This window comes from Myiozetetes cayanensis, unplaced genomic scaffold, assembly GCF_022539395.1.
Source record: "Myiozetetes cayanensis isolate MyiCay16 unplaced genomic scaffold, myiCay2020 scf2-11, whole genome shotgun sequence".
NCBI classification, from domain to species: Eukaryota; Metazoa; Chordata; class Aves; order Passeriformes; family Tyrannidae; genus Myiozetetes; species Myiozetetes cayanensis.
The window spans coordinates 69,550,078-69,674,965 of NW_026087411.1; the positions used below are offsets into that span (position 1 = coordinate 69,550,078).

Here is a 124,888-nt window from a genome sequence, read left to right on the forward strand (position 1 = left end):
TAAAAGGGAGTGACAAACTCTTCTGGACACACTCCTAGAGCTGGTTGTAAGAGGGATTATAGTTTAAGTGTAAAAACTCCTACCTGTTTATTTGTAAGGCAGGAAACCGTGTCTTGAGTTCACAAAGTGTCTGGAGAACACTCCGAGGCACATGGTCTGATTCTTTGGGTGCTCTGTGCAGGGCCAGGGGATGGACTCGATGATGCTGATGGGTCCCTTCCAACTCAGCATATTCTGTGATTCTACAAAATGGATTTTCCCAAGCCCATGAGTAGAATCAATCTGATTTGTGTCCTCTGGCCTGGGTCTCAGCTCAGACTAGTTTCTCTTACTGTAGAACATTCTGGGAACAGTTTTTAGTTTACAGTCCAAGAAGCTAAAATACCTAAAAAAATCTAGGGGAGAAAGATTAATAAACCGTCAAAAATTGTGACTAACAGGAAGCATCTGGTGCTTCCTCTTAACTGAAAATACAGGAATTTTAGTGTTCTAAAAAACAGAGCAAAACTTTCCTGTCTAAAGGCATATCATGCAGCTGAGCTGTGCCTTCCCAGTCTGTGAATGGTGTTTCTGCAGCATCTCAGTCTCCTGCTACTTTTTGGGGTCAAAGGTAGACATGAATTTTTCCAAGAAACCTAACCTGGCCATTTCCATCCAATGCTCTTCAGGCACACGCAAATGCCCTCTCCCTTTACAAGCAGTGAACACTGCAGCATGTGTGTGTGAGTGGCTGCATACGGTCACAGTTGCCATCAGAGCACGAGCCACAACATGCAGGCAGTCCTAACTGCACACCAAGCTACTCACTTTGGAGAAGGGCCCTGAAAGTTTTCAGGGATTTTCCATTAAAAAACGCAGCGGGGTTTGTGGTCCTAAGTAGAAGACAACCAGCGAGGCTGTTTGTTAAGCACAGTGTGAGCCAAAGACAGCGGGGTGAGTCTTTAAAAACAAGACAATGGTTAAGTCGACAGATGCTTCATCACAGTAGCGATGGCTGCCCGGGGCTGCAGCTGTGAGTGATGGCAGGGCACGAGGGACCGGCCCCAGCCCTGCCTCAGTGACCTCAGGGGCACTGCACTCCTCAGCCCTGACAGTCCCAGGAAGCCCTGCAGAGCCCCAGCGTGCGGCTGGGAAGGGCAGCACCTTGTGCGTGCAGCAGCAGCAGCAGCAGCCAAACACCCCCAAAGGGAGGTGTTGCTGAACAGGAATGGGCTCCTGCACACAAGAGACCTGTTTCATTGAGGTTTGTGACAAAGATACCCAAATGGTAGACGATGCTATAAGAACACATCTGAAATTCAGCATTCTGGGGCTGCTGCTTCTTACCCACAAGTTTTTTCTCCGGAGAAAGACCTGGGTCCATGCAGCTCCGCTGGAGTCACTGCTGGGCTTTGCTGATGGGTGTTTGGAGGCCTGTGCTGCCCTCTTGACTCAATCCAGCACTTCTGAAGGCACCTCCTGAAGTAGAGGCCAGAGCTCACTCACAGTGGCTGCCCCAGCTTCAGTACCTGCTGTGGGACCCCCAGATCTGCCGTGTGCTACAGGACACAGCCCTTGGTTACAGTTTGATCAGCAATGAATTGACGTAATTAGCATTTTATTTGAACAAATCTTAATTGCCTGAACACCACCTTGACTTGAGCCAGCCCTCAGTTCCAGGTTGCCGCTGACAGACCCGGCACTTGTCAGTTTTGACCAGAGCTGCTGACGGGGCTTATCCTTGAGGCCCTTTCCACTGCCCCCACCCTGCCCTGCACAGCCGGGTCTTTGCCTGCCTTGCCATGATGCAAATGCCAAGAACAAATGCTCCCTCCCCACAGGGAGTATTTACTCACCATCCTTTCTTTAATACTCCCCAAAAGCAAATCCATTCTTTTCTCCAAGAAACAAATGGAGCCATTTATCTTCCCTTCAACTTCAGCTAAAATTAAAATGGCAAAAGAAGGGATGATAATTGAGATATTTTCAAGCTCAGCAGAGCTGTTGTAAGAGCCAAACCACACTGAACTGCTGAGCAGTTCCTGCCTGTGGATTGCAGGAATGGAGGCTGCTCCACACTCCTGAAGCGACTCACTGTGGGGCTGAGCCAACTGGGCACAAGAAATAAGGACGCTGCTGAGACACAAAGAACACAGAAAATTTCATTACCTTCACTGAAGTTTCCTCCTCACCATTCCCAAAACCTGGACCATGAGATTTCCCCACACCTGGCCTTTAGAAGCAGGGGGCCTAAACTAGGAAAAAGGTCTCCCTACTCTTCTACTGTGCTCCACTTCCCAGCCTCCTCACTTCCTCTCCTCACCTGGAAGCAGAGGCCTGGACAATGCCAAAGGTTCAGCAGTGCCGCTGAGGGAGCTCGGAATCGCTGCCTTAGAACAACAACTTCTTCCAGCCTGTGCAGGGATTGCCAGGCTGGAGGCTCCCCTGCTGCACAGCACAGGGTGATGCTGCTGACCCTCAGGAGCAGAAAGCCCGGCAGCTTAGCAGTCTGAGGTCAGAAAAGAGAGAAATGGGTCAGGCCTGTAAAGCTCCCTGGAGCCAACTGGGCTGTTAATGCCTGAGGCCAGCGATGCGCCTGCTGAGCTAATCCATGGGCTACAAGCAGGGACTTCTACATGCTGAAAGGATGAAAACAGCAATAAACAAGCCAGCAGCAGTCAGAAGGAACAGGGAGGAACAGGCCTTTTTTTGCCCCGTGGATGGAGACGCAGGTTCAGGGGAGACAACTGGCCAAGAAGTCTGAGAAGCAGAGGCACACAGGCGGCTCCTCGGACTGTTGGAAGAACTGAAAGAAGAACACAACAGACCAGCTAAAATCCTCTCTGACATCAGGGGTACAAGTGTTTTGCCTTAAGATGTGAAGTCCCAATTCAGGAAAGGCCAGCACAGCTTATATGCTGTAAGTGCCAAGGCAGGAGCTGGGATACTGCAGACCCCAGCCACAGAGTATCAGAAAAAGAAAGGGGGATCTCCAAAGGAAGGGGAAGTGACTTTCCCCCAACCAGTGACAGCATTCAGTCTGAACAGTGAAGCTCATGGAGGAACACAGCACTGTGCCCCAGTAGCATCTGGGTTACTCTGTCACAGAATTTCCTATAAAGTAAAAGCGCGTCCAAGCCTGTAGGTGAGATGTGGCTCCTGTCACATAATGTTCTTCTGTACTGCACAGCATTTTTGGTACCACAGAGGTCCAAGTACTCAGTGGTAAGTTACCTTTTAAAAACTAAAAGTTCAGCAAATACAATTGTTTCTTTTTCCCAGCCAGGAAACTATGGAATCAACAGACAAATCACACTGAGCAGCTGCTTGATTGGCTCAAGTCTATTGTAAAAATAATTACACATGCAAAAATTTCATACAAGCTCTTAGAAAGATAGCCACGCTCTTTAACATTCTTCCCCATGACAATATACAGGTATATTAGAAATATAAAGCTATACAATTTACACCACCAAAGGAAAAAAAAAATAAATAAAGAGAAAAGACTGACTAAAATGGAGTAATAGGCACAGCTGGAAGAAAGGAGTGATGGCTTTGAATTCTGTCGAGAAGTTTTTCTGCCACAGGTTTGAACTCTCTTTCCCAGTGTAGTTTGTGGGAGTCCCTTCCCTCTCTGTCGAGGCTGCAGTCCAACGCTAGGTTTTCATCTGTAATCAAGGAAAATATCGTCATCAGTTCCAAATAAAAATATACCCAACTATGTATTTTATGACTACAGCACATACAGCTTACCAGCTGTGTATGCTGATGGCTTAAAAATAACTTTGCACTTCAGATAAGCTGAGCATCACTGAGGGATTTAGACTGAATTGAAAATAAAGGATGTTAAGGTCAGTCAGACAGTGAAAAGGACATTGCAGGTTCTTTTATTCTTACAGGTGTAGCTAAACTGTGTCTCCAAGACCAAGCATTTACTGGGACTGTCGCTCTGCAAAGTACCCAGGATTTAACATTACTCACAGCAACTCTGCTAAGGTAAGGAATCAATTAATCTAAGTACAACTATGTTTTCCCTGTCACAAATTGCTTTGCTAATCTGGTTCATGGAGACCCTTTCAAACTCTACTATCATTCTGGGGGAACTTGAAGCACGCTAGTTATTGTATTACAGATGCCCTCCCTTCCTCACAAATTTCAAGAATAAAACAACAGGACACTCTTTAATAAAGGCAAGCAATGTTAGGAATTAAGGGAAGTCATCACTCATTATTCCCCCTCTGTTATGCCTGGCATTGGATGTGGCAAAGAGACAAACTCTTACAGAAAAAAGAAATCAGTCTGTGCAGCCAGTGGCATTCTCCTGAATCCAAGAATCCACAGACACAACTGATAATGCTGAGCAAATGCTTTCATATAGTTTAACAGAGGGATATTTGACATTAGGATATTTACTTTAGACCATAAATGGGCCTAAAATGAAGGTGGAATCCTGCTCCAAATGGGAGTGTCAAGTGTGACTTACCGTTGGCCTAGACTATGAAAGAGCCCCAGATTCACAACATGTTAAACGAGTAACTCTGTCAGGGATCTTACTGCACAGTCACAGCAGGTAAAACAACTTGGGGCTGAAGAGAAACTTCAGTTCTCACACTTTTGAGTCAAACTTTGTGTAAAAAGAGATGCTCAAGCATCCAAAGGCATGCCAAGGTGCCTGTGCAGAGCAGATGGCCTGAGCTGCAACAGCTATAAAGGAAGGAGCAACATTCCTGGTGCATGGAGATGGGCTCTGGTTCATACAAAGCTACCAGCAACTGCAAACTTGTATGCCACTACACTGTTTCTAAACTACCAAAATTACAGGTGAGGTAGATTACAAAAGGGTTCTGCATAAAGAGATGCCATTTAAAGCCTTTCTGTAATAAAATAAAGAGGAAAAAACCACATTCTGTCAAGACAGATGTCATGTCTCTAACGGAAGAAAACCTGTACCCAGAGATAAAATCCAGCCTCAGTCATCAGATCTACATTTGATGATGTCATAGGATAATTTAGGTCAGACAGGACTTCTGGAGCAGAGCCACCATGTATAAGGTTGCTCTGATCCATGTACTGTTGAGTACTGAACACCTATCTCCAAGGACGGAGATTCCACACACTTTCTGGGCAGGCTGTTCCAGTGCCTGGCCCCTGCCATGAAGAAAATTTATTTTCCTAATGTTTAATTGGAATTTCACATTATTGCAACTTGTGCCAGTCTGCTTTTGTCCTATCAATGGCACAGTAACCCAACATACCTAAAATGACTCAGCAGCAGAGAACTGAAAGAACCTGAACAACCTTGGAAGACAAGGGATTATGGGCCTTGTTTTCAGGGAGAATTGCTTTGCCTACTCCTGACTTTTCTACCTAAATTAACTATCTTTAACACAGAGCAAGAAACATTACTCCCTTTTAGTAGGCAGCTGTGGCTCCCAGAAGTTGATTGAACGTTTATTGAATCACTGAGGTCAAGAATTCCAGTACTACAAGAACAAGGGTCAGAACCAGTTCAAAGCTGAAGTGTTGAACTGAAACAGTAAATTTCCCAAAACAGAATGTGAGTAACACTGTGGATCAGCAAGGATCAGTGTTCCACATGCAAGCTGTACATCCTCAGATAATTTCATTTTCCCACGACTCTCCTCAAAAACTAGGAAAATTGGGTACTTGCCAAACAGCGTATGAACTGGCTGAAAGCCCAGGGAAAAGAAAAGCACACTGGGTCTGCACACTATGGGGGAAGCTGAAGACCAGAGTGCAGACTTCAGTGGTCTGCAAGGGCTACCCACCCTCATAACACTGGCAAGGCAGGGGCCAGGAAGCTACTAATATGTCACGTAAGAGTTCACATGTACTGAGATTCCAAAATAACCTCCTCAAATTGATAGTGGAGGTAAAGTCGAATAGAAGAAAAAGTGTGGAAAGAGCGAGGGAGAAAAGAAATTTCACTGAATGACCAAACTGAAGAATGTTCTCAAGACAGAGGTTCATCTCCACTGCTATTCTTGAGGGCCTGGAGCAAGGCAAAGCTGCTGCCAGGGGCCTGGGAACATCAGCCTCCAGAAGCTTTGAGTCAGTAAAGTGACATGGAACTCAAGAGCAGCTAAAAGAAGACAAATGACAAGTGCCACTGGAAAGCAGTGCTGCTGCATCTCAGGCTCTGGGGATGAAGCAGGGAAAAAGAAAAACAAATGGTATCTTTTGTCCAGTTTTTCTCTTGGGCCTAACATCTTTTCAGGCTATTTCCACTGCCTTTTGGCTCCCTCGTAATCTCTTGTCATCTTGTGCCAGGTAGGGGAGGGAAAAATAAAGGGGAGGAGGCCAAGCACAGCAGGTGAAGTGAGGTGTTGCTGTGCCATGCTCCACTTTTTCCGCTTCCTGAGGGTGTGCTGACGCTTGAGTACAGTTCACTGATGGCCAGCAGTTGCCTCCTGCTTCCTGAATGATAGAATCAGAGCAATGATGGTTCAAGGCTGTTACTGAATACAATGGGAGGAGGAAGACGCAGGACAGTATTAACCAGCTGCTATTACTAAGATTTGTTGGCTCTTTGCACACAGAAGAACCAGATCCAATGAGGAAGATGTGCTTCTTTTACTGCTGCTCTTCTGACTACAGTGTGAAGAAAGCCTTGCCCTCTGATTTCATTCTAACCTATTTTTAATTAATTTGTCATTACAGTTGCATTACAATCACAATTGCAACTGCAATTGCAATCATACATGAACTTCTGGTTCATGAAAGTTATACCTCTTAGTGAGTGAGAGTCACAATTACTATCCAGCCCGGACTCTGCAGTCAAATCAATTGCTGGAATAAGCAGTGTTAAATGGACAGGAAAAAGTAAGTACAAATTTTCTAAAACAAAGATATATATTCCTTGCTGTATGACAGAAATTTCACGCATGATTGTGGCTGTAAAGTTGCAGAATGTTAAAAAGTGCACTAATACCTTGAAACACTGATATTTTCAGGTAAATAAATCCTCACAAATCCACCCACTTTTCTGATTGTCTAAAAACAAGAGACCATGGGGATCTCACATTCTGTCTGAATCTGACAGCAAGCATAAATCTTCAGTCAATTTCCAATTAAAACCATATCAAAATTAGTTTCCTTCAATTTCATTGACATTTTAAAGATTAAAGTGTTTTTAAAGATAATTGCAAATGACCTACCCAAAGTAAAATCATTAGCAAAGCAGTGCTCAAAAAATAAAGAAGGAAAATCACATCTATTGACTACAGGACCATCACATAGCAACTGAAGTCTATAAAATTTGAAGCAAAAGTAAGGGGCCAGATGAAAAGATCCCACTGGGTAAGTACATCAGGGTCCAAACATCCACCTTCCAGCCTGCATTTGTGGAGGAGCGAGCCCGCCCTCCCTGGCTTTTGGGAGCAAATGAGAAATCGTCACGATGTTGTCCGTGCCCGCAAAGAGGCCGTGCTGAGCAAAGGGTGGCCAAGCGGCAAGCTCAGCCTGCTGCCCCCCAGAGCCCTCGGGCTGAGGGGAAAAGCCATATTGCCCAGCAGTGTCCGCTGTGTCCTGTGCAGTAACCAGCTCTGCAGCCACCAGCAGAGCCCTCGCTCCTCATAACACCTGCAGTGACCTCTGAGGCCAGAAGGGCCCACACACAATGACAGGTATGCTTTGCACTGAAGGTCTAAGCAGGCAAAAAGGCGGCTGGTGGAAAGCACTAGGAGCGTGCCAAGTAGGCAAACTAACTAGAGCGGGCAGTGAGAGCTGCCAACTCCACCTTGGCAATCTGTAAGACCTGAGGGAAATGTGCTGCATGGCAACAGACCACTGTGCTGCTGGATGGTCTATACCAGCCAACCACTTAAAGCCACGTGACAGACTTCCCAACCAAACTAAAACTGCTTTGATTTTGCTTCTTCCGTTTCTTTTATTGAGGGAAAGAGACCAAGATTACAAATCTCACCTAAAAGTGACGTGAGCAGCACCAGCAACGTGTCGGTATCTTCTCCAAAGCATGAGGCTGCACTTGTGAAGTTTTCACTGTAGTTCCACAGGGTCTTGCATATCAAACAAGATAGCTGCCAGTCTGCCGGCCCGAAGTCTTGCAAACAGTCAACTAACCTGTCAGTACCAAACAAAAACAGTGGTTTGCTCCACCTGATTTTCTCCTGAGTCCTTCAGAATCTGGCAGTCTAGAAATGTCAGCAAACTCCATGCAAATTTGCAGGAAAATTCTGTGTTAATAAACTTCAGATGCTACTTTCTTCCTCAGTAACTTCACCCATTTCATTCAGCGTAGTTCCCTAAGGATATGAACATGCCTTTCTACATGGACGTGTGTTTGCTGCCTGTACCTGTCCATCCCCTGTAATTTTTTAACCCAATTACCCCATTTCAGTGACATGCATCATAAATCTAACCATTTTAGGGACACTAAAATTCCATCAAATTTCATTACAATCTGTGAGTGTCCAAATGCTGTTACTGTCTTTCTTTCCTTCCTTCACAAATTTTCAGACACAGTACAGAAAATTCCAAATTTATGATTCTATATGCTACAGAATATATAATAGAAATTTCTCACATTTATTACTCAATTTGCCTGTAACTTGTTTTTACTCTCCTTTTTCAGCTTCATATTGTAAGTTAACTAGAACATGGGAAGGAAGGATGAGAAGACAATGCATTGTTTATACTGCATAAAAAAGTAATTATACGACGTATGAACAGGAAAGCATATTGTTTCATAAATGTGGGTTGGACCAACTGCTTTATGAGCACGGGAACATGATCTTTCATGTTCCTCCAATTAAGCTGGATCCGCTATTATCTGAACATCAAAGCCACAAGTGTTGCATCAAGATTTAATATCCCTTATAATATCAGTGCCTTAAACTTGAACTCCCAGAGAGAGGAGACTCAGGAGCTGTTCTCTGCCGAGCATGGTTACATCAGGTAGTTTTCCCTACAGTACTAAGTAGTTACAAGAATTTCAACACACCACGTGGGTTATCATGGTTCCTGAAGTAATCTTCACATTTACACCAGATACACATTAAAGGTGCCTTTATATAGTCGAGCATAAGCAGCTACTGCAAAGCCGTGCCTTGGTTGCTTTGTAGTATGGTGCTCTCCTCTGCTGCATACATCAGCAGGATCTTTGGGAGATTATTCTATGGGTTTTGGCTCTACAGAAGGCTAAACCACTTTAAGGCCTCTGCAAAAAAATCCCCATATGAAAGACTCTTTCTTGATGAACATTAGGTGCCGATTTATCTTCTGTGCTGGCATCTTTATTACAAGTTACCAGCCCCAGTAAAAATACAATCCAACTGCAATGTTTTGGACAAATTACTCAAAACTGCATTTTTCATAAGCACAATCAGGAACTTACTTTCCAATTCCTCCTTCTTCCATCAGAAAAGCTCGTTTGTTCTTATCTACTGTGAGATTGAGCAGAACTCCACAGGCAGAAAAACAGACATCACGGTTCTTGGAATCAAGCAAAGCAATCATGAACTTGTATACTGGATTGTAAAGAAGGAAACAGTATTACTGGGAAGATGGACTTATCACACAAGTGGCATTACAACACACTTATTAAAAATGTATCCTTATAAAGCAGGATACCCTACCCAAAAACTTAGCCTTGTAGCATATTATTGTGACATTTGTAGAAGATGGCTGAGCATTATACTCAGCATGGCTGAGTATAACGTCATACAGCACAACATTTTTATTTCATTCTATAAAAATACACCAAAGAAATGTGAAAATCCAGTTCAGAAGACATCAAGCTGACCAAACTGAATTGAAGTTTATTTCTCAAAAGCATCACCCTCCTTTCAATTGCACAGTCATCAGGAACTGCTAGGATTTGGCACCTGGCACTGTTCTTCAGTCTGTGAGGGGCAGGGTTGCCCCAGACTGCACTGAGTCCAGCTGGAAGTGCTACAGCCTGGGGTTCCTGCGGGAGACAGGCAAGAAGCAGAGGCTGGACGAGCAGCGTCTCGCAGCTCTTGCTGACACTGACTGGGGACGCTGTGGAGGCAACCCCAGCGAGGGAGTCAGTCTTGCCTAATGGAGAGGCAGCCTCTCAGCTCCTCCTGAGCTTGGCACACCGTCCACAGCCTCTCCCAGCTGGAAAAGACAGTCCTTTGACTGAGACAGTTCACCAGCAACCATCTAGTAAGCGTCAGTACTTTACCTCCAAAAACGGTGCTATGACCACATTTGACATGGGGTTGCATATTGAGGCATATCACCTCACTTTCAGTGCAGACAGGTAGATGTTAAGAAAATTTACAGTGAAATGGTGTCTAATTAAACTGATGACACGCCCTCTGTGGATAGCAAGGAGTTGCCATTTTTCCCAAAGCTCTTCAGATACCCAAAGCAAAAGGACTTGAGAAGACTTGTATCCTACTTCACCCAGAGGCAAGTAGGAGGTCTCTTTGTTGAGGCAGTGAAACAACTGCATCTTACAAAGTGCTAACAAACTGTTGAACACGGGTATCAAAAATATGTGATTATGAACCTAAATGAGAATTTAGTTGGATTTTCATTTTATATCATACCACTAATAACCTGTAGGATTTGGAAAGCTTGATGAGTGAAGGGAAATTTCAAAATTTGAATCTTTAGGAAAAACAGAGGTTTTGTAGTATTTATCTTTGCAAAAGCACCATGGTATATTTTCCTAATCCAATACTTCCATTTTAATGAAACTGAAATAAAATGGTTGTTTATAATGACTACTATTGGATTCTAATGTTTGCCTAATTTGCAAAACATCAGGGAAGATTGCTTCGGCCCTGTAACTGGGACAGCTTATTAACAACCTTTTCTTTTCAGAACCATGGACATTTAAAAACAGGACTCCTACAAATGCAAAAGCAACTCACTCTTTTTCTGCATGATGAAGTCACAGACCTCATGATACTGGGTAAGATTGCCAAAGACTCTGACAGCCTCCACAACTCCATCCATATTGTCGCTCATTAACAGCTTCAAAAGCACTATTGGTTTGCAGAGAAATTAAACAAAAACCATTACCTGTATATCACAAATACATGCTTGGCTTCTTATCAGTGAGTATCAGAATGCAAGCAGCAACAGCAATAAAAGTAAGAAACAGGAACAGTTGTCTGTCTGTCTCGTGGCAGTGGAGGGGGTGAGCTGATGGTGGAGTAAGAACTAAATTGTCTAGGGCTTTGAAGATGAGACAAAGAGCACCAACATGGGGCTAAATGCAAAGGAATAAACAAAGAGTTATGGAGACAGTCTAAGCACAGTTCTTATAATGGGAGCCAGCTTTGCTATGCATTTTTGAGTGGGCTCATGTGGACATGCAGCAAGACATTATTAAAAAAATGTTGTAATATATAAGAGACTTGATTTAGATCCTGAATGGATGGTCTTATGGTGGGATGTCTCCTAAAACTGAAATTACTTTCTGACAGTAGCTCTGTTTTCTCTCGTTGCTCCTATAACAAGAAAGCACATTTTCTCTGCAGCTACTTAATATTGTCTCAATCTGAAGCATTCACTTCCTTTCTGCTTTCCTGCTTAACAACTTCATATATGATTAGTGTGTCACTTCAGCAGGAGAACGAGAACTTCAGCATTTCCTAGGAAGAGCTATCATCATGGGGGGTTTTGCTGCATGGCAAAGAGTGGTGTTACAGAAGTTACATTTATCAGTCTCCTGTGAGTGTGACACAAACCACTGAAATCAGTCCATCCTATATAGAATTCAAATAAGTCAACCTTTAACCCTTCTACCACAGAAAAGTGAAGAAAATAAATATAGAATAGAGGTTGGCTTAGTTCCCATTACTTCTGTCTCTGAATGTTGCAATACTGAACATGTTTTGAACTTGTCTTAAAGAGACATCTGAAATTATTATTTTTGTCTTTGGGAACCACCACTCGTATCATACAGCAAATATTCTCAAAATGTCTCCTGGAGGAGGAAGCCTGCTGGTCTTCCATTAAAGGGTTTTCTCTTTCCTCAGTTCAGGCAGAGAAAAGGTGATGGGACTAGTTCCACATGCTAACAATAAAAACAGAAGAGGGACAGCAAATGGGACAGGCAGAAGAGTAATTTGTTTCCATGTTTTCCAACCAGCAGTAAGAGGCAGCTGGCTTACAGGTGATAAAATGAGTTGTGCCAGAACAGCAGAACTGTTATCTCTACCAGGCAGGGCACCAGGTTGACAGCCAGGCTATTTTTTTCCTATTCCTTGTTCTACCTGTTGTGCAAACTTCAGGCTCTGTCTCTCCCCCATGTCTTTTCTATTTAGACAGAAAGATGTACAGGACATAGACTCTCTACCTTTTGCACAACATTACACAATGAGACCTAGAACTCAGTTGCAGTTCTTACACATCACTAAATTTTTGTTGTCCATACTCTCAGGGGGAAGAGAATACCCCAATACAATATTGCCAATGGATTTATAAAGCCAGAAACAGGCTTATAAATCAGAATTTGCAGGTACAGAAGGTACCAAGAAGAAAAAAAAAATCTTATTGTACTCTGATGAGAAGTAAAAAGCCACACGATTATTTCAGCTCAGGTATATGGATTTTGAACAAAACCAGCAAAAGTTGCTACATAGAAAACAATATGGCAAATTCCTTTGGGGAGTAAAGGAAGGAGTTTTGTCAACAACCCAGCTACTTTCATATAACTCATAGAATTACTTTCCAAAAGAATCAGCAACGATCATGGGAAGAATTTAGCCCCTATGAGCTTTATATTCCTGCAATATGATACCACAAAACGCTACCAGTGTCTTTACCTTCTGTTACGTCAAAACATTCCCACTTTCTAAAAGCTATGCAAAAAGTACTATTTTAAAAGCCCTTACTTTCAGCAATGTGCAGCTTCTTGTCTTGAACCACAGAACTCTCCACTCGGTAGTAGGACAAATTGCTGATTGTTGTGGCAGCATTGATGACCAGCTCTTCACAGTCATCGATGGACTTGTATTCTGGGAGTCAAAACCCCACAAAACATATGTAAATTCACGTGCACATGATTCTAACTTAGGAGTGCATTAGATCTCGAAAGCAAACTGAATAATGGTTTACGTGGTCACTATTGTAGTCAACTATTCTGTTTTTCAGGATCATAGCAGAAGCTAACAGGAACACCCAATCCAAAAATGGCAACACAAAGTCACTCTTTACAACTATTAATTTACAGAAATCATTGTGAGTAAGGAAACATGATTTAAAATCTAGTTAGCTAAGCCGTTTTACAGAACCTATTTGCTATTTTAAGATGGCACTGAGGAGAATCCACATGCATAAATATGGTTATGGGATAGACACAGAGAAATACTAAGGACTATTATACTGAAATATCAGGTACCTTGAAAAAAAAATTGGATAAAAAAATCTTTAACAATATTTGAAAGATTCTCTATCTTAAAGAGTTCCTTACAGATTATTAACCAGCATAAAACCCCATCCATAAGTCTGAAAGTTGTGTATACTGATTGACCTGAGGTTTCTGGCCTCAGAAACCAAGAATGAAGGAAACAAAAGAGGGGAGAAGAGAACATTTTGTAGTAAACTGACTGATAGAGTGCCCAAGAAGAGGGGGAGGGCTAGCAGAGAGAAGTTCTGAAGCTCAAAAGCACTTACACAATGATTAAGACATTAAGACAGTTTCAACCCATGAGACAGAATGAAGTTGTGAGTCTGCCTTCTCTAATCCCCCATGACTGATAAGATAGTGTATAATCAGGTTGATTGTCTTAACATAATATTTAACGATCTCATCACAGAGTAAAACACACTGAGCTGTCTGAGATGTATCTTGTCACTGCTAAACTCTGTTATAGGGAGAACAAACCCAGTCCTACTCTGTAATTAGATTTACAAAGGGATCAGTAAGCGGTAAAGGAACTACAGTCCTAAGCCTCCATTTGGCAGGAGAGGGACATGCTCTTCCATCCAAAAGAGATACAAGGTTGGAAAAAGAAGAAAAAAATAAGAGAGTATTCTTTGAGCACGCTGAAAGTTAGGAGTGCAGAGAACAAGAAGAATACTTAAATGAGAACAGCCAAAAAATGTAAACCTTAAAAAGAATACCAACACCAAACACATCTATGTAGCACCTGATAAGAACAAACTTCCCTTATATATGAACCCTCAGTGAGATGTGTTTGAAATAAAATTTCTTTTCTTATCCTAAGGATCATATCTGCAAATTTGATCACTGAATTAAACACTTCTACAACATCTTTCCCCAGACACTGAAAAGTCAGGATCAAAGCAGCAATGCATCCACTGTCTCAAACAGGCCTTCTACATAAAATAGTTTATGAATATCACCAAACTGACTTTGGGTTTTTCTTCCAATGAAAAATCCTAAACTCTCATTACAGGCTGAAGGAAGGTAACAAACATAACATAGATTTTATTACCTAGTACTGCAACAAGTAATTCAACAACACGATGAGCAGCTGCCAGGGTGGCTCCTATGATGGGATGAATCGAGAGATTGGCCAGCACTCTTATCAGTTTTATCATAACATCTTCTGCTTCTGAAGGATGCTTTAGGTGTTTTTTTCCTTTTCCTTGTCTATCATGGTACCACATCTGTGCATTCAAATCAAGTTCGTAGTAGGTTTGGAATAATGATGTCAAGGTGTTAACACTTTCTTTTTCTTTAAAAAATTGCTCACGGGCCTGGTTATTCTTTGCTGTTAAATTACCAAGAATGAAGACGATACGGATAACTAAATCCTGCAGTAAAATAAATAAACAAACCACATTACATGGAAAACATCAGAAGGTATTAGCTGCTTAAAACGATAATACTTCATTTGTTTCACAATTCAGGTAACAGCACATCCAGAACAACTGAAGGAATTCCAGATACAGCACCTAGAAATAATTTTTTTACGCTACCATTTTCATAACCCAAATCATGTAAGAAATCAAAAACATCTAACAGAATTAGTATAGCACTGGGATAATTACTAATGGGATATACTTAGTATAGGTCATCTATTTTTACCAAGCCCACAGTAATCTTAAAACGTCTTAAAACAGCACTTTATATAACTAGAATAATCATATGGGCCAGTGCTTACTAATCTTTCAAGTGTCAGCTGTGACGGGCAAAGACCACAACCTTTCCTCCTCTAGGCCTGGTAATGACTGTAGAGGTTAAACTCCATCCCATTGATTTGTTCCTGTTAAAGCCACATTAGCTCTTACTCATTTAATTGTTAATCTCAATTGCTTACAGACAGCCAAATTATTCGTTCCAGATTTTTACCAGAAATGTAATCTAAGTTGACTGGTCTGTTATTCTCCAGTTCCTCCTCTTTCTCCTTTTAAAAACAGGTGCCCTACAACCTTGAAATTCTACATAATTTTTCAAGAATCTCAGTGATTGGAATCCCCTTTCTGTCCTTTTGTAAACACCAAAGTTAAACTGCATCAGGCCTAGCTGTCTTGAGGACATTTAAATATGCTCCAGCTCATTTTGTAGTGATAAAAGAACTCCAGCTGAAGTAGAGATCACTCATTTTGGTCATACTTAACCCTTTCAGAAAAAGAAGCAAAAAAAGGCATTCCACAAAAAAAAAAAAGCACTTCACTATTCACAGTGACATCGGTCAATAATGTTCACGTTCTTCTGAACACTAGAGCAATTATTTCTTTATTGTCTCCTTACTCTAATACAAAAAGTTTTCTTGTTTCTTTTTATGTCTCATTTTGTGCCTTTTTTTTTTTCTATTTTGATTTTATGTGCTCTTCCTACCCTTTTATCCTTCTCATTGCTAAGCGAAGCCTACTTTCTATTTTTATAAAGTATCTTGGGATCTCATGATTTAACCAAGTTGCTCTCTTAAAGCACTTTCTAGCCTGATCTTCAGTGGGATAAAGAATTACATCTCTTGCTGCTTAATTCTGTACATACTGAGATAAAGCCTTTCTGTGGCAAGACCAGTGGATCCTCATTGAATGGCATTTAACAACATATCCATCTTTTTCTTACCCACCAGTATGTGACAAGAAAAAAAAAAAGTTCTGAAAGTCTGAAGTGACCCAAGTTTAAACTAATTAAAACATTTGTCTCTGTCACTTGCACCAAAACCTACACATTTCCAAAAAAGAAAAATCTGTAGCTTTATCTTAATAGGGCAGGTAAAGTAACAGCATTTCTTCTACCCTTACAGATGCACCTGCACTAACCTAGAATTTTGCTACACAATTAACATGTTGTTTTTCTTCAAATATCTGAATTATATTTACACATATTCTAATCCTCTCTGGCATTAATAATGTAAGTTAACCAGGCACTGTCAAACTCTGTATACATACTAATAGTGAAGGAAAAAATATGTGTAAGCAGCAAGTTCTTCTTTCCTACAGGCCTTCCCCAGTAAGTTCCAGGTTTTAAGCCTCTGCCACAAGATATTGGCAATAACATCCTTTCAGGAACACGAGTGCTATCATCGTACATGAGAAGCAGCAGTCTCCTAAGTGAGGAAAAGGTTCTCACATCCATATATTTAATTTTAGTATCAGTCTACAGGACCTGCTCCAACTTTTTTTAACTAGGCATCATGTTTTTTCCTAGCATCTAAATGTCATCAAGACAAATTTTTATGAGCATTCTTACTGACTAACCACCAAGAGCTTTCACCTTTGCTGGCACAACACCCAATTCACACAGGCTGTAAAAATTTGAAACAAACAACTGATGAATCAGAAGAGAGAACTGAGAAAAGCAGGCAGTCTAGTTCGACTCGTTTATATTGACTTTCTAATTTTGGTCAAAATGGTATCAGCCCAGCAACAGCTCTGCCCAATCAGGAAACAGACAAACAGGTACCGCAGAGCAATCAACTGATATTTTGAGAAGTGTGATCTCAGCTGTGCTTTCCACCTACAGCCCAGCAAAACAAACTTATAAAACACTTCTTTTTTAGCTGAGCACATCCGGTTTTAATAGAATAGCATCGAAGATTCATTATCTTCCAGTGAAAATTTAACTAATAGAGTCAAAGAGGAAAGCTGGTATTGACTTCTCCCAAGTAGTACAATGCTCAAGGGTTTGTATTATTTTTGGCAATATTTTTTTTAATGCTCATGGGTAAGCACTGCAAGAGCAACAAACACCATCTCAGAATTTCTGTGTAAAAAGTACGTGCAAAGCTGAAGGACATTTTGAAACTGCTTGCAAGACTAAACCTGTGCAAGGCCCACGGGCCTTTCTGCATACACAGTTAAAAAAAATAAAATTATATAAGTGAGATTACTATGCATCTCCAAATTTTTTGAGTATTAACTGCATATGGAATTTCAGCCATTCTTGCACACTTACAGAAAAATTACATTTATCAGATCAATTTATATAATACGGAGGTTTTAACATGTATCACACTAAAGATAAATTAGATTGAAGACAGGAATTACACTCAGTTATTTCATCTTTTTATAGTGAGGTATTCAAGTGAGACATGCTGTCCACACAGTACCCAAACCTGAGTAGAAGGCTTTATATCAGACCACACAGCTTCACTTATACAAACAAATTTGAAGAAAAAAATCAAGAGAAACTTGAGAAGATGATCTGTTTCTTTGCTTGCTATCTGTGAAGAAACTGTGATATTTTTGTTTTTAAGGTGGTAATGGCACCACATACTCCATCAGCATTTAACTCTTATTCTTCTGGCAACTGGAACATTCACATTTGATCACAGATATGAAAGATTTCTTTGCTTATCTACTTCTAAAAATCTATTCCTTGCACTGCCCTAGTAGCAAAGGTACCTCATGGACTTGCTGAGTCACAGAACTTAACAGTTTATCTTGGCAATTAAAGTATACCTGCCTTTCAGTGTAAAGCCTGATGAACAGAGGTACAAACAGTACAGGCTTACTTATCAGTAGGAAAGGAAAGAAAATTAAGTCAATAGTTTCTAATCAAAAAAAGATAAATAAGGAAGGGGAGTCCATTCCACAGTCTGTGCATGCTGACCAAGTACCTGTTGTTACTTTATTTGGTGTCTGGGCCCTCAGAAGGGGAGGGATAGTACAAAACAAAAGGTCAGATGCCAGCAGCTGAGTTCCTATTGAATCATCAGCTGTAAATGAAATGCGCTCTCCATGTTACACAAACTTCAATGGAGTTAGTCAAAATTCTATCACCTGCCCTGCTTCTCATTCAAATTTAATTTACACTTCACTTCCAAATTTGTATTTCTGCTTTATTATGCACCTTGGAAAGAAAATCTGGGAGTTTTCTTTGCAGGGTCTGGTAGTCTACCTACAGACAAAATTGCAGTAGTTATACCATCCTGGTGCTAATCTCTCACAAACATAGTAAGGATTCATCTTGAAGTGATGTTCTAGATGTGAAATTTCCTGTTCAAACCCAGAAATAGCAACTGACACAAAATGAAATTCAATTTTAAGAGGAAAAAAAAAAGGCAGGGGGGAGTGGGGAAGAGGAATGTGCTGAGAGTGGTGTAGAATAACCTGGAAGTATGAACAGCAAATAAAGAGGTGCTTGACTGAGGAATGTGAAATAAAGAGCAGAGACGAGAAGCTTTGCCACAGTGATAGCAGGGAGTATTTTGTCAGTAAAAAGGGAGCCTCTTTCCCCTCCACATATGAATATATGGATGTATTTGATAAGTAGAGGCCATTAGAAATATGGAATTATACTACTGTGTATCCATATCACAGGACCCTACCTGGTAATTTCTACACCCCAAAATACGATCTGTTAAGCTAAACTTTTCAGAAAAGGATTCAATTGCACTTAGTGACTTTTAGCAATCAAGAACTCATGTTCTTAGGTTTGTTTGTGGACACCTGGACATCTGGGAAAGGTAACAAAAAAAAAGCAAGCATAGTGTCACCAGAACAACATTTGATGAAAAGCAGTGTACGTTCTCTAAAAAAAAAAAAAAGAAAAAAATCAGAAATTAAATGAATGGGAAAATAAGTTGAAAACCACATCCCTCACAGTATTGCTCCAATGATTACTGATCTCTCTGGTTAAAATCTTTATTCTTATTACTAGTTTACATTTGTACAGCTTTAGCCACTATTTCTTATTAGTTCTTTTTTCTAGATTAAAGGCTAGTCTGCTAACAGAAAGATGTGCGGATTCTATGAATAGGCAGCTTGCTAATGGTCTGACCTTTGTCATGGATAAATTAGTTTGCTTGGGCTTTTAAAACTCTAATCATTCCTTTGCTCTTTTCAGAGGTGTTCCCAAACTTTCAGCATCTTTTGTAGAAATTAGTACCACAAACTAAGGCAACATATTTTAGTGAGAGTGTCTGTCTCACCACGCAGTAATATCTTCTTCTTATTTGATATTCTAATTTACCTGTCTAGTGATTATATACATGCACTTGCATCTTTTGATACATCAGAAAAGCAGGCTTCTATATGATACACACCAATGAAGGCTGGTTGACTACAAACTTTGAGCTCTACATTCCCGATAATTTTATACTCAGAGTATACATCATATATTCTGCGCTTCTCTTACCATTTTTGCTTTTTCTTTCAGATAAAAAAAAGGAAAAAAAAGAAAAAAAATTCACAACTAAAGTATTAGGAAGATGCAAATACACTATCAGCTTGGCATACTGTCAGAAATCATACTGTAGGGAAAGAGTGACATTCTGTGGTTATTCACATTTGTCAGCAGGAAGGTTCCTTAAGAGTTGTCAGAATATATATCCTAAAGTTGATACTTCCTTCTTGGAAAAAAAAAAAGGTTATTCAGAGAGAATGAATAATCAGTTATGAATATGCATGTGCACGCACAAAACACAGGAGAAAATCTTGTATTTTTGCTCTTTAATGGTCAATTACTATATTCCCTTTTTCAACTGTCCTAGGCACTATTATAATGTTGGGCTAGATGGAGGAGGACTACAACTGAAAATATGTATTTGTAAATATGTATTTGTAAATGTAGGAGAAACAACCAAATTATCACGGCAAATTCTTTGTAGGGTTACCTTGACAAGCACTTCAGCAGAAGTGATGGCATAAACAGCACGCAATCTCCTTTCCACTCACAATTTGTTTTCTCACCTTCATTGTTTCCTCAGTATTTGTGATCAAGGAAGTATTTGTGTGGCTGTTCAACAAACTAGACTGGAAAGCAATGCAGGTGATAACTCAGGAAAGGACTGAGGTTCTTTTTTTTTGTTTGTAAGGCTGTTGGAAGCTGGGTCAGTTGTCTGACATGATGTATCGTGCTGTCACACAAACAGCTGTCCTCAGTCCAAATGAAGGATGGCACAGCGGGAAAAAGTGAGTAACCAAAACACAAAGAACACTGAGGTCAGCACCGAGGACCACTTCTTTAGAAGCAAGCAATAGATAAAAACCACACCAGTGCCCCCAACAACAATAATAACATAGAAAACTTCTGGTATCTTATAAGACTGTGATGTCACTAAGCAAAGTATCAATAACACCCTCAAGGCACATAAAAGGCAAACCTGCATATCTAAACTAAACAGAGTTGCAGCATTACACTATGTTGTGAAGAGCCTCTGGGTGTTACATGACTGACTGAAACAGGTTCCTGGGAGCTCATCACAGAATTCTCCATAAGCCAGCCAAAATACCAGCCAGAAAGACCAGTCACTGCATGCAGATAAGCCTTTGCCTAATAAATAAAGTTAAAACAAAGTGGGAAAATTCCCTGCAGCTACAGGCCTTATCAGTGACAACCTCCCCCACTGCAGGAATCCTAAGAACCAAAAGGGCATTTAACAGTCTAAAATGAGCGGGGACATTTTGAGGGGGAGTGGCAACAAGAACTAGTCTCAAAAGCAGAAGCCTGCTTGCTCAAAGAGGACTATTTGGGACCCACTACCTGGTAGATACATTTGGAAAGAAGGCAGGGCAGAACCAGGCACAGTGAACCCAATAAATGTGGACATGTCTTTAGAGAGGTCAATAAGGCAACACCAATATATTCTTCATTTAATAAATTGATTCTGATGAACTGATTGTTAAATCAAACAGTTAAACAGGTAAACAGCACTGTGCAAATTACAACAGAAAATTAGCGTAGTTGTTCTAACTGATGCAAGAGATGCAAAAATAATAACAAATCTTTTCAAACATATCAGAATCGGGAAGTTTGTCAGAATCTGCAGAACTAATTGATGATTAGGATCAAACAGAAGCACTCAGAGAAGAAAAAGTCATTGTGGAGAAGCTACATGAGTTCTTTGCATCGATTCATGCTCACTCTGAAAGCAATTAGAGAGGTCTCAATGCTACAGCCTTCTTCAGGGAAGACTCATCAGAAGATCTGTCCAAAAACTGAAGCAATCACAATCCTTAAAGATTTTAAGGAAGAAACTGACAAAATAAAGAGTAGTATATCACCAGGACTGGATAATTTCCCAATAGTTCTAAAATAAATAATTAATTAAATAGCTTAATTACTAACAGCAATTTGCAACCTCCCAAAATTGTTTTTATGCTTAAGAACTGGAACAGTAACACGCATGAAAACATCCCATTCAAGTCTGGTGTCTGGACCAGACAAATTAACACAGGCTACAAAAAAAGAAGAAAATCTGTGGACAGCCAGATAAAAACAATCAGCTTTAAGACTTCTGAGTTCTGACTTAGCAATCCTAGAGTTCTTTGAAGGGATCAACAAACATGCATAACAAGACCCATTTGAGATCACCACGGGGCTTTCCAGAAGACTTTTAACAGCCACTCACCAAAATCCTAGCGAAACCAAGGACTCACACTGTAAGGGAAAATGTCTTGGTACAGGTAAATTATAAGAGAATGGAAAACAGGGTAACTTAGTCGTTCCTGCATGGTGGAAGATGACCAGTGGAATTGCACAGGGTTCTGTGCTGGGATCTGTTGTGTTCAACTTCTCCCTAAACAACACAGAAAAGTGGGTGGCAGCAGTCATACGGGTGAGTTTCCTGACTTCACTATGATATTCAAAGTAGCAAAGATGAAGGCTGACCAAAGAGCAGAAAAAGGATTTGTAGTCAACTGGCAATAAAATATGCAGAAATTTTAAATGCAGATGAATATGAAATGATGTGTGGAAAAAAACAGAACAAACATACCTTCATGTATAAAATTACTGCCTTTGAACCAACTATAATCACCTGGAGAACAATCTTGGGGTTAATGACAGATTCCTCATGGGAGTTCAAGGCTCGCAGGACGTCAAGAAAGCAAATAAAACATTAGGAATTATTGGGAAATAAATTTATGCAGGCATGCAAATCTATGACATGGCCACATCTTAACTGCCATGTTCTGGTTTCCTCAAAGAAAGAGACAGGAATCAGGATTGTAAAATGTCCTGAGAAAAGCAACATGGATACAATAATGGTATGGAATAGTCTCTGTATCAGAAAGGTCTAAGAAAGGACTCTTCAGCATGAAGAAGAGATAACTCAAAGAGGAGAGGATAAAGGTCTAGAAAGTTAAGGGAGGTGTGAAATGAACAACAGGTTTAAATATTCACTGCTTTTTCAATACAAGAACCAGAAGGTATCAAATAAAGACTGTTAAGGCCAAATTCAAACAAGCAAAAGGAATTACTTGCTATGGCAACTCCTTGTCAATGGATCTTTAACATATTTATATGGGGTAGAGAAGAGGCTCTAGAATTTCACAGAATAAAAGTCAAGTGAGGTTTATTTCATACACAGCGGGCTGAGGGTGTTTCCAAACTGGAAAGAGCTGGAGGTTTGGTAAGTATATGCCTGCTCTGCTTTTATTGTTCTCTAGACATCTGACTTTCACCATTGCAGAGTATGATTAGCAGACTGGATGAACTGTTCACACGATGCAATGTCATTATTATTTTGCTGAAGGGGCAATTACTGCATCCAGTGATGTCAGATTCTTAAACAAATGTTTCGTAATTTAAAAAGTTGGATACTTTGAAGTACAAAGGGATTTCGCTATACAACAGGTACAACATTGCTTCGATACAAATTTTAGTATCACAGCCGCTGTTTGTGCACTTAGGATTGAAAACAGATTCCTAACTGATAAAACATTACACAGGAGCTGGCAGGGCCCCCAAAAGGCCACCTAAGCTCAGACAGTGCCTGAACCATTGACAGAAGCTACTGCCCTATTTAGGCAATGTGTCTGTTCCAAAAGCATGACCTTCTTGTGACTTGTGACAATAACCACAGCCTGAGGATGACACCTTTTATATCTTTTATCTGAAAAGTTTAGAGATGACAATGATGTGAGAAAGGGAAGAACATCTTGCTAAAAGATTTCTCAAGATGGGCAAAAGTCTACAATGCTGACTAGAAGCAGAAGCACGAAAGCTCATCCTGCAAGACAGAAGCTCTACAAGAATACTTCTGACAGCTTTCACAGCATGTGGCAGCCACCAAGGATTTTGTTATTCCACACAAGTAAGCTCCAAAATCAACCATAAACACATACTTCAAAAGCACCGTTGAGTTCCCCAGTTCTACCCTGCAGATCCAGCTTTGCAATTTTCTGTATTCCTTACCCAAGACTATGACACATGGAATTTAGCAAGTCTTGCTAACTCAGTTTCTTCAAAAGTCTTTCTCATAGAGTTAAACCACTACTCTTCCATTCCTTCTGATTCTTTTACCCAAGTGAGAAAACAAACTGAGAAAAAAAAGAGATGAAACTGCAGTGTAGTGAGAAGAACAGAGACTACTTGGGTGGCATCTGTGGAATTCAGTCTATGGCGTGGGTGCAAGTCATTAATCCTATTTCCTGTGCTCACATTTTCACTTTCACAATATTTAGCACTTATTTTTAAAGTCACAGTTGTGAAAGCACCTGAGAAAGTCTGAATGCTATTTTTCTTCTATTTTTTCCACTGTATGTCTCTAGCTGCCATGACTGCCAGTAAACAACCTGATCCCACAAACCTTACAACCTGAAAATTCAGAAAACATTCATATACTTCCTTTCTTCACATATCAGTTTTTGGTCCTGAGGACTTTTAATGCTTTGACTTAATAATGATGATTTTATCCTCTTCTTTGCTTCTTCCCACAGTAGACAATTTTACTCACACTGTTGTTACTTGATTTCTTTTCAACACATACCAACTCGCGCTGTTAAGTCACTAGCTGTCAGCATTTTAAAACAAAGATTAGCAGCACCAACTACACCTCAGGAAAAACATTTGCACTCCTCACAGCTCAAGTGTTTATTATACACTACAGAAAAAGTGGTGCATTACATTATCTATGTCCCTTTTTCTTATTTCTGCGGGGTTTCACTAAGCTGACAACTGACAACTGCACGCTCGTTTCAAAACTGCAGTAAGAAATAATTATTCTGAAAGTGCTGCATATATAATCATCACAACATAACAGCTAAGATTTTTAAATGCACAAGCTATTTCTTTAGTAACTTGTATTTTGATAAAACAACATACAATTTAACACAAAAAACAATTTTAATCTAGTGAAGAAAGATGTATTTTAGGACCACTTAAAGTAGACAAGCAAGAACTACCTAACAACAAAGAATTTGAAGGCATATATGAGCCTATAATTCACTATGACACAAAGCTATTACCCCAGGAGTCTAGAAAAGTTCCCCTTAAAATCACAGATTAGGAATTTGAAGGAAGATGTTATTTAATTTAAACTCCTTATTCCCAGTTCCATAATTGGTTGAGTTTTTAATACAGTGGTCACAAGGAAGAATAACTGTAAGTCTAGGAAAATATCATGCCTTTGATATTTCTCATGTTATTTATGTAGTATTTACATAGTATTTTACTAAAGTGTCTTAGAAGACTATACAGTGCAAGAGCAGCCTGAATGTAGAATTACTCAGATATTCTGCAGAAGTGGTAATCAGCAGACATTTAGAAACAACTTAATCTTTGTTCCTCTTCCACGTGTATTATCACAGAAAAGAGGGATGCAGGTAAACAGGAAAGGGAGAAATTATTTTTTTATTTGGCATGAGAAAGAACAGATTGTTCAGCATAGCCAATCTGGTTACCTTCCTTAATTCACTTTAAGAATAGCAGCCCAAAAGACATCCTTCCAACAAATCTCCAGAAATTAGTAGCCCTGAGATATATATATAGGATAACTAAATGTCCTCAAACTAGTTTAGATGCTGGAGCAGTCAAGAAAGTTCCTCACTTTCAAGAATAATCCTGATGTGATTTAGTGTTCTATGTTTAGAAACCTTGTTCCACCTTTGAATGTCCATGCCTTACCTAAAAATTATTTTCATCTTACAACTAACCTGGCAATAGAGCTGAGTAATTTGCTCTCCACTCTTACAAGCACGTCAGTCTGTACAGACTGTGATCCTGCACCAAACACCAAGGGCCCAGTGCTCCAGTAAATGCAGGAAAGATCACTATAGCACACAATACAGCAACACCTGAGCCTTGAAGTTCTAATTACACTCAGGATTTTACTTTGCGATATGATGCATTTTGAGAAAGTCTAAACACTTATTTCTACATGAATGTCCCAAATGTGGTACTCTAGGTATATGGTTTTCTCTGGTAGAGGAGAGAGACATTTTGATAGCTTCTGCAGTTAACAAGGAACATATTTTTCTTTGCTTTCCCACTGCTTAAGTCTAGAAAACTCACTTTTTTTTGCAGGAGAGAAGGGCAGAAGAAATCCCAACAATTTCCTACTATTAAATAATCAAATGAACTATTTGCTTTTAAAAGTGTTTTTTAAAACTAAGGAAGAAAAAGTACTCAAACGACTGTTTCCACATGCAAAGGACAGACAAGTTAATCAACTGTCCTCTCTATTACTTTGAATTTTTAACCTAAATTATTTCATTTCAATTATTTACTGCTTCAAAATGCTGTCAACCATTAAAAATTTTTATTTGGTAAATGCTTAAAAGTAGGTCAGTGAAAACAAGCTTATACACAATAATACACAGACACATCAGAGGATTAATATATAAAAATCAAGAGATGAAAAAACTGACCTGCTGCTTCTGGTGTTTGTTTAGTAGGGCTAAAAATAAGATGTAACATCTGGAGCAGTCTGCTAAAGCTGCACAGAAGTCATTGTAGGAAGAAAGTTTGCTACAAACAGAAAAAACAAAACATAAATGAATGAAATTACTTTTTCCACGACAGATTTTTTTTAAAAAAATCACTCTGCTTTCGACTCTAAGAGCTGTATTTTCCAACAAATGAAGTGAATGCCAATACTCTGACTTCTAGCAGAGGCATATGCAGTTACATAAGAGCACAACAGAAGTCTAGATATCCTTGCCACAGTGAACTACGGGAAGAAGCGAACATAAGGAGCTTCCCAACCTGCTTGCCATATGGGCACAGTATGCTAACACCAGCACTTCTCAGCGCTAAATGGGAGAACCGTAACGTCAGGATGACATGCAAACTCAGACAGGAGAGGAAATGAAGGGTCCCTTCCTACTGCACATCTAGAGCCCAACGACAGCACTAACAGAACACATCTCTCATCAGCAAACTGGAGAACGTGCCTCCTTACAGACACGATTCCATCTCTGCGCATTCCCTGACAGCTGCTCCAGCCCCACACGGCTCACCTTGACCATTGCCAAAACAGAGAATCAGACATGCTTCGATCACGCCACAAATACTGCAGTAACAGAACCACCCTGGACAACCTCTTACCTCCCACGTAGTCAAAATCAGGACAGATCTGTGTTGATGTTCAATTACAACCAACTACCAGAAGACTTACAGACTTAGAGAAATGAATAATCTGAAGAGATTGAACATATTCGCTACAAAGAAGCTGCCTAAAGTTACTGATTGAGAGAAAAGAATAATCATTCTGTATTACTAGAAGACAAAACAAAATTCAAATCTGAGCTCCCTACCGCACAGTACACTTATTTTTGTGACTGCAATTTCCAGAAAGCTAATTAAATTGATTTTATGGCTAATTTGTATCCTTGGAGCATGCAGTTCTAAATTTATGAAAAAAAACTGAACCAGTAGGAAGCTTTAAATAAGACAGATTATTTTTGCTCCATATTGAATTCTAGATTCAATGTCCTTTATGTCCTTATCAGAATTACAGTGTAAGTATTGATTACACTTAATGACAAACCCATTACCCCCCTTTCCATGGCATTTTCCAAGTAAAAGAAATGCTCTCTCCTCAGAAGAAGCAAATATGCTCAAAGTGCTGTAATCATTGCCAGAACTCATTTTTAGAAATAAAATTAGCAACAGATGTGGAGAAGGTGGCATGGAATTGGGGAAGTGATTCAAATGCTTCACAGATAGCAAAGGACCAGATTTGCCTGGTTTTAGCTGTGGAGAGGAAGGAGTGACAGCCCCTTATATGTAGCTGCTCTTCAAAGCATGGCCCGATCTCATCCAGAAAGGAGAATATGACAGATGATTTGTCAACAGGAGAAGAAGTCCATAGCAGAATCTCAATGAACATGGAGCCACAGGCAACATGACTCAATACAATAACAAAACAGCAATGGCAAACAATCCAGAACATCATTCATAAACTGTCCTTATAACCCAATAACTCCTGAAATTACCAACAGCTGATTTCACAACTTCTTCAAAATCTTTAAATTGTTTGCAAATCCATTTAGCACTGGATATTACAAGCTGGTGCTTGGTAACTGCACCTGGTAATTTTTTGACTAAGAAACTATTCAGACTGCAAAATGATCTTTTTGGTGACTCACTCACGCTGATCTCCCTCTCAAAAGCACAATTTGGGAAGCAGTCACTGAGCTGCTCATAAAACTGACATTCTTTCAGCACTTCCATCTGCACACTCAAGCTCTGATCCCAGAGATTAATCCCCTCAAACACTCTGTGACAGCTCAGAACAATAAACACTGGTCACATTTTCTCTCTTCTGTATTTTATGTCACAATACACAGTTCCTGATATAACTTCAGGTTGGGTAATTTCTGTCATTCTTTTTTTCTAAATATGGCCTAAAATAGGATTAATAAATGCCTAATAATGTATGCAGCTTTAAAACACAGGAAATGCTAAATCTCAGTCAGAATCTGTGGGATCAAAGAATGACACAATACAACAAAACATTTTTCACAGGCACAATGAATCCGAGCCTGTATGGCTACAAACAAAAAATTCTGTAAGTACTAATAAGGACACAATTATCATCCACAATCATTAAAAGCTATGCAGAGCTTTTTAAAACCCACAATTGGACGTAACTCTTCCAGCTTCAGTGCTTGATCCTGCCTCCTCTGAGGCCACTGGAAGCAGTAGCAGGGACCTGAGTGCACGCAGAACCAGCACTGCGTTCTGTGATTACCTGAGTATCCTGACGATGTAGGTGCACACGTCCTGATCCTTCACACGCTGCTCCAGCGCCACGCAGAGCTCAGAGGCGGCACCACCGCAAATAAGCTGGCACCTTGCCGGAGGCAAGTCAGCCAGGTTTCGCAGAGTAGCTGTCAGCTGCACACAGATTATTTAAACATTTGTTAATCACAGCTTTTTACAACAGAATACACGTTGCTTTGAAAATTTAATAAAGCTCATGTTTCATTTGTAACATCTAAGGCAGTCTGAATGTCCTGTCCACGTTCTGTAGGTATGGTGTAGACACCAATAAATAACAACAGGAAACGTGTAAGCCACAAGATTGTGTATCTGAGGTAACTGTTTGAAAATGAGAGATTGATGCTGCTTTTGCCTGCGTGAAAACTCCTCCTTTGAGGGACACATGATCTTTAATACATTTTAAAATCTTTCGTGTGTGTCTGCAAACTTGGAAAATAGGTGACATGCTGTAGATGGTTAAAATAATTTTTTGCATAATGTCTGATTTTGCAAATTTGTATTTAAGTGTTGCAAATTAATACTGATATATAATGTATATTTTAATAATGATACTAAGTTGCAAACTAATATGAATTTATTTTAAAAGGCAATAACATTTATTCCAATTAAAAAAATAAAAGTTAACCGAGATCAAGATAAATCCACTATAATATATACTATATATAATAAATACTCATATAAATATATTTACAATATGTATATTTATAATATAAAAATGAAAAGTTTAAGTGCTCAAACTTACTTGGAGCAATCAAAATATTTTCACATGATATTGTTCAACTTGAAGAAGCTTTAAGCATAAAATAACTAACATTTGCAGATATGCAAAATGAATAAGCTATTGAATACTTTGAAATATTCTGGTTGTCTTCCGAGGTAAGAGCATTCAAATGCCAAGGTCAGGCAAGCAATGACATAGAAATTAATCTTGATTTAATCCAGAACTTACTATAAAATGAATGTGAAGTCATTCAATCTTAAGTGAATATGGGAATTCTTCAAATTTCCCTTATTCAAAGAGTGAAGTTATTAACATTAATTTGGTTTTAAATGTAGTTTGATAAGGCACACAAACTATCTGTTCAAATTGTTTGTTATCACAAAAAGCTCCGGAAATTAAGTCTTTTATCACTAAATTGCACTGCTTGTCCAGTGATATGTAATTGCTAATTTTAAAGAAAAACTCCGACAAGGAGCAGGTTAAGTCGTTGTGTTTGAGCTTTTGCACATGGGATTCTATGCACTACTCTGTCCATTCTCCAGCAGCTTTCAAATTTGCTGTCCCATTTCAACAAATTTGACAATAGTGGACGTGTCTTCAGTTACCAAAGGATGTTCTGGAGCAACAGGAGAAGAAACAATGGGTCGAAATGGAGAGGCAAGGCACAGGGGGAAAAATTACGTGATAATGTGAATGTGATATGTGAATGGATTTAGCTTCAGCACTAAATATGAAATCTATACTATACTCAGAATACACAGAAAGTGAACCTATGGAAGCCCTTTGCATTATATCGCTTATATTTTAGGAAGACATCTGGAGTTTTTTTGTTATTTTAACTGAACAACTGCAAAAAAAGACGTTTCCAGATGCGCATTCTTTCTCAAGGCATGATGCTTCAAAAATTAACACAATACTGGAGACAGATTTTAATAAAAATACTTTTGATGAAATACTTTACTTTTCAAAAGGTTTGATAGAAAAATTGTCAAATGGAACAGACAAAAAAGGCTCCATTCAGTGCTCACATACAAGATGTTCACAGTCAGCTTAGGATGATATTTGTTGAATTCTAGCTAAGCCTCACAACAAAGAAAATGGAGGATGAATCACATATTAAAAGTGTTACTCAAATGCAGACCAGAGTTTTTACTGCAGAAAAGAGACTTACATATTAGACAAAGAAAAAGCCCAAATCTTTATCACTAGACAATGGTGTAGAGGTTTCCAAAAAGAGAATAAACTTTTTCACTGCCCGAGACAGATGGTTCAAAATTCTCCAGCAGTAAATTCTATCAAGAGCCATTCTCAGAAAAAGAGAGATTGGAAAGGAAAAGTAAGGTAAAATAACATATACACTTAAATGTGGCAAGACAATGACAATCAGCAGTTCATAGAACACAAAGGAACAGCTAATATGCAACTGAAATTTGAAGAGTACAATTTAAAAAATAATAGAAGCTAGACAGCAGATGAATTCTGGAGAGATTCACATTGCTTCAAGCAGACACACCATGATTCAGGGAGAAATGCATAACAATTGGTTCTAGCAATCCCCACCAGCCCTAATCCTTATCTTGCCATGTGAAAGATCAAATTCACCCAAATAGAAAATTTAACTGCAGACAAATGCTATTTTTAAAGAAGAAGACATTTAAATTCTTTTCAATTAAAGAAAATGGAGTACTTGTTAAGTCTTTTCAGTGACAGTTCAAAAATCCTGGTTTTTGAATAAGTATTACCATATTTTGTATAAATATAACCAGACTATTAGGTTAAGCGACATAAAATGAGCCAAAGATGACCCTGGTTTCTCCATTAGGGGAAAAACCCCAAATTATTGCAAACATTTTTATTTTTGTATTGTGGGACTTCTGCATAAAACCCATTGTGGAAGAATGAAGAAATCAGATAGGGACTTTATTCCCACAAAAAGGATCTAGCAAGATTATGTATAACACTGCCATCTGGTGATTGTGCAATTATACAGTTATGGAATGAAGACCTGGTCCCAGTTAATCGAGATACTTCAGCTACCAGGATTAAAAGATGGCAGAGCCTCCCTCAGAGACCACTGCGAATATTTAGGGTGCTTTTCTCCTCCAATATAATTTGCTCTCTATCCCTGAAGACTTATATTTATTCTTTATTTCTGTATGTCACTGGATATTCGATCTGTTGCTAAAAGTTACAGTATGCGACAAAAATCATGTTTATTCTGAGGACACGAACCACAGAAAAAGCTTTCTTCGTACTCTATCCCTGGAAACAGAACTATTCCTTCATCTATGACAACTGAACAATTAACTCACATGGAAGAAGTGCTGCACATAGATTTGGTGAAGGAACTGATATGAGAAAGTTGCACAGGAATTCCATAGCAGTAGGAATCACTACTTTTCCCACAAGAGGAAGAAAAGCGAAGTATCTGTATTACTATAGAGGAGAAGACAAACAAGTGAAAGAGCAGCCTCAGTGAGAGACAGTTGTCAGTACGACTTTTCCACAGAATTCAAGGCCTTCTTAGAAACAGCCAGTCTATTCAAACTGTAAAAATACTTCTGTTACACTTCCAATTCTACTGAAAACAGCAGAGAATGAGAGATTTTAAAAAAAGAGGTGTAAAATGTAACATTTTCCTTTCACACATTTACAAATTAAACTCTTGATCTAAAAAACTAAATTTATCCACATGCAAATAATTAAAGAAAAACATTTCTGCAAAGTTCTGGGGAAGTTCAGACAGCTAGCCAAAATGTTGAAAATAAATGGATTCATTAGTTTTGTTATTTAGCCATCATTTGTTATTTTAAATGCCCCAAATGGCAAAGACTTCTTTTTATATCTAACTCACATAAATTTCCATCTCTTTTGACTCAACAATATTCCCTTTATATGTATTATATGATTAAGGCCAACAGCAGCTATCAAACATCAGTAAATAATATACTTTGCTTTTACCCATTCCCATCTCGCTCTCAGAAGGATAAATATTTTTAAAATACACAGACATGAAAAAAGATACAGGATACATCTCTCTAATATAGGTTTCAAAATACCTATGCTGAGAACAGAATCTATTCTGGACCCCTCAACGCCTGTGATGGTTCTACCTAAACTGATTGCCTAAGCTGGCACTAGAGTAGTACCAGGACTTAAGAAGTATAACCAGAAACATTCAGGAAAAATACGGTCATCAAAATCTTGACTATGTGCAAAACCCTGAAGATTGTACATCTTCTCTGGAAAAAAAAGGCTTGGAAATCCCATATATAATTTTTGTACAGAATATAAGGTGTGATATCAACAAAATGGCACAGATTATTTTAGAATTGTTTGGGGAGTTCATAGTGCCACAAGAAAGTTAACATGCCAAATACGGGAACTTAATGATGACAGGACCAGAAAGGAAGGAAATAGGAACATGACAAGCACAAAATTTCCAGTTTCATCATATATTCTCCCAGTTTCGAGCAATTTGCCACTTCCTTTGCAAAATATAAGTATTAAGCCACACCATTTCATTCAGTGTTCCGTAGCATCTCCTGATCTATTTATGTTTGTTTTAAGATTATACACACTACTCTGCACAGACATACCTCATAGCACCACTAAAACAACAGACCAAAATCAGTAACAGTAATATGAGGACATATGCTATTTGTTTTCTCGTACAATTTCAAGAAGTTTAATATCTATTGCTTGTAAGCTAGCAAATAATTAAAGAAACCTGGCACAGTTAGTAACAAACTTAGTGCAAATACTACCTCAGAAAGTTGTCCAATATATTTTCCTATGAAGTCCACAGAAGTGACAAAAGCCTTCTACCTTGATAAAAAAAGGAATCTACCTTGATAAATAACGAAAAACTCTGTGTTTCTAAAACACTAAGGTTTAAACAGTTTTAGAGCAAAGGATTAGTTTTCATAGCCACCATTCATCAAGGTGCCTGAGCCTGCTGCCTTCAAAAGATTCGAAAACTGTTCACTTTTGCAAGCACTTTTTCCTTACATTAAAGTTCTTCAAAAACACTTTTTGAAGTGTTTTTGACATAGCTATATTTTCTTATGCATTTTTAAAATACATTATTCTTGTAATAAAAAGTTTTTTGTAATCTCCTAAAGTATTGCAGAACAAGTTTGTATTTAGTATTTCAGCTTAAAGAATTTAAACAGAGAACACATTTTTATCTGTTTACTATAATATCCAGAACATTACCAGCATCATAAAGTAATAATGAGAAACTGGTTTATTAGGTACCTAAAAATATTTCTATAACTTCAGAATTTCTAAAGCCTTTAAAATTGACTACACAAAAATATCCATGGTAATTCAATTTAGGTCCTGAACAACTTCATTAAACTTCTTAAAAAGAAGTCAACTGAAATATAGGTACAATTCTGTCAGTGGCACACAGGGTTAGCTTATCTCCTCTAATTAAATTTTTAATTTGCCCTTGAAGTGTGTACTTTTAGAAGTAAAAGTAAATGCTAACCTGGACTAACACGTGGCCCAACTCGGAGAAATATGTGTCATTTTCTTTTATGTTATTAATCTGCTTCATTAATTGCAGCAACATTTCAACAGCTCCTTTGTTGACCATTTCATTAAGGAGTACTGCATTTCCAGACATGAATTTTATAGCTCCCATGCAATAGAGGAAAGCTTCGTTGTTTTTTTGTAGATCTTCATTTCTCAGAACCTCCAACAAACAATCTAAAAGGAAAATCATTATTCAGAAACTCTAATATTAACATTTATATTTGATACAGTCCAGTCATTGAAGAGATGAACAATTGGGAAAAAACCCTCAGATTGAACTCTTACATTTCTAATAAGTGGGCTAGAAAAATTGGGTATTTGGATTGAAACCAAGAAACAATTATCGATGAATAAGAGAATGGGCCTGACTTTTGTTCTCCCAGGCTTCAAGAACCAGTGTAAGTTGTAAACACATAGCAGGAATCACTGAAATCACCATTTGCAAAAGTGATTGTCTGTGCCTGGAATTTTGTGTACTAAACTTGATGCATTCCGAAGAGGTTTATTTTCACTACTTCCTTAAAAATCAAATGCCTTAAAGTATCTCTAATGGAGCACTAAAAAGCACAGGGACCTAACTCAAATCTCACATTTGAAATCTGTTCATAGCCTTTTTAGATTTACTTTTTATGTAGGTAAAGTTACTGTAAAAGTCCTGTTTTATGCTACCAGTGTCAGATATCTGAAATGTTAATTTTAACAGTTGATAATGGGCACAAGCTCAGTGTATCTTTCACAGTCAAATGGAGACATTCTGAATTTGGTGAGGGTATCTTAAACAAATAAGTAATCCTGACCAACTTTATAGTTTTGAATTTCTAGTAACTGATTGAAACAGATATTTATTTCTGCTGACTATGTTCCATCAAGTTCCAGTTGAATAAAAGCTACATGATTGATGTACACTCACACCAGGCTCTTGCTCAATCTCTCCCCCTACCAACTAAATCACCTGGGTTGTGGGAATGTAAGAAATCAGTTTCAGGTTCCTGCTCTGCTCAATATTAAACAGGGTCTTGAACAGTAGTTGTCTATCTTAGGATGAACAATTAACTTATTTCTTCTACTAGAGCTGCTCCACTGCACACGAATAGTTCACAGGGCCAAAGGAAGAAAAAGAAATTAAATATATAAGCCAGTGACTGCAACAGTGGTGATTATGATGTAAATCCAGGCTCATATCTTCTGCCTGGATAAGTTGGGTCCAAAACATAAAGACTGAAAAGCAAACAAACCAACTCCTACCAAGAATGTTCTTTCTTCATTACTTTTTAAAATACAGGGAAAGAAGAGCAAGTGAAAGACAAGTGAATGAAGATGGAAATGAGAGCAAAAAACCCAGTGCTTACACACACATAGCCACGTGACTTGCCCAGATGCTATGTATGATGCTAATCTCTACAAAACTGTAGTTTTCAGTATCCAAAGTCAAAGCAACCTGAGCTGTTCTCTTTTCTCTGAGTCCTTTCCTTACTACTGGAAAGGTTTATCTTATCTTTATTTCTGACAACAATTGTGTACTGAACTTTAAGACCATGAATACTCTCATCTAGTTAAGCAGATACACATATGCCTTAACTTACATGCAATAAAGGTTTGCAAGATCAAGGCCTACATTAACAAAACATCATGACGTTTTAATGAAATAAATGACTATAAAATGAATACTGAGTATCATTCACACAATGTCATTTTCTTCATAATTCTCATATTTGCAAGGGGTTTGTGTGCAGGACACAAACACTGCTACAATCACAAAAGAGATCTTAGCGCCACTGCTGACAATTCTCCAAAACCATCGCCTCAATGTGCAGCAGCAGCTATAAAAAAAGAGAGGGATTGTTCTCAAGATCCTCCCTGATGATGGCCAACAATACAGTCAGCATTATTTCATTCCTATAAAATTTGGTGCAGACACAGCTTGAATTCTATACAGTCTTGTACTGTAAATCTCAAGAAGGATCTACTGGAGTTTGAGAAGCTACAGAGAAGAGCTTATAAAACAATGAATGACACAATATCCTTTCAAAGAGAGAGCTAAAATGCTGAGATGGCTCAGTCTTGAAAAGGATAAGGCAGAGATACGTGATATGAATGTGGTTTAAAAAATCGTGAAGGGTAAGCTGACTAGAAACTCTCACAAATCCTGCAAAAACTACAAGCAGGGGGATAATGAAAAGTACATAGATTTAAAACAGCAGACAGAGAATTTCCAGAAATTGTTGTTCTGTGAAATTGGAGAAGCAGATAGAATCAAAAAGTTCAAAAAGGAATTAGGCAAATTAATGAACAAAATATCTATAAACAGAGATTAAAAAGGAATTAGAGAGGGATGCACCACCTAATGTCCCTTAAAGAATATAACACTTCTGAATGCTGAGGGAGTACAGGGAAAACATCACAGAAAACATGTAGGCTTCGATGCTCTCCCTAGACAGCATCCCCTGCTGCCATTGTTAGTTATACACAGAATACTGGACTAGACCAATCATTAGTTGGATGTAGTAAGCAATTTTTAATCCATCACTAAAGTTAACTCTGAGAACATTTCCTGAAAGATGAACAATCTAACTGCTGAATGTCAACATCTAACTTACAGACAAGACCAGAATACATACCCAATAATCTATCATTTTGAACGATGTAATCATTTTTTTCATTCCTGCAGATTTTAAATGCCAGCTTGCAAACACTAAGAAGATTTTTTCCATCCACTTTCATCTGCAAAAAAAGTAAAAGACATAATAATTACAACTAAAATCGATATACAAAAATGCACCATAACATTCTACAAGTTTGACACCGTGGCAAACTTGTATTATGAGCGAGCTATTAAAGTCCAGATGCAACCCTAACAATATACTAAACCAAACTGAAAAATCTGCAGAATTAAAGGACTCTGAAACACAGATAGTTTAAGTTTTATTTAGCACTGTGCTGACTGACTTTAGTGATATGCAAATTTTAATGTAGTAAACCTGCAGGTAGTATATCAGTAGCTTGCAGTTTTACTTCTAATTCACTCTTAGAGGTAAATTCTGTACAGAAATCAGTGGTTTAGCATCTATGGCCATACCACAAAGAACGCCAGTACAACAGTACATGTCATAATGAAACTTATGCTCAGATATCAGAAAAGATCTTACAATGTTGTAATGGTCACTGAGAGATCATGAAAGGGAAGTTACAGTGGTAAAAATACAATGACATATGTCTTCCTGTCCTCTGCATTTCAAGGACAATTTCTTCTACATTCATGATTTTTTAATAGATTCCACAGAAAAATGTCTGTAAGGGAGCTCTTCTTTTAATAAGCACCACTTAAACATCTATGTAGTATCTGAGTATAGAACTGTATCTTCTGATTAAAATAATTTACACACTGCCTTAAAGGAGCACACATGCCTCCCCCAACACACACATACAAATTACTAAAATGTCTCCAACACAATGCTAGCTGGCATCCTTTCACCAGTGACTGTCCATACATACTTCGTAGAACATGAATCAAGAGGTTCAAAGAGGTTTAACCAGAAATACTAAAAAAAGAGACTAATTACACTTACTTTCAAAAAAAAAAAAACCAAAATTCTGTTTTGGTATTTTCAGATAAAGGTGTTTAATAAGGTCATGATATTATTCAAAAACTAAGCTTCATTTCTAAATTCATGTCTAAATTTTTTAATTACTGTTTTGTTCAAATCCTTGCATGTGTATCCCAGCTTAGGACACTGCCTCTTTTCCATGCCTATACAATATTCCTGTCACCATACACCAGCTACCCTATTTTGTGCCCTTCCTTCCTCCCCCAGATGTAATTTCTCTGAAAAAGACAAGCTCCAGCACGTGCTGATGTAGATGAATGGGAGCCTAGTATCTCTGTGGTAGTAAACTGTACTTAGGAAAGGGTTACTTTAGATGCAGATTAAAAATATTAAATAAAAAATTAAATGCAAGTTGTAATTCATGATTCACATTCTACCAAACAGCATTTCAAAACACTTACAGCCAGAATAATCTTTGCCAGCTTCAGGCAAAGTGGATCTGAATCAATGTCTACAAGTTTATATAATGTCTTCAGAAGCTCACTTCTTCTTTTAAATTGTTTTCCAAGCATATTTCCTTCAGTCAGTGCTTGATAGAGCTTAGTACAAGCCAGACAAAGATTTTCTATATTGTCTTCTACTTGAAAGGTGTAGGAAGGGAGAGAAAAATAAAAAATAATTATCAGTGCCACCTTATCCAGAGCATCTCAAACAGATAAAGACAGGGGAGAACAAAATAAAGAATGGGTTGCACAACAACAAAAATAAGGCACCAAATAAATCTTTTAAAATGATAACATGATACTCAGAAACAGTTTTATTTTGCTTTTTAAAAAAGAGGAGACTCAAGAAGTCACAGAGCCAAAATAGCACCTAGAGCTAAAACGAAACTCACCTTTAATGCTTATAATCAGACTGATCAAATGTCTACCAGGAAACTGTGCCTCTGGATATATTCTTTAAAGTGTTCTTACCAAACATTACATAGGAAAAAGAATAATGAATATTTTTCTCCCTATATACATAAATTTATATATCAAACCGTGCTGGGATTAAGAGTAACTGAACATAAAAACTTGTTTACTTGTGTAAAAACTAGAATGTATAGCAGAGGTGCAAGATACATTTAAGTAGGATGTTGGCCTAGTGACAAAAAAGTCATCTACTTCCTCACTCAAGTCCCCCAAACTCTATTTAAAACATACAAAGATAAAACCTACAGTAAGTTATTACAAAAACCACATCTCAGCACAATGGAACATATTCTATTTAGAGAGAAAAGGAAAAGTCTTGTCTATTTTTAATATTCAACAGTGAGGTTTTTTTTTCTCTTTTCTTACATTTGCTTTTGTCTATAAGGTGATACTTACAAAGCACCATGTAAATCCACTTAAGCTGCCTGTATAAACTCTGCATTTACTCAGGATGTGCTTCACAGTTAAAGTAGAGTCATACTCAAGGAGGCAAAGCACTTGTGATGAAATATGTATGGCCAGGATATTACAACAAAAAACATGTCTGAGGCCCCAGACCTGTCGGCAGATTCAAGGACCCATCTCTCATGCTGAGCAGTGCCTGGAAGCTCTCAATTTGCAATCATCGCACTCAAGGAACAGCAATGACTATTCCATTTCTACCCCCATCGTGACAGAAAATTTAACAAAATTTAGCATTATTCTAAATACTCTGCTCCAGTAAGCAGGAACCAAAACTGAATGGTCTCACACTCCATTTGATCAAAATTAACAACAACAAAAATTATTCATCACTCATCCCATGGGACGTTTTTGAAGCTTATTCTCCTGAGTACTGGAATGTAACAAAACAAATTTTGTTCCTCTAGAAAAAGAGACTTTGGAGATTTATTAGTTTTTGTCATATAACAATCATCTCAATCATATCATATTCAGAAGACTTTAGACAATAATTCAGTTCCAGATCAGAATTCAAATTTGTTTTTGAATGGAAAGCTTTCTGCAAATATTTTTAAGGGAGAAAGAGGAGGAAAAAGGCTTTTCTATTAATATCTGAAAAGCTAAATGTGAACTGAATGCATGTGCAAGGAATTAGCTGAAAGGTATGAAGCAAATGACTACACATGAAATTAAAAAATATTAAATTACTAACAGGCCTACTCAAAACATTAAAATTATGGAATTCTAATATTCATGTTTATAAGAGAAACTGTAACTATGCAGCAAACAGCCTAAAGAAAGCAATATATCACGTGGCTGCAGGAGGTAATGATGCAATTCAGTTACAATTTGTGTGAATATTCAAGAAGCAGCGAAACTCAACTTTTAAGGTTTTTGTAGCACTGCATTCAAACAACTGCTGAGAAAGTATCATTAGATAATGTCACCTGTTATTAGAAAAACTATGCCCTAACCAAGTTTTCAAAAAGCTAAATAAACCCCAACACACTAAAAAATCAAGTAAAGACTGAGGAAAAGGGGCATGACAATCCATTTCCCTTAGCTACATTCATGACAAGGGAAAGACATGATTAGATTTTACCTCTAAATTTTATTTTGCTTACCAATAAAACTATCACACTGTGCAAAACTATATCTCAGTGGCTCATATTTGACAGTCTTGGCAATAAGCAACGAAAATGTGAAGTTGCATAGCTGTTTTCAAATTTCCTGATGACTGTTTTTCTACCCACCAGTGACAGATATGGGAATGAGAATCCTGCCTTTTTAAAATAATTACATATTTGGGGAATCACTTAGTACTGTACTGGTGTTTCATAGTCATCAACATCTGCAAAACTATGCAAAAAAAATTCCACTCTGTATCATGCTACAACAAACACTGCAAAGATCCTGTAAAACAGAACCACTTGTAAAAACAAATCTACTTTCTATATTTCCACCATTCAGATAAATATAGTGCCTGCTGAAAGCAACTGAACAACCTTTTGAATGAAACATTAAAATGAATTTCAGAGTTTCAAACCATATTTAATTTACTCAATTTTGCTTCAATATTCTGTGTCATTACATCCTTTTCTGATAAATCTAATATTTTAAGCATAAATGGAAATTTTCATTAAGATTTCCTTAGTTTTCTAAAATTAATTGAGACCTTCAATACAGTCTACAGTTAAAGAAGTGAATCTGTGCAGTGCTTTACTCTTAAAATTATTACCTCATCACTGACTGCTAAGCTAGCAGAGCTCTGTGATCTAAAGTAAGGTACTTTAGTCAGACAGTATCTTCTCCAAACCATTTCTGTTGTGGTTTTTGTTTGTTTGTTTTGTTTTGTGTTGTTGTGGTTTTTTTTTTACAGAATCACAGAATGGTTAAGGTTGGCAGGGACCACTGGAGGTCATCACTCCTGGTACTCACACTGGTACGACTTCCCTGCTCAAGCAGGGCCACCTAGAGACAGGTGACCCCTAGAGTGCCCCGGCTAGTTTTACACCACAAAGTCACTGAACACACCAAAGCATAAAAGGCCACATAGTCCAATTACTGTTACTATTTCGTAGTAAACACAGATGAGTCTCATGCTTCCCTCAGGAAACAGTACAGAAAGTAAACCCTTTCAAAAACAGTGTTACCCACTTTTTTTCAGTTCATGCAGAATTGGTAGAATCTTTATACGCCAAAAGACTTCTTCCTCTTCGCACTCATTTATTCTTGTTTCATCCTCTAAGCCTTCAAAATACATTCAAAACAAAAACACACATTCAGTTTCAATTTCTACACAAATGAATAGCTACAAATACTTTATTAGCCCATCAGAAAAAAAAACCTAAATGTCCCATTTTGCTATAATCTGGGCTATTTCACCCACTCAAGCTTTTGTTTTTATTTACATTTTCTCAGAACCAAAAGCTTCAAACAAAACTAGATGGATAAGTATTTTGATATGTAAAGCTGTACTATAAAGCTCTGTTTGCTGACATCAATGTTTCATTTGATTGCTGAATTTGAAGGTAACGACTACTTGTATATCAACGTGTCCTACTATTTTTCAGCTCTGTGTCCACATGACAGCTTATTCTGTGTTTAAAAAAATCCATACAGCAGACAATCCTCTAGCACTGTACAATTTTATCTAGTGCACATGTATGATATTACACAAAAATTGATTCACCAACTCTTTGGTCACTTAGTGAAAACAGTCTTATTAGTTATTACACTCTGTTAGCCATTCTAACTACTTCATGCAAATATTTTTGAGAACTTCACAACTAAATTTTTTTAAAATGCATGTTTCCCTCCTATGCTTTATTGCATTCAACAATTTTTCACACAGTAACCTGGGAACTAATAGAAAATGTTTTGCCTCCAATAAACACACCAGAAATCTTCAAGGCAACCAACTCCCAGTTTTCTTGGTCACACTCAAACAATTTCCTGTGACTGAGAAAAAGCTACTGTTTGTTATCAGAAACCTTGTCCACTTAACAAAGAGAAGTGCTTAAAAATATTTCAGCTTTTTTTATACTTTGCTTCAAAAAGAAAATAATTTTTAAAAAATCTATCACGGACATCAAGTTAAAAATTGGAAGACCAAAAAATCAGTGGAATAGACTTTTGGAAACAGGACTGGGAGCATGGACCTGTGTTCAAATTGGACACAGGAGTTGGTGAAACACAGTTTATTAAAAAGTGGATCCAGGACTGACTTTCATATGGATGCAGTATCACTGGGAATTATTCTGACTTGCTGAGCATTCTTTTCACGTTCACCAAGCACTATGAGAAATGACAGAATTCTGGCCTTAACCACTGGTCCACCACAGATGGAGAGCCAGAGTTTCTGTGCAACTTAAGATTTAAAGGATCTAACAGTTGCTTACAAAGGTGCATACAGGCATATGTTTGGAGTTCAAGACTGGGTTAAGCTCTTTATCTTGCAGGCAACCCTAGTAGTTGTTATAAAGACAGGGTATGGCTTGTTGTCTTGTGCTTGCTTTGTTTGTTTTTTTTTAATAGGGAAATAAAAGTCACACAACACCACTAAATAACATGAAGAAAGTCATTAAGACTAGTATATATACCTTTTTTTAAGTGACAGATTTGCCTGAAAGTGTCTCCTGGTGTTCATTACTAGCTCTTGCATTTAAAGGGCAATATAATTATTATAAGTCCTTAGCATAATCATCACCAAACACAAAAAATACCATACTACATGAGAACACCAATGAGAAGTTTGCCTCATAAGAGCAGTGTCTCAGACCTTAAAACAATGACTGTCTACTAAGCATTACTTGGAACTCTGAAACAATTAAAAACTTCCTAATTTAAAAGCTTACTCTTTAGAAAATAATCCAGATTCTTTTTCTGATCTGTATTAACTGTCTACCTACATTTTTTACACAATGAATCTATCATATATATCTATTTCAACAGATTATACAAAAATGCTGTTTCATAAGTAATACACTGGTAAGTTTATTATTACAATAACTATTATATTGTTGGTGTTTATTTACATATATACATATTAGTACACTTTATTAGCTAATATTATTGTTACTTATTTTGCAGACCATTTTTATATACTAGACCAAATGAGTTGATAATCTTATTTAGACTGATAAGTAGCTTAATTAATAAAACACTATGCAGTATTTGCAATGAAGTAAAAGTTCTGCTCTGGGAAATGCAATAGCAAAGGCGAAATGAGAACTCTACAATAGTTTGCACTGTTCCTTCCTGCCACAAAACCCACATATTGACTCAATGATTTCTTTTCTTTCTGACTTGTTGTTACCTCTCTGAAAGATGAGACATTTTCTAACTACACACATGCTTAACTTCATCAGGCAAGAAACAGAATAGTTCAGGCACGCATTTGCAGATAGAACCAAACTTCTCATTTAAAAAAAAAAATTAACAAAGCCATTTAATTTCCCATTCAGAACGAAAAGAATGGATTTTTCTGTACCACTCTGTTTCACTTGTCCATATTCACCAGAAAATGAAAGTCATAATGGTATAATTTTTTAAAACAAATATCTCTTATAACTAGGACAAAAAGGAGATAATCAGCTTTTACTAAACAATATTAATCCTAGCAATAAAAATGAACTGAAAATACTTGATTATAAAGAAAAGTAACATTAATAAATTTTAAACTTGTATGTGTCTCAGTCCTGGGAGATTTTTTGCTGATGAAAAGTTAGGGTACTAGCTGTATTTAAAATATTGCAGAAGCTGTCCTGAACTTTCCAATTGAGTGAATCACGATTCAACAGGAAAAACACTCAAGCAAAAGAATGCAGCAAGTTGGAGTTGGTTGTCTCAGTTTTTCATAGGTCTTAACTGCTGCTTTGCATTCTGGTCAAAAAAAAAAAAAAAAATCACTAATCAGTCTACATTTATTGGTTGCTGTTTTTAGCATGTAAATACAAGAGCCTTAGCAACACTGAGCTTTCAAAAGCTGTGTGCTGCCTGACTTAAAATGTTTAGCCTTTTCACTGAATACTGAGTGGTTACGAATAGATCCATATTAAAACATTCTATCTCCTCTCTAAAATGTAAAAGTATAAGCAAAAATCTTACTAGAATACAGAAACAATCTTTAAATGAACACTCCATCCAAGACCCCACTACAGAGAAGAAATGATGGAGGATTCCTACTGCTATCCCACTGTTTATTCTAGGATTAATGATGAAGCATGCACAGACTAAGGAAACTACATGATGTTAAGAAAAGTAGATATAAAAAGAAAAAATCCTAATAACACACATGATTTTTTTTTAATAACACAAATAAAATAGCACAAATAAATTAAAAGGCTTTTAAGAATACTAACTCCCATGACATGGTAAATACTCTCAGCCTCTCTGAAGGAAATGAAAGCAGAGCACTATACAGCCTTTGCCAGAATGATCCAGAGTAACACAACTTCTTAGTTCTAGAAAAATAGTAATAAAGAATAATGACATTGCAGAAGAAAATTCAGGTTTCCATACCAGACTCTCACACTTACAATGTGTCAAACATGCCAGTTACGAGGAAATATTAATTAAAATCTGGCATGTTAAGTAAGCAAAATGCATCCCTACATGGCAATCCAGAATCTGTTTCTTCAGATAATATAGCCTGGCATAACTTTATCATTTTCTGTGCAACTACAACAGATTACAAAAAGTGACAGGCAAACAAGATGTTAATGGATTGGCAAATTCTTAAGCCTACATACGGGAAAAGCAAGAGAGAAAAATATCAACAGATTTTTAGAATGAAGATCTCTTGAATACTGTTTCTCTTTACTAATATCAGTAAAAACCCCAATATATCTAGAAAACCAAATACTGTTCAGCGAATAATAAAGAAAGAGATCTTCAAATCACAAAAATTAGATTATTGATATTTGACTTCACATCTTTTGAATGGAGATTGAAATGCCTTACAAAGTACCTGCTACTCTTCTCTTCCAGCCTGAACTCTTTGGCCATGATGAATTTATGCCAGGCTCTCTCATCTGGTTACTAAAAGACACAGTATGGACACACAAAATTATTATCATAATGCAATTCTCAAAATGCTGGTTTCTTCACATACATTCAGCATATTAATAACTAATTGGAAAAGATTTTGATATTTTACTATTTTACTACTGCTCATTAAAAGTGACATATGAATACAACTTCCTCCAGTACCAATTACAGAAAGCTCCTTCAGAAATACTGACATATTCACACCACAAGAGGTCACCATTATGGAACACAAAACCTAAAGCATTTCCATTCGTACAATAAAACTGAAAGATGAACCAAACTAAATTCAGGAAGAGCCAATTTTTATTTTATCATCAGTTTCACTAACTGAGTATAAACTCAACTAGCTTAAAACTGTAACTTCATCCATTCACAAGGACAGGATTATTTTTCTGACAGAATTAACATTTTAAAAAGATTTAATGAAAAGGTTTAGTAACCTTTAAAGAATATATTAAAATTTCCAGGACTACCAGTAAATTATTGCTAACTGCGTAGTGGTCACTAGTTCTGTTAGTACAAGAAACAGGTATGTTGCCATTTCTTTGTAAAACAGTAATAAGTAATGCTGTAATTCCTGCTGATTTTATGGTCAGTCTTTCTTTGGTCAGAGGAAACTACTACACACACACCTGTAATAAGCCTATTTATTCTGTTTGCCTATTTACACACTCAAACAGCACTGATCTTAAAGCAATATACAAGATGTAGATTCCCTGCTATTAAACTGGAGTCTTTCCTCCTTTAAATTCCATACTAAAGATAAAGGTCTTAATTAGTGTTTTCTATTCTCAATGTATCTTTAATTTAACACTTCTTATTCCATTTAAAGTTCATGTACCAATACAACCTAATCTCCTGAATTTCCTTCTAAAGATGACAGTAGTGTGTTAGCAATGTGATTTGATTTTTTTTAACCAGTTAATTTAGTTACTACAAGGCTTTAAGCTAAACTGTTGTTTAAGTGGTTTGCTGGATTGGCGCCTAAATCCTGTCTGTCAGTCCAGACAGAAGATGTAAGTCATCCTATCAACAGATGGAGACAGAATAAAAGACAAAGCCCTTGCAAGATCAGTTCCCTACAAAAGGGAGTGGATAGCTCACTGTGATCAGTCAAAAAATTCCCAAGCAATCACATTACAGGGGAACAGTTGCTTCATTATGGCTAACAGGGAATAATGCTTTCTTTTTACAGCATGTGGATTTAAGTGCTCCAAAACCAAAATGCTTACACAAACTATCTTGAAATTATTTCAGCTCATATACAGCAACTTCTACTCCTCTGAGGAAGCAATGTTTTAAAAAATAATAACAATTTTAAAAAAAAGACAAGAGCTTGCATTTCTACTCTAAAATTGTCTGACACCTCTAAGAAAGAAGAGTTTTACAGCACACATTAAATACAATTCAGTGCCTTGACAGAAACTAAAATTTGATTTCGTTTATGTGAATACCTTGTCCTATAAACTTTAGAAGTTTCAGAAATGTTTCTACAAGTTTCAGCCACCCCTGAAATCAAGACTATAACCTGAAAAGTCACTGGATAAGCAGGAGAATAAATTCAACATGATGACACCACATGCCTGTATGAATATGGATGTTTGAGTTTGCTCTCCTCAGAAAAAGAGTTTTGTAACTATATCCCATTTGTGCTTCTTCCCTGAAAATGTAAATCCCCACAATGAATCCAAGAAACCGCAACAAAGACAATCCTATGAGTTTTGTTGGAAGTAAAAGCAGATTAATTGAAAAAGACACTGAAGCAAAGGATGTGGTAACTTACTAGATAGAAACACCATATATGCGAGATGTAGAGTGAGGCCATGACAACTGCACAAAAAAAAGTTTGGTTGGAACCTGTTGTTTCTTAAAAACCAGTATCAACCAGTTCAGAGACTTAAATGAGTAGGAAAGCAGACAGCTTTACTGTTGGTATTCTGTTTAACTATCTGTGCTTTTGGGAAACATCCTTGTAAATTACTGGTACTGTCATTATTTTCAGAAAAAAGAATACACTGAATACATATATAAATGAGAATGACTGGTGGGCAGGCTTATCTTCAGGGAGTATGAACAATTTACGAATTTTGTGAGAGATTATAAAATCACTTTATATATCTTCACCATTCTGCCAACTTCATTTTAGTTACAGAGACTTTCACTTCATTATCTTTACATATCTTTACATTTTTTTACTGAAACTTAAGCATCTTGTTAAGAACAATGCAGTTAAAATGTAATCAACCTATTCTAAAAACTAAGTTCCTACTATTGAAAGGAACTGGCTTCAGAGTGGTTGCCTAGGAAACAAAGTCAATTGGCAGAAATCTGATCATCTGATAAGGGGCTCATCAAGACATTAACTGACAGAGGCTCTGATGACTTACAGAAGAAAAGGAACTTGGCAACTGGATCATCTCTATCCTTCTCATGTAAAAGAAATCATAGTCGCTTCTATGAAGAACACTGCTTTCTTAAACGTCCACAGAGTGTGAGGAATTCCAAGAGGAAAGTGAGCCAGCACTGCACTAGTGTGGTGTGGAGACCTGGGACAGACGCCAGGTGCCCAATCACAGTGCTCTACCACTCCCCTCCTCAGTAGGACCAAGGGAGAAAACAAGATGGAGAAAAACTTCTGGGTCAAGATAAAAGCAGTTTAATAAAGCAAAAGGAAAGAAAACAGAAAGATTTATTCTCAACTTCCCACCAGCATGCAATGTCCAGTCATTTCCAAGGAAGAAGGGCTTGAGTACATGTAGTGGTTGCTCTGGAGGACATGGGTGCCCACACTCCTCCCTTCTCTTAGCTTTTATTGCTGAGCAGACATCACACAACATACAATATCCTTTTGGTCAGTTTGGGCCAGTTGTCCTGGTTATGTCCCCTACAAAGGTCTTGCCCACCCCTAGTGGTGGTGCCTACTGGTGATGGGTGAATGTGGAGAGACAGCACTAGGCTGGTGGAGCACTCCTCAGCTGTAGCCAAAATGCTGGTGTGTTTTCAACACCTTCTAGCTATCAATGCAAAGCACAGCACGATGAGGGCTGCTCCAGGGAAAACTGACTCCATCTCAGCCAGCCCCAATACATGTTCAGTATTTTTCCCTGGTGAAAGAATGGATAATTAAATGAAAGCAGCATTTATTCAGAAATTCTGCGTGTTTAGACATTTACTTGTTTGTTCTTGCCATGAGCCTCTTGTTAATGCAAACTCTCACCCTCAACAGTATTCCAGGGAAAACTACATTTCCACCAACTACATCCCAGAGGCAAAGAACTGAACTAGTAATCTCCGAAGAAGCTGCACGCAACAAAGGTTCGAATCACAACTGTGAATGTAAGATTCCAATGGAGGAATAGTGTTTTGGGCTCCTTCCTCATACTGAGCCTTAAACATCTGAGAATCTGGCTACCTCTTTACTTGTAGAACAGTCTGGTAATGGGTCTGCATTTTGGGTCACACTGTTCCTCAGGTTTAGACCCTTAGCTTTGTCACTGCTACAGTTTTGGCCCAAGAAAGGTGGTACTTTCCTTGACAAATGCCTAGGCACAGGGCACAGACCAGCAGAGGTAGGGACATTCCCAGACAGTACTTTGTGTGTGGGAGGGAGGGAATTAAAACTATTTTAATTGTATTAACAATAACCTATGACACAGCAGTTGACCACCAAGCCAGTGACTAACTCCTTTGTTTAATTTTTATCAATTATTAGTACAGATGTATCCCTGGTGCCCCCGATTATTTAGTTACTAGCTAAGAGAGACACATGGCCTAATACTAGCAAATTAATGCTTCTCTGCATAGTTGTCTCTATCAAACACCTGTGATTAATGAGGTAGCAAAGCTTAACTAGAACAAAAAGAGAACATGATAATCTCTCTGAATTGTCCAACTTCAAGGCATTCCCTCTCCACACTACCCTCTCTCCTCATGGTAAGACTCCTGTAACACCTTACATATCCTTACAGCTTTGGGAGGCAAAGTTAGATAACATGGAAGTGGGAGAAGAACAGAGAAGCACAGGATGAAGAATATACGTGTTTGTTTTCAGAGTGAAGAGTAGGAATAACAGGGAACGAACAAAAGACAGGGACAGCAGGGATGGAAAAGGTCATAAGCCCCACACTATCTGCTTCTGCAAGTGCCAAGGCCTCACACAACTTTGCTTGTCCAGAGGTTATGAGGGTCTTCTTTTGCACCCATGTAAACTGAATCTGTGGACTCTCTCTTGAAGCAGAGATGGGAACCAGGACTATCTCATGTAAACTGGAATCTCAACAGACTCTTAAAAAGGCAAAGAGCTACTAACATGCAGACTGTGCATCACGCCCTGAGTAGATGCTCTGAAAAAGACAGAGGAGACATTATGTGGTGTCTGGAAACAGATTTCTTTTCCATTTTTAAACAAGAAAATGACAATGGATTGCCAGCTTTGTGATCCAGAATATAACATGATTCTGCAGAGCACCCTTAGGTTTGTGAGTATATTTTGTTGGCAAATGTTATATGACTGCTTAAGGCAACTTCTTTGGGGCAGGGGTTGGTTGAATATATCAGATCCACCGAACTGGTTTCCAATGACAGAAACAGAAGGCATAATATCTGAGGACTATCTGACAACTGACTAACAAAACTCCATTTTCTTTCACTCAGGTCCACACAACACTTACCAAACAGTTGGAAATCTAATCATTAGCAACATTTTAACCAGAAAAGGTACCTTGGAAGATACTTGGAAAGACATACAGCACATTGCCTTCTGAAGGCATCACCTGCACAAACTACAATAGCACTGACATTTACAGAACCCACATTTACATATAGTTAATAAAAATATGAAACAGAACATGCTTTAATTACTCCAAAAGCTTGTCTTCAACTTTACAGTGTATCAAAAGAAGACATAAAACTGGTAAGTACAGACACTCACAGAAAAACCTCTTCAGAATCTCCTTCCTGCTAAGAAGTCTTAGTCTGTGCTGCCATCGCATGAAAGATCACCCATGCGCTCTCGATAAAACACTGGCCTCACTGCTAAGTAGCATGTTCTAAAGTAAAGTAATATTTAGTTGGGGGGGTGGGATTCTGTTTATTTTAAATAAATTTCTAAGGTACTTGAGTTCATTGCCTCTCAATTTGTTTCTTTGATGACCTTTTTATTCAGTCAGAAAACTGTGATTATGAGTGCACAATTTCTAACCATCTATATCGGCAGAACCTTTTCTATACCCTTGGAACCATAATTCTTATCTTCCTAAGTTCCTTCCTCGTAAGGAAATTTAGGCTGCAGATAGTTTCATTGTTTATCCTTAGAGCTCTTTTATTTGTTTGTATTATTTTGGTAAGGTAAACAAACCCAGTCCTACTTAATCTAAAAGTACACTAGCCATTTATGCAGTGAAAATATACAGAAGTCATAATGGGTCATGCTGAAAGTCCACTTTGCTCAGCGCCCTCTGACAGTGACCAAAAAGCTTCTCAGATACCTGCAGCAAATTGAAGGGTGCTGTTGGGGTGCTGGTGTTGGGGTGCTGTTGTGGTGCCTTGCCTACAGTTCTCCTTCAGTTTCTGCCTTCATGTTTTTCACCCTGATGCATTCCCCATCCTCCTTCCTCTTTTCTTCCATTTTCCCTCCAAAGTCACTCAATTTGTCCCCAATGTATTTTCCTTCATTCCACTCCCTTCAGCCCCCCAAACTTTCTTCTTCTGGTTTATTTAAAACCCAAAAATGTGACTCAAAGTTTTATAAATTTAATTTGGATCCTTGATATATCAATTTTTTCAGGTCTGCAAAAGTCTAGGAGAGCAATTTCTAACTTTTCATAAAGCTCTGAAAAAATTCTAGGCACTAGGCAGTAAGGCAGTAAGTAAAAGATGCAGACTGTTTATACATAAATACAAGCACTGAACATCTGATTTTACAAACATACGTTGTGTGCATTGGAATGCCAGACATGGTGCATCTACACCCAAAAATCAAGACATTTTACTAAGTGTTAAGAGGAACAGATTTACAGAAATGCTAAGCAGATCCTGGGGGCCTATTTAGGCAAGCTAGATGTATCAAAAGGACTACCAGGCACAAAGGTGTTCTTTCAGACTAGATCGGAGTTCAGTCGCCCTGACTGTGGATAATCCTTAAACAGATATGCCATTTAGAAAGACTGTTCTTTGATATGTTACTCACATGTATATTCAGAGTGTGACTGCATCTACGCTGTAATCTGGGTTTATTTTTATTGCTGGAGGTATCCAGGATGGCATGTCTTCTATTGATAAGGATCATTTGGCTATTTAAACAGTCAGGTACTTTCCTTTCAACTGAAGATTTACAAACTCTATATGGACTACAAAGGAAAAGCTGCAAGGAGGTTGTGAAAGTATATACAACCAATAAATCCTTAAAAAGAACAGTCAGTTGTGAGTAAATACATTTTCCTGTTTTGAGTGCCTGCCATGGAGGAGAAGAGCGAGCTCTTCTCACACAGTCAGTGACGGTGTCACAATGCACCCTCCCTTCAGATATCATATACATTGATAAGACCCCTGATGAGCCTTCTCTTCTCCAGCTAAAGTCCCAGCTCTCTCAGCCCTTCTTCATACAAAGGATTCCCTTCATATCTTAGTAGTTGGATTCTCTCCAGCTGTTTCATATCTCTATTGCACTGGGGAGCCCAGAACTGGTCCCAGAAGTCCAAGTGTGGTGGAGGTTTTCATGGCGTGCATGAACAGGGTGCTAGGCAATCTCATCTAGGCTCTTTTCCACAAAGATTGCACCAGATAATCTTTTGAGGTCTTTCCCAACATTCAGTTGTTTTTTTCTTAAATTAGTGGTCCAAATAGCAAGTGGAACTGAGGCAGAAATAGAGAAAGATTAGTTAGAAGTAGACTAGCTTCCTGTTTCCCTGTCTTAATGAGAACTCCAGAAGTTGTCAATATATAGAAGAAAAAGACAAATCCTGATAAAAAAGTCTACAGAATCAGCTAAATCACACAACAAACTCATATCCACACCATGTCATTCATTTCAAAAAATCATCCAGAGTAGAAAAGAATGGGTGTTCCCTTTAGGAAAGAAACTTCTCTTCTCTGTAGGAATCCTTTTCTTTGAAGAGAAAATTAATGTATATTTTGGGCACAGATGTGAAGGTAGTTTAAGCACTCAAACAGAAGTAATTTCCAGTGGTTCCCTCCAGCCCACCCTATTCTATGAATCTATGATTCACTTATCCCCTGCTTCTATCATTTTCTGTTGAAATATTCCAAAACTCTAAAAAGCACAAGAAAGAGAAAGTAGTGTCATGGAAGCAGTTGATGAATACATGTCAAGGATACTGCCAAATAGGCATTTATAAGGAGACCAACGGTGAGAGAAAACAGGGTACAGTATATCTTCTTTACAGCAACTGCTAAACCTTTTGCAGCTATTTACAGAAATCACTTATTAAAAGTAGTGTAGAACAGGCCACTTGGGAGTGAACTCTTTGCCACCAAACTTTTCCTTACTGAAGGCATCTATGTTTCTAAGGAGTCCTGGAATGACATTATAAGCCTTCAGAATTTTGAGAAATTGGAGTAGGAAAAAACCAAACATATTTTCTCACCAGGGAAACTGTTGCTCTTCATCAGCAAATCTGCCATCGCTGTTGACACCTCTGTTGAAATATATGAATGAAGAAAACATTTTAGAAGTTTCATTTCTATAGCAATCACAATAGATGGCAAGGCACAATGGCTGGAAGAAGATGTAAACAAAACTTAGCTTCTTTATGATTGTCAGAAATTGTTCCTTGCTTTCCTGAGGCAACATGTCAATATATTCAATCTGCTTCAATTAATATACCTGTTCTATTACAACTAGATGGTTATTTGCAAAACAGAATTGCAAACAAAATGACAAACAACTTTTTGCCTCAAAAAGTCCTTTTTGCTTTTTGCCCCCCCCGCACCTCTATGAAACAGTAGTGATTTCATTAGCACTGCTCATTCTTTGCTTCAGTCCTTGGGACAACGAAAGAATATGAGATGGAAAATGAGCAAGTCTCTTGCTGGAATAAAATACTTCCCTTCTGTTCCCTTTGAAATAAATGTGATAGCATTAATGGCAGGGATCTGCCATGCTATTTTGGCATGCTCTACTGTTTCATCATTAGCAGGAAACCAGCTTTATTAGAAAAGCTATTTCGGTACATATATAGGAACTGTGGGGAAAGGGGAGTAAGGAGTCTCACACACCTTCTCCTATAAGAAGTGTACTATTTCTACAATCCTCTTGCTTAATTCCAGTAACAATTTTAAAACACTGGGATACAGAATGGAGGCTGACACAACTGCTTCATATTGAGAATGTCAGGACTCTAGGTAATAAAATATTTCATATTCCTTTAAGCCTTTATCCTATTACTCCAAAATACAATGTACTTTAAATAGAAAATATCTTGAAACTTCATACAAGATGTCTTAAGTATTTATGACACAGAACCAGATGCAATCTAATCCTAATCATCTAGTACCTGTAAGCATGTTCTACTGAGACAGAATGCCAAAACACTCTTACTGAAATGAGCCCTCTATGGTTCTGCAGCCTTTTATATACAACTACTATGAAGACCAAACTCAACAAACTATATAGAAGGCTAGGTTTGTGGTACCGTGCAACTGCCTGTCAGATGAAGAATGACATCTCTGAACTCAGACAAGGACATAGATCAAGGTCTGCCTGACTCATGTAGTATCATACTCAAATACTGGGTCAATGTGTTCATTGGTTTAAGTCTTAGCAATGAGTTAGAATGTATGAGAGCAGCTGAGATTATCTACAGCCTTTCCATCATATGATAGCATGAACTGCTTGGGCTGATATAGATGAGGGATCTTTGTCCTCTGCTAAAGGGAAAGCGTTTTGTATTATTTTTGAGCATACTTCAGCTCTGCAGGTATGTCTGGTACTCCAAGCCGTAAGAGCACCTAAACGGTGTCAGGTACCACTGCTTAGGTAGCATTGGCAAAAAACATCTCTCACTCAAGTACACAGAAAGCCTGCACAATCCACAGGAGAGGTAAAAATGGACCATTCAAAAACACAGATCTTGCATGCAACACAGAATGATGGAGGAATATTATATTACTGTTCTATTTTGGAGAAAACTAGTCAGAACAATATTGGAAAACAAATTTTTTGTACTATCCTAAGGCCAGTAATTTGAGATCTAATTTAAGTGATGCATGAGATTCATGATTGCAAAAACCACCAGAAACAAAAACCCAAAATCAAAAACCTGAAGAGCTCTCAAGTTTATAAAGACAAACATAATTTTGAACAGACAGACAGCATATCTAATGGGTTAAATGTTCAATTATATCTCCAAGTTTTAAAATTATGGCTCAGAAGGAAGGTCATTCTTTCCAATTAATAAAAGTATTAACTGACTCCTTTTCTATTAGAGATACTTGGATACCATCAACTGAAACAGCAACCCAAACTGAAAGCAGGACTGAAAACAGCAGGATACACATTCCACAAAAGGAACTACCCATTTCAACTGCAACACTAAAGTACTTCCCACCACACCTTTACTACATAAAACTCAAACTACAGTAATTTATGTACTATGATAATCCATACAGTCTTTATCTAAGAAGTTATTGGATCACTGATTTTAGGAGAAAATTATTTTGCACTGAAGCATTCTCCTTGGTACTTTCCTTTCTTTCACCTACATATTTCATCGCTAGGCTTATTTTCTCATTCTCCCTCCCTCCATACTCATGAAGCTTTTTCTTTGCTAACTAAAGTCTTCAGTCTTTCAGATTCTTTTTTTAAAATTCTGCTTACAGTTTAATATAAAAAAGTGTGCTATGATAACTCTGCTGTGTATCATTTGCTGTAACAGCCTCAATGGACAACATTATTTAGTGCTATCATCCAGTTAGTAAATTAAAGGTCTTTCATTTTATATAATTAAGAATATAATCTTTAATATGAAAGATGCTTAAGAATATCCAAGGAAATAGCTTTTTCCTGAACATACAGACATGCTAGAAAGAAAATATCTACTGGTAAATATTTATTTGTAAGAGTGAACAAGTGTTTATAAGGATGTGTTCTTGAAAATAAAGTGGGTTTTGTTCTTTGTTGTTGAGATTGACAGATCTGACATGGTTATTAGCACAAAATGGTTGTTCATCCAACTACTAAAGCAGCAACTGATACACCTACTGAGCAGAGTGCCAAGGGACTATTCCTCCCTCTGCAAGAATTCAAGTTGGAATCAAAAGAAAAACAAATTACTTAATTGTGAATTAAAGAATGGATATAACAATGTAGGTCCAGTAGAAATAGACTCATTAATCTCATTAATTTCTTACACCTGTTCAGTCATCTAAAAAAAAAAAAAAAAAAACAAACCCACCAAAAAACTAAAAACTCTAAGCCAGAAAAAATTCTGCCCCTACTGCCAATGAATCTAAGCCTGTTTTTGGTGTATGATCACGTACTTACCCAGTACAAGAACTGAAAAGGGCTCTACTCATTTGCTGAGCTAAGGGAAAAATGTATAGCATCTTAAAACAGGACTGAACTGCAAAAGTAAGCACGTTGAATTTACACTTGAGTATTCTACATGCAATGATTAGAAGACTTAGTTTTGAAATGTTAATAATCAAACAAAAAGAAGTTATTTCATATCAAACAAATTTCTACCAACTTTAAAGTTAGTCTTTTGAGTGCAGAAATTTCCTAAGAGAAAAAAACGTAAATTTTTGTAATAATCTAAACATGTTTTCATTTTAAAGATTATATAGTGTTACCTTCAAATTCCATCAGTTTTGAACATTTTGATTCTTGCATAATTAAATATTTAGGAAGAGGGTTGTGTGGAAGATGCATATTACCATACTTGACCAATACTGACCTTTCTCCCCTCAGCTGAAGTGAAAATTTTCCTGATGTCCCTTCCATGAAGTCTTCGCTCTCCGATCTGCTGATACGCTCATTACAAATTAATTGCCTACTTTCATCATTAACTGGTGTGTACGACCTTTGCTCTGCTAAGTAGTTATTCTTACTTCTGGCAAGATTATTCATCATCATAGCTGGTTCCTCAGAATCTAGCTTCTCTTTGTCTGAAAGAGTCAAAAAGAATACATTTTGTAGGAGGGTCCTTACACAATACGCACACACAACAGAGCTCAAAATTAATTACTGTTTGTCGTGTTACGTTATCAAAATTTGCTTGCACCAATTTAAAAGGTAAGAAAGCTTTAGATTATTAAGAGTAAAGTAATCAATGTCTTCTTATGAGCAGCATTTCTTGAAGTCTTTCAGTTTAGGGTTTTAACATTTAAATATTTCATCCTTTTTTATTTCCTTTTTACAGATAAGTGGATTGTACCTTGTGAAAAACAGTGATTGTATTTCAGGATCTGAATATTGTGAAGGAACTCAAGGAGAAGATAACTGTTAATCTCATACCTTGGTATATACACATGGCAAGAATCTCCACAAAAACACTCACGTAAACATTTGCATGATCCCCAAAGGGGAGAAGAGACCAACTCAGGCTATAACTACATTAGGTTCTCAACTTCTTCAACTACTAATGAAGGCTAATGGATTAAACTACATATTATTACAAATGAGCCTTCATTAAAGACAGAGTCCCAGCACATTTCATTATGAGCTAACATGCAGGAAACCAAGATGCCTCTCTCATCTGTAAGAAAATTACTTCTAAATCCCACATTTAGCGACCTTTATTAAGACTCTACTAAAAAAACTCTTAATAACAAATATGATGTAGTTGGAGGCCTGTCAAGACATATCATTCCTTTTTATTCCTCCTTTTATGCTCAATAATCCATCAGGGAATCTCCTTAGATGAATAGCATCTCATTACCTCTTTAAACGTGTCACCATTTATTGTTCATTTTACTCATTGAAGAAAACTTTCAGTAAAATTCCACTACTTGTAAACCTATAGGAAAAAGAGGCACCTGAGTAGCTTTAAACCCACTTTCAGAGGTGAAGGCCAGCATCATTTTTGGAAACCATAGTTTCAAAACTGCCTTAAAGCCGTTTTAATACTTTCAAAATTTACACTGAAAGGACCTTTAATATAATAATTCATGTAATTAACAATATTAAAACCCATCATGCAGTTATTTTTCTAGCAAATAATAATATGTATCAAGACATTCTTACTCTGATCCGGAAGAACCACTTTAGCAGAAAATAAGTTTCCCAGAGAAGTTGTTCTACATAAGCATGCCCGAGCGCTGCTGACTCTTCTAACCTCTGCAGCCCCAGCAGGAGGTTTTGGAAGGAGAAAAGAAGAATCTTCATCTTTTGCAGAAGTGATTAGTATTGGTTTCTGTGACAAAGATAAAGAAGACTTTTAAATAAAAGCACAGATAATTTCATTGTCATACAAGCAAAAATTTAAAAAAAAATAGAAACCCACAGGATTTATAGCAAAGGGCTAAGTTCAGAATCATACAGAAATCGTAGGTTTGCTCATTAAGAGATTTTCACATCCACAATCTAATGATATCACTCCACCAAACAACCAGATGTCTATACCATTATCACCACAGAAAGCCATTAAAAGCCGACACTCGGGGTGCAGAGAACAAAAACTAGCTGCAGTAGAAAAACTCAGAATTATTTATTCCTTGTAAATGCTCATTTAATTACATCTGCAACATGCTTATTTATCAAAGAAAATGTGTCAAAGACTTGTGCTAACAAATGTAGAGCTCCATAGTCTTTTACATATATATATATATATATATATCTCCTTATAGTCTTATATCTATTGGTAAAGCAAAAAAGGCAGTTTTTGCATTGGTCAATAGTTATCTCTATTTTTTTTCCACTCTCACACACGAAATAAATGAAAATTTAACACCAGTACTTAAATACAACTGTAGATGTATTTAATCCAAATAGAAGTATGGTCAGAATTTTTCAACGTGATTCATATAAATACATTACCTTATCAAAATTACTTGGATTTCTTGGATTTTTTCCCCTTAAATTTCCAAAAGAATGCTATATTTACATTACTGCCTTGAAGAAGCAATGCATACAGCAAGGATATTTTACTGATTTATCATCTCTGTTCTCTCAGGTAGTAAACAAATGATCATGACTTAAACTTGTATTTAGAGACCAAATATTAAAAAAAATAAAATTAAAAGAACAGATACATTTATGAACTGAAAACAATTTGCAATTTTCCCAAAGAGATCTCTGGATGTCCAATCCCTGTGCCCCGAGTCTGGGCCACCTAAATTCAGGACCATGCCCAAGAAGCTTGTAAAGGTCCTCTGGGTAACCTGTGCCAGGGCTTCGACAACCTCACAGCCAGAAAAGTGTTTCCTTAAGTTGAAGTTTGTGCCCACTGCCTCTGGTTGTGTCAAGGAAAAGAATCTCTGACCCCATCCTCTTTCCACCTGCCCTTCAGGTATTTCTATACACAGATAATATCCTCCCTGGTCTTCTCCAGCTTGAATGTTCCCATCTCTGTCCCTTCATCACCTTTGCAGCCCTCCATCAGACTCTCTCCACTAGCTCCACGTCTTCCTTATATGAGAGAGCTCAAAGCTGAATACAGCACCCCAGGTGTGGCCTTACCAGTGTTGAGTAGAGGAAAAGAATCATTTCCCTCCACCTGCTGGCAACATTCCTCCTAATGCAGCCCCAGATACCATCAGCCTCCTTCTCAATGGCAAGGGTATGTTGTTGGCTCACACTGATGCTCATGAACATTTTCTATTTTAGTAAACTTACACAAGAAAGCTGACTCGAGTATCTGTCTTCTGACTCTTGTTAATGTCACTTAGAATTATAATGCAATACAGCAGTATTTAAACAGTTTAAATTATTTTCAGGTTTCTTTTGGGGAAAAATGACAAAACTGACTTTATAAGTCTCAGACTACAATTGCAACAGGCATCCATTACCTCCCAACATCTTTAAATCATATCTTTTCCTAGCACTACCGAGACACATATTTATGTCAGTACTGCGTGAGTTATTTCCAGAGTACTCACATGATCCAGTGGACTAAGACGAACACCAGACACTGGTCTTGATTCAGCCAAATCAAAACTGGATGCATGAAGACTAACAAAGAAATGAAACATGATATGAATAAAGCAGACCCAGTGTTTTGTGATCAGTTAGTTCTTTTAATTTTACATTTCATCCCTTTGCCAATGAATATGGGGAAAAGAAGGAAGAAGGAGTGACAGACTATTTCACACTATCCCTCTTTTTCCATGAATGCTATTCAGCTTTGATATCTGGGAATCCAGCACAATAAGGAAGAAGAATTACAAGATCCCCTGCACACCTGCCATGATACAGTTTATTTTATACATCCAGAACAATTCTCTAATGTAAGCCTAAGTTCATGCACAAACCCAACTGCCCAAGCTATTTCACACAAGCTGCTGAACATTGCAGGGCAGAAAATCCAGCCTTGTGCAGGCATGAACCTGCTCCTTCCCACACCAAGAAGCAGCACAGAGAGAACAAGCATGGATGTCAGCCAGAGGGACCTCATTACCAGATTACCAGGCTCTTGCCTTCTCTAAGGGCACAACCCTATGCACTAAGGAGTATTGTACAAATTGAGTTCCTGAAGTCATGCTGCCATGAAAACAGCATGGACACTGACTGGCTTATACGGTCAAACACATTTCAGCATTCTTTCTGGCATGCCTGGCACCTGACACTACAAATACAGCTCATATCTCCTCCCTCCAGTCACTACTGAATTGGTACATAAGGAGAGCTAAAGATGATTGGGAAAATGGTTGAAAATAGCTCACTACATAATTTCTTTCTCTAGACAGATTTATTGAGCTCTGTGAATTTTAGTACGTAACAAAACTCCACACAGAAATAATTTCAAAGTAGCATAAATTTTGGTTGCAAATGAGCACTTCAAACTTCAAGACTTACAATTTTACATTTAAAAGACCTGAGAATGCTCTGAAAAAATATCTAGCATACAGGTTATGTGGAAACAAGCAAGCTTTCACATGTTCTTGGAAAAAAGATGGAGACTATCTCAATTAAAAGCATTCAGTTTCGAATTTTAAAAAAAGGTAAATAACAGACCATTTTCTCATATTATTCTCCACACAGAAAACTAGTGTAATGACTGCCTCTGGTAGCTCTAATCCACAGGAACTTCCTAGACATATAGATTAACACCAACAGTAAGGATCATTAGAAGAAGGCAAAGGATGTGATTAGGAATACAGATTAACACGGGGAAAATAATCACCGGAAACATAATTACAGAATCAAATCTCTTGCTGTTAATGGATATTTGAAAAAATCTTAAAGCCACAGTACCTAAAAACTGAAGGAGGTCTACTTTGAGGACCTCGCGAGGATCCAAATCCAAAAAGTTTCCTTTGATCATCCGTAGGTGTAAATGGTCTTCGAGTTCCTACGGCTCGCAGAACATTTCTGGCTTCATTTATAATCTCAGAACTGGTCTTCTGCTTTGCCACTGAAAGCCAGTAGAATGGTTCTGCCTTTTTTGTATTTTCAGTCTTTGAAGCTTGCATTCCTCTGCAAAGTAATGCACAGGAAGAACACTGGATAATGTATGTGAAAGGCACAAAGTATTATGCTCATTTTAAGCCACAAACTATTAATTCATCACTGGTTATGCTACCACAGTGTGGTTAAAAAGGACATAATAACTAAATCCTACGCAGTGCTGAACTAGTGCAGAATAAGGCTCATTGATACTGCATTTCCCACTCTGTTCCCCAGTTCTGTAGGAAAATACTGAAGAGCAGAAAGCATCTGACATGGAGGACCCTTAGTTTTTTACAGGGAGCTAAAATACACCACTGTGTTTCATGGGCCAAATGTGATCCTTCCCAATACCATAGAAAATCTGTTTCTTGACACTTGATTACTTAGGAGACATTACAGCCAAAACAGGAATTCAATACTATGCTGTAAAGAGACAGGTTTTTTCCAGCTTAGGAAAAACCCAATATATATTATCAACCTTACCAAGGGCAGCTTCCTAATACATCAGTGAGGCATTATTATCAGTAACTGAAGCACAGTTATCAGCAATTGATAAGCAGAGACAAAGAAGAACAAGCAATCAATTTTCTTCCTCTGAAAGAAATTATTCCTCAACCCACCCCCAAGCACATGCAAAGAAGGATAACACTAATGTAACATAAACTGTCAACTCAAACTTCCAATCATTGTTCTGTCCTGCTGCATCTTCTGGCAAATGCAGTGGTCAGCGAAAGAATTGCTCCAAAATCTCTCAAGCCCCGCAAACCCAATCACTTATCATAGTGCAGTTCTCTGTAGATATCATCCTTGTCATTTTACAGCAAATTTATCCTGAGTCTTAAACCATCCAAAATTCCTCTTCTGCTTTTCAAACTTACCTAAAAAGAAAAACATGTTTCTGCATTGTGACTCAGACCATCTGGTAACTTCTATTCTCTCACATAGTTTATGACAATGAACTGACAGTAGATCAGACACCATCATCTTGGTTATTTCTAAACTATGGAGTAAAAAAAATCTACTTTTCCAATTGCTTCTTCTTCAACAGCCTCTACATTCTGGCACAGTGTCTTTCACTGATACACACCCAACCCTTTAAGAAGAACTACCCGACATAAAATTGGATGTTAAGGAGAAGTGCACCAACCTCTTTCACTAAATGATGTGTAATTAAAAAAAAAAAAAAACAGGAACAGATCAGAAACAGATCCGTTTTTTTAAGATTTCTGATTACCATTAATATATTACTTATCTTCACTGTGACTGAATTTGGTTCTCTATGCTCCCTACTCTCCCCTCTATCACAATGTGATTCAAAAAAAGTAAGGAATTCCACTGCAGTAGGCTGTTCAAAGCAGTTACCCAGTCAGTCCTCACTAGAAAGGGAAGGCAGATTATCATTCCCTATTCTCCCAGCTACTGGGAGTCAAGATTTTGACCTTGGGTGGAAGGTCTTCTGTGTAAGTAATATGTCTGATACTGTTTTTATCCAACATACATGGAAACAACTGCTGTGAATACAAATCAGAAATGTGAATTAATCCACATTTCTTATTTTCTGATCTATATATTTCAATTCACGTTGCTAAATTTTTAAATAAATCCTCTCACGTAATCTAATCTATTACATTCGATCTCTGAAGGACACAGTTTTCTTTAGTTCTTAAAATGGGTTCTGTCCTCTGACACTGAAATGTGTATTTTATGGGATTTATGTATATGTTCTTCATAGTTAAACCAAGAAACGACCTGAGAGATATGATGTGTTTCTGTGGAACAGGAGTTATCTCCAATAGAATAACAGGACCACAGAACCAGAAGCTGGAATTGATCCACAAGGTTTTGTTACTTCTACGGGAAACTGCAAATTTTTTCTGTTGATGCTTTCACATCTTACCTGTTTCTTTTAAACTGGCAAAGGAACTTTTCTACTAAAAGCTTAATTAGTTAAGTCCTACTATTTGAGCACTGTTAGTCACCCTTCCAATCCATTATAAAACAACACTCGGACGATTACCATCACAAGGGGAACTTGACTTCATTTGAATGCTTGACTGAGCTCACTGCTGCACTGCTGATTCAGAGGAGAGGGAGAGCACAGCCTTTCCCTGCGGCTGGAGCAGGGAGGCTGGCAGAGGGTAGCAAGGGAAGCAAGACAGGAGGTGTCCCAGTGGGGTACCAGTTAGCAGAACCCAGCACTCGGCACTGGCCCAAGGAGCATGTCAACCTGCGTAAGGCAGCACTGTACATGCTCAGATTTGGGATAGTGGCACGGTACCAACAAGCTTTCTGACGATAAGCCTCCTGGTGATAAAGACACCAGAAGCTTTCTTGGCTTTGTACAGCACCAAAGACTCATTTAAAATAAGTTGCAACAGCATGCAACAAGCAGAAGGTGGATGTATAGGATAAAGAGGAAGCATAAGAGCGGAAGAGAAATTACTGCACTGGCTGCCCAGCATACAATCTGCTTTTACCCTTGCTTTATACAAGACTTGTTCTGCCTGGTTCTGTATTTATTTGTAAGGATTTCTATTTTTTCTGTGAACTCTATGCACTTTTAAAAATAAAGTATCTTAGCTGCAAAGAAATAATTCCAATTATTAGTGCTTCTCTCTGAAAATCCAGCAGTGTACCTGTTTTGCTCCCCCATCCCAGCAAGAGACAGACAGAGGGAGTGTTGGAGTGTCAGTGGGGACCCCACAACTGGCACAAACAGATCTTGACCCCCGCTGCTGCCACCACTTCCCAAGTAGCCTTTAACTTGCACAGGTGCAGATCTCTCCTCTGACTCTCTGCTGGAAAGCAGATTATCACAGCAGTGTCTGGAAAGCCACACTTGGGCTCTTGTTTTTTTCCCCCAGTTGTTTACTCCAGAGGTCTGGTCTTTGCTGTACAGGAAGATCTGAAAGCAGCAGATAATGGTGTAGGATCAGAGAACCCCGAATTAGTCCTAGTGATGTCCAGAATCAAGACAGCTGTACCCTCACAGCACTTAAGTCAATCAAGATGACAGAAGCACAGCTGACTACATCAGATGCCATACTGGCTCTGCCATCCTCTCTCCCAACTCAAAACCAGTGTCGTTTAATTGCTAGGATGCAGAGTGGGTATCCTTGCAAACACAAAGTACACTGAGCAGAAGTCCCATACTCAAGTCGTGAAGACTCTGCTGACACCTGAATCCATGTTCTGTCTGCCCTAGGAAATCTCCACAATAGTTAGCACACAAGCATTTAGGTTTAGTAAGAATATACAAATAATAGCTATTACTAGACATGATTTTAAACACCAGCAATTTAAACACCAGCAACTTACCAATCACAACTGATACACTTTCAGCTTGGTGAAATTCTGATGCAGAGAAATCACTATCGAAAAGAAACAAAAACAAAGTTAAGCACAATGAAGTCTGCAACCCTCAACAGAGCGAGCTTTCCAGTACAGCCATGACAACACGTCCAAGAGGAACTCCCCAGATAAGCAGCGCCTGTGGAGTAAAAGCTGACCCAGCCCAAACCCGCAAACAAGCCTCTCCTGGGAACGGGGCACTGCCAGCTGCCGGGAACCGGCACAGGGGGTCTCCCTCTCCGTCCGCTTTTCCAACGCCTCCCGCCCAACTTTCACATACTATTCTAAGTCGGAAGGGACCCACAAGGATCACCGAGTCCATCCAGCTCTTCAGTGAACGCCCCATACGGGATCGAATGGCCCATACGAGAGATCGAACCCACAATCTCGGTGCTGTTGGCACCACGTCTAACCAACCGAGCTAATATCAGGGCTCACTCGCCGCACAGCCACAGCCCGGCGAGGCGGCACCCCCGGGCACAGCCCTACGGCCGGGGCGGCACCGGGGCGCTGCGCGGGGGAGCTCGGTCGGGAGCCCCGGTCCCGCTCACCCTCCCTCCCGCCTCGCCGTTCCCATAGCAACAGTACACACACCATGGCGCCGCCGGGACGGGACGGGGCCGGGGCCGCAGCGAGGCCGATCCGGGAGCGGGCCGGGGCCGGGAGGACGCCTCCCTCGCCTGTGCCGGCCGCTGCCTCAGCGCCGGTGTCTCCGGTGCCGCCGGTGTCTCCGGTGCCGCCGCGCTGCCTCCGCCGCCCCCGCGGCGGGACCGGGCACCGCCAGGCGCACGCGCCAGCACCGGTGGGCGCCTGCGCGGCGCGGCCGCTGCCCGAGCGGGGCGGGGTCCCCGCGTCCCGGGGGTGTCCCCGCGTCCCGGCGGCAGGGACCGGGAGCGGGCATGGCGCAGCGCTGGCACGTCGGACGCTGGGTTTTCCGGTGGAGGGGCGCTTTCCCCCGGCCAGTCCTGCCCCACGCTTAGGACACGGTAGCGGCTGGAAAAAGCCCAGGGTTCCGTTGGCAGAATTTACTCGGTGTGACCTGTTGCCAGTTGAGGACTCTCTAAACACAGACACGGGGCCCAGTTTAGAAAGGAGACACTGTTTATTCTTGCGCAGAGTGCAAGGTGGAAGTTTTCCACAAACCAAGCACTCCGATTCTCGAACATTTACAGAATCACAGAATCAGTTAGCTGGAAAAGTCCTCTGAGATCATCGAGTCCAATCTATGACTGAACACCACCATGTCAACTAGACAATGGCATTAAGTGCCACGTCCAGTCTTTCCTGAAACACCTTCAGGCACAGTGGCTCCACCACCTCTCTGAGCAGCCTATTCCAGTTACTCTGTATATGCATTCTAACAAACAAAGATTGCAGTTCACTGGCTAATTGTCTTATTAATTCATATTCTACTTTCTATTGGTTAACTTATTCTCTTGCTTCTCATGCTAATTAGTCCACATGCTCAATCTTTCTCTTCTTTTGAGTAAGTGGCTTTCTTGAGTTGGTGGTCTGTGGTGGTCTCAATCTCCCACTGCTGGACTCAAGAGGCTGTGAACTGGCACCAATGCCTTGCATTATAAGGGATCTGTGGCCAGCCAGGTGACAAGAGACACAGCAGGAGACAATAGACAGATGACATAGGAGGAGCTGACACAGAAGACCCCAGCCTATTCAATAAAAGCCCAAGTGGTCCTTAATTCATGGTCCCTCCTTTGAAATTATGAGGACTAACAAGGCAAGACTGTTTTGCAATCCCTTTCCCATTCTCTCTAAGTCTCTGAGCGAATTGTTAACTGTCTCTGACTCTCGAGATGTCAGCATCATTGTGATAACCTTCCCTCTGAGCTGATTTACGCATTGGAAATGGAGACATTGAAAGTTTCCCGCAGTAAAAACCAAGGCTCGCAGTCACAGTGGATCAGCAGCCACAAACCCCCATCCCATCCTTGGGTCATTCTGGTCAGGCACTGAGGGTTGGATTGCTCACCTCAGCGGCTCCCTGCCAGGTCAGAAGAACTATTGCATCTCCCGCTCGCCTCCTGTTCTCTGGAAGGCCAAAAGATGGACATTTTCACATTGTCTGTAGCAGAGTTTTGCATGACTGGGTCCCACAGGCCGGATAGCTTTTTTGGATTGGCACAAAGGAGTCAGTTGCAGTGACTCCCCCAAGCTGCCTCCTGGCAAGGTCCCACCTCCAGGTTTTGAGATCCCATTGTCCAGGTGCACCAGACGCTTGCTCAACATCTTCCTTGCATGCCCCCTCTTACTGCAGTGGGTAGTGTGATCATGACTCGTATCAGAAAATCTCCAGACATGTAACAACAACAAAGACAGGCCTCTTGGGGCGAGTGGGTTGTTCGTGACTGACAAGGACAGTCTATGTTTGCTATCTGTAAATGCGTTTTGAAATTTATCTAAAAATTGCTGTAGTAGGGTAGTTGTCACCTCTTTGTGAATAACAGAAAAACACAACAAATACAGGCCCATCTGACCAAACTTCTTCCTTTGTTCCTTTATTATGTGCTTCAGATATATCTGAAAGCACTCTCCAAATAAATGCTTTTTGTACATATATATCTTACTGGCTTGAAGTTCCCTTAATCTAATTGTTTGCTAACACAACTTTTACTTTCTTATGTTTGTTAGACAAGAACCCTGTTGATATTTTAAATTTAATTTGTCTTTCTGATTATTATTATTTTAAGTCTTGTTATGCCCCTCTCTTCTACAAAAATATCCTCTTCCTGTTCCTTGTTTGATTCTGACAGGCATTATGATAGCAGTAAAAAGATATCCATGTGTAACCCTACCTGGTTTACATAACACGTGCCATTATCTCTGCTAAGTTCTACATTATCTCTAATTATTAGACATCTAGTCCTCTTTCTTGTGCAGCCAAGTTCAATACCTGAGAAGTAATGAAAACCTTGTTATTACTGTACTTGCTTTTCTTTGTATATTCTTCCTTAAAAGTGAAAATAATCTCTGAGTGTGCATGTGCGTGCATGCTATTTTCAGATCAGTTATCCCTTTTTCTGTTACTTTCTTCTGCACCTTTCTTTTATTAAAATAATGCAAGGGAAGTTTAACAGAAGAGCGTGTAGATCTGTTTCCTAGTAAAGCCAGTTTGAATCTCTTTTTACTGTTATCATCTCATTATTCTTTAGTCAATTTTTAAATCCACCCAGTTAAGCCCACTAAGGCTTCTTTCTTGGCTTCTCCTTTAATCCTTTTCATATGCACATTATTTTTTCTCTCTCTATTTTCTGGGTCATCAAATTGAAGAGTTAAATTTTATTCATTTTCTGAGCTTTGGCAATTATAGCAAATATTTCTTTTGTGATCTCTCTGCTCTGTCTCAACTGTTACAACTTTCTCATTTAAATGCTTTCTCTTTTGTGCTTTTTGTTGAATGAACTCTCTCAGCACCTGTTTTAATTGCAGGTACATAATTAAATCTTATTTGCAGTAACAGTGTTTTAGGATGGAAGTATCATCAAAACATATAAACTGACTTGGTCTAGGCAAGCTAGTATTTGCTCAAGAGATTGCTGAGGTGAAAAGAATGTGCTCTGAGCATTTCTGCCTAACTAATGAAAAAATACAAAGTATCCAATTATGTCATATTCATTAAAATTACTTCTTTTTAATTTTTTTTTTTTTTTAATTTGAGAAACATGAAAGGGGTTTTGTGCTGGTATCCAGTCTTCAGAACTAGTTAACAGTGTTAAGCACTTTGCCTGCTGAGTGTTCATTGATTACACTTGCTGATTCTAGTTGCTGACCTGTAAAAGCAGCCTCCAGTGCAACTTGAGCAACACAAGTGGCAACACAGTCCCCATGCTTCTGTATTTCCTTCCTCTTTTTCAAAACAAAACAACAGTCCCACCCCCAATCTGGACAAAAATCTTCCCATCATATTCAACTTTGCATAGACCATCTGGTATGTGCTGTTAAATAAGCTCTGTGTTTCATACCACTTGTAGCTCATTACAAAGGCAGGTGGAGCAGTTCATTTTACAGCAGTTAGAAAGAACTCCTATACTAGGTGGCCTAATAAGTTTTATAAAACAAGTTAATTACAATCTCCATTATATGCAGCAGGGAAATCTGTCACTGGAAAGAGTATTGAGTATACGATGAGATGACTAGTTGGTGGATAAGGGGAGAGTGGTGTACACTGTTTATCTTAAGTAAGGCTTTTTTGACTGTCTCCTGTTACACCCTGACAGACAAAATGATAAGTATGGGCCATTAGAGTAGATACGGAGCTGCACTGAAATTTGGCAGAACTGCAGAGCTCAAAGGGTTAAAATCGGCAGCACAAAATGCAACAGAAGGCCAGTCATTGGGACACCCTCAGCAAGTTCATTGATGATGTAAAACCGGGTGGAGTAACTTGTATGCCAGATAGTTGTGCTGCCATTCAGAGGGACCTGGACAGGCTGGAGAAAAAAAGGGATCTCAAGAACTTCAGCAAAGGGAAATGTGAAGTCCCACACCCAGGGAGGAATAACCCCATGCACCAGTACATGCTGGGGGCCAACTGGCTGGAAAGAAGCTGGCAGAAAAGGACCTGGGGATCCCTGCTGTCACTAAGGTGAACATGAGCCAGCAATGGTGGCCAATAGCCTCTTGGGCTGCATCAGGAAAAGCATTGCCAGCATGTAGAAAGTGGTCCTTTTCTTCTGTGCAGCGCTGATGAGGCCACAACCGCAGTGCTGGGTGCAGTCATGGGCTCCCCAGTACAACATGGACATACTGGAGTAAGTCTAGTGAAGGGTCACTAAAATGACTAAGGGACTGGAACATCTTTCATATGAGGAAAGGCTGAGAGAACTGGGACTGTTCAGCCTGGAGAAGAGAAGGCTCTGGGTGGGATCTTATCAGTGTGTATAAATATCTGAAGGAAGGGTGCAAAGAAGATGGACTTCTTGGTGGTGTCCAGTGAAAAGACAAGAGGAAGAAGGCACAAACTGAAATACAGGAAACTCCATTTAAACATAAAAATTAATTTCTATGATGAAGGTGGTCAAACACTAGAACAGGTTCCTCTTGGAGGTTGTGTAGTTTCCATCTTTGGAGGTATTAAATATCTGATTGAAATAGTCTGTGAGTGACCTGCTCTAGTTGGCTGCTTTGAGCAAAGGGCTTGGCCTAGATGATCTCCAGAGGTCACTTTAAACCTTATTCTGTAATAGATGTAATTTTTTTTAATTTCTTAAAATCTTATTCAGATTTGACTGAAGTTTCTGGAAATTGCTGTGATCAATCTCTAGCTTGCATTGCTCAGTGTGGTCTGGTCACTGCATCCTGCAAACTCTGCATTTTACCCTCTCTTGAACCAGCACTTGAGTCCTCCCATGCTCACTGTTCAGTCCCTTCAGTAAAAAGCTGAGATTTCCCAGTGAAGTTATGCTAGCTTCCCAAGTTAAACACCCCTCTGGTATGTTTGTGCTAACACATGGCGTGCAAGGACCTCTTGTACCAACTAACTAAGCGTCATGAGCAATCTACCAGCTGCACACCCACTATGCAGGCATCCCTACATCAGTGAGTGCTTTCATTGATTTCCTGATATTTCTGCTGCCTCTGCCAGTGACTGGAAAACCCTGGCTTATTAGCAAAATGTCTGCTTTTCTTCTAGTCTGCCTTTTGATGCAAGTAGACAGGCAGGACTCCACATGACTTTGGTGCTGCTTCTCAGTTTAAGAGATGCAAATTTCTGCAGCCGGAGCTGGAACAGATATTGGGGAAACAGCCTTTTTTCAAGAACAAATAGATTTGGAAGAAAAATGTGAAGATTATGGAGGCTGCAATCCAATGTAAAGCCTAAAAGCCAAGATAAGAACAAGTGCCATGTGAAGAAGAAGAAAGGACTTTTTTTTTTTTTTCTCACAAGACACAATGTTCAGTTTAGTGGTTCCAAGTGTTCATTTTATGAGCATTTTGTTGTGCAGAACTTATGATGGCTCTGCATTCATTATGGAGCGTACTGAGGTCAGACATGGCACTTACCATTCACAGAAGCCTGTGGTGAAGAATACCAAGAACTGGCTAAATTTGAAGAGATTTCTGGGGACAGAGATGCGGATAAAGTCAAAACAGTTGAGATATAGAACCCTGTAGGGAGCTTGTTGAACACACATAGTTAATAGAGGAAGGGGGTTCACTGAATAGAACTGGTGCATTAACATGGTGACCCTTCCTTCAGATATTCATACACACTGATAAGATCCCACCTAGAGCCTTCTCTTCTCCAGGCTGAACAGTCCCAGTTCTCTCAGCCTTTCCTCAGAGTCCTTCCCCTTAGTCATTTCAGTGGCCCTTCACTAGACTTACTCCAGTATGTCCATGTTGTACTGGGGAGCCCATGACTGCACCCAGCACTGCAGTTGTGGCCTCATCAGCACTGCACAGAAGAAAAGGACCACTTTCTACATGCTGGCAATGCTTTTCCTGATGCAGCCCAAGAGGCTATTGGCCACCATTGCTGGTTCATGTTCACCTTAGTGACAGCAGGGATCCCCAGGTCCTTTTCTGCCAAGCTTCTTCCCAGCCAGTTGGCCCCCAGCATGTACTGGTGCATGGGGTTATTCCTTCTTTCTCAAGGTATCTACATCAGCATTCCTTGCCTTTCCTCCTAACAGATTCTCCTGTCAAATTGTATCTATCAGCTGCTGACGAAAGGGAATAGTAAGAGTACTGAAATGTTGGTATTTGGCAAAAGTTCAAAAAGTCATAGGACCATAAAATGGTTGGGTTAGGAGGGACCTTAAAGATCATCTAGTTCAATCCTCCTGCCATGGGCTGGTACACCTTCCACCAGACCAGCTTGCTCAAAGCTCCATCCAACCTGGCCTTGAACACTTTTAGCAATGGGACATCCACAACTTCTCTGGGAAACTAGTTCCAGTGTCTCACCACCCTCACAGTAAAGAATTTATTCCTAATATCTAATCTAAACCTGTCCTCTTTCAGTTTGAAGCTTTTTCCCCTTGTCCTATCACTACAGTTACTTGTAAGAAGTCCCTCTACAGCATTCTCATCGGCCCCTTTAGGTACTGGAAGGTGCTCTAAGGTCTCCCTGGAGCCTTCTCCAGGGTGAACAGCCCCAAGACTCTCAGTGTGTCTTCGTGTGTACAGGGTGCCTGCAGACCACAGGTGCTGCATGTCCGTAACATGTCAAACTCATTGTTCAGAACTCGCCTTACTCATGTGGTTATACAGAAGTCCAGCAGGTTCCATGCGCACATATGGTCTCTAAGCTCTGTGTGTCTTCCATTCATCTATGTATTCTACATGTATGATAGCTATCTAAGGAATGCAGTTACCTCTAATATCTGGAAATGTCATGGAATAAAACCAAAGCACTGCCACTGACTCTGTGCTGAATTCAGGAAGCAGGATTAAACTCCATTCAAATGGAGGGACCCTATAAGACCCCGCATGTTTTTTGCAGGAGACTGCTAAATTTAAGTTTTGTGTGTTGGTGGATATGTCTGTTATTTTTGTCCAGTTACAGCATTTTTGTTTTTGCAGACACTTTTCCAACCAGAACTGCCTTGTCTCTGTTGCCAGAGCTGGCTTTGTAACTCTATTAATGACAACAGTATAGGTGGGAAGGAAAGCATGGGCTTTCTCACAAACAACATTGATATAAAATGTTCAAAATAAGATGGGACTGAATTGGACATAAACCTTATTTACTGTTCCACCACAATCAGCAAAGCCCATTGTATCTCTTATTTCCAGTACATTACCCAGCATAAAAAGATTGTGCAGCAGGAAATACTTGATTTTGTGTAGCTTACTGGAGTCTGAGCACCTCAAATAATGCCAAAATGCCCAGACTGGCACAGCTTTCCAGAAAGCTGGCACCACCTATTTCCCCACCGTCTCCTCTTTAAGCAGCTCTTCAACTCAGGGTGAAGTTGTGCTGTGAGGATAACACAAACTTGACATCCAGCCCTGAAATTTTCTTGTATCCAGCGTTTACAGTATGTCTCGAAACTACAGTTTGTTCTTGTACTTTAGCAAATACTTACTGCAAATAGTTAGCTACCATTCATCGTTTCTATGTCCCACTTACCCGCAGTGCCCAATATTTTAGGTTCCTCTTTGGATATGAAAGAATCCTTTCATCTGCCCTAAATGAACAAGAGAGCTCTGCTGTTTGATACAGTCTGGATTTCTGGCAGTGAGAAATCTGCAATATGGAGAAACAACACATATAAAAATAGGTTATTGCACAAAACAGAAGAATTTTTTTTAAAATCTGACCTAATATTTACACAGATTTTGTGATGGGACATTGTACCTCACAGTATACAATGTCAGTTCCACGATGTGCTGCAAAGAATTACCAGAAGGCAGTCTACCAAACACAACACAAGGTATTCTGGGTCAGCTTCCAATAATCCCAGACTTCTTTTGCTGATAAAAACCTGATGATCTAAAGACATACTGCATCTTTAAAAAACAGCCAAATGTGAACACATCCTGCCAAAACAGATATGTCAGTAGTACATGCCAGCAGAACTTCTGCCAGTATAAAACTTTCTAGTTCAAACAAGGCCAGCAACAGCAGCAACAGCAGTTACACAGCCTCAGGATGCCTCATGAGCAGTGCTCCTGGTGGCTGCTTGCGCAGTGGCAGCAGTGCAAGAGGCAAGGGGAGAGCCCAGCTGCCCTTCTCCTCCAACACCCAGGCCAACATGCATCATAATCTGTATCTCCTCTTCTGTAGGCTCCTGTTGCCAGCCTTGTTTGAGCAAGGCAGTCTTATGGCTGAAGTTCCTCTAGCGTGAAGTCTTGATATTCGATGGTTAATCTGCAGAAGATTTCTTCTTTGGTCCAGTTACATTGGCATTACGCAGCACTTCTCTCTAGGCTGCAACTGTCCATCTTTTCTTACTCCTCCTGCAGCCCCCTCTCTGCAGCACTGTGCCCGTGCAGTAAACCCAGCTTCCAGTAGGTAATTTTCTGCTAAATGATAAAAAAATGGCATCTATGCTCTGCTGGAAACAAAACAAGATCTCTTTCAGATCTCAGACTGATCAGCAGCACAAATGTAGGGTTAGACCCAGCTGAGACAGGTATGAGCTTCATTTTGGCTGCTGTGAGTGGAAGTTTTCTTTAAATTTTTTGACAAAAGATGACATACTTCAGTGACAATCACTTTGCAAATACAGCATCGCTTTTGCAGGGGAAAAAAAATAATTATTGATAATTATTGAACCATGCACCAGTACAGGCTGGGGGCCAACCTGCCGGAAAGCAGGTCCTGGGGATCCTGGTGTACAACAAACCCTCTGTGAGCCAGCAGTGTGCCCTTGTGGCCAAAAAGGCCAATGGAATCCTAGAATGCATTAGAAAGAGCATTACCAGCTGGTCAGTGGAGGTGATCCTGCTCCTCTACTCAGCGCTACTGAGGAAAGCTTTGGGAGGAGCGCTTTGCAGAACTGTGTGCACTTCTGGACTCTACGGTACAAGAGAGGCATGGAGCTCCTGGAGGGGGTTCAGTGGAGGACTACAAAGATGATTAAGAGACTGGAACACCTCTCTTATGAGGATAGGTCAAGGGAGCTGGGCCTGTTCAGCCTCAAGAAGAGATGACTGAGAAGGGACCTTATCTATGTACATATCTGAAGGGAGGGTGTCAAGAGGATAGAGCCAGTCTCTTGTCAGTGGTGTCAAGCAATAGAACAAGAGGCAATGGGCAGAAACTGATGCACAGAAGTTTCACCTGAACATGGAGAAGAACTTTTTTACCGTGTGGGTGACTGAGCACTGGAACAGATTGCCTGGAGAGGTTGTGGAGCCTCTGTCACTGGAGATATTCTAGAACCCTCTCATCACAATCCTGTGGGGATGTGCTCAAGGATGGCCCTGCTTGAGCAGGGAGGTATGACCAGATGGCCCATTGTGGTCCCTTCCAACCTGCCCCATTCTGTGATTCTGCAAAAGATTTTCATTGATTTTGCTGACACTAAACTCTCCAACTGGATAAAAAGATAAAAATGCAGGTAAGGGCTGAGAAGGCTGTGAATCAAGGCACAGCATTTCCTGAAAGAAGAATGGCATGGCTGCACAAAGTGGAAAAATGAGGAGAATGTCATCTCAGGCATTGGGATCATCTTCTCTAGGGAAGATGTGATTTGCAGGAATAGTAGGAAAGTGAAAAGAAATTAAATATAAGACTGGCTAAAGGGTAAAATTGACTGCTGGGGCAAAAATAACTTTAAAATTGTTTTAACTACCAGAGTCAAATGCTTAGAAATAATCAAAGTGACCACTACATCATGAGTACAATTCTTACACTCCAAATTTTTATAGCTCCAAAGAGGTATGTACATGAATTTATGAAAATCCTTATTTTATTAAGTAGGTGTTATTAAATTTTTTGTAATTTCAGGTATGAAATAGTCCTGATTTTTGAAAATAGGAGTTTGGAAAGTTTATATCCACTAGGATCTAAAATTTAATTTCCACTGAACTCAATTGTATTTTCTGCAAATGTGAAATCAGGGAATTCAGTTCCTACTATTGTGATACCTGACTTTGAGTGGTATTTTACAAAGAGTTCCTCAAGGATACGTCTCCAGTCATATTTTTATTCATTACCTTAAAATAGGAAGATGGAGTTTGTTAATGAAATTTGCTGATGACACAGAAGTGGGAGACATTATTAATAAGGAAAGGAATGGCAATATGATACAGGAAGACCTGAATAACCTTGAGAACTAGAGTAATAGAAATGGAGTGAAACTTAATAGTGCAAATTGTAAGCTTGTGCCCTTCTGTACTAATACAAATTTCTGTCATAAGCTGCGAGGTCATCAGTTCAGAGACAGAAATGTGCAAGTTGTGCCTGGAAGTGCAAGTTAACCACTGGCTTCAGATGGTAAGGGGATGTGAAAAAGGCAAATTTGATCCTAGGGTCTACTGGGTGAGGTATTTCAGTATACAGTGCAAGTGAGTGTCTGGAGGAGGCAGTGCTGAGAGGTCCTCTGTAGCTCACTGTCATCCAGAGCATCCACATTCAGTAGAGAGGGTCTGAGGCTGCGATGAGTGCAGAGAAAGGTTGGTGAGACTGACTCAGGGACAAGCCTATCATGGCGTAAGGCTACAGTAGCACAGCTTGTTTGTTCTGCCAAAGGGAAGGGTGAGAGATTCTCTAAAGAAGATAAAGAACAATTTATGCTAAAAGGCAATGTTGATTCAGGAACAAATGAGCATTATTTGACCTGGAAAGATCAGAATGCAAATTTTTAAAAAGATTTAAAACCACTGGAGAAGTAAGATTCTGAAGACTGGAGGAGTCAAAAACCAAACTATGTTAAGAGCTGTATTAAAGTTGTATAAAAAGAAGGGGTTGAGGTAGTTGCCAGAAGTAGCTGGAGCAGAGATCCAGTTGTCCCATTCAGTATTCCTCTGAAAAACTTTGAAGTGATTTAGTAGCCATTCATAAAAAACACAAAAGTAAACACCCTTCATTTCAAAATGAGCCCTGCATTAGCATGAATTAGATAATTTTTTGATTGGTGTGCCATTTCATTTTTTTGCTTGCTAATATGAATAGAAGTACCACTACTAAGGACAAGATGAATACCTGTAGAATTTTGTACTTCCGGATACAGAGCTAAAAAACCCCAAATATTATTTCTCCCTCAGATATCATTGAAGTTATTAGAGCATTACTTTTCCCAGTAGATTGTTTGCAGGTCAGTCGCCTGCCTTAGTCAAAGAGAAAAGCTCAGGAAAAAAGGGCCACGTAACACTGGGAGCCTTGAAAAGAAAACAACTGGTTTTGCTCTGTGTGTGTGTATGAGTCTGTGTGTTTTCTCTGTTATGCTTTGTTGTGCAACAGCAATAATCTCTATTGCTTTGTAGTATACTCACAATAAATGGCTTTTTAGATTGATTACATGCCTCAACTTTGCTTTGGCTATTAATCAATCTCAGCAGCTGTTTATTGCTTTGTACATTACAAAGCAATAAAGATTATCCTTTAAAGAGCTGTTAATGCCTCATGGAAAAGTTTGAAAACCATTATTTTTAGAAATAGTACTGCTGATATGTAATTTTCTGGCTTTTCTTTCTTCCTCCCATGTTATTTTAAGAGAGCTCTGTGCTTGTGAAACACACAACCAAGTGTCTACCATCTCTGTTGCTTCTTTGAATTCCTGTCCATTGGATCACATTTCTTTCCTAAATTGCTAAACACAGTGCTTCATTGCTGGCAGTGTTTTGTGTGATGGTCCATGTTCATCCGAAGTCAGCAATGGAGTTTGCATACAAGGGTACCATCTGCAGAACATACCAGTATCAGTACTATTCCTGTTCTTCCTCAAATTTTTTTTTTTTAATCAAGTACGAGTTTTAGGGTTTACCTACACTGAAAAGTGAAACAGTAAAAGTCTAACAATGTATTTAGCAATGCAAAGGTCTCTGTGTGGACACTTCTATTCCATGATAAATAAACTAAGGAAAAAGGTATTGTTTGTTATTTTGGAACACAAACCTTCCTGTGGGGATTGGTACTCTCCTACATACAAAAATATATTTCTACTTGTAGAATTACATTGGGAAAAACCCACTTTAATTTCTGGCAGCAGCTGCAGCTCAAATATTCATAGATATTTGAGTGATATTTGCGTGACCTTATCACTGTTGCAGATATACAGTCTTCATAATTGTGCCAAGCCCACCTCCTTTTGCAACCCTGCTGGCCTGCTCAGCACCACCTCTGAAGAAAGGATGGGCTGCTCTATATTTTTACAGCTGCTGTTTTTCATCACTTCTTGTATTCTACAACCTGCCCCTGAGCACAGAAAGGAAGGATTGGGTGAAAGAATTATTTTTCCTTCTGTCCTTGTTCCAATGCCTAGCAAACCACAATCTGTCCCATCCTTTCTGTCTTAGGGAGATTTATGGTCAATGTTAAACCACCAGCTTAGGTTGTGCAAGCTTTTCTGTGGTCTTCTGTCAGTGCAGTCTTCAGTCATGATGTAAGGAAAATCATTCTGGTGGTGAGAAACTGTTAAATTCAGTTATCTACTTTCTCTACTTTGAGTATCAACATAAGTCCAGGGTGTGAGCAAAATTTTATAATCATTACTCTCTCCTTCAAAATTGGCTGTTATCTGCTCATTCTTATCACAAACACTAAGACCACCAATCAACCATCGGCTGATGCTGAACTTAGTTCCAATCTCATTGCCATTAATAATAAAAATGAAAGAAATACCTGTAGATAAGTAGAAATATCTGACATAATTGTAGTGTAACCTAGAACATTGTCCTGGTTTCAGCTGGGATAGAGTTAATTTTCTTCCTAGCAACTTTTGCAGTGCAGTGTTTGGGATTTAGGATGAGAATAATGTTGATAACACAGGGATGTTTTAGTTGTTGCTGGGCAGTGTTTCCGCTAAGTCAAGTAAGGCCTTTTCTGCTTCTCACACCACTTCACCAGCAAGTAGGCTGGAGAGCACAGGAAGCTGAGAGGAGACACAGCCAGAAACAGTGACCCAAACTGGCCAAAGGGGCATTCCATACCATATGGCATCATGCCTAGTATATAAACCATGGGGAAAGCTGACTGGGGGCTGCTGCTCAGGAACTGGCTGGGCATCAGTCAGTGGGTGGTAAGAATTTCACTGTGCATCACTTGTTCTGCATACTCTAATTCTACTTTTTTTTAATTTTACTTTTTTCCTTTTCAGTCCTATGAAACTGCCTTTATCTCAGCCCACTTTTTTTATCCAGTTCTCTCCACCATCCCACTGGGGTGGGGAAGAGTGAGCGAGCAGCTCTGTGGTATTTAGCTGCCTGACAGGTTAAACCACAACGAATGTGCAAAAGCAAAGAAGAGAAAATAAAATGGCAAAATTAATTTGGTGATAGGAAGCTTATCTGAGGATAGATGAAATAAAAGGGAAACACAGTGAAGAAGAGGAGGTAAGCATGGAAAGGTGCATGGAATCCTCCTTCTTTCTTTTTCCTTTTAATTGACATCTATCCTAAGGATTTTTTAAATCATCAAAATATTCCTGGAGGATACAATTTCACATTTTGTTAGTAGGTGAATGCAGCCCATTCATGTTATAAGTCTTCAGTTTTGTAAAATTAGTTACAGAATTAGATCCTGTGGACTGACACATGTGAGAGAAAAAGACTCACTCATCTAAGAACAGCTATTTTTAGTAGGTGTATCAAGTGGAATGGATAAATAAAGTAGGTAACATGCCGTGATGAATTTTCCTGGTGAACCTCATGTACAGCATCTAGAGAACTTACTGTAGACAGAGAGTATGTAGTGGAAGATTACTTATCTTTTGAGACATCAACTGCCATCATCCCTTTTTCTGAGAGAGAGATATAGATATATAGATATAGAATACAGGCAGTGCAAAGAATTGCGCTTAAACGATACAAAAACTCCCATTCAGCAAGGCTCAATAGAATCAAAAAGGCCAGCATTGCAACATGCTGTGAAATGTTAATAGCCAGTGGAACAATAAAAAAACCCCTGAAAATAGCCCCATTGTAGATGTAATAAGATTTTTCAGGTATGTGTAAATCTAAATACACTGGAAGTAGAATAAGTACAAGTTGCTAAAACCAATACTACAATTATGGTCTAATTTACCTTAATTTCCACAATATGAATACTTTAAAAGTACACCTCTTATTTTGAAAGCTGAGGTTATGTTTCTGATGATAAACCATGGACACAGAAACTGTATTTTCATCACGCGAGGTAACATGGCTGTGGCATTGCTGGCTCCTGCAGCATCACTCAGCCTTGTCCAGGCAGGACATGCTGAGGAATCAGATTAGGCTATTGACAAAGAATTGCACAGATACATTTTCTTTTGCTATTCCCAAGGTGGCTATGAATTCCTATTTCTTTACTGCAAAAATCAGGCAGGCATCTTGGCATCAAGTGACTGAACCTTATTTGCGCTGCACCACTAGTTTAAAAGTGACGAAGTCCTTCACACATTAGAAGGATTTGGCACAGATTCAAGCAATGAAAATTTGTCCAAGATGTTTAATCTCTGTCAGGTACAGGAGGTCAGTTGGTAACAAGACTATCATTAAGTGTACTCCAGAATCATGCTAGAAAAATGACCTTTACAGTGTAGCATATGTTTAAACATAATCGACAGGCAGAAAATAAGATAATCACACCCTACGGGGTCTTGCAGCTGCAAGACCAAAGCTGGGGTAAATTTGAAAGGTAGGCATATTTGGTTGTATAGACAGACTGTGAGAAGCAGATGAAACTGAAGGTGCAAGAAACAGCATTTGCTGGGTGGAGAGCTTTAAAAGCTCCAGTATTGCCTTTAATTGTCTTCTTTTGTCACACCACTTTTTCAGGCAGTTCTTTTCTGCCTTTCAGCTCTTCACTTACTGCTTCTGGAGCAAGCCCACACAAGGAGCTTTGTTCAGTAAGCTCTCAAGTACTTTCTAACACTCTCCAGCTGTGATACAAGAACAAAATAATATTAGTAGATGTAAGAAGCAAATAAGGATCTCTTATTGTACAGCTGCAACCTTAAGACTAAAAATATGTGCCAAAAGATGACCTACTGCCAAGCTAAATCCAGCCTGTTGTGCTTTATGGTACTGTAGTGTATTGACCAACAATCCTCCTCCTTCCTCAGCTTCTGGTCATCTTTAGGATTGTGTTGAACAACAATTGTGTCTTGTATGGAACACCATTTTACTAGTGTGTTTATACATCCTCTCACATTATGAAAACTTGGCTGTGACTGGATGCCAGGGTGTTATCAGTTTGCAACTGATAGATGAACCAAACAAATGAAGCTGAACAACAAAGGATGGGTTCAAAGTGAAAAGTAAGGATGTATGGTCACTAAAAGAAAATTTTCTAGGTTTATCATTTTCAGAAAACAATTGTTGTAAACTTCTCAGATATTGAGGTTTTGCCTTACATCGGGGATATGAAAGGAAAAGCATTTATGAAGAAATGGTAGACTTCACTCCTGAAGCAGCTGTGCTTCAGAATTTGGCCCATTAAAATTTGACTACTGGTTAGCTAATCAAAAGGGCATTTTGGAGTCATCAAGTTCAATAGAGAAACTCTCTCTTAGTTCTCTGCCAGCAATGTCAAACGCTAATAAGAAAATACTTGTTAGTTCCAGGAAGTTCTGTGAGGACCCTGATCCCTGAATGATATACAAATTCACTTTGTTAAAAGCAATGTGTTTCCAAGAAAAGGACACACTGCAAATTTGAACTGCAAATTAATGTGGAATCTAACAAAAAAAAATGCATAGGTGTGCTGGTTCTGGCTGGGACAGAGTTAATTATCTTCATAGTAGCTGGCAAAGGCCTGTGTTTTGGATTTATGCTGGAAACACTTTTGATAACACAGGGATGTTTTAATTCCTGCTGAGCAGTGCTTACACAGAGTCGAGGCCATTTCTGTTTCTCATCCCACCCCACCAGCAAGGAGGCTGGACGTGTACAAGAAGTTTGGAGGGGACACAGCCAGGACAGCTGACCCCAACTGACCACAGAGATGGATATTCCATACCATAGGGCAGCATACTCAGCATGCAAAGTTGGGGGAAGAAGGAGAAAGGAGGGGATGCTTGGAATGATGGTATTTGTCTTCCCAAGTCACTGTTAAGCATGACAGAGCCCTGATCTCCTGGAAATGGCAGAACACTTGCCTACTCACGGGAGGTGGGGAATGAATTCCTTGTTTTGCTTTGCACACGTGTGTTCCTTTTCTTTCACCTGTTAAACTGTTTTTATCTCAACCCACGAGTTTTCTCACTTTTACCCTTCCCATTCTCTTCCCTGTTCCACCATGGGGGAGTGAGTAAATGGCTGTGTGGGGCTGAGTTGCTGGCTAAGGTTAATCCATGACAACAGGAATTAAAAAAAACAATAGCCCACTCCACCTTATTTTTACAGAGAACTATTAAAAGAATGAAAGCTGCATTACACACTGTAAATTAGTTTTATAAATCAGTCCAATAGTGAAACTTGAGAAAATAAATTAACCACTTACAGGCCATCATCACGCAGTATTTCTTAGAACTCACAGTAGACAATAGAGACTCTGCATCACATCCTTTGAAGGCCAGTACAACTCCAAGCCAGAAGTGGAGTGTGCAACTGCAGCTGTGATTACTCACTGTGTCACCTTCATTCTAGTTGAACATGAGGACTGAAACCTTCCTCCAGCAACGGCTGACAGATGGAGATCCACTGGGTGATGGCAGACGATGCAAGCAGCAGAGCCATTCCTCCCTCACTTCACTGTGCAAGATACCATGATTTCTACCCCATGCTTCCATCACCAAGCTTGTGTGAAGCCTTGACAGGATACTCAGAGATGGAACAGCCCTGAAGCAGGTCCTGAGGCCCTTGTAGAAGAGAAATTCTGTGCTACATGGGCAGATACAGCTTTTGTGGATCTACTTTGCAACAACAGGTGTCCAGTTACTGGTTAGTAAAATTCCAACTGACTAAAGTCAGATAACAGCCAGAAAGATCATAATCTACAACACTGTATGGATTCTTCATAATTTTATTTTGCAAGCAACAGAAAATAAAATATCTTCACAAGTTTTAAACATGACAACAGCTCTTTAAATAAGCTGTATTTTGGAAGATTGCTCCACACCTTTTTCTATTGTCCATCCTCATCTTTCCCATCCCTGATTCAAAAATCATGAATTCACCCCCCCAGACCATAATATCAGATCAAAGACTCTTCATTTTTCTTGTGTCTTTTAATGATTTTTAAGTATCATTCCACTTTTAAGCCTTCGTACATTTACAATTTCATCTTTTCTCCAGAAGCACAAGGCCAGAGACACTTTTTTCCTCAAATAAAAACTGAGAATCTCATGCAAGTCACTTGACCTTTTGAGCTGGTACATTAATAACTATGATAAATACAGGAGTCAAATGCAGTCCCTGATAATGGACTTAGCTTGGGACACCACATTCTCCCTAACACAGATCTTTGGTGACACTTCCTACTTGACCTTGCACATTGCTCCATCATGAAGCAACTCAAGAAACTGCTGCTGAAAAGCCACAAGCAAGGGACAGAACTGAAACCTGGGCTCAGAATGCTGCTGCCACGCTCCCAGTAACTTCCCTAATGCATGTTAATGTGAACTAATACATAGTTAGTCCAATTTTCAATGCAGCTTATATTTATTTTTCATATAGAACTTCTGACTTCCTTTTTTTCCACTGTAGAAATTAGAAGTTCCCACTTAAAGAAAGGGAGTTCATTTACATCAAAATACAAACTGTTCCACAGTGGTAATTAGTGGTGTTTGGAAAATGGTCTAACTTGGAATGATCCCAGATCAAAACTGCAGAGCTAACACGCCTGTCCTTAAGGGTCTTTAAACTGTGTTACTTTGTAAGGTGAAGATAAAACGAACATCGTCAGATAGGTTTTCCCTCTAAATAGAAGGGGCAAACATCCTTACTTTGTTTTGCAAGCAATAGACAATAAAATATCTTCTCAAGTTTTAAACATTCTCACTGCTGTGAATATTTGTAATTAAAAGCAAAGGAAAGAAAGAACATGTGGTCTGGGAACAATGAAAATAAGCCTTCATCTCAGTAATAAACCATTTAAAATATTTTGTGTCAAATTATGTTTTTTCATCCCTAGCACAAAGGCTAGATGCAATAAACAAAAAAACTCCTACTAAGACAGACAGCTAATTGCAATAACATTGTGAGGCTCAGGGATTTAATTTAGGGTGCTCCTTGGGCTCACCTGGAATGTGCCACTTAATTACCTTCAATCTTGCAGGTATACATGGTAAAAGATGTTCACCTGCTGTACAGTTTTTAAAGAAATGGTCAGACTGGTCAGTCTTAGCTGTCCTATTACAGTGTCCACTGAGATGCGGCTAAGCATCTGGAGATGATGATGGACACTGTGCTTGTATACTCTCTGATAACGGAGATAATTGTGTCCCTGGGTTATTCTCATGTAACAGTATAAAGTTACAAACTTTTCAGTACGTGCATTGCTGTTCATCCGAAGGAGGGGGTAGAGGTGTACAGCCAAAGCCTAGTGTCTGCCTAAATTTTCCTCCACGTTTAGGAAGGTGAGCAATACTGCAGTTTATAGGCAGTTGTTATCTCTGAGATAGTAGTGATGTGAGGAGTAATAAGGCCTTGTATAAAGGAGAATTCACGTCATTAAAAAATTACCTGTTTTTCAAAAGTTTTAAGGAGGGGGGTGGTGGTGTTGCTGTATCCCATGCTTTTTTTTTTTTTTTTTATTTGAAGTATAGAAATCTCCTGCAAACATTTTTCCTTAAAATTTCTTATGATTTTAATTGGTGTCCAACAGTCTAAGGGTTGCAGTTAATGGGGCTATACCTGACTGGCGACCAGTCACCAGCAGTGCTCCTCCAGGTTCAATTCTATGGGCAGTACTCTTCAATATAATTAGAATATAATTAGAATATAATATATATTTTCTTACCCCAAAAATGCTTCTGTCCTGAAGCAGATTTAGCCTTTACAGATCCTCTGCAGTTTCATAGATACAACATCTCCCCTAAAACAGGTTTGTTGTCTCTGCCATTTTTCTGCAGTTGGCCAGGTCTGTGAAATTCTAAGAAGTTATACAGTATCTGGGAAGGCTAAATCTGCCTATCCACTTTAGGACAGCAACATTTGTTGTAAGAAAGATGTATGTTGATATTTTTTTAGTAAGGTTTAAAACCTTTTCATCTTCCGTTATATTTTAGTCCCGTTGTTTGAGGCTAAATAGGATTTCAGTTGAAGTGGGTTTACCAGTCAGCACACACCGGTGAGTGACAGATTCCCAAAGAGATTGCCCAACCAGTTGACTCTGTGGCTCAGTTTCTATTCTGGTAAACTACTCAGAGGCAGGGTATTTAGTTTGGGTTTTGGCTTGCCACTGTTCATGTTGTTAAATAGTTTGACTGACACCTGACACAGCTTTGGCTCAGACCCCAGCACTAACCAGGAAGGATTTCCACTGGGCACCTTGGCAGGTTCTTACTGCAAGAAGCACAAAATGCAGCCATGCAGCACAGAGATATCCATGGGGAGATATTATGAAGTCAATCACCCAGAGGAATTTTTTTGGTGGGTTTTACTTGCTTTCCTTGCTTTTCCTTGGGGTGAAATTGTCACTCCACTGAGGTGAAAGACTTGCTAGGGATTTTAGTGAGACCAGGATTCAGCTGGTGGACCTGGATACACTTCAACTCATGGTTGCAACATACCCCATGCTTCTCATGTCTGCATGGAGCCTAAGTGTGCAGTGTGAAACTTCTGTGGTCTGTGATACTGGGCATCTGCCCTGGAGCACAGAGGTTTGACTAAGGACGACCAGGCCTCGAACACAACAAAAAATGTTCCTTCCATTCCTCCTATCTTTTTGCATTTCAGAAGATTTTATGATATTTTTCGTTTTTCCTACCCCCAGAGGAGAATGGCCTGCTGAGCAATAATTCCGTTTTGGTAACTCATCCTAGCAATTTCCAGTAGCAGCATTTCTTGTGTGTGTAGTCGCATTTATACTGAAGTAAAGAATTATCTAAATACACCATATTTTAAATAATTTCAATTGATGCTGTCAATTTTTATAATGGATGGTAGAACAGAAAAACAATAGCCCATCATTGTACCAATGTAAAAAATTAGCTGTGATAGGGTGAAAAATTGAGCATTTTTGCTATGATTTAAGACATTGGAGACAAGGTTTTTCATATAAAAAGTAAAATTTCACCCATAAATCAGTAAAAGCAGCTTTTAGACATGTGCTCTATACTTTCATTAATAACACTTTTTTATATTGGTTGAGTCTCTTTCGGTTTTGTAATTAACTTATCAAGGAGTAATGGTCTAATTTTAAAAAGCTGACTGGATGACAGAAATACTATTTGTTCTAAATTGAAAATATTTCAGTATCTGCCAAGATTAGATTTCTTTAAATTACCCTTTAAAAACATTGATTTCTAATACCGTATTTCCTTTTCTCAGTAAAATAGAAATATATGGTCAGAGGAAGCTGTTCTTAAGGAGGCATTGCTGAGAAACAAAGCCATTCCAGTAATATTAATCCCTCTCCAATGAGCTGCCAAAAATAAAGTCTCCATTGAATGCTACAAGTTTGGTTGGTAGTCATTTTTTATCAGCCACCAGACTGAGAATCTGAAATTAAATGTTTAGCAATATTTGTATAAATGAAGAAGCCCCCAGCTCTATACCTTGACATAACTAGGGCACTCTAACATAATAACTTTCTCAAGATTAATTCTCCTCCAAATTAGTGCCTGATAAAAACATATGGCATGGTGTTTACCAGGAGAAAGAGCTCTGGTCTCCTACATAAGCTTGTTGCATTCATGGCATAAGACTGATGCCATTTGAATGATGCCAAATAATGCCCTATGGATATTTCATAGCCTTTAATCAAAGCAAGATCAAGCTAGATGTAACATCTAAAATATCCCGTACTTGTGCTAACCTCAAATTATGTGGTTGATATTAGAACCCTCATTAAAGTCATTTACTCTGTTTGGAAAGTAGAATTTAAAATGTCTGTACTTGGCCAGACCAAAGATCTTCGTGGCTCGGTTCCCTTTTCCCCACAGTGGCCAATTGTGGGTGCTTATGAAAAGCTCATTAGACATACAGATTGATTCTTTCCAGGGCATATCCTGTAGCTCCCAATAATTCCAAGCTGGAGATTTCTTTCTAGACCACTGCATAATAGTCTTCAATAGGCTTGTCTCTAAGATTACTCTGATTCCTTTTTTAACCCTTTCCCATTTTTATTACCATAACACTATGTGTATTCTACATTCCATTCTCCATTATGGGAAAAATTACTTCCTTGTGTTTTGATATGCCAAACTAGAATTTTACAGACTTCCATTCAGTTCTCTTATTGTGAGAAGCTGTACATGATCGTTCCCTATATGCCCTAATACCACTCACCATTTTATATATTTCTTCCATAGTATCCTCTCACATGCCCTTTCTCCAAACAGAAACATCTTGGTCTGTTTACTTTTCATTTACTATCTTCTCAGATGGAAAGGTTTCACAGTCTTGATCATTCCTCTTGCTCCTCCTTGTAACATAGAAAAATACAAGATAGAGAAAAGTAGAGTGCTATGCCAATGTTTTCCTGTGTAATCTCAGTTTCCTTCCTTGTGGTTTACCTTTGAACTTTGACTATTTTAATCAAACTGGCCAAAAGGATTCCATGGCCTCTTTCTTGAATGGTAGTGATGTTCAGAAAACGTTAGCCTGCATGGAAAAGTTAGGCTTTGTTTAAGTTAACCTAATTTTGCTAGCTTTTTTCTCATTCAGCAATTTGTAGTGTCCTTCTGCAACACTTTACAGCTGGCTTTTGATTTTAGTATCCCAAAGAACTTATTGTAATCATTAAGCCTCATCACTGTATCATATTCTTCACCTTTTCAGCATCACTTAGTAATAAAAGACCAATAATAGTGAAATTGTAACAAATCTTTATTGTGAAGACAGTTGTATTTTTATCCACTGCTGCACAACTTTTAAACAGTTACTAAGCCACAGATTTTGTCTCTTGCTTCATCAGAAAGTTAATTTTTTATGAGCCTTTACTGAGGGGCCTGGTCAAAAGTGTTTTGAAAACCAAATTGAACTCCTCTCAGCTCCTTTTTTGCTTTCATACACGCATCATAAAGGACTCTAATAGATTTTTGAAGTACAACTTCCCTCTGATAAAGCTATATTGACTCCTTTTATTCTAGCCACTTACTGCAACACTAGTTCTAGTTTTGGTTACAGTTTTAGTTTATTTTCTTGATACAGAAATCAGCCATACTGGCTTATGCTTACCAAAAATATCCCAAAGTCTCCATGCTCAATTCTTCTGTTACCCAAGCCAATTCAAGCGGCACACCACAAAAAGCAATGCAGCAATTTCATATTTCAGCTACGCTGGAATTCAAGAATAGATACTGTCAAGTCCTGGCAATTTCCACAATTCAGTTTTATCAATCTGTTCTAAGAGCTTTTTCAGTGAGAGATTTTAACAAGTTATCTGCATTTCTGCATAACCTTGTGTGCTGCCCCTGCCCCCTTGCTGTGTGTTGGTACTGGCTTTCGTGGGGCTGTGTAATCAGGAAAGGGACCTGCCTAAGCAGAAAACAAACACTATGCCCCCTCCAAATCAGCTGGTTTTGCCAAATAGGGTGGCTGATCCGTCTGTATGTAACTGTAGGACCACTTCTGCTGTTGGCAGGTGTGGGGCATAGTGGAAGGATACAGCAAAACTGATTGAGACCAGCCTAGGCTAATTGTGAAACGGCATCCTGATACTTGAGCCTGAGGCAGTTTGCTGTCATTATCATTTTACTCATTTATGTGCATGAGGGATTTCCACAAAACCCCATGCCAGCATAAGATTTAATGATACTGTTGAGAAAGGAGATGGAGTGATGGTCTCTGAGTGTGTAGGAAGCCTCTCTCACCAGCAACATGACATACAGAGAATGGCTCCTTTTGCCATCATGGGTACAAAAGAAATACATTTATTGAAGAGCTGAGACAAGTGGGAACTCTGCCCATCCAACTACCAGTTCAAGCAAGATCAGATGAGACGTTTTGAATGGGATTTTTTTTTTATCAGCATCTTCCTGAAATCCAAAATAAGAACTGAAATTCACCTTAGCAGAGCTTTCAGAGGTTATGTGGATACAGAGAATAGGCACTCTAGCAAAAGTCTCATTCTACTTTGTAAATGTTTATGTGATTTCAGTTGCAAAAAGAAACACTACTCTTCCCACTTGCCTACAAAGGGGTTCTGCATTAGGACTATCTGTAAATATCAGTTAATCTCTCATTTCTTCTTCTTCTTATAGGTCTGTGTATATATATATATATCTATCTTTCCTTTAAATCACATATGCAAACATTTATACTTCTAAATTATGTAAATAGAAGTATAAGTGATGCTTGCAGAGAGGGAAGACTTGAGTATACTAATAAAACTTCTTTGATGGACAATAATGGGAGTACACGAGAATATGAGGGTTTTTCGTTGGCAAAACAAGACCATATGCAGGTGGGCTGTAGCATATCTCAGCCAGAGTGTTTTAGATCATCTTAAATGTGCAGAAGGTTTTAATGGAGCCTCAGATTCCTCTACACACTGAACTCTTCTCATCTATTAGGCCCGTTGTAAGGCCCTGATGAAGCTCAGCTGCCCACAGTTGGGCTGTGTCCTTTGGGCTTGCAGGATACTAGAAAGTCATAGTTCAGTAGAAAGAAGGTTCATGAGAAAGCTCATCAGATCTACTGCTAGTAATGTTGTTAACTTGGGAAAGCACTAAATGGAGTGGGACTTGGTCAGAAGTAAATATTTAATTTCTGTATCCTGCCTTGTTATTCCCACGGTACACCCAGAGATCTGTGTTATGATTTTTGTCCCTAGTGCAGGAAGAATGGTGTTCCTGAGCTGAGGGAACAAAACATTGCTCAAACTCCACGTTCCTATCAGGTCTAGGGAGGAAAAGTCCCATAATCTGCTTTCTCGGTTTTGTTAATGCTCTTTCATCTTCAAATACATTGTTAAATTTCTTAAATTGTGAAAATACATTCAACAGTTATGATTCAAAAACATTTTGCATTTTTTGGGAGGGGGAGGGCAAACTTGGACTTTTGTGATGGTACAGACAGATGGTGTCCTTTAAGAATCTGGTGAGATTATACAGCTTAGAAAATCTATTACTTTAAGTATCTAAAAGAATACACAGTTGCTGAGGTTTTGAAACTGCTCTGTCCTAATATCACAACATTCTTGCAGTGAAGGTTGATCCCATTTATGGTCATGTAGTGTGTGTCCAGATAAACACTAAAAGTGTAGAATACTGGTTTTACAAACAAGGTAAGAACAAGGACTCCGTGGCAATTTGAGCAATGGAGAAACAATTTTGCAGATAGATTCCTGAATCACTGACATTTTACATTTTCTCTCAGGAATATTCCAGTAAAATCTCCTAAAGTAATCCCTAAAACCACATGGTATTTTTAAATGAATATATGAATAAAATAAAATAAAAAAAAGAAATCTGTATTTCTGTAACACCTAGGAATTCTAGACATGAATGATAACCCAATCATAATAGAAATTACTCTAAATATGAAGCAATATGACAGTGTTCTTGGTCACGAAGGTTTTGCAATTTAGTTATTAGGAAAAAGAGAGGTAGATACAGAGAGAGAAAGAGATGGTATTTATGAAGATGTGGCTACTATAGTAAGTGTAAATCCCAGAATCTCTGCAACTAAACTCTGGCTATGATAAGCCTGTCCTGACAGATACTTTTGGAGAGTGACTGAAAGAAGGATAACATTTAAAATGGCCTACCTCACATGTTTGTAAAGGATAATTCAGACTTCAAGACTAGTGAGGAAGAAAGCATTTTGAAGCATGAGTTGAAACTCAGATAGACAAAGTATTATGGAAGAATTATCAGAGCAAAGATAGGAACCAGCTTCCTTGAAAACCAGGAGAGGGAACAAAGAGCTTCTCCAACATCTGAAACCAATCTTTCATTAATAAAGCTATGGGATGAGAAAAGTCCAAATAAGTTTCAATTGTTCAAGAAGACTGAACTATTTTAGGGATAACTGAGGGGAAGAATCATCCAGTTTTACACACTGCATGGATATTAGGACCCTGAGAAGACCAAAGGTAATACATGAATGAAGAGCTGATTAGTCATCAGTCAGGATAACTTGCAAGAAACACATACAGCTGTGGTTTGTTTATGGTAGGAGACAGAGAACATTATCAATGAGGTGGATAGGTCAACTGGCCAAGATTTTAGTTTGGCCAGAAAACAGATCTGGAATGAAGAGGAAAATGTCTTATTCCATCCATGCACATTCAGTTAGCAACTAAATGTTTCTCATCTAAACTAGATGCAAAGCTGCATAAATGTAACCTCTATATACACCTAAAGGTGTTGAGACAAAAGAGGCTAGTGTGTCCATCAGGTCTCTTTCCACTGAGCTATGATCCTGATGTATTCAATAGCCACACCTGCCTGACCATCACTGCACTACAAACCAGACTTAAAAAGGAAAGAGTAGAAACTGGGAGAGGAGCTTAGAGAGAGTGTGCAGGAATTGCCTACTATTAATTGATCCTGATTTAGAAAGCTACAAGGCAGTCTTGAACTGACAGGAGAGACTTCAGCATCTTGTGGTTTAGGTCAGGCTGGGCTAAATGCAAACATTAATTATTATGCAATAATTGGATATGTGGGAAGGAGTGTGGCTATTTATCACCTTTATTAAAGGGTGATTAATAATGCAAAGGACACTACAAAGTTACAGATGAGTGGCTATCTCTACTTCCCCTTTCCTTGCTGACAGGACCAGCGGTTGTCAGTAATCAGGATGGACTAGACTTCTCAATAGGTCAAAATCTGCCCTCCGGAAGTCCAGCGTAGAGGTTTTATTGTTGTTTCTCCTTGAATCTCTGAGTATTGAAAATTCTCTTATTTCATGATCACTATTTCCTAGGTGGCCTTCAACCACTATATCTCCCACCAGCTCCTCTCTGTTTGTAAACAGCAGGTCTAGCGGGGCCTTACCCCTGGTAGGTTCATTTACCAGTTGATGAAGGAAATTGTCCTCTATACACTCCAGGAAATTCTTAGACTGTCTCTTCTCTGCAGTATTGAGCTCCCAGCAGATATCTGGCAGGTTAAAGTCACCTACAAGGACAAGGGCTGACAATTTTGAGACATCCGCCAGCTGCTTGTAGAATAATTCATCCTCTTCATCATCCTGGTAGGGCGGTCTGTAACAGACACCCATGATGATGTCAGTCTTGTTGGTCTTCCCCCTGATTCTGGTCCACAGGCACTCAACCTTATCGTTGCTGACCTCAATGTTAACTTGGGAAAGCACTAAATGGAGTGGGACTTGGTCAGAAGTAAATATTTAATTTCTGTATCCTGCCTTGTTATTCCCACGGTACACCCAGAGATCTGTGTTATGATTTTTGTCCCTAGTGCAGGAAGAATGGTGTTCCTGAGCTGGGGGAACAAAACATTGCTCAAATTCCACATTCCTATCAGGTCTAGGGAGGAAAAGTCCCATAATCTGCTTTCTCGGTTTTGTTAATGCTCTTTCATCTTCAAATACATTGTTAAATTTCTTAAATTGTGAAAATACATTCAACAGTTATGATTCAAAAACCTTTTGCATTTTTTGGGAGGGGGAGGGCAAACTTGGACTTTTGTGATGGTACAGACAGATGGTGTCCTTTAAGAATCTGGTGAGATTATACAGCTTAGAAAATCTATTACTTTAAGTATCTAAAAGAATACACAGTTGCTGAGGTTTTGAAACTGCTCTGTCCTAATATCACAACATTCTTGCAGTGAAGGTTGATCCCATTTATGGTCATGTAGTGTGTGTCCAGATAAACACTAAAAGTGTAGAATATTGGTTTTACAAACAAGGTAAGAAGAAGGACTCCGTGGCAATTTGAGCAATGGAGAAACAATTTTGTGGATAGATTCCTGAATCACTGACATTTTACATTTTCTCTCAGGAATATTCCACTAAAATCTCCTAAAGTAATCCCTAAAACCACATGGTATTTTTAAATGAATATATGCATAAAATAAAAAAAAAGAAATTTGTATTTCTGTAACACCTAGGAATTCCAGACATGAATGATAACCCAATCATAATAGAAATTACTCTAAATATGAAGCAATATGACAGCGTTCTTGGTCACGAAGATTTTGCAATTTAGTTATTAGGAAAAAGAGAGGTAGATGCAGAGAGAGAAAGAGATGGTATTTATGAAGATGTGGCTACTATAGTGAGTGTAAATCCCAGAATCTCAGCAACTAAACTCCGGCCATGATAAGCCTGTCCTGACAGATAGTTTTGGAGAGTGACTGAAAGAAGGATAACATTTAAAATGGCCTACCTCACATGTTTGTAAAGGATAATTCAGACTTCAAGACTAGTGAGGAAGAAAGCATTCTGAAGCATGAGTTGAAACTCAGATAGACAAAGTATTATGGAAGAATTATCAGAGCAAAGATAGGAACCAGCTTCCTTGAAAACCAGGAGAGGGAACAAAGAGCTTCTCCAACATCTGAAACCAATCTTTCATTAATAAAGCTATGGGATGAGAAAAGTCCAAATAAGTTTCAATTGTTCAAGAAGACTGAACTATTTTAGGGATAACTGAGGGGAAGAATCATCCAGTTTTACACACTGCATGGATATTAGGACCCTGAGAAGACCAAAGGTAATACATGAATGAAGAGCTGATTAGTCATCAGTCAGGATAACTTGCAAGAAACACATACAGCTGTGGTTTGTTTATGGTAGGAGACAGAGAACATTATCAATGAGGTGGATAGGTCAACTGGCCAAGATTTTAGTTTGGCCAGAAAACAGATCTGGAATGAAGAGGAAAATGTCTTATTCCATCCATGCACATTCAGTTAGCAACTAAATGTTTCTCATCTAAACTAGATGCAAAGCTGCATAAATGTAACCTCTATATACACCTAAAGGTGTTGAGACAAAAGAGGCTAGTGTGTCCATCAGGTCTCTTTCCACTGAGCTATGATCCTGATGTATTCAATAGCCACACCTGCCTGACCATCATTGCACTACAAACCAAACTTAAAAAGGAAAGGGTAGAAACTGGGAGAGGAGCTTAGAGAGAGTGTGCAGGAATTGCCTACTATTAATTGATCCTGACTTAGAAAGCTACAAGGCAGTCTTGAACTGACACGAGAGACTTCAGCGTCTTGTGGTTTAGGTCAGGCTGGGCTAAATGCAAACATTAATTATTATGCAATAATTGGATATGTGGGAAGGAGTGTGGCTATTTATCACCTTTATTAAAGGGTGATTAATAATGCAAAGGACACTACAAAGTTACAGATGAGTGGCTATCTCTACTTCCCCTTTCCTTGCTGACAGGACCAGCGGTTGTCAGTAATCAGGAGTAACATTAATTGTGCTGGTTCGAGCTACACAAGCTGTCTCTGTTACTGCCCTTCAGATTGAGGTAGATGAGTTTTATGAGGTAGAGAGGACCATTCAGTTTGGCTGATCTTTACTGGTTGGTGGTCTATTCTAAAGCATTGCTTAATGATGGGTATAACAAGTCACTGGGCAAGTATTCTTGTATTAGGTTAGTTCTGCTACTTCTACCAATCATGTTTCTCGATAACACTTACCTGATTTTGCTTTACCTGACAGAAGATACATCTCTGACAACTACATAGCAAGATAATGAAGATTGAACTGTGAGTTTCTGACATCAGTGTGACTACTTGAAAGACAAGAGCTGAGGAGGCAACTGAAGACTGTAAGGGCCTTTGCTTATGACTTGGGAGACAGAACCTGCTGTTCTGGCCTAAATAATCCTCACCCACCTTCTGCCCCCTCTTTGTTCTGTAACAGAAGACACCCCAGCATTGTCTTCTTTTCAGCAGAGAATAATTAGAGGCTACAGCAAAGCCACAAGGAGGGTTTTTTCTAGGTAGAATAGACTTGATAGAGGAAGACATCTCTAAGGTGGGAAGGAGGCAGTCGTGGAGACTTTGGACAAAAGTTGCAAACTTCCAAGAACATGAGGATCCACCCCTGGGGAGGAAAAGATGGGAACAGGTGGAGAGGAGGGAAAGAAACTGAGTACAGCCCCCCCTCCTTGCCAGGTCTGCCAACAGATCCATCCCTGCTGACTTCTCCCAGACTCCCTCCCTATCCCTACATGGATCTCCCAGGTGTCTCACAAATACCTTCTGAGATTTCCCTTACCATTCCCAGGAACCTGCTCCACTGCCACAAAAGCCAAAAAATGGCAGCTGCTGCCAAGGAGCTTTAAGCTGCAAATTCCTGACAGCATTCCAGCCTGGAGCCTTGCCCTAGGCGAGTTCTGAAGAGCTTTAACCCAAACTCACTCCCAAACAAGAAATGCTATTGTGTGACAGCTGTAAATCAAGTGTACTATGGCTCTCCTCTCCTTTACTATGTTTTGTCCTCTCCTGCTGACCTCGTACCAGAGTATGAGGGACCTCAGGCATCAGCATCTACAGATCCCAGCAGCTGAACTGCCTTTATTGCTTGTCTCCACGTTCCAGTACAGCTTGCAAATTACTTCTAGAAATACCACAGATAAAAGAATTAAATAAACAGGTCTGCCATGCTAAGCAAAGAACACTGACACACTCTTCAGCTTCCCACAGGTCCTTCTGTCCCTAGGTAATATCTTAAACTATACCGTAATAGTACACCTCTGTTCTGTCTTTACACTCCATGCTTGTTCACTTCTGCTCCTCTCCATTGCTCTCTGCTCTTCTCCTCCCCTATGAATCCTCCTCTTGCATCTTCCAGCAGTTGCTGTGTCTATGTATGCCAGTCAGGTTCCCTTTTCCAGAGCCCTTCAAATAACCTCAAAATTGTCAGGAAACAGCACTATGTAGTCATAACAAGCAAAAGGTAGATGGCAAGATGCTACCAAGTGTTCCATACTAGGTTGTTTGGCAATCACGCAAAGACAGAGATTCTGCCACATCTCAGTTCCTTCAGCACTTGAATTCTGCCTGATCAACAGCACGTGACACAAGTTTATATCTGTTACTGCAGCTAGTATGAAGTATCTCACAGGATTTTCCAGCAACACGCTTCTCCACATACCCAACCACCTTGTTTTGCTGTGTATATATTTTTCCCACCCACACTTACAACCTGATTATCTCTCTCCAACATCTTATCATAGCTGATTTACTGATAAATTAAATTTACCTAAATTAATCTGAAGGCCAACATGCACCCTTAGCTCTCTGCAGTAGATCACAACTTCTTCTTTGTTCTTATTTTTTAAGGATGCTATACAGAGTTGCACCCCTTTTGCTGAGCAGCAGCTGACTTGCCACTTGCTTAACAGTCCTTGTTTTGCTTACACTAAAAAACATCATGTAAGATTCAGGCAAATTATTAAGTGGGACCAGTTTTTTGGGTTTTTTTTTTTTTACTGTGTGCTGCAGCCTATTTTGTCGCATTATTTAATGACATCTTTATAAATCCTGTCTACTTTGGTGCTGTATGTAGCCTACCAGGTATTGAATGCAACATACAAAAGCAAGATACCAAAGCACTTGTGATACAGTCTCCCCATAATGACCTGTTTTCTCTTTGTTTTCCTTTTTTGATGTGGGTATTTGGATAACTTAGAAATTAAAATGAGATCCTGCTCTATGTGACCATTCTTATCCAACAGAATGAAAAGGGTACCCCTTATCCTTTATACTACTGTGTGCTTTGCTGTCTCATGAGCACATCTCCTTTAATTTATCTGTTATAAATCCCAGTAGGTGCTATTCATTACGGACTAGGGATTGTGCAAATGAGTTATGATTCCCTTGGAAAAACAAACCCAAAACAAGACACCAGTCAAACACATGGACACAGCTTTTAGATAAGTAATGCTGGATTTGCTCCAGGGGCTTCTGCTCTGTGTTAGGACAAGTTAACCCAGTAGCTGCTTGGTGTTCTGTATTGCTCAGGACAAGAAGCTGTGAGTGCTCCTTCTTGACAGCGTTGCCTCGTGAATGGTTGATGACTCCATTTCGGTCCTTAAATTTGGTATGTACTTTTCCTGGATGCTGAATTGTATGAATTGAAAAGCAGTGTGTGACTTACAACTCCTAACAGAATAATTATTCATAGGATGCAAGAGAAGTTGAGGTAGAGAGTATGTGTACCAGAGCAAAGATGCACATCTTTTATCTTTGAAATAAAGACCTAAGGAAATAGCACTAGAGATATTTTTCTCTGTCTACTTGGGAGTCAGGCACGATTTCAGTTCTTGTGTTAAAATTATTCCTTTCCTTACTACAGACCACGAATTCCAGAGAAACCAGAGGAGCATAGCATTTTAAGTGGTTATAGAAAGTAAAACAGTCCCATGCAAGCATGGCAGAGAGTATAAATCAACTCTGAAAACCATGGAAGAGGATGTGTCATGATTCCACTCTCATCCAGTGAAATCTGTCATCTAATAAGTGAGAATTGTTATCTGAGGGTGCTGAAAGTCTGATTTCCCTGGGAAGTCCTTCTCTATCCTCTAATTAGCTGGCCATTAGGAAAGAGGTGGACAACAACCGTCTCTGCTGTTTTGCATTCTTATCTGGAAATAGCCCTGCACTGAGCTCAGTAAGCTTCCATGTATGCTAAAGATGCAGCTGCCTTCATGAAGCCATTCCACATAGCATTAAAACAGTGTCACAAAAACGGTAGGTGTCTGCATATGCTCAGATGATGAAGAGGTGATGAGTGCTTTACATGGATTTGCTTTTTTGGAACACAGTGCTTAATCCCCCCACCTAGATCATTCTCTAGGACCAGTACATATATATGCATACCTATAGGATCTAAGCTTTATCACAGGTATTTTAGGCAAGAATTTATATTAAATGTCATGCTGGTATTTACTGTAAGAGTCACCTCTGGACTTAAATTTTATGCTAGCTATTGAACAGTCTATTTTTCTGGACTGTGAGGATTAAAAAGGCAACACTGAAAAGTGAGAGATAACTTTTAAAAACAAAGATAATCCACAAACTGGGCAATTTGGCTGATGAGCTTCCCCCTCCATTATAGAGGATTGTAAAAGGACATTCTTCTTAAGTTCCCTGCCCTTTATGACATCACATCACACTATACTTCATCCCAAACCTAAGAGTAGTTGCCCAAACAAGCCAATATTTAAAAAATAGACTTTGTTTTATACGTTTAGATGTTTCAGAAAGAATAAAGTAAAATTTTTCACTGCCTTTAGGAACATTGTACATTGGAAATACTGCGTAAAATTCCTTCTAATGCTATTTTGAACACATTCTTACAGCCTTCTTTGGTGTCCCCTGCCTTTTGATATGTGGTCCCAAGCTACTAACAAAGTATCAAGATGCTAGTCATCCAGCTTTATCACATCAGGAAAGCTACAGTTCAACAGTGTTTTAGAAATACCAATAAATAACATGGAAAACCCTCCCTTTAAACCTCAGTGATGGTAAATAACCCCTCCAGTCTTCATAAACAGATCGGTCTGTTCTATTCTGCTCCCTTCATTTCAGCACACAAGAGTTCCCCATACTTGAATTGCAAATGAGTGGCATAAATGTTAAAAAATGTTTCTGCATGTTATTTTCATTGGCATCAGTCTCGGCAGTGTTTCGGAGACGGAAGAGCTTTCGCAAGCCACAGCAGGGCTGCAAGGAAACACGTATTTCCCCAGCTGGACTGCCAGAATGGAGAATTAGTTTTATTCGAGCCCTTCATTTTTCCCTGCAAACCCTGCTGGCCTGGCTAGGGATCTGGCTCTTAAGAGACCACCAAGTACCACTGCAACCATCCCCCCCTTTATACTCCCCTGTGGTCATCAGCATCCTCTGTGTTTGTCTCTGGCAAGCTGGAAGAGACTTTTCTAAAGGCTGCACAGGATGTTTATTGCAAGTGCTAACCAGGCAACACTGTGGAAGAAACTGATGTGGGCAAAATACACACACCTGAGCCCCAGTGCATGTCGAGACAGAATGTGCAGGTAGTGACTTTCTGTATAGCATAGCTTAGAAAACAAACTGGGTTGGCCGCCTAAGCAGGGCTGTGAAATCAAGAAGATGACTGCTTACACATCTGAACTACTGGTGCTACACCAGAGGAGAAAACTGGGAAGTTAGCTTATATTCTTTGAGAAATTCTGTGTGTTGGAGGCACATTTGGTTAATCAACATTTACCTGTATTCTGTAACCTAGGGAAATTTCTTCAGGGTGAGGAGCCCAAGTCTGCATCTTTTGGCATACTAAAGCCTCCCACCGACTGCCTGGAGGGCTATTAGGTACAACACACGAATAGTGAAGCATTTTTTTTTCCTTCAGGAACTGTGCTGCCAATTGAAGTGCTAGGGATACAAAACCACCTCAGAATTCAAAGTTTGTCGTAAAAACAGGACAAAACAACTTTCTAAGAAAACAGATGTGACAGCTACCATGCTGTGTTGCTTTCTGGGGCCTACTGGTATAGCCTAACAGCCCGGAAATGTACAGAAATACCCACAGTAGAGCCAGGGCCACACTTCTGACACGACCTACTGTTCAAAGAGCCTAAAGAACACAGATCTGATCATCAAAATGAATTAAAAGGTGATCTTATCCTTCATTCCATGAAAAAAAATCATTTGTAACTCCATTTCTGTGAGGAAAAGGTTAAATCTGAACAGCTTCTTGTGCAAGTTCTTAATTTTAAACACAATTAGTGTCCATTGGTATCTAAGACTAATTCATGCAACAGCAGCTGCAGCAATGATTTTTTTTTTTTTGCTGCCTCAAAAAAAAAACCACTGAAATGTGGAATAAAGCTATGTCAAAGGTAAAATAAACAAACCATAACAGCCAGTGCCTGCCAAGAAAATAAGATCCAGCCCTGAAATCCTTCATACTGTTGGACCCCTCAGTCTCTGGTTTTCACATTTTCAGCATGTACAGATTTTTTTCTTTGTGAACTCAAATGTCTGCTGGGACTGGGAATAGAAGAAAAGTTATGGTTAAACCCTTCTGTCCAACCTCATTCCTTGAATAATCAGAAGTGAAAGAAGTAAACTAGTAAGTCTCTCTCTTTTAGCAGTCAGAGTATTTCAAAATAAATTGTGGTTAATCTATAGCAACAGAACCGTCCATTTCTTCCAGGCAGATGAAATATAAAATATGCAGTAATGCTCAAAGCACTTGCTAATTATTTAACAGAGGGATTTTCCACACAAAACACATTTCAAAAATGAAAAGCTTCACTAGTCCTGACCAGAACGTTTAAAAGAAGACTTTTATCAGCGATAATTTAAATCAGAGGACTGCAGTAATCCCGTCTTGTAGCCTGAATGCAGCTGAACTCTACAGTGTTAAAGATCCCTCTGCAAAATGACAGTATTACATATCAGTAGTCAGAAGTAGGAATGATTTCTAAAGATTGGCCAGGATGAAGAAGAGTTAAGTCTAGGAGGGGATTTCCAGAGGAGTTCTGCCTTGTCTGAGCTTCAGTTATTCACATACCTCCTAGTTTCCCTGTGCCTCAGTTTGTCCAGCTTTAACTGCAATCTTTGTAGACCCTGTAAAACTCAAGTTGAGCTGCTGCAACACACCATGATTTCCAGGGAGTATCATTTACAGTAATATTTTATTGCTCATCATCCAACATCCTCTTTCCTTAAACATCCTAAAATTTGGAGTTTGGTTTTTTGTTTTTATTGGGGGGGGGGTTTTGTTTGGTTGGTTTTAGGGTTTTGTTTGTTTGTTTTTTTTGTTTTGGTGTTTTTGTTCATTTGTTTGTTTTTTTCCAATGGAGCTGCACCCAGCTGTCCTTATCTTTCTCTTCAGAGCTGATGTCACCACTTCAGCACCATCCATCCATCTTCCCCAGCAGTGTATGCTCCTTTCCCAGGGCTGCAAATTTCACCTGCCATTAATTTTGTTCATTCAGCACAGTTGTTTACAAGGAAAAAAATAAGACTTTGAGAAAATGTTGGCATAACTACTAGCCTTGTTTCTCCAGACCTTTCTTAAGTAGATGTGTAGGACAAAGTGAGGAGAGGTCAGGAATTGCAGTCTCCCGGGGTCATATGAAGAGAATTAGAAAAAACTATTGATGATCAAAAATTGAACAGATTACAAGTTCAGTTAACCTAAAATTAAAAAAAAAAAAATAAAATAAATAAAAAAAGAAGACTGGAGGTACACATACTGATAGTCTTCAAAATGCATAAATTTTATGGTGAAAAGGAAGGGAATGACCTGTTCTCTAAATGGATAGAAATAATGGAGTTAAACTGCACATAAGGAGTTTCTAATTGGAGGCAGCGGAAGACTGTCCTAAGCTAAGGAAAGCAGAGCACTCAAAGGGATGATGCCTGGGGAGGTTATAAAATTTCATCCCTTATTTGTATAATTCGGATATTTACCAGGAAAGAGGTGGGGAGATTGGATCCTGCTTTATAGTAGTGAAATCGTAGGATGGACTATATGAACTCTTCACATTCCTTTCTGTTCCAGTAAGTTTATGCCATAACTGTGAAGTCCAAAAAGACCCATTCATCTTCCACGTACATATATGAACACCCCCTCTCCTCCCCAAAAACTTAAAGTTTATACTGTTCCAAGGCAAGGGCTTCATTCAGCCCAGCAGTTCCTGCCCCCAAAACACTCATATTCCTTTTTTTAAAAGTGAACCATGTTCCATCTTGTCAAGTGGGGTGAATGCCTCCCCTTTCTCTTTTTTCCCCTCCAAATGCAACAGCCCGTGTTAGAGAAAAAAATTCTTCTGAAGTCAAATATGATCATTAGTTCCAAGCATTTGAGCAAGATGCATGAGTCAGGAGCAGGACCACCATGAACACCTCTGCCCAGCTTTTCATCTCTCACTAATGCTGATCTGATATTTTAGAGAAGGCAACACTTCCCTAAGTCACCCTGGAAGTAACAGACCCAGGGACCAGTGGCGAAAAAGTTCCATCAAAACAACAAAAAATATTATTCCCAAGCCTGGCTGGTAACTCACAGAAAATCTGGATTGTGGCACTGACAGACAAATACAATACATAAATAGCACACTGAGTGTAGTGAATTAATCTTTATTCCAATCAGCTTCCCAAATAGGGAAAACAAGGAAATGCCAGGGGACTGAAAAGGCACATGGAATTAGTTCCTGAAAGGGGTTCTCGCATTCTTCCGTCTGACTCTCAGTGGAAGAATGTCCTTAAAAGAAAATCAGACTCCTCTTGAGGACCCCAAATTATGATATGCCATGCCTTACCCTCACAGAACCCACCTCCACGATCAGCTTTCCCCTGCTTTCCCCTACCTCTGTTGCCATATCCTGCCACAGCAAAGAAACATGGTTTCAATGACAGCTTCTTCATGTCTAACAGGAATGGCTTTTCATCCTTCCTTGGGGGTACCAATTCCCTCCCCGATCCAGTTTTAATTGTCAAGCTCTAGGTCAAACCTGGCTTCTTATACCAACCAGAACTCTGAATTTATAAAGCTTCATAATGAAATGGCATAGGCTGTGTGCTCCCGCTCTCCTGTTTGGGAAGCTGTTGAGATCTTCAGTCCTCTGGTTATAAGAAGCCTCTTTGCTCCTGGCTTCCTGTCCCAATTTCCTCACGATAAATCTTCTCTGGCATCAACAATGTTCAGCTCAGTGACCTCCTATGTATTCAGCTCACCACATCACAGCATTGCTTTTAGGGAATCACTTCCACATGTCACCACACCATATGCCCTTCTGCAGCCATAGAGCTGAATGCACATCTTTGGACAACCAAAATGCACGTAGTTATATAGGCCAAAAAAATCCATGGTCACAGCACACATCCATCTGCAGAGAACTGAGAAAATCTTGCAGTCTCTTCCCTGATGTTTATGTGTGTTCCCATCATGAGTGACATACCTTTGTGTATAGGAAGATGCCTGTGTTTTGGTCACAAGATAGGGAAAGAACTGTGCATTAGACTGCAGGTAGGATGATTACATGCCTCAGGTCAAACAACTCAACTTAATTCCCACTTTTCAGCCATCATTAGGCTACCAGATGAGCTCCAGGACAGGTCTACAGCATATTGAAGCGTAGCACAATTCACATTTTCTGCCAAGACAAACCAGTGCATTTTGATCTTGGCTGCTTCTTCTTCTGTTGTAACCTAGCACCATTTCAGCTCCATCTGTGATTGCTGTGCTGGGAAGACAATAGAAAACAGAACATTTTGTGATGAGCAGCATCTATCAGGGTTTAGTATCTAAAAGCCTTCCCTGAGACCCACAGAACAGGGCCTGCCATGACCAGAATCAGAAATAGAAGAGTAAAATCAGTCAGGTGGCTATAGCTACTGTCGGTGTGCTTCATGGCCCAAAGTTGCACCTTTAAACCACTTTGGGATTTCCCACCTGTGGCAGTCCTTCAGGATCAAAACCTGAGGCAACTTCAGGAAATCTTGGGACACCAAGGGGCAAGTTGTATGCCTTCAAAGGATGAAATTCACAGAAGCAATTAGGTTGGAAAAGATCTCTGAGGTCCTTGAATCCAACCTATGACCTAACACCACTCTGTCAACTAGACCATGGCACTAAGTGCCACGTTCAGCCTTTCCACTAGGAATGGTGACTCCACCACCTCCCTGGGTAGTCCATTTCAATGTCTAATCATCCCTTAGGTGAAGAAATTCCTTCTGTTGTGCAACCTGAACCTCCCCTGGTGCAGCTTAAGACTGTCCTCTTGTCCTGTCACTGGTTGCCCAGGAGAAGAGACTGACCCCCATCCGGATACGAATTCCTTTCAGGGTGTTGTAGAGAGTGATAAGGTCACCCCTGAGCATCCTCTTCTCCGGGCTAAACATCCCCAGCTCCCTTAGCTGCTCCTCATAAGACTGGTGCTCCCGACTCTTCACCAGCTCCATTGCCATTCTCTAGACTTGCTGCAGCATCTCAGTGCGCTCTCTGAATTGAGGGGCCCAGTGTCACCGAGGCTATGGGGAGGCACGGGGTGCAAATAAAGTGAAGGTGTCTCTCCCCATGAACGGCTGCAGAAGTGTTTTTAACGCAGAGAGCTGCCCTTTCGCCTTCCCTGCGAGAGCGGGCTTAGCGCTCCGCTCGCACAACCGGTGGGCGCTCCCAAGCGCGCCCCTGGCCAACACGCCGAAATTACCCCGGCATCTTCCAGGACCGCCACCGGGACAAGTTCGCGGGGAAGAAGGGGAGGGGGTGCTGCGAGGTGCCCCGTGAGGCAGGGAGGACTCGGCAGGCGCGGGCCGCGCTGTGCCTAACGCGGGATGACAGGCGCTCCCACCCCCTCCCCTCACCCCCGCCCCGCCAGCCCGCGCTGACATCACCGGCCAGGATTTAAATAGCTCCGCAGCCTCCTGCTTCCCGGATACAGCGCGCGCCATTGGCCGCCGCCGCAGCCAATGGCGGCGCCGCGCCGCTGCCCTCCGCCAATGGGGACGCGGCGGCCGGCGCGCCCCTCCCCTGTCGCTAAGGGAGGGAAATACAGCGCGGCGCGGCGGGCTGTCAGGTGCGCCGGGCAGCGCCGGGGTGCGCCGGGCGCGGGGAGCGGCCGGGGGGCTGCCGGGCGGGCGGGCGAGCGGGAGGGTGGGCTCTCCTCCCTTAACATCCCCCCTCCCGCCTTGTTTTTCGTCCCTGCTAAGGCGAGCTCCCGTAGCCAGCCGCGTTGCTCGGCGCGCGAAGGGATAGAGTGTGGAAAGTGGCGGGTTCTCCGCTTTGTTTTAGTCGCTCCGGTGGCGGCGTCTCCGGGGCGGTGAAATACGGGACGAGCGGCCCCCGCCGTGCTCCCTTCCTCCTCGGGGAGAGCTGGAAAGAGAGAGAGAGAAAGAGAGAGAGAGAGAGAGAGAGGGGAGAGCGATCGGTGGTGCCTCGTGGGCTGGCCGGGCTGCTGCCGGGGCTCGGCGGCCGCAGACGGTGGATTTGCGGGAAGCGGACGGGATGAGAAATAAACGCACCTGGCCAGCGGCGTTTAGGGGAGCGGGGGCCGGGTGCCCCCGCTGGCTGCCGGAGCCACCGGACTCCGGACTCGGACCCGCCGAGCTGCAATGGACGCTGCCCGCCGCTGGCCGCAGAGCGGAGCATTCCGCCGCCGCCGCCGCCGCCGAGGAGGGAGAGCTGCCCGCCCGGAGCCGGCCCGCGGCGCGCCCCTCGCCCGGAGAGGGACCGGGGGTTTCCTCTTCGGCATCGCTCCGGTGAACGTGGGCTGTGCCAGCCGGGCGCCCACATAGGTTGCGTGGCAGCCGCGGCGCGAGCGAGTAGGTAAACGCCACTGTGTAGATGTGCTGTTCGGAAAGGAGAGGAAAAAACAAATTAAAAAAAAAAAAATGCGAGGATGCTGATGTTGGGCCTGGCACCGGGGACTGGGCTGCACGGGGAGATGGAATAGCCTCTTCTCCTGTGCCTCGCGCGGCGGCGAGATGTAGCCTAACGAAAATGAAGTCCTTACGTAAGGCGGGCTGGCTGGATGGCTGGATACCTGCTGGGTCCTGCATCGCTAGCCGCTGCCCCGCCAGAATTACCTGGGTCTCTCGCTCCCTGCCATGCCGCAGCCTGTCACTGCAGGGCCTGTCCTAAAAGCAGACTTTCAGCCGCAAGAGCTCGTACATTTAAGAGCTGCGTAGCATCGTGGAACAAGCATAAATCAATTGCATTCCAAACTCAGAAAATTTAACCCATTTCACTTGCTACCAAGCTTACAAGCTTGAAAGGAGAATGCATAAATCTGTTTTGCTGTCAAGCCGTAATAGCATTGCGTAAAACATTTCTGCTTGGTTACTGTTTATTGCTTCACACCCTCCAAATATTTCTGACTTGTTTCTTTCCCGGATCCACAATGTGTTAAAACGTTGCCTGAATATCCTAAAGATGTCGGCCTGCATACTCAAAAGGCAAATGCATGTGTAAAAACTGTAGGGAAAACACAGAAAAGGGTTGAGACATTTTTTAAATTTAATATAATTTTCTGTTTCTCCCTACATTTTAGAGCAGGGTGATGAACTTTATGCCTTGCTACTTTTCTTCCCCATTCCTCCTCAAATTAAGAACACAGCTTAAGTCATAGTTTTGTTGGAGAGCTTTTTTTTTTTTTTTTAACAAGATAAGAAATTCTTATGCAACATGAAACATTAATTATCGCAGGAGAAGCTGCAAAAATACTTACTGGAGAGGCCCTGGTAAAAGTAAAAATAAAAATTAAATGAATGCTTAATCTTTCCCTGAAACAAACCCACCGAGTTATCAGAAATCTGAGGTACCTATGTGTCTGCATCTGTGTGATGTCATGAAGTTTGTGTCAAGGTTTCTTTCCCTTTAGGGAAGGTGAACCTCTAATAAGAAATCGTTCCTCCCGTTCTCCCCCGTGTTTCTGCTTCCTCCTTCTCCTTACCTGTTATTCCTCTCAGTGAAGGATGAGAACTATGAAGCCTTGTTTTCCCTTCTGTTGTTGCAGAACTCCATGGATGTATTAGAAGTAAGCGCCGGGAGCATTTGGTGATGTTTGGGGGAGGAAGGCACAAGCCACCAAGGCCCTGTTCCCTCCATCTTGAGCCTTCCATGGTGATATGCAGCAGCACAGGGAAGTATGAAGCACTGAGGGACAGAAGTCAGTGTTTAAACTTAACTTCGCTTCAGCGTAAACGACCACGCAAGTTTCAGATTAACGGAGGACCAGGGGTAGAATAGCAGAAGTACTTAAGATGCCCTCTTTTAAAAGTTCTATTTTGCATATCTAAAGATTAGGGAGGTGTTTAGGAAAGTGATTATACACGTGTGCTTATGTTTACTGTCCTAACAGAAGATGATGGTCCGCATTATCTTAAATGCTAGATATGTCTTGGATGCATCTGTGTCACCTTATTGATTTCAGGGGAAATGTATTGATTTAAGTTAGTGAAGGCACTAACCCAGCCAAGTTTTAAATAATTAGAATAGTATTCTCCCTCTTTTTCAGTCAGATTTGCCCTTCATGTTACTTGTGTTTCATAATCCTCCTAGCTCTCCATTTTGTCATTACAAGACCAGCATCTCTACTGTAGGGAAAAAAAAAAAAAAAGAGAGGACACCTCCCCCCCACCTCCCTCCCAAAGATAGTCTTTTAACAATTGGCTCTTTATATTAATGTTAAATAAATTTAGGACACAAATGAACCGGATTTTTTTAATAGGCCAATTTAGTTTCAGTTTCTTACACAGTTATTTTTTAGAGCCAGAAGCTCTCAGGAAGAGAATGTGTTCGATGCAACAGAACCCTTTAGGGTTTTGATAAAAGACATGATATCATGAGCACCATCTCCACTTCTGTTATTCTTCTTATATAGTAGCGACAAGATTGAATCACCATTTTTAGCTATTCTTCAGCAGAACTCATAATCTATCAAAGTGTCAGCTCAACAGCAGTTTTCTCTTCACACTAATGTGAACCAGAAGGTCCAGCTATCACTGATTTTGACAATTTTATTTTATCTGAGATTGCATGTATTGCAGAAGTTTGAAGCAAATGAATTGTAGGACCTATTATATTTTCCTGAAGATGTACAGAACGTAAAATATGTCAGCTGAAACATTTCAAACTAATTTGTATCAGATAACATTCCTATGTTAGGTGTTTCATAAGCCTTATGCTATAAGCACTATTAAATATTTGTGCGATAGATAACAAGTATAAGAGCAAATGTGGGTCCCGTATTTTTTTGAATGCCTCAGAGTGCCCTCTGTGTTGTTACATAATGCATCATAAAGAAATACGTGCCTTCATTCTCTGTAAATCACTCCAGCGTGGATAGTGCTAAGCTTTCCTTCAAGTCCTTGTTATGCAAGTCCTTGCTACTGCTAATAGCTGTCAGCTCTGCACGGTTACTTAAAAAACAAGGTAACTGCAGACTTTTTGTGAAACTCCTTGCATTTCTGGAATTTACAGTGAGTTGATTTCAGGTGCGCTGCTCCCTTTCCCATCTTTAAATTAAATTATTCTGAACAAACAGGTTTTCCCCCATCAGAAGAAAAGTCCCACTCATTCCAGTATATCACACGGGAGTCCGTTTTTTTGTTTAGGTGCGTCTATAAGCATTTTATATTATGAGTATCTGAATGCACTTCAGTGTCAAAACACAGTGGAATAGATCAGAATGCAGTAATATTTTGAACGTCTGTTGGAAAATGCAGGCATATAACTAAGTACTGAAAAAATTCATAGCACAGTAAAAAATCCATGATCAATCTAGCAAAGCTATTAGGTAACAAAAAAATCCATATAGGCATTAAGCACTATTATTTAAAGTAAAATCTCTGTTATAAGCAGCATTCAAGTGAAATTGATGAGATATCTATATAGAACAGAAAGAATCATTTTTCTACAGCTATGATGCGACCTTCTGTATTTCTTTACTTGGGAAGTAAAATTTTACTCGTCTTTTTGTAAAGGCATAAAATTAACAGCAAGCTCTTCGGAGAATTAGGAACGCTGCCTGACTTGTGAGGATTTTTTTTTTTTTCCTCTATGAAACACAGAGATCATTGGTGGCAAAAAATCAGGAGAAACCGGTCTGGGTTTTCCAGTATCATGCAGATCTTTTCGAGTGCCCTGTCCTTTAAGAAGGCCTCAGTTTTAAAGATATAGAAAGGGAAATATCTCAAAATTTGTCATTCTCACTATATATAGAAAAATTTTGCTCTCCATTTATACCAGTAGAAGTATACAAGTAGTAACTCAGTGATGTGTCACCAGGAAAGGAGGGTTGGTTTCATATTCCATTAATAGATCTATTAGTTTAACAATCGTCTATTGCATTTCTAAATTTTTTTAATCTTTTTGTTGCTCTCGTAAATTGGAGGTACTAGCTTATTTGTTTATTTCTATTTTCTTACCTGTAGTCATTTTGAAAGGTTCAACTATATTCTGTTCAGATTTTGTTATGACACATGGAAAATATTTTTTTTTTAAGTTCCTTTTGCAAGCAGTGGGTTGGTGGGAGGAGGTCTGCACTGTAACACAGTATACCTAAGAAATTGTTCTCCAGAGTGAGAGATAAAATAAGAAAGAGCAGAATGACAAAACGAGTAATTTGTCGTCGATATTCATGCAGTGCTGGTATTTTATTTTAAGCTGGATTCATCACACATGATAAGGAGTAATTTTTGTCTGATATGAAGTTTCCATCTAAGGAGACTAAGTGGTTTAAGTTGAAACTGTGGTTTGAAAATACAGGGAAGCGTTACTGGACAGTTGAGAGTTTGATTCAGTAGCCAGAGTGGACACAAGGAAGTAAATTGGAGAATGCATTTTTTTTTTGCAGTTTTTGAAATATGTCAGGAAAATACATCACATGTGTGGAGCACTTGCTTTAGCTACAAGATGGTTTTGCCTATGAAGCACAAGGATTTTACCACAAACATCTGAGTTTTGTAGATTATAAAGGATTCCGATGCCGTCGGAAAGCAAGCATGAAATGTTGATGTGTGAACCTCAGATATTTGAGCGACATTTACTGACTGCTTTTGCGGTATTTTATAAGTTTGTAATGTAGTTTTAGTAATAAAAATTTAGTGAAAATGTATGAGGTAAGCACTAGTGTAATACTGATTTCAGGTTTTTTAGATGGGCCAATTACTATATTTAGTAAAGTAGAATAAAAATGAGAAGGCCCGGGACGAAGATTATTTTAAAAGGGAGATTTTTTAAAAAATTAATATTGGACTTATTCTTAGTTTGTATTAATTGCTATTTTTTTTCATACCATTTTCTCTTTTGTTAAGTTCCACTCCTCTATCCGAAATACTGTGCCCTGGCCCCTAAAGGGGGAAATATAATGGCTACGATTAGCTTCTGTTTACTGGAGCAAAATTATTTTTTCCCAAACTGAAATACATGCATTAATTTGCTAGACTTCCAGTTATTTTTACGTGTGGTATTTCTGAGAAATAGATACCGATATCCATTTTAATGCAGCTTACTATAGCATAGCAGCTGAAATCGAGTGTTTTTCTCTTTGGTAGTCGGATATACAGAATTGTTGGACTATTTGCTTGTAAGTACCCGAAAGCTGAATCGGAAAAAGCATATTTTTTGATACAATAAGTTAGGCTTTCCTGTCTGTACTTTCTTTTGAGTTTTCTAGGTAAACGCTGCATAGACTGATTATCAGAAAAATTGAAGCTTACATAATCAAGCTATTCATTTTTCTACTGCCTCCCTGCCCCCACTTAGCTTTCACTTTACTAAGAAAAATGAAAAATTTTGAGAAGAAACTTACTATGATGTACTGATTATATACACATTTTCATGGGACTGCATAGCTAAGCTATTTGTATGTATTTAGTAAAAGAAAACAGCAAGCAAAATATTAAAACCTCAAGATGGCTAAACCTTAAAATTATAGTAATTAAATACAGCATTATCTAATATGCTGTACCTAGCTGTGTAGCAATGAGTCTTTTTTTCTTTGCATGGGAAATTAGAGTAATTCTATGTTGTCTTTATTCAGAATAAGAAAAATAAGAACATCGTACCCCTTTTTTTTTAATTCGTCGTAAAGCTGACTTTCTTTCCTAAGGGAGTTGGTTCAATACCCAACTTCCAGAGGACGAGTAGTGACTGTTATTGACAAAATATATATCAAATGAGTCAAAACTCTGTCCTGCTAGATAATTACAAATTGAATTAAGTAAAAGGAACAATATTAAGATTTTATCTAAATATGTTAGCATGAGCTCTTACCCATAGGTGGCAGTCATCTTTCACAGTAGCAGGGATGCCAAACTTTTGGTTCGTGGTATTCATACTTATGCTGAAATAATTCTGATGAGGTATGCGTATGTGGATGTACATAAGCATATACATTTCTGTGTGTTGGGAGAGGGGGAAGGAGGTAAAAATAACTGTAAAATTAATTAGTCATTGGGAGGAATCTGAATTGCTATATATAAACAAGAAGATAAGGAATTATCATATTCTGGAAAAAAGGTCCAGGTATTTAAAACCACAAAACATATTTTTTATCTGTCCATTGCCGATGCTCATCTAAATGAAGTAGTTATAATTCAGAAATGAGCCAGTAGCCCTACAAATTGAACAGGAAGACAACTGTCTTGCCAGCCTGAGAGAACACGACCCTCTATCGTGCCTGGTCCTCCAAACTACATTTCTGTTTTGTCACTCATTATATGTAAATTCCAGAAGGGCCACGGTGATAATGTTGACCTGGAAATCCCAGCAATAAACTCCCTTAAACACTGAGCAAATACAAGAAAGATACTCGGGGTGCAGGTGCCCTTTCAGCCATGGAGAGCAAGCAAAACCTGCAGGCTGCTGTGCTGTTCTCCGTCTCTTTGCAGAGCTGCCATCGACACCCGTGGCAGTGCTGTGCAAAGGGGAGGACGCTGCCTGCCGGAGGAGAGATCCGCTCAGTTTTGCCCTCAGCTTTTTTAGGGATTTATGTGGTTTATGGGGATTTCCTTTCGCAATACTGCTAAGGAGGCACTTGGGGCCCCACCAAAACTGAAGGGGATAGAAGGAGCTAATAAGGCCAAGTCATCTCAGTCTAAAACAAACAGAACTTGTGAAACTACGCATGTGTCATAGTGAGACGATAACATTCTTCTAAGAAAAGAAGACCGAAACCTGGAATTCAGGGGTAGGTGAAGTCATATTCTTTGTACTATTACAGCTACACTGGGACTCTTTTCAGTTAATATCAATCTAATATTGTGTCAAGGTAGGCCACTCTATGCATTCAGCAGAGGTCAGGAACTAGCGTTTTACAAAATGGAAAATTGGAAAAATAGACAATTATGTGTTGCTACTACAGTATTTCACCGTGATGCAAGATTAAGGGCTCAGAACTGAGCAGAATGGTGCAGTATTATTAAAACAGAAGGACTAATTCTCCTTATGCAAGAGTCACAGCAACACACATCATTGTATAAGCCAAAGCAGGCTGTATGATTTCATAGTCAAACAGGGTATTTCCACAGACAGGCAATCACGACGTGACTAATTAGATACTTGCATATGCATGGCCCCATTTGTTCCCCAACTGTAATAATTAGGAGGATTGCACTCCACAATAATTTACACTCTTGTGTAACACTATTGAATGTAAGATAGCGGTGGTGATAAACTGGCCGGTGACAAAGGTGTAAATTTGATACATGTTTTGCAAATCAGAGCTTTCATAGTCTGCTCTGTCCTTGATATGGGCAGGGCTGGAGAAGACCTCCTCTGCTGCCGGGCCTGATCCTCTCTATCGCAGGCAGCCATGTTACACTCTTCAACTTAACATGCAGAGACACCAGACTCCATCTTGAAGCTACCCTTATCCTCAGCTGATTTTCTGTTCATCTGCATAGTTAAGGATTTCAGATAATGTGTGTCATGACCAGCTGGACCTCTCACATTCTACAAGGTCTTTGACTTCAGTTTAAAGGGTATTTCTCTCTCCTGGTGTAAAGTCCATTCCAGTCTGTCTCCCCTTGAGCTTTCACAGGTTACTGCCAAAACCTGCTCAGTCTCAGTTCATCCAACTCAGCTGTGCCATACCTGTCATAGAGAACAGTGTTTTTCCCTGACTGTTCTTCTAGCCTTTCTTTGGACCTCCACTTCCGATAAATCTCTTTTAATCTGCAGGGTTAGAAGTAGGCACAGTGCTCCAGATGTTGCCGGGGTCTTTCATCGTGGCATTAATACCTTTCTATTCCTGCTAGATACACAACAACTAATATTTTATATTTGTATTTATTTATTTTTGTATTAGAGCTACCTGCTGTCAACATCTCAAAAGCCTTGAGGACTGACTGAAACACCCAACTTACCCTTTTTTTATGGAGGCTGATAGCAGAAGTTCTTTATTCCTAGTTTATGACCTTGACCTTCGCACTATCCTCATGGTATTGCGTTACAAGGGTGTCAAAAGGCTTTTTTTATAAAAGGGTGTAATCAGTTTCATCCAAGCCACGGGCTTCCTCTGAATCTCCTGGCATGTCCGGATTTGTTCAGGAACGTCTGTGCCTTGCACGACCACGGACGTGAGCTGGCACACGCACATGATACGGTGCAGGGCATTACAGGTGAGCTAGCTTAGCTCACGAAAGAGTTGTCTCTAGTATTAGGTTACCTCAGGGTATTATTTCAGGTAAGCCTTCCGAAAGCTGTACAGTACTTCTGACTCGATGTTGTGCACTGTCTTTCTTTGACAGCTCTGGGATTAAGGAACCAAATTCTGAAATATTTTTACAGGATCAACAGAAGATATGGACTTAGTGTCACATTATATTGCTTCTATTGATCTTGTAGGTTAATTTCCAGTTTGTAGGTGATGCCCGTGAAATTGAAGGGGGAATGGGATGTGCAAGAGTTGTGTGATACTCTTGAATAACATCTAAAAGTAGGAAATTTTATTTTTTTCTTAATAAAAGAACCTGCAGGATTTTGGTTGTTCTGCTCTGCTTCTGGAAGTTAAGTGACATTATTATTGTCTCTAATTAAACAAAAAACCCCCCTCTTTTGTGTTTTTGGTTTTGTTTGTTTGTTTGGTTGGTTTGTTTTGATTTTTTTGTTGTTGTTATTGGGTTTGGGGTTTTTTCCTTTTTTTTTAGTTTTTTGTTTGGTTGGGGTTTTTTTTTTCTTCTTTTTTTTTTTTTCTTTTTTGGTCTTCCCTTGGAACTCACTGTATGAAATTTGTATTGCGGCGTTTTATTGGATATATTTTAGTTCTGTGCCTGTGGGACAACGAAGAAACTTGACCACTTGGTTTGTCTTTATAGTGAAAATACCATATTGAAGGACTTTTCCTAGGTTTGGTATATGCAGGGTTCCAGGGTACTGAGTCAAGCCCATTCTGTGAAAGGACTTTCGTGCCCTTTGTTATACAATATTCCCCCCCACTTCATGCAAGCAGTACCCCAGCTTTGTGCCCTCAGAAGATCATTCCTAGGTTAAGGTAGTCAGTGAAAATAAATAGCAAAATCTGTCCAAGATAATTTTTTAATTAAGTCCAGTATCAGTTGTCCTCTAGCTTAGGACTTTCCCTTCAAAACTACTTTGCAGGCTTTTATTTGTATTAAGAGTTAATTTAGCAATTGTTGTCTTCCTTAGTTTATTTTTTTCCAAGTAGCATATTAACAAATGTTTTCCTGAAATTCAGTCAGATTAGGTCAACTCGTTTCCTTGATGTAGAAAAGTAAGGTTTTCTGGTTTTTTGTACATGTCTGGCTAGTGTGCCGTAATCTATTCTTAGGGAAGATTGGGAGTGTTTTTCTTACTTTCTATTTATCTGATTTAATCCCATGCTTCCTCCCATCCAAGTTCTTGATGGGCAGTCCAAATTGTTCATCCTTTTAAACTCTGATTGAGGTGACTGCTCTTCTGCTTGGATTCAAGGACCAAGTTTTCCCATCCAGAAATTAAGAAAGCCAGAACAAAACTTAATGATTTTTGCCATTTTACCTCCATCTAAAGGATTCATGGAGAAGCTCACTCACAGAGATGGTGGTGAAACATGGATTTTCTTGGAGCCTTTAGCATGTAGCTGAGGAGACCATAGACATAAGAGCATCTAAATCCTGCAATTTACTGCTCCAAGACTTTCATACTTTCATAGTCCAGCCAAGGGCTGGTCTTACCCTGTAGGTTCTGTAAAGTCTTAAAGAGAGTGTGAACATAGCTAAACAACCTGGTTAAGGCTGCTACAAGTTAAAAAGCATCCTTTAAAAACCAGAAGTTATACCCAAATGAAGATACCAGAAAAGACAAATCTATCTGGCAGATTATATCTGTAAAATACTGTATAAATAAATTAACTGTATAAATAAATTAGTTTGAGGGAAAACTCACTGGCTCAAGTTACTAATTTTTAGCAAGGATTCTAGAGAAACATATTAGGCCTGATAACCAAGCCAGGTGAACTAGTTAAAGGAAAGAATTAATGAGCAAATGGGTAAGTAAGCGTGACATAAGGCAAGAAACAGGCAGCTTTTGCAAAGGGAAGCGATGCCTTGTGAGTCCCTCTGTATGGGGAGGGGAGATCTTGTCGACACACTTAGCAGGAATTAAAAAAAGACATTTGACATTCTTTTACCAGAGGCTCTCAAAGGAGTTAAGCTGCATGGGCAAAGAGGCAGCTTCTCACGTGGGCAAACATCACATGAAAAGAGAGGAAACAAAGGTCAGAAATGAACGTGATGGGAGTCAAATAGCAGAGCACCTCCACCAGCATTGTACAGCGTGCTCAGAAATGTTCTGTGAAGGGGCATGAATGAAAGCTGCAGAGATTACTGTGAACACGAAGACAGGATGAGGGAAGACACTGTGAAGCTGAGTAACTGAGCAACAGAACTGCAGAAGAACCTCGATGTAGATAACTTCCCTGTGTTGCACGGGGGGAAAGACTGGGTCTCAGCTGGCTGCTACCCCTCCGGAGCAGCGTTGTGAGGTTATAATAAATGCTTCCATGAAAACATCAATGCACTGCTTGGCGGTGGTTGAAAAAGCAAGCAAAACATTAGGAATTACAAAGAAAGGGACAGAGAACAAATTTTTTTTTTTTTTAAATCCTATTATTATGGTGCTGTGCAAAATTTTTTTACCACTTTCCAAGTCTTGCACATGTTTCTTTGGCCTGGCTGACTTTAGCATAAATGCATGGACCCGCCTGTGTTTAAAAAACATTGCAAAATCAAAGCTAGAAAGCCAATATCAGACAAACAAACAAACAAATCCCACTGTAGTAAAGGAAGACAACAGTTTGCTTCACAGGTTTCTCCTCCACCTTCAGAAAAGCCAAAAAGAAAAGAAATAGCGTAAGAGGATAGCCATGGCACTGCTGGACACATGCTAAGGGGTGATGAAAGTGAGTATGTACAATACTCTGACCCTCATTTGCATCTCTCTTCCCCTCTTTTATCCTCGTAGATCAAATCTATTAATAATAGTAAAGGAGTTGTTCAGTGCCGTGCTAAAAATTATTGGTAAGCGGGAGAGAGCACTGTGGCCAGGGTTGTAATGCTAAAGCACACAAAACGCCGGGCAAAAGAGATGTGATAGCAGACTCTGTTGACATGATTTCCGAGATGAGGAACTGGGAATAACTCAGAGATCAGGATTATTTAATATTTTCATTAAAGACCCTGTACCAACAACACAATCCATGTATCCCCTGTAATGGTGAAATCTGCTAACAAGGCAAGAACAGGGAGCTGCTGCTGATACACAAGAGGACGAGGCTGTTGCAGTGGAAGTGAATGTGTCCCATGCATTAATAAAGGAAGTAAAAATGTAATGTCTGCACACTAAGGAATTAGTAGGAGTTTCAACTGCAGATGGGAGCTTGCAAGTTAAATATGAGGGTCTGCAAAGGTCCTGAACTGACCCAGTGGGACACTGCAGCTGGGAAAAAGCAAACGCATGTGTAGGGTCTAACAAGTGCATATGTGGGATTTCCAGTATCTGGTTTCCTGACTAAATCGCATCTGCAATACCATTTGTGATTCAGATCACTTGTGCTCAGAAAACATGAGACACAGTCACATGCAGAAAGCTGTTCGGGACAACATGGAATTTATCTTGCAAGAACTAGTTAAAAACATTGAATCCATTAACCAAAGATGGACAGGAAGGACGTCATTTTTTCAGAGGGCTTTTATTCTCAGACTTCCACAGCCTTCCCTGTCCCTGCTGCTCAGGTACACTTGGAAAACTGAAGGCAAGGAGGAATCAGGGCTGGATCCACTTAGTAGCTCTTCTGCAAGGCATGGAGGGCGATTGCAGGAACTGATGTTCAGCCAGTGGATTTGCCATATACGTGATGGATGGTAACGCTTTTCACTGCTGTAAGGTGGCAGCAAATATTTTTAAGCATGGTAATCAATTTTGTTCTCTAGCATCTAATTGAACATCAGTAAATATGTTATTAAGATTCTTGACAGTGTGCTCTTTTGCAATCAAGGCCAAGATGTAGCCAGATACTCATCTTAATCTCTCCAGACACATTTCTAATGAATTTTTACAGTCCCTAGAGGAAAGGTCCCTGGTCTGAAGAGGGACACCTGGATGATAAAAGCAAGTTATAATTAATAATACATTGTGTTTATGATGTCAGGGTGTCATCCAAAGATAGTGGTAAAGCCTTGTATAGGCTACTGCTAGAATCCTATTAATAAAATTGCTTGCTTTAAATCACTCCCAGGACATAATATAGGACATTCCTTTGTTGACACTGCTTTCTCTTGGATATTTATATTTATGGTCTATCAAGGCACCACCCAATACTGAAAGAAGCAGTATTTTGAAATAACTCCATTGTATTGCAATGTTTTTGTTATCATTCTGTCCTGTGAAGGTATGGATAAACTTCCTTTCTACTTCCCAGAAATATGGCACAAGATTGAGGCTCTATACCCACTGCAAAGCATAAATAGGGAGGGAAGCAAAATCTGCTTAGGATTAGTATATTCTGTCTCCTTGACTACTCAGTCCTCCATTTCTTTGAGTAATCAGTCCAAATTTCTGCAATGGCAACATTTTGATCTTTTGTTTTCTGCTGGCCTGGAGGAACTTTTTTACTCTGATTTTTTTTTGAATAAAATTTACAAATTTTACTCAAAAGATGTGTGTATGTATGTATATATATATGAAAGCCAATTGCTGCAGTGTATACTACAGAAATAAATTCTAGTTCTTATTTAAATTCACATTTCTAGTCAACCTAATTTTACTGCAAAAGAATTTTGTTTTCCTTTGACCCCTAGATTTTCTTATTTTTTTGAACCATTGAGAGAGGAAGGATGGAATCCTGGCCTCTTGCAGTACTGGAAAATGTGCAGAGGAGTACACTGGGATGAGAGCTAAGGGTGTTCAGAGCTCAAAAAAAGCTTTCTGGATAGTGTAGTTTTCTTTGAGCAGTCTGCTCAACATTTTAGTTCCAAAAACTACAGAACCAATTTAGAAAAAAAATAAAAATCCGTTTATCACCTTGTGCAGTAGCCACAAAAGGTTTGAGTAATAATAATAATAATAATAATAATAATAATAATAGTAATAATGAGTGAACAATGAATTTTAGTGGTTTGCCTTTTTTTCTTTTTCAGTTCTATACTTTTTATCATTGTTAGTTGACTCTTGTCTGTGAAAGCATAGGTATGTTTAGTTTGGGTGGGCCTGTGGCATCACTTCTGGGGAAAAAAGGTGCAACAGTTTTACAGGCAATTATCTAATATTTCATGAACTTCAAATAGCTCCTAAATGGTAGATCTGAAGTAAAAATAAAATTGCCTGCATTACGGTATTTATCAGGAAAGCTTGAAGTGACATATGACGGAGTAATTTTTAGCAAATCATTATTATCAGATATGTAGTAAATTTTCCAATAATTAATTATTACAGTCTTTGGACATTCATGCTTGACCTGTAGATTATTTTACCTTTTTTTAAGGAGATAGCAGAATATGAAATCTTTTATTGTAATAACATGGCAAAAAATAAAAGGCAATAACATGGCAAAAATAACATGGCAATAAAACCCCCACAACTTACAGTCGAGTGGTAAAAGGGCAAGTCTGTTTGAGCAGGGAAGAGAACATCTTCTGTGCCATAAATGCAGGCAGAGGTCAAATTCGTAAAAGCAGTTGCTAAATTAAAGCATATGGGCCTCCTAGCAAACTGGGATTCCCGTGGTGCCTACTCATCACAGAATCACAGAATGTGTCATGTAAGGAAGGACCTGAAAGAGTATCTAGTTCCAGCCTCCCTAGGTTCCAACCTATGTCACCATCCCTTTTCTTCCCAGAGGGCTCTCTCAGAAGTTGTCCACTGTCACCAAGCAAGCCGGCAGCAGAGTGGGACTCTTGCCCCCTTACCCCTGTTCCACCACTGAGTTCCTGGCCCTTTTGCCCAGGTGAAGGTGGGTGAGCACAGCACAGCTTAACTTCAAACCAGGTGCAGCGCAAGCTGCAAGGAAAACACTTCTGATGTCCCCCTTCTGTCAGGGAACCTAATGAAACTCCCACTTCCAACTGTAAAATCTGGAGGCCTGATTTGAAGGGTGCCACTTTTCAACCCTGGGGCATGGCCATATAGATAAAAGCAGAGAGTGGCAGAATATAGTAATCTTCAGGAGGGTGGCATCATTATATTCAGGCTCTGTGTAAGCCTGGCACAATAGCTGCTACCACATCTTGTTTGAACTTGAACTATGCCTTTTTTAGGGCAGAGAAACATTTTCAAAATTGCCTGGACATCACAGCATTTTTTAAAGTTATAATTTTCGGCTTTTCCGCTTCGTACTTTTTGGTCAAGTCAAGAGTTCACTTTCCCCTCATCTGTTTGACTGTGTCGGAGGGATAGCTGTATTTGTCTGCTAGTGTGAAATGCTGGAGGGTCCTGCAATTTTTGTAGTTTCAGATTGTGGTTTATCTTGCCAAAAAATCTGGGTATGGGGACGAATACAGAAGTATCTTGTTCATCATATTTGCCTTCTGCTCAGGGAGTACAAGGAGGCTTTCACTGAGTTCAGAACATATTTTATTATTGGTTTTGCATGTAGTACAAGTCTTTGTTTTGCTGAATTCTCAGAACTTCTGGAGGAAAAAAAAAAAAAAAAAAGAAATGTTGCCACGTAAATGTCTTTCCAGAAAACAAGCAAACAAACCAAAGAGCCAAGATCTCCATCGCGGCGCCGCCTCAGCTGACATGAGCCACTTTGCACGAGAAGGGAGCATAGCCTGGATCTACTGTAGCTGTATCACCGGAGATGAAAAGCACAGGCAAAATTTCCTCCAACGAGGGTTTTGTCAGAAAAGGATGTCTGCTTTCTATACACACACTAGCAGTGCCTGAGGGATGGGACAAGTTTTATTTCCTAGTGACATGTACAAAACACCCTTTAGGTGCAAGAAAGCAGGGTAAGTTTGGAAGAAAAAACAGTAAGAGTAAAGCAGGGAGTATTAACTACGAATGAAGGGGACAGTCCTTAAGAGGATAATTTTCTCCTTTTAGAGCTGGTGCCCGTATTAAAATTTCTCCCAGCAGCATGTGCATGACTGATACTTATTCAGCTGATAGCGCAAAGCAACAGTGACCCTGGCACCAATGCCGAGGCAATATTTACAAAAGGATGAACTATTTTCGAACAATGTCTCCAATGTACTAAGCACAAACAAGCTTTTCTTCAACATCAGGCATGCATGTTGTCTCGTTCCAACGATTTTGTTCATGTACAAATGTATTCATTGTGGACAATGCAAGGAAAATGTCATTCTCTATTTATATCCCAGTTTCCCTTTGTCCTCTTTACAGTATCTTGGGGCAGTGATGCAGAGCAGAGTCTTGTTCTAAACTCCTGCTATTTTCCTCCTCATCTTCTTCCGAAGCACTCACAGTCGCAGAGTTGCAGCGAGTTAAAAGGCTCCCTACAGCAGATTTTTCTTTTTTTTTTTTGAGACACAAAGATCGGTCTCTCTCCCTCTGCTTCCCAGCAGAGAAGATCTAAGTCCAGCCTCTTGCTCCATCACTCAGAGCACATAATGGTCTTGGCAGCGGAGGATGTGGTGGTAGCAGCGTTTTGAGCCATGTAAGTGGATGCACCTGGCACAGCAGTGTGAATAGGCGATGTTAAGGCAATTCTCCCCCAGTAATATATGAAACCATCCACTTCATCAACAGCCCCTCTGTGATCAAGGCTGCCTTTTTGTTGACTTGGATAAATTCCCCAGTATGGTCAAAACAGAATAATAGAGGACTTTGAAAGAAGGGCCCTCGCACACAAAATAATTAATCTAGCAGCAGAGGGGAAGGGAGAAAGATTTAGTGACACTTGAAAACAAAAAAACACACCCCCAAGTCCTAGGACTAGACTAAAACCATGAGTGCAGGCTTACATTGTGTTTTCATTGTAGAACAAATCATCTGTCCTGAAAGCATAATTCTTGGACACATTGACCACTATTTTGGGTAGGAATTAGGAACATTATTTTAAAGGACATTTCAGAGGAAAGCTATTTTGCCTTTCAAGTATCGTCTGATTTTCTCCAAGTTGGAAATGTCCACTGCTCTCAAGAGTGGCATTCCACTCTGAAAAGCTTCAGTTTATTGGTAAACTGATAAGCATTGTTTTACTACATTTAAACATATCTTTTAAGAAATCAATTTATAAAATTCCTTACAATTAAAATCACTCTAAATTGAAAGGTCAACCTTAAGTAGAGTTTTCCTTTAATAGATTTTTGCACTCTTTCCAATTATGTGTGTACAACAAAAATATTCATGCATGCCTCAGATGCAACAATGAAATGAATATAACACATTCCACATGTTCTAAGAAATTCAAAAACTTGCATTTCTGAAGGAAGAATATGTGACTCTTCCAGTGTGAGACTCCTGAGGCCTGTACACTCACTTGATTGGATCTCCCAGTAAAGAACATCCTTTATACACAGGAATCACATCCAATTCACTGTCAAGCATCAAAATATTCACTGATGATTATACTCTTTGTAAAAAAGTCATTCATTTTTTTTCCCCAGATAAAATATCTCAATCAGGTTGAAACAATTTTGTTCTCTGAAAGAAAAGTTTGAGACTTAATGAATATTACTAAATGAAAAACTTTTAATCACATAGTGCATTTTATATAAAGGTTATATATAACACCAAATAAATGAACTCTTCTTGTAATTCATACTTCTAATAATGGATGATTTCATATGCTTTAACACATAAAAGATTAGATAGCTTTAAAATTAGAGCAGTCAAACTTTTAGCACAGCATGAGATGAAGATAAGGAGTATTCACTCACTGAAAACATCTTTCCTTCATCATCATCTTTCTCATCCTTAAGGAATTTTAAAATAGCAACGAGCAATTCTTAGCTACTGAACAAAAATAACTTCTATTAGCTGGAAAACATTTTAAGATCTTTCAACTTTAGGACATAGAGATAAACTACTATGTGAAAGCATGCGTTATCGTTCCCATGAATTGAACTTTGACAAAGGATGGTAATTCTGACATTTGTAGAGATGATTAAACCCCCTGAATGATTGAAAGCTAAGCATAACCCTCAAGATTAAATGAAGATTAAATGATCATCTATTATGGATGTATGCATTATATATTATTTCAAGAGTAAGCTGGCAGCAATCATTCATTCTCACTTTTCATTAGATTTTTAGAAAGTAGCATCTCCCAAAGTTAATACTGGCATCTCCAACTAAGGATAGTATTGAAATTCAAATAATTTGATTGTAGTCTGTTTTTTGTCTTACTTTTTCAAAAATTCCTAGCATTGCTTCATTATCATATTGAAATAATGCAGACGAATAACTGATTAATCCCCATTCAAATAGTGAAAAATCTGTGCTAGTGTTTTAATATTATTTGAGTCTTTAGTGAACAGTGGGAAAAATATACTCTCTTCAGTAAGTTTTTTAAAACTGTTTTCTCAGTATGCAAAGAGCTTCACTATGTACGTGCCACTACAGAAGACCTTTTCTGCCAAAACATATAATTTTGTCTAAGGGCAAGTCTTGGAAAAATGCTACTTCTTGGGTTCTTTTAATCAGATGATGTATAATGAATGACTGAAGCTAACAATATTTTATGCTTTTGTTGGTTCTGCAGCAACTGGTATTACTTTTTTTTTTGTAATTTCACATTTCTTAGCAACAAAAAAGTTTTACTTCCGTTGTTGGAAGCTATGCTAGGATTATTTTCACAGTCTGCTCAATTTGCCTGCTCTTACATCTGAAAATCCACCATAAGCAACTGAGAAATAGTGTCTGCACAAGCTACATTAAACCTCATGACAATTATTGCTATCTTGGCTGATCCACTCAAAACTATTTCTCCACTTAACCCAAAAAGCTAAAGCTCTTTCTTTTCAGGCAGCATATCCTGCCTCATGGAAGTCATGTTACCCCTATAGTCATAGTCAGAATCTGGTACAGATACAATGTGAACCATTAAAGTTATATAGGCCCAATGTCAGGTCATAATCCCTCTGATTACTCCCATTTAGTGCTGGGTCCCATCCCTGGATACTGTGCTAGATCTACAGACAGTACTGAGCCTACTATAAAAGTGTGTGGTCACCACTTTTAGATACAAAAATTTTGCATATGAGATGATCCTACCGACAGTTCTTCTAGTGTCACCACCTCTAGTCTGGGCACGTATTTAAAATACATCTTTTTACATTTTGATGATAGTTCAATTTAGCAAAGAAATTAGGATTTTTTGGGTTTAAAGGTACCATATGGATGTAACACCTGAAATGAGAAGAGGATTTGGGAAATAAGAGCGATTTCAGCAGAGATAGATAAGCTTCAGCATCTGAGAAATCCTCTTGGGAGAGTGAATACTTAGCACTTTTCATAGTAGTTGTGAAATCTTTGTTTTGCTCTGGACAGATTCACTAATTTTCAGGCAATGGTTTTCGGCCACAGTTTAGTGTCTGAGCCAGTGCCTTGAATCTGGAGCCATGCCTGTTATTTTTATTTTAGACAGGGTGCTTTTGCAGGTAACGCAAATACTCAGCATTTGGGAGGCTCATTTGACACCTCCACTCTGCACTGGCTGTGGGGCTGCAGGGGCCCTTCCAGTCCTGTGTAGGGGAGAGGAGCCTTCCTGACCTGGGTGGAAGCAGGCAGCCAAGCATGGCAAACCCAGCCCTGCACTCAGCTGCCATATGCCCGTGCTGTCCCTGCCTAGCACTGTTAAATAAATGGATGCTCTTTATTTCCTGGCCTTCACTAAACTGAAGATACATCCTACAGTTAACTGCTATTTGTATTTCCTCCAGCACCTGTAGTCTGTGTGTTATGCACTTGGCCACTGTGATGTGTGAGTGTGTTATGAAAGCTGGACATTGTGGGAAACAGGACACTTGAGCTCTTGGACAGATGAAATATTTGATGCTGTGGAACAGGTGCAAACACCAGTAATACAAATTAACTGGCTGTTTTTACTGAGGCAATGAAGTGCAAATATTTGTTATTTATTTCATAATCCAACTTGTATTTTATACTTCAAAGTTAGCAAATTACTTCAGATAACCACAGTGATTTTGCCAGAAAGAAATCTACTCTCTGAGCTGGCTGGTTCTGCAGATGAATGCCTCACAGCTGAATTCTCCAGTTATAAACTGAAGGTTATCGTCTGCAGCTGTAAGCGCTAGAAGTGTTGTTTGGGATGTGTGGGAGAGGCTACATGACCCCAGGCAGGGTCCATAGCTCAGTATCGAAGGAGCTGGGAAGCTCTTGACCAGGCTGGCTCCACACGGGAACTAGTTGCCTGCTCGCTGCAGTCCCATCGCCTGGGTTTTTGTCACCCTGACACACATTCACGGATGTGGGCCAAATATTTCTTAGCCACGGGGGGATTGAGAGACTCAAACTATTTTGAGGACTATAGTCCTCAAACTGTTTTGAAGAATGTTCATCAGTCTAAACAGAAACATTGCGCTCTACTTCTAGTCTGGCAGGAGTTGAACAGCGTCACTGACCTTCTGCTCAAGTGAGCACTCACTCCCACTCTCTCCAGGCGAAATGTTTTAAGAAGATGCTGAGTGAATGTAAAGTTTTATTTACACCCAAGAAGCTAATAAAAAATGGTGGTGTTTAGTTTTCATTTCAGTTTTAAGTGAAACTTTAAAGACCAGATAATGTTTAAGCAGCAATAAACAAATGGCTAGAAGGGAGAATAAAATGCTTGTACAAATTTTGGAATTGATAGTTTTCAGAAATTTGGTGGCCATCTTCAATATTACCATCCAGTAAAGGGAGTTAATGGACCTAACCTCTTTCACCATCACTGGGATATCTGAACATCTAAAAGAGGATCAAATGTCTAATTGCTGATATTTTCTTTTTTTTCCCCTGTAGCCAATTGCTCTTCCTAATGAAGAGGATAATTTGTGGATTAAATTGCTATTTATTTCAATGTATTCCTGGGAAATCAAGCCTCTAATCCATAACAGTAACAGGTCACTGAAAGGTGGCTTTCAGGTACTGGAGCACTTCACACCTTCTAGGTCAGGCACCCATGATGCATGTCCTTGTGCAAAAGCTTCCGTAGGATGTTTTACTTTACTCCTTAGACAGTGGCATTAAATTTGACAGCAAAATTGCTTCCACCCTCTTTATATCAGTAACTACATAAAGGTAGGTTAGAGCACATGGTTTTAATTTCGCCTTTAGTGGTTTTATTTGGCAAGGAAAAAAAACTGTTGAGCACTAACCTTGAATTAGAAGCTGACCTCGGAATTAGTCAGCCTTTTTCTTGTAAATGCGTTTTATAGAGTATAAACATGAACCATCTATTTACATAACATTAGTGACAGCCAAATGATTTCTTAGGAGCATTAACGCTGGAAATCCCAAACACTCCTTCCTTGCTGGAGAATGGTTTATAGCTCCTGAGAATAATCTCTCCAGCAAGAAACTGCAAACAGAAAAGGCTGATCTTTTTCCAATCGAATTTACGATTTCTCAAGTATTTCACTAAGAAACCCCAGATAATAATTATAAGCTGCTCTTAAATGAAATGCAGGTCACCTCCCAGGGTGCATGTGGAGCGCTCTGACTTTGCGGGTGGTGGCGCAGCCTCCTCCTGTACTATGGTGGCTTTATCCACTCTGCTACAGGAGACGCCGTGCAAAAGCAAAGAAGAGCCTGAGTTCTGCTTAACATGAGGGAGCCCTGGTGCCAACAGAGTACCAGTGATGGCTCTGAGGGATGTGAGTCGACAGCAACCTCATGGTATGACCAAGTTTCTTCAGCTGTCCTGTTCCCAGTCTGCTGGGAAAGCAAGGGCAGTGAGGAGCAAGAGATTTCACTCCTTCTGAAGCTGAGATCCTACTTCAAGTAAGGGAGCCTCCAGAAGGTCTGCAGACCAGCTCTGCTTTCCCAGAAGGAGCAGCACAAGAAGCAGCCTAGCAAACTCATGGGTCCTGCACATCTGCTGCTGCCTTTGACACATGTGCAAGCACTGCATCCTAACTGAGCTAATGGAAATGTGTCTTAAAGGTTTTTGGGTTTTTTCTCACATCCAGGTAAAATGAAAGCCATGAAGTACCACCAGGCTTTGAAATTCCTGTGTTTCTTTGACTGTGAGCTTTACTGTTTTTAAGAATAACATTTTATAAAATTGACATATTAAGAATGGTGAAAAACAAATCTGAAAAAGATCCAGATAATTTGTGTGAAATATTTTTCAGGCCATGGGGGCGTTTAACAGGTTTTCAAAGGCAGAAAAGTAACTTGGCTCATTTTAGTTTATTTTTTGCCCACTTTGAGGAAAGAGTATTTTGTGGTTGTCATAGCTTTTTTTGTCTTTGTTGTTGAATAAACAGTGGAACATAATTTCTTTTTCTGAAATTGTATTTTCAGAAGGTAATTTTTTTAATCATTGCAATAGGAGTACATACCATAGCACAGCACTTCTAGCTTGCTCCACATTTATCAGCATGCCCTGCCATAATATGCCATAATAATTCTCTGAATTAAGATCGTATTTTTCATGCTTTCAGCAACAGCAGCAAGGTACTCTGCTCTTTGCTGTGTGCTGTTATTATTAGCTCACTCATGATCGAATTCCAGCCTCAGGCACTGGTTGTGTGATGGGGCAGAGCTCTGATGGCAGGTTTCAGCCCATGTTTTTTTCTGGCTATGTTTGCCTTACCTAATTCACGATAGGGAACACAAAGACTAGGCTGAACAGAAGGGAAGTGCACA

At 39.5% G+C, this 124,888-nt stretch overlaps 1 protein-coding gene across 6 annotated transcripts; it reads right to left on the minus strand.

Annotated features, from left to right (window-relative positions):
• Positions 1-3,301: 3,301 nt before the first annotated feature.
• ARMC2 (armadillo repeat containing 2) lies at positions 3,302-101,207 on the minus strand. 6 transcript variants are annotated; one of them, XM_050314830.1, is made up of 22 exons: positions 93,001-94,712; positions 86,408-86,509; positions 71,604-71,720; positions 63,476-63,528; positions 59,963-60,184; positions 58,648-58,720; positions 56,795-56,963; positions 55,506-55,716; positions 52,197-52,247; positions 44,513-44,583; positions 40,699-40,791; positions 37,588-37,763; positions 36,200-36,302; positions 33,535-33,755; positions 28,287-28,432; positions 25,960-26,059; positions 14,403-14,724; positions 12,837-12,959; positions 10,866-10,979; positions 9,356-9,488; positions 7,925-8,082; positions 3,302-3,647 (listed from the first exon to the last, which is right to left on the minus strand). In XM_050314830.1, the coding sequence occupies exons 5-22, from the start codon at positions 60,178-60,180 to the stop codon at positions 3,490-3,492; spliced, it is 2,640 nt and encodes an 879-aa protein (XP_050170787.1). In that variant the 5' UTR covers positions 60,181-60,184; positions 63,476-63,528; positions 71,604-71,720; positions 86,408-86,509; positions 93,001-94,712; the 3' UTR covers positions 3,302-3,489. The 6 variants fall into 6 exon arrangements, 5 of the variants coding, with proteins under 5 accessions (XP_050170787.1, XP_050170786.1, XP_050170788.1 ...); XM_050314829.1 differs by lacking the exons at positions 86,408-86,509; positions 93,001-94,712 and adding an exon at positions 101,067-101,207; XM_050314831.1 differs by lacking the exons at positions 71,604-71,720; positions 86,408-86,509; positions 93,001-94,712 and adding an exon at positions 64,103-64,235.
• Between the last annotated feature and the right edge of the window lie 23,681 nt (positions 101,208-124,888).

Coding starts and splice junctions, on each gene's coding strand:
- ARMC2 (XM_050314829.1), bottom strand. CDS start 60,180: ATGCAAGCTTCAAAGACTGAAAATACAAAAAAGGCAGAACCATTCTAC. Junction 44,584..52,196: donor GAAGAGCAACAGTTTCCCTG/GTGAGAAAATAT, acceptor TGTGTCTTTTAG/TAACCAGATGAGAGAGCCTG. Junction 14,725..25,959: donor ACAAACACCAGAAGCAGCAG/GTCAGTTTTTTC, acceptor ATTTTACTGCAG/GATTTAGTTATCCGTATCGT.